At 44.1% G+C, this 144,179-nt stretch overlaps 1 protein-coding gene across 1 annotated transcript; it reads right to left on the reverse strand.

Annotated features, from left to right (window-relative positions):
* Positions 1-37,659: 37,659 nt before the first annotated feature.
* LOC134585669 (vomeronasal type-2 receptor 26-like) lies at positions 37,660-110,863 on the reverse strand. Its single transcript, XM_063441127.1, has 6 exons — positions 110,667-110,863; positions 107,287-107,578; positions 76,530-76,862; positions 63,750-63,980; positions 50,190-50,313; positions 37,660-38,564 (listed from the first exon to the last, which is right to left on the reverse strand). The coding sequence occupies exons 1-6, from the start codon at positions 110,861-110,863 to the stop codon at positions 37,660-37,662; spliced, it is 2,082 nt and encodes a 693-aa protein (XP_063297197.1).
* Positions 110,864-144,179: the final 33,316 nt, after the last annotated feature.

Consider the following 144,179-nt stretch of genomic DNA (forward strand, 5'->3'; position numbering starts at 1 on the left):
AAAAACTTTGCCTGACAGTCAAATCACACTGAATTAACTCTTTCACTGCTGGCTACAATTCTCATAGGCAAGATATCCTATTATATTACAATTTTACAAATACAATATTTCTCATACTAGATCATTTGACCATTCCTATGTCCATCCAACAGGAATAATTCTAATCACATTTTACGTTTGCAGAATTTTAACTTTCCTAATTAAGATTTACTATTTCTAAATTACGTAAGCTAATATATCTGGATAATTGCCTGGTATTCTATTTCAAGTTAAAAGTAATATAGACTTCATTGGTCCACCTGCAGGAATGGAATTACAAATGCTATATATTATTAACGAATCATGACTCCTTAATGTTAGAATAACCAGCTTTTATCCAAGTATGTTCTGCCTTTTCGTTAAAAGCAATTAATTTAATTTAAATAAATAAAACCAGCATAATCACCAGATCTTTGGTAGAATTTCTTTCAGACTTGAAGATATATCCCAGGAATTGTGAATGCGAGTATGATGAGAATTGTGGGAAATAGGAAAGTTTTCAGAATTCTGAATTTAAAAAAAAATGTCAAAGTTAAGTTGGAAAAGATACAAAGAATAAAGTGTGTCCAGCTTAAGCTCCAGATGTCAGATTTTAGATGTTAGGTGTGAGTCCATCCTCAAAGAGAGTGTAAGATATGTAACAGGGTTTATGTTCCAGTGGGGATAAGCCAAATGGCAAATGATTTATGTAAATTAGAAAAATGGTCAGAGTTGTGGCAACTGACATTTAATGTGGATAAGTGCAAGATAATGCATCTTGGACATAAAAACCCAAGGGCAGAGTACAGAATATTTGATAGAGTCCTAACCGCAACATCTGAGAATAGGGATTTAGGTGTGATTATTTCTGATGACTGAAAGGTAGGCAGACAATGTAATAGAACAGCAGGAAATGCTAGCAGAATGCTTGGTTGTATAGGGAGAGGTTTTAGCAGTAGAAAGAGGGAAGTGCTCAGGCCATTGTACAGAACACTGGTGAGACCTCACTTGGAGCATTGTACGCAATACTGGAGACCGTATCTCCAGAAAGATAATGATACTTTAGAGAGAGTTCAGAGAAGGGCTACTAAACTGGTGCATGAATTACAGGATAAATCTTACAAGGAAAGGTTAAAGGAACTTAACATTTATAGCTTGGAGGAAAGACGAGACAGGGGGGATATGATAGAAACATTTAAATACATAAAGGGAATCAACACAGTAAAGGAGGAGACTATATTTAAAAAAAGAAAAACTACCACAACAAGAGTACAATCTTAAAATAAGAGGGGCAAATGTTTAAAAATAATATCCAGAAGTATTACATTACTGAGATGGTAGTGGATGCATGGAATAGCCTTCCAGCTGAAGTGGTAGAGGTTAACACAGTAAAGGAGATTAAACATGCGTGGGATATGAATAAGGCTATCCTAACTATAAGATAAGGCTAGGGACTATTGAAAGTATTTTAAAAAATTGGGCAGACTACATTGGCCGAATGCTTTTATCTGCCGTCACATTCTATCTTTCTATGTTTCTATGTCTCCCCCTCTCTCTCCTTTGTCCTTCATTTTAAAGGAGAAGTTCTCTATACGTCACTAGTTGATAGTGACCAATAGAGTAAGGTGGGCGTGTCTTCCCTACAGACTATTATCTAGATTTTGGTCAGTAGATGGTGCAATTACACCACAGAAAATTCTTGTCAGGGGGTGCATTTACCTTTTTGCATAATGGGTTAACTGTATTTGGTGATGCATTTGACGTCATCTTGGTTATCTTTTGGATAACCATTCGTCAAAAACATGTCACTCTTCAAAGCATTTTCTTTGGTTTTTACTAGACAGAGTGTCTACTTTTTCACCATTCAATTTGATTTTGATACTGTAGCGGCACCCCGGAGCAGTAGGGGTTTACGCCGCCAAGAAGGTGTCCTTTCCCCCAAGACGAAGTCAGCTATAAAAAAACACGTTACCAGAGAATACGAATCAGCGTAATAACCATCCCCTCCAAGCACGAGACGAGACTCTGTGTTGAGGGTCAAAATAGGAATAATCTTTATTCTGCAGCTCGGGCTTTTATGCCGTACAACAACTCCTCCCCGTATCCGGAGGAGATAATACATTTACAGTGGGAATCCCTCCCACTGTACCGGGCAGAATATTTCACAGTTATTATAATGTTTAATAATACACACAATATGCAACGGAAATACAATGTGCTACGTGTATCAGAGAACGGAGATCTAGGGGAACAATATACGTGAAAATCCCTTAGATCGGTTGGGCCGTTCGCTAGATACACGTTTGCACCATTTACTCTGGAACCACATAACATAAACGAAAACTCTTTCGTGGATCTGGTGTCTCTAGTTCGGTACTCTGGATCTGTCAAACAAGATGGGCGTACGTTACCGGTAAGGTTGAAATTCATCGTGTGGAAAGTCTTGAGTGTTCTGTCATTAGTTCGTGCGGTCAAAATGGCAGCGACCCATTGTTCTCTCCACGTTGCTGCGTATACTGTACAGATCCAGAAGTACCCGAAATCCACAATAATCCAGGTAAAAGGGCAATTCTCCGAGATGGTATCTGTTACTCCAAAAGGGGTCTGTCACACGGCTCCCTCCTAGTGGTACACTCCGGCAGACCTGGCTTGATCCTTTCGGATTAACTTAGGGATGACCGGAATTCACTTGTCCGGAGAATTGTCAAGCTGCCGAGACAGCCCATCGGCGTTGCCATTTAGTTTACCGGGTCGGTAACTGATGGTGAAATTGTACGTTTGCAGGGCCAAGCTCCATCTTAACAACCGGCCATTGTCTCCTGCGACCCGGTTAAGCCATACCAATGGATTGTGATCGGTTACCAGAGAGAATTCTTGTCCATAGAGATAAGGGGTTAGTTTTTTCAATGCCCATACCAGGGCCAGGCACTCCTTCTCTACTGCCGCATAACTCACTTCCCGTGGTAACAACTTTCTGCTGAGGTATGCGACCGGATGCTCTCTTCCATCTTCCCCGACTTGGCTCAGCACAGCCCCCAGTCCATACATGGAAGCGTCTGTATGGACAAGGAAACGTTTGTTATGTACTGGGGCAGCCAAGACAGGGGCATTCACAAGTGCATGTTTGAGGGATTGAAATGGGGCTTCGCAAGCGGGAGACCACAGGACCTGCCTAGGTAAATTCTTCTTGGTCAGGTCAGTCAGGGGCTTGGCTATCGTACTATAATCAGGGACAAAACGTCTATAATATCCTGCCGTCCCTAGGAAGGCCAATACCTGGGTCTTAGTATTGGGTGTGGGCCAGTTAGCCACTGCTTCAACATTGTCGGCCTCCGGCCTCTGGTTCCCACACCCTACTCGGTGACCCAAGTATTGTACCTCGGCCATTCCTAAATGGCACTTCTCCGGTTTTAGTGTCAGGCCCGCGGCCCGAATCTTATCTAGAACTACCCCCACGTGCACTAGATGTTCTTCCCAAGACTCACTGTAGATCGCAATGTCATCCAGGTATGCACACACAAATTCCTGGAATCCATCGAGGAGCCTATCCACCATACGCTGGAATGTAGACGGGGCATTTTTCATCCCGAATGGCATGACCTTGAATTGGTATAAGCCAAACGGGGTGACAAAGGCCGACTTGGGGACGGCATCCTCGGCCAGGGGGATCTGCCAATAACCTTTGCAGAGGTCTATGGTAGAGAGATAGTTTCCCCTGGCTATGCGATCTAATAGTTCGTCTACCCGGGGCATCGGGTAAGCGTCAGTGGTAGTCTTCTCATTAAGTCGCCTGTAGTCCACGCAGAATCTGGTGGTTCCGTCCTTCTTGGGTACCAGGACTACAGGAGAGGCCCAGGGACTGTCTGATGGCTCAATGACCCCCAGCTGGGTCATTTATCGTATTTCCTTCAGCATCCCTTCCCGGACGGCTTCAGGAATACGGTAAGGGGGCTGTCGGAGGGGGGCCTGCCCTGGGGTTTCTACCTTATGTATGGCCAGGGTAGTGTATCCTGGTTCCTGGGAGAAGGTATTCTGTTTTCCGCATAGGAGCTGCCTAGCTTGTTCTAGCTCAGTGGGGTTCAATCGGTCTCCCAATTTCACTAGACTAATAGGGTCGGTGTGGGTTTCTCGCTCTAGCAGATCGGGTAAGGGTAAACTTTCGGGGTCATCCGTAGCTGGGGCACAAACAGCGTGAATATCTTCCTGCCTTTCCTGGTATTCCTTTAGCATGTTCACATGAAAGGATCGTCGGATCCTTTCATCCGCACAGCTGGCAATAAGGTAGGTGGTGTCGCAGAGTTGGGCTAGAACCTTGTAAGGACCCTGCCACGCAGCCTGCAGTTTGTTGTCCCTTACAGGTTTTAGCACCAATACTTTATGCCCTACTTGGAAAAGTCGTTGCCGGGCACCCCTATCGTACCATCGCTTCTGTCGCCCCTGGGCCGCCTGGAGGTTCTCCCTTACCATTAGAGAGAGTTGTTCCATGCGGTCCCGGAGTTCCAGGACATATGGCACAATAGGTGTCCCCTCCTGTTCGGTTTCCCCCTCCCAGTGGTCCCGAATGAGATCAAGGGCGCATCGCACCCTTCTCCCATACAACAACTCAAAGGGGGAAAAACCCGTAGATTCTTGGGGGACCTCCCGATAAGCGAATAACAGGTGGGGTAAGAATCTCTCCCAGTCTCTGCAACCGTCCGTAAAGGTCCTCAACATTTGTTTGAGGGTCCCATTAAAACGCTCACAGAGACCGTTAGTCTGGGGGTGGTACGGGGAGCTGAGCAGGGGTTTAATGTGGCATACTTTCCATAACTGTTGCGTGAGTAAGTGTAGCGTTACTCACCTTTCCCAGGGGCCGGCCGCGGTCCTCTCTTCAAGCGGCTCATCCGATGCTTCAGGCAGGAAGGTGGGCAGTGACCGCGAGATGCGGTCACATGTCCCACCTGAATCTAAGAGCGCGCCGCGAGTCTCGGGCGCGCTCTTAAAGAGACAGTGGGAGCCTAAATTGCCAAAAGGCTCCCATTGGCCCCTGTCATCCCACACACCCCATACACTTACCTTTTGGGGGTGTGGAAGTGACAGGAGCCAATCACATTAGTTTTGAACCTATTTATACTTACCCTTTTCCCTTAGTTCCTTGCCCTATCGTGGTTTCTGCTACAGTTCCCTTTAGCGCTTCTTGTGTTCAGTTGTGTTCCTCCGTACTTGACCTTGGCTTTGTATTCTGACTTCGTTTTCGCTTTATCCTTGTCTGTTCTGTTTGCCGGCTTGCTGTTTCCTGTGTACCAGACCCCGGCTTGTCCTCATTTACGCTGTCTCTTTGTGCCCTTGACCTCGGATTGTTCCTGACTCTGTACTTCTCCTATATACGTCGAGTCCGGCCATTCTAAGGTCCGGTAGACGTATCTCTCCTCTGTTCTGCCTTCTGTTTAGCTGGATCCTGCGTGTAGGGGTATATTCTCGTTACATTACGATAGGGCCATGGACCCCGCAGATTTAGCTCAACAGATGGCGTCTCATGAGGCTAGATTTGTAGAGCAGGATCACCGAATGGATCAGATAGCCCAGGCTCTTCAGACGCTCTTAGCTAGAACCATTCCAGCAACCACACCTAACCCTCCTACACCCCTTCTTCCTGAAGTATCGACTGTGCCTAATGCTACGGCCCATTTAACACCTCCTCCTAGGTATGGAGGGGATTCTAAGACATGCAGAGGGTTCATTAACCAAATAGAGTTTCACTTTGAGATGTATCCTCGTTCATTTCCCACAGAGAGGTCTAAGGTTGGGTTCTTTATGCACCAACTTACCGACAAAGCACTTGAATGGGCAAATCCTATTTGGGAAGCTAATGGACCTATGGTGCATGACTTTCACAGTTTCCTTACAGCATTTCGCAGAACTTTTGACACTATGAAAAGGTCTAAAAATGCCGCAAGAGCATTAATGAGGGTTAAACAGGGTTCTAGGTCTGTGGCTGATTACGCTATACAGTTTCGTACTCTTGCCTCACAGGTAGATTGGACCAACAATGGGTTAACTACTGCCTTCATGGAAGGCTTATCAGACTCTATATTGGATGAGGTAGCAGCTAAGGAGCTTCCTGTTGCTTTAGAGGACCTTATTGACTACCTCATCGATATAGATAATAGGATTCGTGACAGGCTCTATACCAAGAACAGAAACAGACGTTTTGTTACACCTATTCACCCCAGAGTTGATACACCGGAGAGTGTAAAAGTATCCGAAGAGGAACCTATGCAATTAGGGGTTGCCAAACTCTCTGATAATGAAAAATTACATAGGAGAATGGAGGGACTCTGCCTATATTGTGGTAAGAGAGACCATATGGTAAAGGAGTGTCCTTTGCTCCCGGAAAACTCTCGCACCTAAGACCTTATAGGGGACTGGCCTTGGGTGTGATTTCTAAGTCTCCTACATTGCCTCCTAACCGACTGCTTCTCCCTGTTTCTTTACATATGGGAGAGAGTTGTATAGTTGAAAATATATACGCCTTGGTTGACTCTGGGGCAGCCGAGAATTTTATAGACTCTGGTTTTGTAAAGAAAAACAACATTCCCATCAGGGAGAAGGAGATACCCTTGGCCGTTGAGGCCATAGATGGTAGACCATTGATATCTCCAGTTGTTACTCATGAGACTGCACCGTTACACATGTACACAGGGGTTTTACACTATGAAACCATTCGGTTCCAGGTCATCACCTCTCCCTCTTCACAGTTAGTGTTAGGGTATCCATGGTTACGTGCCCACAATCCCATTTTTGACTGGGAGACAGGGCAGATAAAATCATGGAGTGAGGCCTGCCATGAATCGTGTACTATTGAAGTCACGCCTGTGAATTCTATTAATGTTCCCACCACTCCTCCTTTGTCTACGGCTATACCCTCTCAGTATTTATCTTTAAAGACTGTCTTTGATAAAAGAGAGGCTGACAAATTACCGCCTCACAGACCCTACGATTGTGCTATTGACTTGTTGCCTGGCACTATACCTCCAAAGGGCAGGGTGTACCCCTTATCGGTTCAAGAAAACCGTGTCATGGAGGAATATATTAAATAATCATTAGATAAGGGATTTATTAGGAGATCCTCTTCTCCGGCTGGAGCGGGGTTCTTCTTTGTATCGAAGAAAGAAGGTGATTTAAGACCTTGCATTGATTATAGAGGTCTTAATAAAATCACCATCAAAAATGCTTACCCTATACCATTAATAACAGAATTGTTTGACAGGCTCAAACATGCTACGGTATTCACCAAATTAGATCTTAGAGGAGCATACAATTTGATACGTATAAAAAAAAGACCACGAATGGAAGACAGCCTTTAACACTAGGTCAGGTCATTATGAGTATACCGTCATGCCATTTGGGCTTTGCAATGCCCCAGCAGTATTCCAAGAGTCTAGTAATGATGTCTTGAGAGACTTTATTCACTCATTCGTTATTGTGTACTTAGACGACATTTTAATATATTCTACAGACTTACACACTCATCACAGACATGTTACAACCGTTCTGAAGACCCTTCTTGCTAATAGTCTTTATTGCAAATTAGAAAAATGTCTATTCGACCAATCCGAAGTCCAGTTTTTGGGGTATTTGATTTCCGCTAAGGGTTTTCGTATGGATCCCCGGAAGCTCGCTGCTGTCATAGAATGGCCTCTGCCGCAAGGTCTAAAAGCCATCCAGCGTTTTCTGGGTTTCTCTAATTATTATAGACGTTTTATCAAAGGTTTTTCGTCTATTGTAGCACCTATTCCTCGTATGACAAAAAAGGATGGCAATACTCGGGTCTGGTCTACCGAGGCACTTCAAGCTTTTGACTTCTTTAAGACTACGTTCGCCTCTGCACCTATTTTACAGCATCCTGTCCCCTCATTGCCCTATATACTTGAAGTTGATGCTTCAGATATCGGGGTAGGTGCTGTTTTATCTCAAAGAGAGTCGCCTGAAAAGCCATTGCATCCTTGTGGCTTCTTTTCTAAACAAATGTCCAAAGCAGAGAAGAATTATGATGTGGGTAATCGCGAACTCCTTGCTATCATTTTAGCACTCAAAGAATGGAGACATTTGTTAGAAGGCACTAAGGATCCCATCCTCATATTTACGGATCATAAGAACCTGTCCTACCTTAGCGAAGCTAAAAGATTGTCTTCCAGGCAGGCTAGGTGGTCACTGTTCTTGACCCATTTCAATTATATAATCACCTATAGGCCAGGTGATCGGAACACTAAAGCGGACGCTCTGTCCAGACAGTTTGAAACTATTGACAAACAGGAGATTGATGTTACTCCTGTCATTCCCCCAGACAGGATAATAGCAACTACTGTATTATCTATTTCCTCGTCCCTATTGCAGGCCATACAAGCGAAACAAAGCATGGCACCTAGCGAGAGGCCTAATGATAAATTGTTCGTTGACGTTCCCGAGAGACGGGATATTCTGTCACTATATCACGATACTAAGACTGCTGGACATCCTGGTATTTCCAAAACAGTGTCAGCTGTTTCTCTGTATTTTTGGTGGGATTCCTTACGAAAGGATGTCACTGACTATATAAGTGCTTGTACTACTTGTGCCTGTATGAAATCCTCTCGTAGAGTTCCTTGTGGGCTGTTGCATCCGTTACCCGTTCCTGAGAGATCTTGGTCCAACCTATCTATGGATTTTATTGTTGAATTACCCCCTTCGAATGATAACACAGTCATCCTGATGATAGTTGACCGGTTTTCCAAAATGGCTCACTTTGTGTCTCTTCGCAAGTTGCCCACATCCAAGGAACTGGCCCTTATCTTCGCTAGAGAAGTATTTCGGTTACATGGCATTCCCTTATCTATTGTGTCCGATAGGGGTAGCCAATTTATTTCCAGGTTCTGGAAGGCCTTTTGTACAGAAATGGGTATTTCTCTCTCGTTTTCTTCCGCTTACCATCCCCAGTCTAATGGAGCTGCTGAACGTGCCAACCAGTCTCTGGAGCAGTACCTCCGTTGTTTTGTGTCTCACCATCAGGACAATTGGTCTGACCTGCTTCCTTGGGCTGAATTTGCTCGGAATAACGCCACTCATGATTCTTCCGGCAAAAGCCCTTTTTACGTCGTCTATGGCCAGCATCCCGTTGTTCTCCCGGCTGCATTCTCCTCACAGGGCATGCCAGTTCTGGATGAGCATTTGGCTGGTTTGCGTAATACTTGGGAGCAGGTTCAGCGTTCTTTGGTTGACTCTGCTGCTCGCCAGAAGGCTCAGGCTGACAAGCATCGCAGAGCGGCTCCTTCCTATGTTGTGGGGGACAGAGTTTTGCTTTCCACGCGGAATATTTGTCTCCGGGTGCCTTCTATGAAATTGGCTCCCCGCTTCATTGGTCCTTATCGTATTGTACATAAGGTTAATCCCGTTTCTTATGCCTTGGGTCTGCCTAAGAATCTGCACATACCTAATGTTTTTCACACCTCGTTGTTGAAGCCTTACGTGCGCAACCGCTATAACCGGCATGCTCCTCCTCCTCCTCCTGTCTCTGTGGAGGGTCATGAGGAATTCGAAGTGTCAGCTGTTCTTGACTCTCGTTTCCTTAGGGGTCGGCTTCAGTACTTGGTACATTGGAAGGGTTATGGGCCTGAGGAGCGCAGTTGGATTTCTGCTGATGCTGTTCATGCTCCCCGCCTTGTGCGTTCTTTCCATTCACGTTTTCCTGCCCGACCTAGTCCTACCCGCCCGGAGGGCGTGTCCTCTGGGGGGGGTACTGTAGCATTACTCACCTTTCCCAGGGGCCGGCCGCGGTCCTCTCTTCAAGCCGCGCGCGGTCCTGCGGCTGCACGAGCCGCGCGCGGCTCATCCGACGCTTCAGGCAGGAAGGCGGGTAGTGACCGCGAGATGCGATCACATGTCCCGCCTGAATCTAAGAGCGCGCCGCGAGTCTCGGGCGCGCTCTTAAAGAGACAGTGGGAGCCTAAATTGCCAAAAGGCTCCCATTGGCCCCTGTCATCCCACACACCCCATACACTTACCTTTTGGGGGTGTGGAAGTAACAGGAGCCAATCACATTAGTTTTGAACCTATTTATACTTACCCTTTTCCCTTAGTTCCTTGCCCTATCGTGGTTTCTGCTACAGTTCCCTTTAGCGCTTCTTGTGTTCAGTTGTGTTCCTCCGTACTTGACCCTGGCTTTGTATTCTGACTTCGTTTTCGCTTTATCCTTGTCTGTTCTGTTTGCGGCTTGCTGTTTCCTGTGTACCAGACCCCGGCTTGTCCTCATTTACGCTGTCTCTTTGTGCCCTTGACCTCGGATTGTTCCTGACTCTGTACTTCTCCTATATACGTCGAGTCCGGCCATTCTAAGGTCCGGTAGACGTATCTCTTCTCTGTTCTGCCTTCTGTTTAGCTAGATCCTGCGTGTAGGGGTATATTCTCGTTACAGTAAGGCAGTAAACTGGGTTCCCTGATCGGATAGGATTTCCTTAGGGAACCCCACTCTGGTGAATATTTTAACTAACGCATCGGCTACCGTCTCAGCTTCAATATTCGACAGAGCTACTGCCTCCGGGTACCTGGTCCCATAGTCCACCACAGTAAGAATGTATGGTCGATGGCGACCCTATAGAAAGGTTCCCCAATGATCGGCATCAACATTAATTTAGCCTTAGGGTGATCCCCCCTCTTACCCACCCATTGGCAGGTGTCACAGGTTCTGCAGTACTGCCGCACGTCCCGGTTAAACCCTGGCCATAAGAAGTTCTGGGTAATCCTATGGGCCGTGCGACGTACTTCTAAATGGCCAGCTAGGGGTACATCATCGGCAATCCTCATGATTTCTTGCCTATACTTTTTGGGTAGCACTAGTTGCTTCTGAGGGACGGGGTTTCTACCCGCTGCGGGTTCCTGAGGGATCCTGTACAGTCTATCCCCCACCCACTCGTAGCTTTCCCCATCTGTCCCCGGTTCCCTTTTATCAGCCTTATCCCTATACTTTCGTAGGGTGACGTCTTCCCGGGTCTCCCTCCCAAAAGTCTCAGGGGTATCCCAGTCTAAGGAGGTCTGTCCTAACGTCACAGTCAGAGGGTTAGTTCTTACCTGGGTCTCCGCGACCGGCTGACCAATTCCAATGGCACGGGTCTGAGCACGGGTGGTGACAGGACACGCTCCAGCAGGGCCTTGAGGGGCAAAAGCGGATAACAGAGGGGCCAAATCATTTCCCAAGAGGACTTCAGCTGGTACCCCCTTCATCAGGCCCACATTTACTTGGCCGGCCCCCACCCCCCAATCCAAATGCACTCGGGCCGTGGGGAGACGATGTACAGCACCCCCGGCCACTCTAACGGCCACAGTTTGTCCAGTGTGTTCTTTTTCTGGGACCAGGTCGTGTTGGATCAATGTTAGTGTGGCACCAGTGTCTCTTAACCCACTGACAACTTGTCCATTTACTCGGACTGTTTGCAGATGATGTTGGCGGTTGTCTATGGCAGCTGCATATAGGGGGTTGGCTTCGTGCAAAATTTCCCATTGCTCTTCCCCCATGGGCCGGGCTTCAATGCAATGGGCCCCTGAGGTAAAGGGCCGGGTGTTCCCCTCGGCGGGCTTCCTCCAGGAAGGTTGTCGAGCTGGATCTAGTGGGCATTTGTCTCTCAAATGGCCCACCTGCTGGCACCTATGGCACCGCCGGCGGTCCGTGGTACTTGACTGGGTAAAGCGGGAGGAACTGTTGTAGGTAGGTTGGTTAGCGGGGGTGGTTGGAGTAGTGCCGACGGGGCGGCTTTCTACTCGGGGAGCTGTCTTTTGGACCGAGGGATCGGGTTTGCGGGCGTCCGCATACTCGTCGGCCAAACGGGCGGCTTCGGGTAGGGTAAGAGGTCTCCTATCCCGAATCCACTCTCGGATCTCTTTGTCCACCTTTTCAAAAAAATGCTCCAACAAAAACAGTTGTAATACCTCCTCTGCGTTGGTAGCTTGGCACCCATCCATCCAGTGGGCAGCCGTGCGTTGTAATCGGCAGGCCCACTCGGTGTAGGAGTCACTGGTTTGCTTTCGAGATTCCCGGAAGCGTCTCCGATATGCTTCAGGAGTTACAGCATACCGGGACAATAGGGCTTCTTTGACCAAGCGATAATTTCCTACTTCATGGTCAGGAATCGCCCGGAAAGCATCACTGGCTCGCCCGGATAATTTGCCAGACAAAATTTTAACCCACTCCTCGGGAGGTACTTTATGTAGGGCACATTGACGCTCAAAATCAGCTAAGTACTGGTCAATCTCCCCCTCAGTTTCCACAAAACTTTTAAAAGCGGCAAAGTGTACTTTCCTCCTTTCCTCTGGGGTTTGGAAAGTCCCAGCAATTGGACTGGCGCTGGCAGGAGTCTGGCGTCGGTTGGCATCGACCACTGCGATCACTTGTGTAACGATCCTAGGTGAGGGGTTTGGTCCGTAGTGAGCCAGTCTTACCCTCACCTCATGGTCGAATCGTTCGTCTTCCGGGGTTCGGACCAATGCGATCTCCGGTTCTGGGTTTAGTTCGACACCAAGTTCGCCATTTTGTTCGGCTAAATCCAATGCGACCAACTCTGCCAAAATGTCTCTTTTCTTTTTGTTGCTAGCCGAACGACCACAGCTCTCCAACAAGTCTTTCAGTGTAGATCGTTTCAGCCTTCCGTAGTAGGCTTCCATTCTGATCGCTCTCGGTAGCTGTCCTTCTGGGGTGAAAGAACAATCCCGCCGCTGCCACCAAATGTAGCGGCACCCCGGAGCAGTAGGGGTTTACGCCGCCAAGAAGGTGTCCTTTCCCCCAAGACGAAGTCAGCTATAAAAAAACACGTTCCCAGAGAATACGAATCAGCGTAATAACCATCCCCTCCAAGCACGAGACGAGACTCTGTGTTGAGGGTCAAAATAGGAATAATCTTTATTCTGCAGCTCGGGCTTTTATGCCGTACAACAACTCCTCCCCGGAGATAATACATTTACAGTGGGAATGCCTCCCACTGTACCGGGCAGAATATTTTACAGTTATTATAATGTTTAATAATACACACAATATGCAACGGAAATTCAATGTGCTACGTGTATCAGAGAACGGAGATCTAGGGGAGCAATATACGTGAAAATCCCCTAGATCGGTTGGGCCGTTCGCTAGATACACGTTTGCACCATTTACTCTGGAACCACATAACATAAACGAAAACTCTCTCGTGTATCTGGTGTCTCTAGTTCGGTACTCTGGATCTGTCGAACAGTATGGGCGTACGTTACCGGTAAGGTTGAAATTCGTCGTGTGGAAAGTCTTGAGTGTTCGGTCATTAGTTTGTGCGGTCAAAATGGCCGCGACCCATTGTTCTCTCCACGTGGCTGCGTATACCGTACAGATCCAGAAGTACCCGAAATCCACAATAATCCAGGTAAAAGGGCAATTCTCCGAGATGGTATCTGTTACTCCAAAAGGGGTCTGTCACAGATACGTCTTAGCCTTAGTTTCACCCTCTCAATACAATGAAACTTTGCAAGATACCGTAAAAAAGTAAAATTAATTACTTAGTGTTATCTGGCATTGATAATCCTGTGTGAAACTGTATGTAGCACCTTGTAAGTGATTTATACATGTCTATTATACATATTCCACTAACGTTAGTGTGACAAAGTGCCCTTTGCCACTTGTTCTTGGAGAGGCCTGCTTTCCAGCCTATTGCCTTGTGACAATGGCCCCTGGGAGATATTGCCAGTTAAAAAAAAAGTCTATTTGGGCTTATTGGATTTTTAAAACATTTTTTATGCCCCTTTAATTCCATGGTAAAATGTGCCTCTTCCCCTCCCCCTTTTTCCTGTCCATTGTTCTCCAGCAGGGCGTTGTCCCAGGTACACTGCCAGACCAGTTGAAACTGGCTGCTTTGTCCCTCCTCAATCTCTCATCAACCCTTGCTATTGTTTAACCCATGGCGATCCAACTGTATTCGTGGGTTCTGAGCGCTTTTCGGACATATTGAGCGCTCAGATCCAAACTATCTGAGGATATATTGGACATATAGGTTTAACATTGTATTACATGAGTTAGGTATTTTTATGTAGTTTTTGTAACAGTTTTTGGACTCTGGATATTTCCTGTACCTGGAGATAATTGGCTTACCACACCAACTTAAGCCAATTATCTCCAGGATAGAGGAGAAGATAGACCGGCTGCACAGCCTAAATCTGTGGAACTGTTTTGGGCATGAAAGCCATGCTTGCAGTTGGTCAAATATGACTTCCAGTTATCTTCCGAAGCACTGGACCAATTTGTATGATTTTTTAATATGTTTGTTCACTGATTATGCTGGTACGGAAAATATATGGAAATTGCATGGATAGTTTTGAAGTTATGAATATTGTGTAAAGCTGTATATTTTCTTCCTGTGATAATATACAGATAAAAAATCCTCCATAATGAAAAATACTTGAAAAAATAAGCAATCACTAAACACACCGTTTAGTAAATAAGTCCCAAAATTTTTAAGTGGATATGGTGGGGGTGCACAAGATGGTACAACGCAAAACCATACAATAAATACAGCGATATTCTTGGCACTCACCCCTCAATGAACATAATGTTGCAATCTGCCTGGGTGCAACCTTGGCGTCAATATGTAGAAAAAATGGAAAAAAGGTGCACTCACAGGTCTTCATCCAAGTGGTATTTTTATTCTTAGTTGTAGTTTACAAGTGTAGTAAAATAAATCAACGTTTCGACCCCATGCCGGGTCTTTTTCAAGATCAAACTAACTGTGAAATCAATGTGAATATATAGGTAACTAAATGAAGTGAACTTACTTACCGGTGTGTGAGAACAAACTCCCGCCCGGCCATCCGAAACCCGGAAGTGCGCTCGTGTAGTCACGTGAATGGGCGTGATGACGCGGGTGCTATGCGTCGTTGCTAAGCAACGTGGTCAACAAATCCTCTGTGAAACTATTGATTCACCGAGAGCTAAAAGACTGCTTTCGGAGCAAAGAAGTGAACGTGTGGGTTAAGTGCCTAAGTGGAAGGATACAGCCTTATAGTGATAAGAGATCCCTCAGATTAAAATCATAACAACAGGAGGATATGGTAGTAAGATACACTAACAACCCTAGGTATCCATAATGAAACTAGGTCGGCTGGAGCATAATTAACTTGTGTGTCAAGTGCACCTATTATGCATGCAGTGTCAGTGAAACTTCAAGAAACAATCCCCAACCCAATGCTTCCAACACAACCTAGAAAGGATACCCAGATCTATAAAGATGTGTTCAATAAACAATAAAATACATATTTGTATGCATCTGACTTAATCAAATGATTACATCAATATAATCCACAATATGGTATCCTGCATGTATTACTATGAACATAATATTACTCTTGTGGTTTAATAGCAGAACATATCCTAAACCTCTACTCTGTAATAAGGCCATGCTAATGGGAATAAACCTCTCACAATTAAAGAACTATATTTACAGGGTGGGAATAGGTTGTGAATCTATCTTATCACAGACTAGGAGTCCAACGTAATAACTGCAATCTAACAATAACCAACCAACGTGTATAAACTAAAGGACCAGATGATCAGGTCCTGAAAAACCATAATAATATCTAGTGACATACAAACTATTATCGACTTATGAGAGCTAAACTCTAAACCTCCAATGCACTGGTATAAAACAATGTCACAGGAACATCGAGTAGGTATTGTATTCATTAAGACCTCTGGGCGTGACTGTATCCAGGGTGAAGATCCAGTAAGCTTCCCTTTGAAGTAGTGCTCTAGACCTGTCACCCCCACTGGGTAATGGGGGGACATGATCTATAGCCATGAACTTCAATGTGGGGAGTCTGTGTGAGGCTGCAAGATAATGTTTGGCTACTGGTTTGTCAGTTCTTGAATCTCTGAATGCTGTCATGATGCCAGATCTATGACCTCGGATGCGGTCCCGAAGGGTGAGGTCTGTTTTCCCTACATAGGATAGCCCGCATGGGCAAGTGATAAGGTAAATGACATGATCCGTCGTGCATGTAATATGGTGTGCAATTTTGATTCTTTTCCCACTATGTGGGTGAGCAAATGTTGGTTGGTTATTGTTAGATTATTATTATTATTGTTAGAAACGTTGGTTGGTTATTGTTAGATTGCAGTTATTACGTTGGACTCCTAGTCTGTGATAAGATAGATTCACAACCTATTCCCACCCTGTAAATACAGTTCTTTAATTGTGAGAGGTTTATTCCCATTAGCATGGCCTTATTACAGAGTAGAGGTTTAGGATATGTTCTGCTATTAAACCACAAGAGTAATATTATGTTCATAGTAATACATGCAGGATACCATATTGTGGATTATATTGATGTAATCATTTGATTAAGTCAGATGCATACAAATATGTATTTTATTGTTTATTGAACACATCTTTATAGATCTGGGTATCCTCTCTAGGTTGTGTTGGAAGCATTGGGTTGGGGATTGTTTCTTGAAGTTTCACTGACACTGCATGCATAATAGGTGCACTTGACACACGAGTTAATTATGCTCCAGCCGACCTAGTTTCATTATGGATACCTAGGGTTGTTAGTGTATCTTACTACCATATCCTCCTGTTGTTATGATTTTAATCTGAGGGATCTCTTATCACTATAAGGCTGTATCCTTCCACTTAGGCACTTAACCCACACGTTCACTTCTTTGCTCCGAAAGCAGTCTTTTAGCTCTCGGTGAATCAATAGTTTCACGGAGGATTTGTTGACCACGTTGCTTAGCAACGACGCATAGCACCCGCGTCATCACGCCCATTCACGTGACTACACGAGCGCACTTCCGGGTTTCGGATGGCCGGGCGGGAGTTTGTTCTCACACACCGGTAAGTAAGTTCACTTCATTTAGTTACCTATATATTCACATTGATTTCACAGTTAGTTTGATCTTGAAAAAGACCCGGCATGGGGTCGAAACGTTGATTTATTTTACTACACTTGTAAACTACAACTAAGAATAAAAATACCACTTGGATGAAGACCTGTGAGTGCACCTTTTTTCCATTTTTTCTATATATATATATATATATATATAAAAAATTCAAAAGGTGCTGCACTCACTGTTTGCTCCAATAGATTGCCCGGTGCTTGATCGGCAAAAAATTATAGAAAGTAGAATTGACAGCACTCCAAGGACTTCTTCTTAAAAAGTAACTTTTATTATTCCAAATAAAATATCAACGTTTCAGTCTAGCGATTCTAGACTTTCATCAGGACATATTCCACATTCACATAACTCTCTCTTATATACCCACTCTAAACAATCAATACACTCACCCCTCCTGTGTCTGGACCTCCCCTCCAAGCTTCTCGGTTCATTTTCGCGCCGAAAATGCCGGTCGCTTCCTGATGACGTCATCGTGCGTCATTACGCATGCGTCATGACGTCCGCGTTACTGCGCGTGTGTCATAGCTGGGGCCCTTCGTTTACACTCGGTTACCATGGGGACCAATCACCAAAACGGCTGGAACTATACTTTCCAGCCCAAGTTCAAAACACTGCTTAACTTTTAACACATCATTCTTACAGTACTAACTGCATGCATATTAAAAACAACATTACTACATTGCACTCATGACCGGAGGTTAAACAGTCTAAGACTACTGAGCTGATACCGGATTTACTTAAAGGGACAGGAACAACCTATGTCTATTCACCAGAATCTCTTGAACAGCATATATTGAACAGCATTTAAATGTAACATAAGCAAACAGCACCTATGGACAGAGCTGTCATAATCAGTTGATCCAGGCCAACCTGCTCCTTTGTAGGGTCCACCAAAACCACCTATGTTGCAAGTCCTGTTCCCCTTTCCAACCAAAGTATCACATATATTTACATATTAACATATTAACAGATCTGTAGATTTTCATGTGTCACACCCAGAATTACCCAGCTAATCTTGCTTCTTTTATTAATCTACAGGGATCTCCCTTCCGTAACCTGAACATAAATCCTCGTGGATATGTCAGACGGAGCCTATAGATCAGCCTCCATGAGGCTATTCATTTGGTACAGATCTGGACCCTAGGGTAATACTCGATAAATAAAAACTACTTAGAATCGTCCTATGACCAGAAACCATAGGTCCAACACGCCTTTCTGTATAGACGGGGATTCCTAGAACCTCTCGCTCTAACCCAGTATCAATCCTTGTGTTCCAAATTCAATTTCTTTGCACGGACACATACCTACTATATGTCATATCCCTGTGAGGGAAACTATTCATATTTGAGAGTACATACTTATGTGGGTCCCCTATGTGTCATTCTCAGATTCCCCAACCAGACCATCAACCTTTACCATGCATGGTCAGTGGGTCCTTCATCGATGGCAAGTGGGACACTCCGCATTAATTACCCGGCAAATGTTTTTACTCATCCATCATTAGGGTATTCAGTCCGTCGGCCTGTCCCCAAGGGTGGGCCTACGGGTGTGATAACCCCCTGTCAGGAGTCAATGCAAGACCATCAAAAATCCGGCGGCATATGGATACCGCTACGGTAGTTAGAGAAAGACCGCTAGTGAGTATTTCTCATTAAGACCTTTCGGTGCGGTTGTTTCCAATGTCTTAATCCAATATATTTCTCTTTGCAGGAGCATTTTCTTCCTGTCGCCTCCTCGTTGTAACGAGTATATACCCCTACACGCAGGATCCAGCAAAACAGAAGACAGCACAGAGGAGAGATACGTCTACCGGACCTTAGAGTGGCCGGACTCGACGTAAAGGAGAAGTACAGAGTCAGGAGCGATCCGAGGTCAAGGGCACAAAGAGACAGCGTAAACGAGAACTAGCCGGGGTCTGGTACACAGGAATCAGCAAGCCGGCAAACAGTACAGACAAGGATAAAGCGAAAACGAAGTCAGAATACAAAGCCAAGGTCAAGTACGGAGAAACACAACTGAATACAACAAGCACTAAAGGGAACTGTAGCAGAAACCACGATAGGGCAAGGAACTAAGGGAAAAGGGTAAGTATAAGTAGCCTTCAAACTAACGTGATTGGCTCCTGTCACTTCCACTCCCCCAACAGGTAAGTGTATGGGGTGATTGGCGTGACAGGAGCCAATGGGAGCCTTTTTGCAATTTAGGCTCCCACTGTCTCTTTAAGAGCGCGCCCGAGATTCGCGGCGCGCTCTTAGCTGCAGGCGGGACACGTGACCGCTTCTCGCGGTCACTGCCCGCCTTCCTGTTTGAGCAGTCGGATGAGCCGCGCGCGGCTCGTGCAGCCGCAGGACCGCGCGCGGCTTGAAGAGAGGACCGCGGCCGGCCCCCGGATAAGGTAAGTACCGCTACAGTACCCCCCCCTGAGGACACGCCCTCCGGGCGGGCAGGACCAGGTCTGGCAGGAAAACGCGAATGGAAAGAACGTACAAGGCGGGGAGCATGAACAGCATCCGCAGAAATCCAACTGCGCTCCTCAGGCCCATAACCCTTCCAATGTACCAAGTACTGAAGCCGACCCCTGAGGAAACGAGAGTCAATAACAGCAGACACTTCGAACTCCTCATGACCCTCCACAGAGACAGGAGGGGGAGGGGGTGTACTCCGGGTATAGCGGTTGCGTACGTAAGGCTTCAACAACGAGGTGTGAAATACATTGGGTATACGCAGATTTTTAGGCAGACCCAAGGCATAAGAAACGGGATTAACCTTATGTATAATGCGATAAGGACCAATGAAGCGGGGAGCCAATTTCATAGAAGGCACCCGGAGGCGAATATTCCGTGTGGAAAGCAAAACCCTGTCCCCCACAACATAGGAAGGAGCCGCTCTGCGATGCTTGTCAGCCTGAGCCTTCTGGCGGGCAGCAGAGTCCACCAAAGAACGCTGAACCTGCTCCCAAGTATTACGCAAACCAGCCAAATGCTCATCCAGAACTGGCATGCCCTGTGAGGAGAATGCAGCCGGAAGAACAACGGGATGCTGGCCATAGACAACGTAAAAAGGGCTTTTGCCGGAAGAATCATGAGTGGCGTTATTCCGAGCAAATTCAGCCCAAGGAAGCAGGTCAGACCAATTGTCCTGATGGTGAGACACAAAACAACGGAGGTACTGCTCCAGAGACTGGTTGGCACGTTCAGCAGCTCCATTAGACTGGGGATGGTAAGCGGAAGAAAATGAGAGGGAAATACCCATCTCCGAACAAAAGGCTTTCCAGAACCTGGAAATAAATTGGCTACCCCTATCGGATACAATAGATAAGGGAATACCATGTAATCGAAACACTTCTTTAGCGAAGATAAGAGCCAGTTCCTTGGAAGTGGGCAACTTGCGAAGAGACACAAAGTGAGCCATTTTGGAAAACCGATCTACTATCATTAGGATGACTGTGTTACCATTCGAAGGGGGTAATTCAACAATAAAATCCATTGATAGATTAGACCAAGGTCTCTCGGGAACGGGTAACGGATGCAACAGCCCACAAGGAACTCTACGAGAGGTTTTCATACATGCACAAGTAGAACAAGCACTTATATAGTCAGTAACATCCTTACGTAAGGTATCCCACCAGAAATACCGAGAAACGGCTGACACTGTTTTGGAAATACCAGGATGTCCAGCAGTCTTAGTATCGTGATACAGTGACAGAATATCCCGTCTCTCGGGAACGTCAACGAACAATTTATCATTAGGCCTCTCGCCAGGTGCCATGCTCTGTTTCGCTTGTATGGCCTGCAAGAGGGACGAGGAAATAGACAATATAGTAGTTGCTATTATCCTGTCTGGGGGAATGACAGGAGTGACATCAATCTCCTGTTTGTCAATAGTCTCGAATTGTCTGGACAGAGCGTCCGCTTTAGTGTTCCGGTCGCCTGGCCTATAGGTTATTATATAATTAAAATGAGACAAGAACAGTGACCACCTAGCCTGCCTGGAAGACAATCTTTTAGCTTCGCTAAGGTAGGACAGGTTCTTATGATCCGTAAATATGAGGATGGGATCCTTAGTGCCTTCTAACAAATGTCTCCATTCTTTGAGTGCTAAAATGATAGCAAGGAGTTCGCGATTACCCACATCATAATTCCTTTCTGCTTTGGACATTTGTTTAGAAAAGAAGCCACAAGGATGCAATGGCTTGTCAGGAGACTCTCTTTGGGATAAGACAGCACCTACCCCTATATCGGAAGCATCAACCTCAAGTATATATGGCAATGAGGGGACAGGATGCTGTAAAATAGGGGCAGAGGCGAACGTAGTCTTAAGAAAGTCAAAAGCCTGAAGTGCCTCAGTAGACCAGACACGTGTATTGCCATCCTTTTTTGTCATACGAGTAATAGGCGCTACTATAGACGAAAAACCTTTGATAAAACGTCTATAATAATTAGAGAAACCCAGAAAACGCTGGATGGCTTTCAGACCTTGCGGCAGAGGCCATTCTATGACCGCAGCGAGCTTCTGGGGATCCATCCGAAAACCCTCAGCGGAAATCAAATACCCTAAAAACTGGACCTCGGATTGGTCGAATAGACATTTTTCTAATTTGCAATAAAGACCATTAGCAAGAAGGGTCTTCAGAACTGTCGTAACATGTCTGTGATGAGTGTGAATGTCTGTAGAATATATTAAAATGTCATCCAAGTACACAATAACAAATGAGTGAATAAAGTCCCTTAAGACATCATTAATAAATTCTTGGAACACTGCTGGGGCATTGCAAAGCCCAAATGGCATGACGGTATACTCATAATGACCTGACCGAGTGTTAAAGGCTGTCTTCCATTCGTGGTCCTTTTTTATACGTATCAAATTGTATGCTCCTCTAAGATCTAATTTGGTGAATACCGTAGCATGTTTGAGCCTGTCAAACAATTCTGTTATTAACGGTATAGGGTAAGCATTTTTGATGGTGATTTTATTAAGACCTCTATAATCAATGCAAGGTCTTAAATCACCTTCTTTCTTCGATACAAAGAAGAACCCCGCTCCAGCCGGAGAAGAGGATCTCCTAATAAATCCCTTTTCTAATGATTCTTTAATGTACTCCTCCATGACACGGTTTTCTTGAACCGATAGGGGGTACACCCTGCCCTTGGGAGGTATAGTACCAGGCAACAAATCAATAGCACAATCGTAGGGTCTGTGAGGCGGTAATTTGTCAGCCTCTCTTTTATCAAAGACAGTCTTTAAAGTTAAATACTGAGAGGGTATCGCCGTAGATAAAGGAGGAACAGTAGGAACGTTAATAGAATTCACAGGCGTGACTTCAATAGTACATGACTCATGGCAGGCTTCACTCCATGATTTTATCTGCCCTGTCTCCCAGTCAAAAATGGGATTGTGGGCACGTAACCATGGATACCCTAATACCAACTGTGAAGAGGGAGAGGTGATGACCTGGAACCGAATGGTTTCATAGTGTAGAACCCCTGTGTACATGTGTAGCGGTGCAGTCTCGTGAGTAACAACTGGAGATATCAATGGTCTACCATCTATGGCCTCAACGGCCAAGGGTATCTCCTTCTCCCTGATGGGAATATTGTTTTTCTTTACAAAACCAGAGTCTATAAAATTCTCAGCTGCCCCAGAGTCAACCAGGGCGTATATGTTTTCAACTATACAACTCTCTCCCATATGTAAAGAAACAGGGAGAAGCAGTCGGTTAGGAGGCAATGTAGGAGACTTAGAAATCACACCCAAGGCCAGTCCCCTATAAGGTCTTAGGTGCGAGAGTTTTCCGGGAGCAGAGGACACTCCTTTACCATATGTTCTCTCCTACCACAATATAGGCAGAGTCCCTCTCTTCTCCTATGTAATTTTTCATTATCAGAGAGTTTGGCAACCCCTAATTGCATTGGCTCCTCTTCAGATACTTTTACACTCTCCGGTGGATTAACTCTGGGGTGAATAGGCGTAACAAAACTTCTATTCCTGTTCTTGGTATAGAGCCTGTCCCGAATCCTATTATCTATATCGATGAGGTAGTCAATAAGGTCCTCTAAGGCAACAGGAAGTTCCTTAGCCGCTACCTCATCCAATATAGAATCTGATAAGCCTTCCATGAAGGCAGTAGTTAACCCATTATTGGTCCAATCGACCTGTGAGGCAAGGGTACGAAACTGTATAGCGTAATCAGCCACAGACCTAGAACCCTGTTTAACCCTCATTAATGCTCTAGCGGCATTCTTAGACCTTTTCATAGTGTCAAAAGTTCTGCGAAAAGCTGTTAGGAAACTGTGAAAGTTATGCACCATAGGTCCATTAGCCTCCCAAATAGGGTTTGCCCATTCAAGTGCTTTGTCGGTAAGTTGGTGCATAAAGAACCCAACTTTGGACCTCTCTGTGGGAAATGAACGTGGATACATTTCAAAATGAAACTCTATTTGGTTAATGAACCCTCTGCATGTCTTAGAATCCCCTCCATACCTAGGAGGAGGCGTTAAATGTGCTGTAGCATTAGGCATAGTCGATACTTCAGGAAGCAGGGGTGCAGGAGGGTTAGGTGCGGTTGCTGGAATGGTTCTAGCTAAGAGCGTCTGGAGAGCCTGAGCTATTTGATCCATACGGTGATCCTGCTCTACAAATCTAGCCTCATGGGTCGCCATCTGTTGAGCTAAATCTGCGGGGTCCATGGCCCTATCGTAATGTAACGAGTATATACCCCTACACGCAGGATCCAGCAAAACAGAAGACAGCACAGAGGAGAGATACGTCTACCGGACCTTAGAGTGGCCGGACTCGACGTAAAGGAGAAGTACAGAGTCAGGAGCGATCCGAGGTCAAGGGCACAAAGAGACAGCGTAAACGAGAACTAGCCGGGGTCTGGTACACAGGAATCAGCAAGCCGGCAAACAGTACAGACAAGGATAAAGCGAAAACGAAGTCAGAATACAAAGCCAAGGTCAAGTACGGAGAAACACAACTGAATACAACAAGCACTAAAGGGAACTGTAGCAGAAACCACGATAGGGCAAGGAACTAAGGGAAAAGGGTAAGTATAAGTAGCCTTCAAACTAACGTGATTGGCTCCTGTCACTTCCACTCCCCCAACAGGTAAGTGTATGGGGTGATTGGCGTGACAGGAGCCAATGGGAGCCTTTTTGCAATTTAGGCTCCCACTGTCTCTTTAAGAGCGCGCCCGAGATTCGCGGCGCGCTCTTAGCTGCAGGCGGGACACGTGACCGCTTCTCGCGGTCACTGCCCGCCTTCCTGTTTGAGCAGTCGGATGAGCCGCGCGCGGCTCGTGCAGCCGCAGGACCGCGCGCGGCTTGAAGAGAGGACCGCGGCCGGCCCCCGGATAAGGTAAGTACCGCTACACTCGTATTGGTGGTGGTGGTGGTATTTGATCAATTGCCATCAGTTTCAGTGTCGTGAGGGCATGTCCAGCTTCCAAGAAATGTTTAGCCACGGGCAGTTCGGAACCATTGTCTCGAACATGGTCCCCGGTCGATCGTTTTCACACCCTTTAACAGGGAGACAATACACCATCAGACATCGCCTTACGTGTACCAGCGACTACGTTATCTACAAATTGACATGCCCATGTGGATTGGCCTATGTGGGCAAGACGGATCTGCCTTTGAGGGAACGTATTAGAAACCACCGCTCAAGTATTAGGGTAGCTTATCGAGACAATGGTTCCGAACTGCCCGTGGCTAAACATTTCTTGGAAGCTGGACATGCCCTCACGACACTGAAACTGATGGCAATTGATCAAATACCACCACCAATACGAGGAGGCGACAGGAAGAAAATGCTCCTGCAAAGAGAAATATATTGGATTAAGACATTGGAAACAACCGCACCGAAAGGTCTTAATGAGAAATACTCACTAGCGGTCTTTCTCTAACTACCGTAGCGGTATCCATATGCCGCCGGATTTTTGATGGTCTTGCATTGACTCCTGACAGGGGGTTATCACACCCGTAGGCCCACCCTTGGGGACAGGCCGACGGACTGAATACCCTAATGATGGATGAGTAAAAACATTTGCCGGGTAATTAATGCGGAGTGTCCCACTTGCCATCGATGAAGGACCCACTGACCATGCATGGTAAAGGTTGATGGTCTGGTTGGGGAATCTGAGAATGACACATAGGGGACCCACATAAGTATGTACTCTCAAATATGAATAGTTTCCCTCACAGGGATATGACATATAGTAGGTATGTGTCCGTGCAAAGAAATTGAATTTGGAACACAAGGATTGATACTGGGTTAGAGCGAGAGGTTCTAGGAATCTAAGGCGTGTTGGACCTATGGTTTCTGGTCATAGGACGATTCTAAGTAGTTTTTATTTATCGAGTATTACCCTAGGGTCCAGATCTGTACCAAATGAATAGCCTCATGGAGGCTGATCTATAGGCTCCGTCTGACATATCCACGAGGATTTATGTTCAGGTTACGGAAGGGAGATCCCTGTAGATTAATAAAAGAAGCAAGATTAGCTGGGTAATTCTGGGTGTGACACATGAAAATCTACAGATCTGTTAATATGTTAATATGTAAATATATGTGATACTTTGGTTGGAAAGGGGAACAGGACTTGCAACATAGGTGGTTTTGGTGGACCCTACAAAGGAGCAGGTTGGCCTGGATCAACTGATTATGACAGCTCTGTCCATAGGTGCTGTTTGCTTATGTTACATTTAAATGCTGTTCAATATATGCTGTTCAAGAGATTCTGGTGAATAGACATAGGTTGTTCCTGTCCCTTTAAGTAAATCCGGTATCAGCTCAGTAGTCTTAGACTGTTTAACCTCCGGTCATGAGTGCAATGTAGTAATGTTGTTTTTAATATGCATGCAGTTAGTACTGTAAGAATGATGTGTTAAAAGTTAAGCAGTGTTTTGAACTTGGGCTGGAAAGTATAGTTCCAGCCGTTTTGGTGATTGGTCCCCATGGTAACCGAGTGTAAACGAAGGGCCCCAGCTATGACACACGCGCAGTAACGCGGACGTCATGACGCATGCGTAATGACGCACGATGACGTCATCAGGAAGCGACCGGCATTTTCGGCGCGAAAATGAACCGAGAAGCTTGGAGGGGAGGTCCAGACACAGGAGGGGTGAGTGTATTGATTGTTTAGAGTGGGTATATAAGAGAGAGTTATGTGAATGTGGAATATGTCCTGATGAAAGTCTAGAATCGCTAGACTGAAACGTTGATATTTTATTTGGAATAATAAAAGTTACTTTTTAAGAAGAAGTCCTTGGAGTGCTGTCAATTCTACTTTCTATATATATATATATATATATATATATATGTATATATATATATATATACATATACACACACACACAATATCCACATATCCACATATAACTTACTATTAATTTATTGATCATATATAAATAGTACAATGTGAATAATATAGTAAATTCATGGATATAATATCAATGAAGAAATATCATATTATTTACTAACTGTAACGGATCACCTGTACTCCGATCGAGTACCTTCCGTTGATGGACGCTTCCTAGCTTGTGGCGAGGATCACAAGCACCGCACCGGACACCACAACCACCGCAGACGCCACAACCGCCGTAGCTTAACTGGAGTCTCGCCGTCTTCCTTCCACCCTGGATCAGCTTCTGTCCTCCAGGACCATGTGGAAAAGACCAGCAGACATCGCAGAAACATTATCCATCACAGATATACAAGCACAGGCAGTACTGTGGCCTGGGTCGGCGAGTGAATTAACTCACACCAATACTGCTAAAGATCTATATAATGATCTTATAAAGTTAAAAAAACGAGAAATAGACCTCGATTTACATGGGATCTTCATCTCCGATTATTATCGATCCAAAAGGATACCGAGAGGTTTTAGAATCAGAAACGCACCAACAATAGGGAGACAGAATCCTGATTTTTGTAAAAAGTGGATGAATATCGCCAACAAATGCTCCCTCGACTGGATGGTGATAGTGGTCGAGGAAGTAGGAAAAGAACTGATGCTGGTGAAGCATTCCATACAAGATTTCGAGATGTCTAATGTATTAGCTCTGCAATCTTCAGCTGTAACCACCCATATGTTAAAACTACAAGACGACATTAACAAATACAAAAATGAACTTATCAGGTTCAAAAAGCAAAAACTGGCCAAAGTTAACCACGACTACCAATACCATCAGGTATATAGATGGCTCAGTGGAACATCGTCGACTAACAGAGAGCAACAACCAAGATACAGATATCGCATCAAAAAACCTATGTTTCAAACCGTGGATATCAGCTCAGGGGAGTCAGCGTCGGATGCTGAAAATAGAGATGATAGACCACAGGATAGTGGAGAAAATTTTTTAGAAAGAGACCCGACACCGCAAGAGTCCCCAGGGACCCTCCGTATGGACACCAGAGGCGCAAGAAGATTAGAGCTCCACGGAGAGGACAGAAGGGAACACAAAAATACAAGCTTCAAAGGCAAACCACCCCTGCGGAAGAGATAACAAGTGTTTTTAATCTTACCCATAAAACACTGACTACTGACCACTATTCTGTACTTACTAAAGGACTTTCATTCGTGCCGGTGTCCAAACCAGATCCTTTTAAGTTGGAAGTAGAAATGTACCAATTACAACGCACGCTAATTAACAATGAACATTTTAAACAAGACCGAGCTCTCACACCTAAGACCCCGTTTAAAAAGAAATATACGGGGGATACAAAGACGTCTAATAATTCTATTAAGAGCTTTATGCAAGTGGTAAAGAAAGACAATGACTGTATCATGAAGAAACCACGGGACCACAGACAAAATTTAACTAAAGAAGAATGGGCAGCGCTCAATGACCTCAAACAGGACCCTGAGATCATTGTCCGGGCTGCTGATAAAGGGGGAGCCATTGTTATTATGACATATCAACAATACCAAACAGAAATCATGCGGCAATTGGCAGACACTAAGACGTATCAAAGACTAACGTTCAACCCTACCACAAAATTTCAAAAGAGAATCAAAGAACAGATCACCATAGGACTTCAAATGGGATACGTTGATATATCTACATCTAAATATCTTTTCTTGAACATCCAGTATACCCAGTACTATATACCATCCCGAAAATTCACAAAGACATCAAGAATCCCCCTGGCAGACCTATTGTGTCTGCCAGAGGAAGTTTGCTAGAACCTATAGCAAAATTTGTAGATTTCTACATTAAGGACAGTGTCCAACAACTACCTACATGTATTCGGGATACCTCAGATTTACTGAATAAACTGCACGATATCTCGTTTGACGAACCAGAGAGTATAATAATGGCCACTTTAGACGTACAAAGCCTGTATACCATCATACCCCATACGGGAGGCATAGAAGCCCTCAGAGACATACTTACGACATCCGATAAATATCACGGACCACCGATAGAATATCTCCTTGAATTTCTGAACATTGCATTAACTTGTAATTATTTCAAATTCGAAGAAGTATTTTATTTACAATTGGAGGGGACAGCGATGGGGGCAGCCATGGCACCTTCATATGCCAATGCCTACATGTTTCAATTTGAACAGCGACACATTCTGAAGTCTAATCGGGACAAGATCGTGGCTTACTACCGGTTTGTTGACGACGTCCTTATGATATGGAAAGGCACATCTAAAGAACTAGAAGATTTGATAATCCGTATTAACAACCTCGAAACACCAGTTAAACTCACTTTGGTTTACAGTGAGAAAGAAATACCGTTTTTGGACATCACCATATATAAAGATGGCAACAAATTTGGACACACACTGCACCGGAAACGTACAGACAGAAACACCCTCCTTGCAAGCACCAGCTATCATCCCCAGCATTTTAAAGACACGTTACCCATATCCCAATTTATGCGGGTACTTTGGTACAACAGCGATGAGAAGAAGCGGGACGCACAATTACAAGAAATGACCCTCAGGTTTCAAGAGAGGATACCGGATTCAAACATTGAATAAAGCAAAAGCATGGGCGATTGAGAAATGGACACAGGAGAGAACGAATACACAAGGCAGACCCAACATAGATACACCAAAGATCTATTTACCACTTACTTACCATACCGGTACTACACAAATTCGGAATTCAATTGAAAAACATTGGGATATTCTTCATTCCGATAAATCATTACCTACCGTTTTCCATACAAAACCCACCATCAGTTACAGAAGAAGTCAGAATTTAAGGGACATCCTTATTCGCAATGACCCCATACAAAGCTACCAGAAGAAAACTATCTTTAAGAAACCTGGATGTTACAAATGCAGTGGCTGCGTAACTTGCAGTCACATGATGCCAGGAAATTCATTTGCTCACCCACATAGTGGGAAAAGAATCAAAATTGCACACCATATTACATGCACGACGGATCACGTCATTTACCTTATCACTTGCCCATGCGGGCTATCCTATGTAGGGAAAACAGACCTCACCCTTCGGGACCGCATCCGAGGTCATAGATCTGGCATCATGACAGCATTCAGAGATTCAAGAACTGACAAACCAGTAGCCAAACATTATCTTGCAGCCTCACACAGACTCCCCACATTGAAGTTCATGGCTATAGATCATGTCCCCCCGTTACCCCGTGGGGGTGACAGGTCTAGAGCACTACTTCAAAGGGAAGCTTACTGGATCTTCACCCTGGATACAGTCACGCCCAGAGGTCTTAATGAATACAATACCTACTCGATGTTCCTGTGACATTGTTATATACCAGTGCATTGGAGGTTTAGAGTTTAGCTCTCATAAGTCGATAATAGTTTGTATGTCACTAGATATTATTATGGTTTTTCAGGACCTGATCATCTGGTCCTTTAGTTTATACACGTTGGTTGGTTATTGTTAGATTGCAGTTATTACGTTGGACTCCTAGTCTGTGATAAGATAGATTCACAACCTATTCCCACCCTGTAAATATAGTTCTTTAATTGTGAGAGGTTTATTCCCATTAGCATGGCCTTATTACAGAGTAGAGGTTTAGGATATGTTCTGCTATTAAACCACAAGAGTAATATTATGTTCATAGTAATACATGCAGGATACCATATTGTGGATTATATTGATGTAATCATTTGATTAAGTCAGATGCATACAAATATGTATTTTATTGTTTATTGAACACATCTTTATAGATCTGGGTATCCTCTCTAGGTTGTGTTGGAAGCATTGGGTTGGGGATTGTTTCTTGAAGTTTCACTGACACTGCATGCATAATAGGTGCACTTGACACACGAGTTAATTATGCTCCAGCCGACCTAGTTTCATTATGGATACCTAGGGTTGTTAGTGTATCTTACTACCATATCCTCCTGTTGTTATGATTTTAATCTGAGGGATCTCTTATCACTATAAGGCTGTATCCTTCCACTTAGGCACTTAACCCACACGTTCACTTCTTTGCTCCGAAAGCAGTCTTTTAGCTCTCGGTGAATCAATAGTTTCACGGAGGATTTGTTGACCACGTTGCTTAGCAACGACGCATAGCACCCGCGTCATCACGCCCATTCACGTGACTACACGAGCGCACTTCCGGGTTTCGGATGGCCGGGCGGGAGTTTGTTCTCACACACCGGTAAGTAAGTTCACTTCATTTAGTTACCTATATATTCACATTGATTTCACAGTTAGTTTGATCTTGAAAAAGACCCGGCATGGGGTCGAAACGTTGATTTATTTTACTACACTTGTAAACTACAACTAAGAATAAAAATACCACTTGGATGAAGACCTGTGAGTGCACCTTTTTTCCATTTTTTCTACATATTGACGCCAAGGTTGCACCCAGGCAGATTGCAACATTATGTTCATTGAGGGGTGAGTGCCAAGAATATCGCTGTATTTATTGTATGGTATTGCGTTGTACCATCTTGTGCACCCCCACCATATCCACTTAAAAATTTTGGGACTTATTTACTAAACGGTGTGTTTAGTGATTGCTTATTTTTTCAAGTATTTTTCATTATGGAGGATTTTTTATCTAGAGCAGGAGCTCTAGCAGACATCGCAGAAACATTATCCATCACAGATATACAAGCACAGGCAGTACTGTGGCCTGGGTCGGCGAGTGAATTAACTCACACCAATACTGCTAAAGATCTATATAATGATCTTATAAAGTTAAAAAAACGAGAAATAGACCTCGATTTACATGGGATCTTCATCTCCGATTATTATCGATCCAAAAGGATACCGAGAGGTTTTAGAATCAGAAACGCACCAACAATAGGGAGACAGAATCCTGATTTTTGTAAAAAGTGGATGAATATCGCCAACAAATGCTCCCTCGACTGGATGGTGATAGTGGTCGAGGAAGTAGGAAAAGAACTGATGCTGGTGAAGCATTCCATACAAGATTTCGAGATGTCTAATGTATTAGCTCTGCAATCTTCAGCTGTAACCACCCATATGTTAAAACTACAAGACGACATTAACAAATACAAAAATGAACTTATCAGGTTCAAAAAGCAAAAACTGGCCAAAGTTAACCACGACTACCAATACCATCAGGTATATAGATGGCTCAGTGGAACATCGTCGACTAACAGAGAGCAACAACCAAGATACAGATATCGCATCAAAAAACCTATGTTTCAAACCGTGGATATCAGCTCAGGGGAGTCAGCGTCGGATGCTGAAAATAGAGATGATAGACCACAGGATAGTGGAGAACATTTTTTAGAAAGAGACCCGACACCGCAAGAGTCCCCAGGGACCCTCCGTATGGACACCAGAGGCGCAAGAAGATTAGAGCTCCACGGAGAGGACAGAAGGGAACACAAAAATACAAGCTTCAAAGGCAAACCACCCCTGCGGAAGAGATAACAAGTGTTTTTAATCTTACCCATAAAACACTGACTACTGACCACTTTTCTGTACTTACTAAAGGACTTTCATTCGTGCCGGTGTCCAAACCAGATCCTTTTAAGTTGGAAGTAGAAATGTACCAATTACAACGCACGCTAATTAACAATGAACATTTTAAACAAGACCGAGCTCTCACACCTAAGACCCCGTTTAAAAAGAAATATACAGGGGATACAAAGACGTCTAATAATTCTATTAAGAGCTTTATGCAAGTGGTAAAGAAAGACAATGACTGTATCATGAAGAAACCACGGGACCACAGACAAAATTTAACTAAAGAAGAATGGGCAGCGCTCAATGACCTCAAACAGGACCCTGAGATCATTGTCCGGGCTGCTGATAAAGGGGGAGCCATTGTTATTATGACATATCAACAATACCAAACAGAAATCATGCGGCAATTGGCAGACACTACGACGTATCAAAGACTAACGTTCAACCCTACCACAAAATTTCAAAAGAGAATCAAAGAACAGATCACCATAGGACTTCAAATGGGATACGTTGATATATCTACATCTAAATATCTTTTCGTTGAACATCCAGTATACCCAGTACTATATACCATCCCGAAAATTCACAAAGACATCAAGAATCCCCCTGGCAGACCTATTGTGTCTGCCAGAGGAAGTTTGCTAGAACCTATAGCAAAATTTGTAGATTTCTACATTAAGGACAGTGTCCAACAACTACCTACATGTATTCGGGATACCTCAGATTTACTGAATAAACTGCACGATATCTCGTTTGACGAACCAGAGAGTATAATAATGGCCACTTTAGACGTACAAAGCCTGTATACCATCATACCCCATACAGGAGGCATAGAAGCCCTCAGAGACATACTTACGACATCCGATAAATATCACGGACCACCGATAGAATATCTCCTTGAATTTCTGAACATTGCATTAACTTGTAATTATTTCAAATTCGAAGAAGTATTTTATTTACAATTGGAGGGGACAGCGATGGGGGCAGCCATGGCACCTTCATATGCCAATGCCTACATGTTTCAATTTGAACAGCGACACATTCTGAAGTCTAATCGGGACAAGATCGTGGCTTACTACCGGTTTGTTGACGACGTCCTTATGATATGGAAAGGCACATCTAAAGAACTAGAAGATTTGATAATCCGTATTAACAACCTCGAAACACCAGTTAAACTCACTTTGGTTTACAGTGAGAAAGAAATACCGTTTTTGGACATCACCATATATAAAGATGGCAACAAATTTGGACACACACTGCACCGGAAAAGTACAGACAGAAACACCCTCCTTGCAAGCACCAGCTATCATCCCCAGCATTTTAAAGACACGTTACCCATATCCCAATTTATGCGGGTACTTCGGTACAACAGCGATGAGAAGAAGCGGGACGCACAATTACAAGAAATGACCCTCAGGTTTCAAGAGAGGATACCGGATTCAAACATTGAATAAAGCAAAAGCATGGGCGATTGAGAAATGGACACAGGAGAGAACGAATACACAAGGCAGACCCAACATAGATACACCAAAGATCTATTTACCACTTACTTACCATACCGGTACTACACAAATTCGGAATTCAATTGAAAAACATTGGGATATTCTTCATTCCGATAAATCATTACCTACCGTTTTCCATACAAAACCCACCATCAGTTACAGAAGAAGTCAGAATTTAAGGGACATCCTTATTCGCAATGACCCCATACAAAGCTACCAGAAGAAAACTATCTTTAAGAAACCTGGATGTTACAAATGCAGTGGCTGCGTAACTTGCAGTCACATGATGCCAGGAAATTCATTTGCTCACCCACATAGTGGGAAAAGAATCAAAATTGCACACCATATTACATGCACGACGGATCCCGTCATTTACCTTATCACTTGCCCATGCGGGCTATCCTATGTAGGGAAAACAGACCTCACCCTTCGGGACCGCATCCGAGGTCATAGATCTGGCATCATGACAGCATTCAGAGATTCAAGAACTGACAAACCAGTAGCCAAACATTATCTTGCAGCCTCACACAGACTCCCCACATTGAAGTTCATGGCTATAGATCATGTCCCCCCGTTACCCCGTGGGGGTGACAGGTCTAGAGCACTACTTCAAAGGGAAGCTTACTGGATCTTCACCCTGGATACAGTCACGCCCAGAGGTCTTAATGAATACAATACCTACTCGATGTTCCTGTGACATTGTTATATACCAGTGCATTGGAGGTTTAGAGTTTAGCTCTCATAAGTCGATAATAGTTTGTATGTCACTAGATATTATTATGGTTTTTCAGGACCTGATCATCTGGTCCTTTAGTTTATACACGTTGGTTGGTTATTGTTAGATTGCAGTTATTACGTTGGACTCCTAGTCTGTGATAAGATAGATTCACAACCTATTCCCACCCTGTAAATACAGTTCTTTAATTGTGAGAGGTTTATTTCCATTAGCATGGCCTTATTACAGAGTAGAGGTTTAGGATATGTTCTGCTATTAAACCACAAGAGTAATATTATGTTCATAGTAATACATGCAGGATACCATATTGTGGATTATATTGATGTAATCATTTGATTAAGTCAGATGCATACAAATATGTATTTTATTGTTTATTGAACACATCTTTATAGATCTGGGTATCCTCTCTAGGTTGTGTTGGAAGCATTGGGTTGGGGATTGTTTCTTGAAGTTTCACTGACACTGCATGCATAATAGGTGCACTTGACACACGAGTTAATTATGCTCCAGCCGACCTAGTTTCATTATGGATACCTAGGGTTGTTAGTGTATCTTACTACCATATCCTCCTGTTGTTATGATTTTAATCTGAGGGATCTCTTATCACTATAAGGCTGTATCCTTCCACTTAGGCACTTAACCCACACGTTCACTTCTTTGCTCCGAAAGCAGTCTTTTAGCTCTCGGTGAATCAATAGTTTCACGGAGGATTTGTTGACCACGTTGCTTAGCAACGACGCATAGCACCCGCGTCATCACGCCCATTCACGTGACTACACGAGCGCACTTCCGGGTTTCGGATGGCCGGGCGGGAGTTTGTTCTCACACACCGGTAAGTAAGTTCACTTCATTTAGTTACCTATATATTCACATTGATTTCACAGTTAGTTTGATCTTGAAAAAGACCCGGCATGGGGTCGAAACGTTGATTTATTTTACTACACTTGTAAACTACAACTAAGAATAAAAATACCACTTGGATGAAGACCTGTGAGTGCACCTTTTTTCCATTTTTTCTACATATTGACGCCAAGGTTGCACCCAGGCAGATTGCAACATTATGTTCATTGAGGGGTGAGTGCCAAGAATATCGCTGTATATATATATATATATATATATATACATACAGTTGCAAGAAAAAGTATGTGAACCCTTTGGAATGATATGGATTTCTGTACAAATTGGTCTAAAATGTGATCTGATCATCATCTAAGTCACAACAATAAACAATCACAGTCTGCTTAAACTAATAACACACAAATAATGAAATGTTTCCATGTTTTTATTGAACACACCATGTAAACATTCACAGTGCAGGTGGAAAAAGTATGAAAACCCTTGGATTTAATAACTGGTTGAACCTCCTTTTGCAGCAATAACTTCAACCTAACGTTTCCTGTAGTTGCAGATCAGACGTGCACAACGGTCGGGAGTAATTCTTGACCATTCCTCTTTACAGAACTGTTTCAGTTCAGCAATATTCTTGGGATGTCTGGTGTGAATCGCTTTCTTGAGAACTTTTTTCTTTTAATCCCTAGCTAGCCTAACACCAAATTCCACAATTCCACACAAACCTCCACCCACCCCAGCTAGCTAAATATATAATGTAAAGATATTTAAATAATTATTAACATAAATGTAACCCCCGAGGGTTAAAAAAAAAACCTTAAAGATAACTCAGGCAGTGATCAACTGGCAGGGAAGGGGTGATTTTTATTAGGACTGGGTAAAAGGGGGTTGGATTTTACATTAATAACTTTTTTCTTTTACAGAGAGAAGAGGATCAGCACTCAGCACTTATCTGTCTCCCTGCGCTTACACTGAACGCTAAACATGTTAAACATGATCACTGTGATTGCGGATATCTGGGGATAACTTTAGCAAATGATGGAAATGCTCCATCTTGCGTACTTAATCGTAGGACCGCATTGACAGAAAATTTCCTTTATGCGTTGCGAAGAGGTTAAATCAAATTAGTGTTGTTACCTGTCTCTGTACTTCAGGCCAACTTACTATATTATTATTATTATTATTATTATTATTATTATTATTATTTATAAACAGGGCTGCCATCAGAAATTTAGGGGCCCCTGACAAAGCACAAGGTCTGGCCCCCCCTCTGCCCCTTCCCTCCCGGGCCCACCCACGCCCTACCCAGTCCGCTGACAATGATGCAGGACTGAATGTGGTGTGTATAGTGGAAGTGAATTAGAATGTGTGTAATGGATGTAGTGTTTGTGTGTATTAGATACTGTTTCTGCAGTGAATGCAGAGTGTGTGTTTGTGTAGTGGATGTAGTGTTTGTATGTACTAGATGAAATGTGTTTAGTGGATGCAGTGTCTGTAGTGGATGTAGTGTGTGTATTAGATGCAGTGTCTGTGTATAGTGAATGCAGAGTGTTTCATTTTGTGGTGTATGTAGTGTGTGTAGTGTTGTCGCGAACCCGAAATTTTTGGTTCGCGAACGGCGAACGCGAACATTTGAGGAAGTTCGCCGTTCGCGAACCGCCATTGACTTCAATGGGCAGGCGAATTTTAAAACCAGCAGGGACTCTTTCTTTATTTAGTGTATTTTTATATTTTATGTAAGAAAAAGATTATACTTTTTTTTTATTTATTTTGGATCCTCCTACTTGCTTTTAGAAGATTTTATCCAAGAGGACTCCAGAAATATCCTTGGTGGGGATTATACCACATATGCTATTTGGATTGAGCTAAACCATTTTTGCTCTCCTTCAATACTACTTTTTTATTAGTGAGCACAATTGGTTGTTTTTATATTCCTTTTATGCCACATCTGCATCAGTGAGCTTCTGCTACCCATGCCAGGACTCCCATACAGCGCATCTGGATCCTAACACACTTCCCGGAAAATTGTTGCTGCACCAGTATATCCACAGGCGGGGATCATACCACCCAAGCGCTACTATTTAGAGCTGATCAGAAGCTCAAATAAACTGTAAGTGCATTTTTATATTTTCTTCACCAAGTATAAGTACCTACTACACTATATTGTGTCTCCTGCACCTTTACATGCACTGAGCACTATCTGGATCGGAAGACACTCACAAGGTGCTGCGTCCCTCTTTCTTCTTTTTGCATCTTACCTACTACCAGAAAGAAGAGACTCTGGCTTGGGTTGTCCTAGCTGTCTACTAACATTTTTGGAAGCACTAGGGGTCTATGCATGTAAAATCTTGTGTGATGAAATAAACAGAGTTAATGGGGGGAAATGGGTCTCTTTATATTCTAGAGGGGTTCCTGAGTGACTGAGGGAAGGAATTAGCGGAGGTAACCGGTCGGGTTACCCGGGGTCCGCTACAATGTTGAACCAAAAAATTTGATTACCAACCAAGAATCTGTCATTTCGAAGTTGAAAATGGGATGTGTTACCGGTAAATAAGCTCTACGTGCCCCCTTAGGTAGCTCAATAATTGTTGCTTTCAATTAGTCTTAGTGTGTCTTAAATCAATCAGAAAGTAGAACAAAAATATACAAAACAGCATGAGATAAATGTAATAGCTATTAATGCCTCTGTTTTTAATTAGATGGATTTATTGAAATAACACACCTTTTTGCAATTGTATTAATTTATTTTCCTTAACAAACATGACTTTTTATTCATTTCAGGTCTCATAAATATTATGTAACATTTTGGTAAAAATATGCAACCTAAAAGTCCAGCACTCGATGTTAATATGGCAAAAACCTCTACAGCCACCATGTATTTCCCTTTGGTGCTCAGATAGGCTGGGATCATCGCAATCCAAACACTACAGAACACCAGCATGCTGAAAGTGATGTACTTGGCTTCATTAAAGCTGTCCGGTAATGTCCTAGCTAAAAAAGCTATAACAAAGCTAACAGTTGCCAGAAACCCCATGTAGCCAAGGACAGAGTAAAAGGCAATAACTGAGCCTTCATTACACTGAATGATGATCTTCCATTGATAAGAGCGTGCGTCCATCTCTTGAAATGGTGGAGAAATGGCCAACCAACAGATACTAATTATAACTTGAATAGACGAGAGGATTAAAACGATAGAATTGGACATCTTGACTCCAATCCATGTTTTCCACTTGCTGCCAGGTTTAGTGACCTTGAAAGCAATATAAACCATGATAGTCTTGGCCAACACACAGGAGACAGACACTGAGAAGATGACTCCAAAAGACACTTGACGGAGCATGCATGTTATATCCAGGGGACGACCAAGAAAGAGAAACACACAGATGAAGCTCAGGGCGATGGAAATCAGAAGAATAAAGCTGAGGTTCCTATTATTGGCTTTGACAATATGGGTATCTCTGTATGAAATGAAAACTATTAGTATAAGAAGGGTCAAAATACAAAAGAAAATAGAAATTACAGCAAATAAAGCAGCTAAAATATCATTCATGTAGGAAAGATACTCCACTTCCTTAGGAATACAGCGATTTTTATTTTCATTCGGCCATTCGTATTCTGGACACTTTATGCAGTTCTCACTGTCTGAAGAATAACAGAAAACACACAAAGTATCAGCTACAAAACTCTGAAAATATTTATTATCAGATGTGACAAAACTGGAATATGTATTAGTTATAATCTCAACTGCATTGCATACCTTTAGAAACAATCCAGATAATTAAGGCAATCCATCTTGCGCTTACAAACATTAGGTCTGATGCTCTAGGTATAAACTGTGTTTAAGTGTTTATTAACATAGATGGTGGAGAACAAGCCTTTCCTTTGGAATGTCCATTTATCCCCTGGAAATAATTAGCTCAACATAATTTATATCCCTCAGATAGGTCTCCCATCCCACATGGGTACTGACAAGTAAAGAATAACGTCTGTGTGTTTGTTTCCCATTGGTATAAATAATTTGTAACCACATTTCCTGTGTGCTGTTTTTTTAAAGAAAGCTGGGAGCTACAGAAATAAAGGATGGTCTTATAAGTTGCCAGCAAGAAGCATGAGTCTTGTCTCTTTGCTGAGGTCTTGGTTGGAACACATGCAAGTTTAGGCAACACCAGTGGAACTAGCTAGTTACTATACATACAACCACAGTATATCCTGGGATGCAGGTGAGTCTGCTTCTAAGGCAACGTAACCCTGGGGCTCAGTTGAGCATTTAGTGGTACAGGTTAGATAAAGAAACCCACAGATGATTGCAGGCCTGAACTGGTACACCTTGAGTGCTGGAGGTTTCAGGGCCATATTTGTCACAGCAGAGATATGAGATATGTTTATTGACTAAATTGTAGTCGAATGCATAATTTCAAGATTGCCAGCAGATACATTCCTGAACTGAAAGGGGAGTTTATTTAAAGGGCAAAAACACTTTAAAGTAGCCACTATTATTGATTCCCAAAAATGAATGCCACAATGAGCTGTAGTAATTGATATGCTTGTAGTATGCTTGTAGTATAGTATCTGCCTGTTATGTGCAACTGAACGACATATAAGTGGGTTATTCTATTATTAAGAGTTAAAGTGAAATGATTCAAAGGTGAAAATGTTTGTCAAGTTGTTTTAACCCCTTAACTATGTAACAGAAACACCTTTTTGTGTACAGATTGATATTCAGGGATACTCTAATAAAACATATGCATGTTTCTAGATTTTTCATTGACACGTTTATCATTTTGAGAGATACTGACTAATTAAAATAATTAGAGATTTGGGCCTCGATTTAATAAGCTTACAAGTAGAGTTGACCGAACCAGGACTGTAAAGTTCAGGTTCGTACCGAACATTATGATTTTTGGACCTCGGACTCGAACACGGACATATCACTGTATGTTCGGATTGGAGTTCGGTGTGTGGCAATTTAATGACGCGTTTTGAAAGGCTGCAGGGCAGCCAATCAACAAGCGTTTGACTCGTGTGCCCATAGAAGCCATCACAGCCATGCCTACTATTGGCATGGCTGTGATTGGCCAGTGCAGCATGTGACCCAGCCTCTATATATAAGCTGGAGTCACGTAGCGCCGCACGTCACATGAGCTCTTATTAGTGTAGTGAGAGGATGCTGCCGCTTTCAGGGACATATTAGGAAAGAATGCTGCAAACTAGAACATTAGTGGGGTGCTCTTCATATCTGAGAGTCAAATGGAACCATCTGTGGCGAAACCAACTTCGCCACTGTGAGCTGGAGAAGCCTGGTTGCTCGCCTGCTCCCTTTGGACTATGGACCAGACTTAAAAAAAGGTTTATTTCCCCTGCCGAAAGGTTTATTCGTGCTTTCTGCCAGGGTGTTCGGTAGATTTTATCTACCGAACCAATTACCGTACGAGGGACCACCTAGAAGATGGAGTGTGCCGTCAATTGACCGCCCAGAAGCTGTGGTTAACCGCAGCTTAATTGACAAACGCTGGGTGGCCTTTGTTCGTTTGCCGAACACGTGGCAGCGGCCATTTTAACTCCCGAGCGGCCAGCGGTACTCAGCGCTCAAACTACGGAACTGTAAACGGACACTTAATTGCACGAACACCGCTGAGCCGTCCGTCGCCTGGGTCCTAATCGTACAAGGTTAACCGAACACCGGAATTCGGTATTTCTATGTGAACTGTGGTAACCCAGATAGCTATGCCATGGAGCCTATTCGTGTGATTAAAGACTTTGGCTCCATGGCGATTAAACTGTATCCGTGTGGCCTGGGTGCCATTCACCTAATAATGTGCACCCAGACCTGAGCTATCTGGGGATATGTTACATGTCTGTTTGTAAGAGATTAAAAGTAACTTTATACATTTTAAAGCATAATACTGTATTTAGGTTCCCACATGTTTAATGGAGTCTGGTCTCTGGCCTGGGAGATAATTGGATTACTTCTCCAATTATCTCCAGGGCAGAAGGGAGGAAACCAGGATGCATTGTGGGAATGTTTACTGCTGTGTGTCTGTAATTGGTTTATGTCTGTCCTTTGTTACAGTCTTCCATTTGGTCACCTAGGGGAGTGACCAAATGGAAGACTGTAACAAAGGACAGACATAAACCAACAGAGACCTGCATAAATACTGGGCAGGTAGCCCTGAGTAAATGGAGTTGCTGTTTAACCCTGAAGCTGGAGTGTTGTCTCTTTCTTGGGGGAAAGGGGACTGTATGCCGACTGCCAGGAGTGTAAGCTGTTCGTATTGCTTTTCCTGTTCGGCTGCTTCCAGGGTTCGTGTGTCTGCTGTTCGAGAGTTGGTGAATCCGTGCAGTTTGGGAGTTCGGGAAATTGGTGCTTACAGTAGCTGCGGGTTTATCTAAAGGGGGATTATCGCCTAAACTGGTTTTTATCCCCTTTTGAGCAAAAAGGTCCATTACAATTGGTGGGAGCGGTGGGATCGTTCCTACAACCAGAGGGACAGCTACAGACAACACCGTTCCTGGATTACAAATTGAGGGCAACGCTAGTACCCGTACAGCGACCCTATCTACAAAGGAACTCAGAAAATGGAGGAGAAGTTTCAAGATAGATTGTACAGTTACGTATCCCTGTGGTCTGGAGCAGTCTCAGAGGAGGACATGTTGAGGTACAGAGAGATGGCCAGAGCCAGATTGTGGGACGAAGCCCTAGAAGAAGTACAGTATTCACGAGGGGATCGGCGCCGCAGCAGAAGGCAGCGAATCCTGGCTCGAATGGCAGAACGGATGCCCCTCCTGAGAAAACAGACCGAAGAAGCGTGGGTGACTAGACTCGAGATTCTAGTATATGCAGAACTGGCGCTAGACGACGCATACCAGGCGATACAATGGTACGCAGCTCAGTGTGTCCCCGAGATGGCAGAGTATAAGTTCCCAGAAGGCGGAGATTACACTGACCTTGGCCGATTTTGGGATAATATTGACGATGAGGACTTTGGGAAAGTGACCGACTCTCGTTTTTGGGACCTGTGTTACGACCGAGAGGACATGCTGGGTCTCCCTAGCGCTATTGACCTCGAGGCAGACCTACAGTATTTGGTCGCCAAGGAATGGAACCTGGAGGGGGATTACCTGCGACTCATCAATGAGGCCCGGGAAGAGACAACCGGTCCTCCTTCCCAACAGCAACCAGCGGTACCGAGGTAGCAGATCTCCTAGACTGGTCCTGTGAGGACCCCCAGCAGCAAAGTGATATGCCAGGAAGGCAGTGTGAAGTGCAGGGAGAGGAGAGCAGCGTCCTCCCTCCCCAGCGGCAGGCTGAGTTACAGGGGGCAGAGGTAGTTGTTCCTGCCCCCCCAGCAGCAGAGTGATATGCCAGGAAGGCAGTGGGAAGTCCAGGGAGAGGAGAGCAGTGTCCTTCCTCCCCAGCGGCAGTGTGTACCCCAGGGAGCTGATGGTGTCGTCCGTCCTCCCCAGCGGCAGTGTGTGTCCCAGGGAGCAGAAGGTATCGTCCTTCCTCCCCAGCGGCAGTGTGTACCCCAGGGAGCTGATGGTGTTGTCCGTCCTCCCCAGTGGCAGTGTGTAACCCAGGGAGCAGAAGGTGCCGTCCTTCCTCCCCAGCGGCAGCGTGTACCCCAGGGAGCAGAAGGTGCCGTCCTTCCTCCCCAGCGGCAGTGTGCACCCCAGGGAGTTGAAGGTGCCGTCCTTCCTCCCCAGCAGCAGTGTGTACCCAAGGGAGCTGATGGTGTCGTCCGTCCTCCCCAGCGGCAGTGTGTAACCCAGGGAGCAGAAGGGACTGTCCTTCCTCCCCAGCGGCAGTGTGTCCTGCAGGGAGCAGAGACCGTCAGTCTCGCACCCCAACAGCAGGACGAGAGAATGAAAGGGGAGACAGCTGGTCTCCCTTTCCACCAGCAGAAAGAGTGCCAGGGAGAGGAGCCTGCTAACCCCTCTTCCCAGCGGCAGTTTACCGTCCAGAGAGAGGAGCTGGCTACACCCTCTCTCCAGCGGCAGCCTAGCCCACCAAGGGGAGATGTTAAGCCCCACAACTGTGCAGATGGGACCGTAGTCTCTGCACTTACAGCACAAGAGGTAGGGACAGTCGGTCCTGTCCCCCAGCCAAAGAGCGATATATCCAAAGGGGAGACAGTCGGTCTCCCCCTCCGGCAGCCGAGCTGTGCACCTAAAGGGGAGACAGTCAGTCTCCAGCAACCAGGCTCCAACCAGACTACTCCCGTGGTAGTGCTGGCACCAGGACAGAGTACTGGTGTACTCTGCCCCCTCAGCAACACACCAAGGCAGCCTACCAGTCCCCCACACAGCCGTGGTGAGGCACCTGGACCTGGACAAGATTCTCCCTCACCCAGGTGTAGTAACCGTTTATTGTGGGTGGGCTGCACTGCTGTTTCTGTTTTGTGGGTGGGTTGCTGGACTAACCAGGGCACTGACCGGCAGAAGGTCAGGTACCCTGTTAGTCTAATTGGTAAAGGGGAGAATTGTGGCGAAACCAACTTCGCCACTGTGAGCTGGAGAAGCCTGGTTGCTCGCCTGCTCCCTTTGGACTATGGACCAGACTTAAAAAAAGGTTTATTTCCCCTGCCGAAAGGTTTATTCGTGCTTTCTGCCAGGGTGTTCGGTAGATTTTATCTACCGAACCAATTACCGTACGAGGGACCACCTAGAAGATGGAGTGTGCCGTCAATTGACCGCCCAGAAGCTGCGGTTAACCGCAGCTTAATTGACAAACGCTGGGTGGCCTTTGTTCGTTTGCCGAACACGTGGCAGCGGCCATTTTAACTCCCGAACGGCCAGCGGTACTCAGCGCTCAAACTACGGAACTGTAAACGGACACTTAATTGCACGAACACCGCTGAGCCGTCCGTCGCCTGGGTCCTAATCGTACAAGGTTAACCGAACACCGGAATTCGGTATTTCTATGTGAACTGTGGTAACCCAGATAGCTATGCCATGGAGCCTATTCGTGTGATTAAAGACTTTGGCTCCATGGCGATTAAACTGTATCCGTGTGGCCTGGGTGCCATTCACCTAATAATGCGCACCCAGACCTGAGCTATCTGGGGATATGTTACATGTCTGTGTGTAATAGATTAAAAGTAACTTTATACATTTTAAAGCATAATACTGTATTTAGGTTCCCACATGTGTAATGGATTCTGGTCTCTGGCCTGGGAGATAATTGGATTACTTCTCCAATTATCTCCAGGGCAGAAGGGAGGAAACCAGGATGCATTGTGGGAATGTTTACTGCTGTGTGTCTGTAATTGGTTTATGTCTGTCCTTTGTTACAGTCTTCCATTTGGTCCCCTAGGGGAGTGTCCACCAGGTGGGAGACCTGCATAAATACTGGGCAGGTAGCCCTGAGTAAATGGAGTTGCTGTTTAACCCTGAAGCTGGAGTGTTGTCTCTTTCTTGGGGGAAAGGGGACTGTATGCCGACTGCCAGGAGTGTAAGCTGTTCGTATTGCTTTTCCTGTTCGGCTGCTTCCAGGGTTCTTGTGTCTGCTGTTCGAGAGTTGGTAAATCCGTGCATTTTGGGAGTTCGGGAAATTGGTGCTTACAGTAGCTGCTGGTTTATCTAAAGGGGGATTATCGCCTAAACTGGGTTTTATCCCCTTTTGAGCAAAACGGTCCGTTACACCATCAAATAGTGCGCTTACAGCGCAGTTGTAAAAATTCTTATTTTCTGGGTGCTAATATGCTAAATTGTACATTTGGGGCGTGCTCTTCATATCTGAGAGTCAAATTGAAGTGTCAAATACTGCGGTTACAGCGCAGCTGTAAAAATTCAAATAGTTTTGGTGCTAAACTGCTAAATAGTACATTTGGGGTGTGCTCTTCATATCTGAGAGTCAAATAGAAGCGTCAAATACTGCAGTTACAATGCAATTGTAACAATTCTTATTTTCTGGCTGCAAATCTGCTAAATAGTACATTTGGGGCGTGCTCTTCATATCTGAGAGTCAAATAGAAGCGTCAAATACTGCGGTAAAAATAAATAAATTGTTGGTTACATTGTCGCCTGACATAGAACATCTGTTAGTTTTGTGGGTGAACGCAAAGAATGAGGAGAGCGTCAAATAAGGGACGTGGCCCTGGTCGTGGTGCTGCTGGTGTTGGTGGAGCTCCTGTTGCAAGGAGAGAACGTGGTCAATCTGTGCCAGCTACACGCACAAGTGAAACACCTTTCTCATGTGCGAGTACGCGACAGAACCGCCAGCGTTATTTGGTAGGCCTGAATGCTGCTCTACGAACGGTGAGGCCAGAACAAGTACAGGAGATAGTAGATTGGATGGCTGACAGCCATCTTGAAAATTGTCTCCCACCCGGTCCCCTGCTGAAAGCTCGGCCATTGGCACCTGCAGCCCATGGCCATCTGTTTTTCACCTCACCCCCTTGCAAATCAGCCAAGCAGTCTGAGCCACAAGTCATGCAGCAGTCTCTTATGCTTTTTGATGACTCTGCTGGCAGGGTTTCCATGGGCCATCCACCTAGCCCTGCCCCAGAAGTGGAAGAGATTGAGTGCACTGATGCACAACCACTTATGTGTCAGGATGTGGACATGCAAGGACCACCGCAGCACGTCTCTGATGATGACGATACACAGGTGACAACTGCTGTGGCTTTAAGCAGTGTGCAGACCGGCAAGGAGGGCAGGGTTGAGGAGTGGGTGGAAGATGATGTGGAGGATGATGAGGTCCTAGACCCCACATGGAATGAAGGTCATGTGAGTGACGTGTCTAGTTTGGAGGAAGAGGCGGTGGTCACACAGAGGCACCAGCAAAGCAGAAGAGGGAGCAGGGTGGAAAAGCGGAGCAGCCGTCCCCTAGACGGTACGCCTGCTACTGCCCACTTCACCCAGGGACCGAGCACACCAAAGCCAGCTCCAAGGAGTTCCCTGGCATGGCAGTTCTTCAGACAATGTGCTGACGACAAGACACAAGTGGTTTGCACGCTGTGCAATCAGAGCCTGAAGTGAGGCGTAAACATGCTAAACCTGAGCACAACCTGCATGACCAGGCATCTACATGCAAAGCACAAGCTGCAGTGGAGTAAGCACCTCAAAAACCAAGAAAGGTGTCAGGCTCCTCCTGCTTCCTCTTCTGCTGCTGTCTCGGTCTCTTCCTCCACCTCTTCTGTGCGTGCTTTCGGCATTCTCACCCTGCTGCTGCTAGCCTGTGCTGCAGCGTAACTTCGGCCTTCCCGCTCACCGCCTCATATGCGACGTGCTGGAGAGACTGTGTGAGCAGCAGCAGGCGATAGTGGAGTTTCAGATGCAGCACGCACGGGTCAGTCGCTCTGCGGAACAGCACCACTTCCCCACCAATGAGTGGGCCTCCATGCGAGACCTGTGTGCCATTTTGCACTGTTTCAAGTACTCCACCAACATGACCAGTGCCTATGATGCTGTTCTCAGCCTTACTATCCCACTTCTATGTCTCCTGGAAAAAACGCTTCGGGCGATGATGGAAGAGGATGTGGCACAGAAGGAAGAGGAGGAAGAGGGGTCATTTCCACGGTTATCAGGCCAGTCATTCACAAGTGGCTTGGAGGGTGGGTTCCTGCACCAGCATAGGCCAGGTACACAATTGTCCAGCCAGGGCACAGTTCTGGAGGATGAGGAGGAGGATGATGAGGATGAGGAACCGTGTTCACAGCAGGGTGGCACCCAACGCAGCTCATGGGCATCACTGGAGCATGGCTGTGGGGATACGGAGGACACAGACGATACACCTCCCACAGAGGACAGCTTGTCCTTGCCTCTGGGCAGCCTGGCACACATGAGCGACTACATGTTGCAGTGCCTGCGCAACGACTGCCGAGTTGCCCACATTCTAACTTGTGCTGATTACTGGGTGGTCACCCTTCTGGATCACCTTTACAAGGACAACGTGCCGTCCTTAATTCCCTCACTGGAGCATGATCGGAAGATGCGTGACTACAAGCGCATGCTGGTAGATGCGCTGCTGAGGGCATTCTCATCTGACACCGGGGGCTCAGTGAAAGCACAAGGCGAAGGCAGAAGAGGAGGAAGAGGTCACCAACACAGCTGGGGCACCGCCAGCACCTCAGAAGGCAGGGTTAGCATGGCCAAAATGTGGAAATGGTTTGTGAGCACGCCACAACAACCAGCACCACCATCTGATATGGAACGTCTTAGCAGGAGGCAGCATTTCAGCAACATTGTGGAACAGAACGTGTGCACATGCCTACACGTACTGACTGATGGGTCTGCCCCATTCAACTTCTGGGTCTCCAAATTGGGCACATGGCCTATGGCCTGAGCTTGCCCTTTATGCCTTGGAGGTGCTGGCCTGCTCTGAAGCCAGTGTATTGTCTGAACGTGTGTTTAGCACGGCAGGGGGCATTATCACAGACAAGTGCAGCCGCCTGTCCACAGCCAACGTGGACAAGCTCACGTTTATTAAAATGAACCAGGCATGGATCCCACCAGACTTGTCTGTACCTTGTGCAGAATAGACATTTATACCAGCCTCACCCAGCTATTGTTATACTCAAGTGCACTTATTCTTTGTTTTCTTTTTTTATATGTCCCAATATTTTGGGGGCTACCCCAATAAAAAAATAAAAAATAAAAAACAGTGTTGGCTACCTCCTCCTCCTCGGTGTATACCCCGATATATCAGAGCTGCTGCAGAAAGTGCGGCTGTCTGTGTGCGCATTCGGTGTTCTCACCCTGCTGCTGCTCGCCTGTCTGCGCTGCAGCGTAACTTCGGCCTTCCCCGCTCACCGCCTCATGAGACTGTGCGTGCAGCAGCAGGCGATAGTGGAGTTTCAGCTGCAGCACGCACGGGTCAGTCGCTCTGCGGAACAGAGTTTTCTTTTTTTTTATATGTCCCAATATTTTGGGGGCTACCTCAATAAAAAAACAAAAAAAACTAAAACAAATAAAAAGCAGTGTTGGCTACCTCCTCCTCCACCGCCACTTCCACCTACACCGCCACGATCACCGCCTCCTCAGTTTGAACACTCCAACCTTCTCTCAAATGGATAATTCTGGTGATCCTCTTGACAGCCGTGCTTTAGATTTTGATTTATGTTCTTCCAAAGCTAAAATCAAAGATTACATCTAGTGCTATTTTATGGCTCAGCTGTATTTTTAATTTTTAGGTATTTTATGTTATTTTAAGTAATTTCCCTATCCACATTTGTTTGCAGGGCACTTGTCCTACTCTTACCCCCATTTTACTTCCTTTTGCAGGCCTCTAGCCCTTTCCAGGACTTTTTTTAGAGACATTTTAGTGCCCAGAAGTTCCGTTCCCCATTGACTTCAATGGGGTTCAGGTTCGGGGTCAAGTTCGATCCCGAACTTTTTTTCAAAGTTCGGCTGAACCCGCCGGACCCGAACATCCAGGTGTCCGCTCAACTCTACTTACAAGTAATTTGATACTGCAAAAAAGAATCCTACTGATTTATCTACAAAAAATCCCATAAACTTTAATAGTGCCTTCTGTAGATAAATAATTTAGAAAGTTTTCTAACAATATGGAGTCATTTTGAAATCTCATTATACCCGGCCTATGTAGGCCTTTACATTGCAATGTATCAGACGGGGTCATAAATATATACAATAAAAGAAGAATTGCCAGTTCTAAGACTTGCAGTGTATTTATGGGGATTTATAAAGAACCTAAAGCCATTTCTGTGACAATACACTCCTAAAAATGCAACCAGAATCTAAAAATGATGTCAATGTATATTAACCTCTTCATGACTGACGTTTACTTGCCATTTTTGTCAATACATTTGTATTATACTGTATATTTATTTTAATTGTCACATATATACAAAAAGGGCAAACATAAAAAAATATTATTTTTTTCAATTTTCTTTACAATAATTTCTTCACAACTAGTACAGCTGAAAAAAACAATCAAAATTTATTAATTTATTAATGTATGTGTCATTCATTGGAGAAAACCATAAATGCTTAGAATTCCAATCAATGTTTAGCAAATAAGTCAAATACCGCAGGGATGAAATTACCATATTAAATTAAAATGGTTGCATATTTTAAATCTGTGTGTACTGCCAGATTACTAGCAGTCACCAAATGCAAAATTGCTGCAGACAAGTCTACATTTGTAGAAATGAGAAACTCCAAATTAGTTTTCTGTGAATCTATAATATACAGTACGCATTGCAACGTAGTGTCTAAATTGTCACGTGTTCTGCATACAAATAATCTGATATGTCATAATTATTCCTTCTTGTTTTTAATTGGCCATAAGATTAGTTTAGAAGAAGCTTGCCGCCAAAGCCTTTGGCTTTGAGGTGGCCCTCCTAGAGCTGGCAAGAGAATCCAAACATATCTGTGCTCTGGCCTCCCCACCACCCCCCACCACCACCACCACCCTGCCTCTACCTTAGAGGAGCTTCGTGGATTGCGCCTGTATAAGGGGCAGATTAATTTAAGAGCTCCATTGTTGTCCCCTACCAGATCACCAGGGATCCAGCAAAGAATGGACTCTACTGGACCACTATGGATAACAAAACCCCCTGCCAAAAGGTAGACAGGATGGGACAAAAGAAAAGCTTCCCCCCTCCCAAAACACTAAGACCTATGTGTTTAGTTTGGCTGCCCTGGCTTTAAATTTGAAATTCACTTTAAATTCTCACTTTAGTGAATAATCCTACCATTCTCCTTGACCCACATACAATACTCAGTTACACATACTGCCATATGGCATCCTAGCTAGGGTCCTGAGACTTTAATCAGGTTCTGCTAGCTGTATTCTGCTTTGCTTTTCCCATAACTATGAGGTACAAAAATCATAGGAGTTTTCAGTGCAATTTAGATTATTTCATTTTGATTGTATTGCTAACAACAAGTGGGATGCCACGGAGTGGGTTATTTTTCAGCGTGTTAATATTCAACAAGTTGGTTGCCAGTCTTCAGTAGAGGATTAAAACGTCTTTGGTTCATTAGTGACAAACTGAGGTTTTCAGTAGACAGAGTAGGCAGCTGCAAAGAGTGTCCTGTTGTGTAGGGGCACCAAATAGAAATGTGCATTTTTTGCACATCTTTATAGATATATTTTCATAAGGTTTATCATTTTTACAAGTGGTTATTGTGATTTTGTTTGTTTGTTTGTTTTGTGAGATATGCGCTTTCTGGCTTTTGCGGGCTTCAAATCATAAAACAGACATCAGAAGTGGTCATCTCCAATCAATTAAGACGAACAAAGAAAGGTACAAAGACCATGGTTTTCTTATGTTACTGAATACCTTCTGCTAAACGTACTTATTGAATATGATATCTCTCCTTCTGAACACTGTACACAGTCATGGCAGCAGGGATGTATGCTAGAAGTCAGGACTTTTCTATAGCCAGGCAAACAATTTTTAGAGCATTGAGAAACTGGAATCTGTAATAAAGTATTTTTTATTTTTTTTCATTTCTTTTAGTAAGAAATCTATTCAACGATATTGAAATACATTATAACTGCAAAATCTAAGAACATTAAATACTAAATGTTACACATTACTGTCTTCTAGACTTGGAGACTAATTTTAGAAAGAACTCCAATATGGTCGAATTAGGCCCGATCTGGTAAGCAGACAAAATTCTAATTTCTGAGCCACCATGTGCCAGAAGCCTAGGACTAAACTGTCAGGAAACAAGCATGGAGGAAAAATGTGTCACATGTTTTGGAGTGCATTCCTGGTACCAGATAAAACGAGGATGGAATGTAAAGGAAGAAAATAAGCAGCTAATGCATCCATGATGAACAAGAGGTGTGACCAATCACGTGGACTGCATCTCCTGTCCAATCAAGAGGTAGCAAAAAAAAAAAAGATGATTCATGGTTAGGGGCCAACCACTAAATGCTGATTGTATTTGTAGCAGAGCACTAGCCCTGACAAGGACTCTTCCTCCATTGGATCTGTGAAGACTGGAACTCAGGAACAAGGCTATGAAATGTGAATAGCTCTATCCATCCCCAGTAACTGGACGACACAGTTTTGGGAGTACAACTGATTTATTCAGCCAAAACTTGAGTAAAAACTGAGTAACTCAATTATCTCTCAGTCACAGGGAAATACATGAAACATACATAAAACACCCCAAAAACATAATCATATTTTATAGGAACCCCACAAGTCTCTAATCCCCAAATAGCCCGGATCTGAGCGCCCAAGCTGTAAAAATAGTGCTCATATCCATTTTGTAAAACAGAATCGCCATTAGGTAAAGTTCTGACCGGCCGCACCCATGAAGTGATAGACTAAAACATATCCACTGTATCGAGGGCAATGGCTGTTCTACTTTCGGCGGTTTCTGTGCGAACACCGACAAATGCTCCCCCTGGCTTTTAGAGAGTGAATGCTACCCCCAGTCAGTAGTTCCTATCTCCCGAGCGTATCTTTTCCCGGCTTCATGACCTCGAGAGGCCAAAAATAGTTCCAGATGTTCGACGACCATGTACCGCTGCCTGTGTTCGGGAAACAAAATGTCCGCCATTCACTGGAGCACGTGTGTTCTTTTATACGAATGGCGGCCAACCAGAGAAAGCACTTGAGTTAATTACTTAAGTGCAGTAAACAGCCATGGGTGATCGGTGTTTGGGGAGGTATAAAAAGGGGGGCCACACACTATCCATTCGGAAGATGAACAATGGGGTACAGACAACCAAATAAAAGGGAAAGGAGACTGCTACAATATTGACAGATCAAGTGAAGTGATCAATAGAGGACAAAAACAGAGAAGCAATAAAATGACTATACTTTCAAGCAGGAGTCTTCATTTTGACTTCAGCTACTAACGGAGACAGACCAGCAATGAAAAAGTGTGTTTACCCTTGCTGTGCCAGTGTTAAAGTGTAAGATAGCCTGGGTCATTGATTCTTGTGTGAGACTAAGTCTAGCGTTATGCTTTATCTAGCTAGAAGCTACTGCCAGGAGGATTAGAACCAACTTTGATTTGGAGATAGGAGATTGTCAGGCATTTTGTCATTGATCCTAATGTTAAACTATTTCACTAATAAACTATTGTTAAAAGTAATTCCAGTGTGTCTTTGCAAATATGTGAGCACCGTACAGTGTTTCTTAATGTCAAACACAATAGCATTATATCAGAAATCCAACAAGCACTAAATCATTTTGCAACATAGACACCTATTTTTGCTGTTATTCTTCACAATATACAGTCATTCACTTTACCTAATTTATTCTAACAAGAAAAAACAAATCCACCACCATTATGTCATGTACTAATCTCAAGACAAAATTGAGGGAGGGTCAGGGAAGGGGTCCAGTTCCGCAATCCACAATCAGTAGTCATGCCATGGCATCTGCGAGTTAGAATACCTCTTTCTCGGTCATGAGGATTATTGACAAGTCCAACCCCACTACTGCTACAACCAGCATTACTAGCTGTATTCAACCTAGGATACTTGATTTAGTAAAATGTCTGTCAGTGCTTACCTCCACTCCATCGCTGCTCTGGCAGCACTCCCAAGTCTCAGCAGCCCGAACATGTGCAAGCACAAATGCCAGGGGTGGGCCGCGACCTCTGACCTCCAGTCACATTAAGCCTCCCAGGCAGCGCACTACGAGTAACGGCATGCACATCAAAGTGTGTGGTGTATGGCCTATTGGGACTTTACGGACTCTACTCCATAATAGAACTGAAAGCTCACATGGCTACTAAGAGCGCACACAAAAAAGCCCATGATATTTAATTAATATTTTTAATATTATTATTAATATAATGCATTAATATAATACACTTCGGGTTACATACCATTCAAGCTGACAATGTCCTTTATGTCTGATTTAACCCTGGTGGCTATTATTATTTTTTTAATCATTTTCATTTAATAACTTATGCTGCAACTTTCACTGGCACTGCAGCTACTTCTACCACAGCTAGTTCAAGTGTTATATCTTATTGGTGCCCCCAGAGGAGCAACTGAGGGATAGTGCAACATAGTCTACTTTTCAGGGGGACTTGGAGCAGAGTACCAAAGCAGTGTCAGCAATGCCTGGTGTTGTGATGGTGATGAATCTGGTTATGATAAGTTTGTTTCTCCCGACACTGCAGACATATCACTTTTTCCTCAGGCCCATAAACTTCATACCACTCAGCTATGAGTATGATAGCAGAGAGAGGAATTAGAAGAGGATAGTGTGCAGAGAACAGGCATGTGACGAGAGAAATCTCGCCACATTGCATTGGAGAAGCCTGGTTGCCCGCCTGCTGCCTTTGGACTATGGACCAGACTTTTAAGTGACTTTATTTTCCCTGCAGAAAGGCTTATTCGTGCCTTTCTGCCAGGGTGTTTGGTAGATTTTATCTACCGAACAAACTAACGAATGCGCGACCACCTGGGAGCTGGAGTGTGCCGTCAATTTACCTCCCTGAAGCTGCGGTTAACCGCAGCTTAATTGACGAATGCAGGGTGGTCTTTGTTCGGTTGCCGACCACGAGGCGGCAGCCATTTTAATCGTGCGAAAGACCAGCGGTGTTCGGCGAAGATTCTATGGAACTAAAAACGGACACTTATTTGCACGAACACCGCTGAACCGTCCGTCTCCTGGTTCCTATTCGTGGGGATGTAGCCGAACAGCCGTTCATTCGGTATTTTGTTTTATGTGAATATGTGTTAACCCAGATAGCTATGCCATGGAGCCTATTCGTGTGATTAAAGATTTTGGCTACATGGCAATTGAACTGTGTGAATAGGATCTGAGCGCTATTCGGTAGTTTTGTGCGCTCAGATCCCAGGTTTCTGGGGATATGTGACATGTCTATGTTTTATGTGGAAAAGGTGACCATGTATTTTAAGCTGTTTTACTGTCTTTTGTGTCCCCACGTGTTTAATGGAGTTTTACCTCTGTCCTGGGAGATAATTGGATTACTTCCCAATTATCTCCAGGATAGAGGGAGGAGATCAGGATGCATTGTGGGGATGTTTTACTGCTGTATGTCTGTAATTGGTTTATGTCTGTCTTTTGTCACAGTCTTCCATCTGGTCCCCAGGTGGGAGACCTGCATAAATACTGGGCGGGTAGCCCTGAGTAAACCAGACCACTGCTTGACCCTCAACACGGAGCCTTGTCTCGTTATTGGGAGGATTCACTGTATGCTGATAGAGACTGATTACCAGGAGTGTAAGCCACTTGGGAGCTTTTCCTATTCGTCTGCTAGCAGCTATTCGTGAGGTTCCAGTTCGGGAGTTTGGAGTGCTACCTTATTCCTTTGTATGCAGTTCGGGAGTTTGGTGCATTCACTTAAATCGAATTTGTAAGTTTTGGTGATTCTACAGTAGCTGTGCCTGTCTCTGAAAAGGGGATTATCATCTAACCTTGTCTGCTGAAACGGTCCGTTACAATTGGTGGCAAGCGGCGGGATCGTTCCTACAGCCAGAAGGACAGCTACAGGAGACACCATTTCTGCGAATTTTACAATTTGAGGGCAACGCATGTCCCAGTACAGCGACCCTGACAGCACCAGCATGGAACCAGCAGTGGAGTACAGCTACTCTATGAGAGAGTATGACCGTATGGTGTGGTTCCAAGTTTCTTCGGACAAAATCCACTGGAGAGATCGGTACGGTTCGTGAGGAACTTAGTGTTCGAGAGGCTGCAACACCGGGCAGAAAGAGAAGGTCAGTTGGCACATTGGGAGGAACTCCAGCGGCAGGTACTGCGGGGAATTGGCAGCCCAGTCTCCATTCCCCAGTGGCAGTGTGAATTGCAGGGAATTAGGAGCCCAGTCTCCATTCCCCAGCGGCAGGCTGAGTTACAGGGGGCAGAGGTAGTTGTTTCTGCCCCCCAGCAGCAGAGTGATATGCCGGGAAGGCAGTGTGAAGTGCAGGGAGAGGAGAGCAGCGTCCTCCCTCCCCAGCAGCAGGCTGAGTTACAGGGGGCAGAGGTAGTTGTTTCTGCCCACCAGCAGCAGAGTGATATGCCGGGAAGGCAGGGTAAAGTGCAGGGAGAGGAGAGCAGCGTCCTCCCTCCCCAGCGGCAGGCTGAGCTACAGGGGGCAGAGGTAGTTGTTCCTGCCCCCCAGCAGCAGCGTGATTTTTTGGGAATTGGGAGCCCAGTCTCCATTCCCCAGCGGCCGAGTGATGTGCCGGGAATTGGGAGCCTAGTCTCCATTACCCAGCGGCAGAGTGTCCAGCAGGGAATAGAGAGCCCAGTCTCCTTTCCCCAGCAGCAGGACACTGTATTGGGAGCAGAGACAGTCGGTCTCCCTCCACAGAGGCTGGAAGTATGTATGAGAGAGGAGCTTGCTACCACCTCTCCCCAGCGGCGGATCATTAATGTGCCGGCAATAGAGCGCGATGTCTGCTTTCCCGAGTGGCAGAGTGTTCTATCGGGAGAGGAGACTGTTACCCCCTCTCCCCAGCGACCGCTTAGAGTATCCAAAGGGGAGACAGTCGGTCTCCCCCTCCGGCAGCGGAGCTGTGCAACAAAAGGGGAGACAGTCGGTCTCCAGCAGAACTAGAGCGGTGTAACTAAAGGGAGACCGTCGGTCTCCAGCAACCAGGCTTCAACCAGACTACTCCCGCAGTAGTACTGGCATGAGGGCAGAGTACCGCTGGTCTCTGCCCACTCAGCAACCCACCAAGGCAGCCTACCAGTCCCCCACACAGCCGTGGTGAGGCACCTGGACATGGACAAGATTCTCCCCTACTCAGGTGTAGTAACCAGTTATTGTGGGTGGGCTGTACTGCTGTTTCTATTTTTTGGCAGGGCTGCTGGACTAACAAGGGTACTGACCGGCAGGAGGTCAGATACTCTGTTAGTCTGTTTGGAAAAGGGGAGAGATGTGACGAGAGCAATGTCGCCACATTGCATTGGAGAAGCCTGGTTGCCCGCCTGCTGCCTTTGGACTATGGACCAGACTTTTAAGTGACTTTATTTTCCCTGCAGAAAGGCTTATTCGTGCCTTTCTGCCAGGGTGTTCGGTAGATTTTATCCACCTGGGAGCTGGAGTGTGCCGTCAATTTACCTCCCTGAAGCTGCGGTTAACCACAGCTTAATTGACTAATCCAGGCTGGTCTTTGTTCGGTTGCCGACCACGAGGCGGCAGCCATTTTAATCGTGCGAAAGACCAGCGGTGTTCGGCGAAGATTCTATGGAACTAAAAACGGACACTTATTTGCACGAACACCGCTGAGCCGTCCGTCTCCTGGTTCCTATTCGTGGGGATGTAGCCGAACAGCCGTTCATTCGGTATTTTGTTTTATGTGAATATGTGTTAACCCAGATAGCTATGCCATGGAGCCTATTCGTGTGATTAAAGATTTTGGCTACATGGCAATTGAACTGTGTGAATAGGATCTGAGCGCTATTCAGTAGTTTTGTGCGCTCAGATCCCAGGTTTCTGGGGATATGTGACATGTCTATGTTTTATGTGTAAAAGGTGACTTTATGTATGCCAACCTCCACTTAGGCTGGTGGGAGGAACATCTATCCCAACACACTGGGATCTCCCAATATCTCCCCTTGATTTACCTGTGGCGTCGCTATATAGATGATGTCCTAATTGTGTGGTTGGGTAGTTCTGAGGACTTTGATGAGTTTGTTCAGATTCTCAATATAAATGGGGAAAATTTACGTTTTACAAACGAGTTTGGGGGCTCTAGCCTAAACTTCCTAGACCTTACAATCTCCATTACGTCTGGCAATAGGATAGACACTACCCTCTATCGCAAACCATCTGCGTCCAACAACCTCCTGAGATGGGACAGCTTCCACCCAACATCACTGAAAAGGGGTATTCCCACTGGACAGTACCTCAGGATCAGACGCAACTGTAGTACGATCGAGGAATTTAAGATTAAGGCAAGAACCCTAAGGGAACATTTCAGGGCAAAAGGGTATCCCAATAGATGCCTTAAACGAGCATATAAGAGAGCCCTGGATTCAAAACCGAGAGAATTTGATTCGTGATAACATCCAAAAACCAACTGAGGATCCCAAGGGGATGATACGTTTGATTGCCACCTTTGACGCAGGGTGGGACAATATCAAAAATTCCCTTGGCCGCTTCTGGCCTTTGCTAACAAGCGATGTACATCTTCAGGAGGTACTAGCACCGAACGTTACCATCACTGCTCGCAGAGGTAAGAACCTACGAGATCTCTTGGCCCCAAGCCATTTGAAAACTGTATTACCTCCGAAAACATGGCTCCAAACCCCCTTAGTGGGGACTTTCGGCTGTGGAAGATGCATTTCCTGCAAATTTATAAAAAAATACTCCAAGAAAGTAAAAGACAGTCTAGAAAAGATGGAGTTTAATATAACCTCCTTCTTCAATTGTAATACAGCAGGCATCGTGTACCTCCTAACCTGTGAGTGCAATATGAAATACGTGGGCAAGACATTCCGCCCGTTTAAGAAACGGATCCAGGAGCACATCAGATCATGTAAGAACTTGACTGATACCCCCATCTCGAGACATATCCGCGAACACCACAATAGTAACCCAAAAGGGCTACGTTTCTGCGGTCTGGAATTAGTCAAAAGAAACCCCAGACGAGGAAATTATGATAAATTTCTTAGACAGAGGGAATGCTTCTGGATCTACCAACTTAAGACTCTAAGCCCTCAAGGCCTGAATGAAGGGTTCTCCTTTTCCCCCTTTCTCTAACAAAGTATACTATACGTAGAATTCCTCCGATAATAATCTCTCTGTAATTTTGGCAACAATTCTGGAAGTGTTGAATTATTGCCACTAAATATCATTGTAAATATTCCTTTATATTTATTTATTATTATCTTTTCTTGGTACAATTCCTAGGTTTCTCTGCAATACTACCTGTACTTTGCTGGTACTGGTTTCCGAAATGGTGATCCACTTTCACCTAAATTTATCTCTGTAAATATTTGTAAATAGCGAATTGAGATGGCAAACATACGTGTAAATACTCAATTGAATAATTTGCCTTATTTAGTAGAGAGCATTATTATAACATTGTGGACAAACTCTCTCCAACAATCTTCTGCCATCTAATGCATTATATACCTTGGTAGGTGTTTACAGCTCATTGCCCATATTTGTTAATATATACACCTTTAATTCTTTAATAAATACAGTAGCTGGCTCCCCCCCCTCCCCTCCCCCCCTCAGTACAGTAATTCGTTTTCAGGGGGCACTTTATACACCCCACTGTCCCCCTCTCCTAGACCCATTTAAGGTTAAGAGACTCTGTTCAGCGTTCCTACATAGCACAGACTGGTTCAGTCTGATGCTATTTCCACTTTTACGTTCTGAACACCCTGGGACATCAGGGGTTATTGTGATCGGACAGGGACATTGAGGGGTTAATGTGAGTCACCGCTGTATGCAGCGATCCTGCCCTTCCCGGACTCACTATCCTATTAGATCAGATCGGACGCTAGCTCCTCCCCTCTCTGTCCCGTGGCGGCCTAAGATTGGCCGCATGACGTGGGAGAGGCGTGACTAGCCCGTTTAAAGTCCGGCAGGATCCAGGTATGCTTCTGCTTTTGATAAAGGCGCCACATAGCGCCGAAACGCGCGTCAGCAAGGACGCCAGACTTTAGGCTGTACTAATTCATGATGCCACTTCTAGGCTCTTAGTTAGCCGTTTTTACCTCATTTATTTAGTTCTTTAGTTTTTTGTTCCACGTTTTGGGGTTTTTTCCTCTCATGGGTTTGGGGTATATGATGGACTGTCTAGTCAGTCCTTATTTGGCATGATTAATTTACAAGCAGTTTTTTCTATAGTCAGGGGAGTTATGAGACAGGAGATTTAGGGATTCTACTAGCCTGTTTACCTAAGGTGTACCTCTACCTATTTCTAAGCTAACCTTATTTAACTCTCACTTTAGAGCCACTTACTACAAAGGTGGCTTCCAAGGTACCACTAACTTTTTTGCCCATACTAGCCACTCTGTACCAAGGTGGTCTTTAGGGCATGAGTAGCTGACTGTTTATAACCTTCGGACAGGTATAAGGAACTTGACACTCCTTTACAAAGCGTTTAATTTGATTTAATTTAATTTAAACCTTGCATATGCATATATTTTTGAGTTGTCGCCTTTGCCTGACCATCCTATACGGTTTTGTCATCTACTATATCTACCAGTTAGTTGGTTTACTATTGCCACTGTGGCCACTAGTATATGCTTTTCAGGTGTTAGACTGTATGCACTCTAGATTACAAGTTAACTGATATATTAACATAGTATTAATCTATGGTTGCCTTCTATATCTGACCCGACTGCGTGTGGGATAGCATGTTTAAGGATACAGCTTAGATTTAGAGGCCCCTATAGGCGCATTCGACTTTGAGACATATACCTCGTGTCTCATATATTATTTCAGGGTTGCCCCCACTACTGGCAGCACCTGTTCTTGTAAAGTTGCACTCTACCTATTAGTAGATATCCCGTACTGCCTCTGTCTCTATTACCTTGAGGAGCAACTCTCTTCCTGAAAATTGGGTTTATCCCTATACTATCCGTATTACTATTATTATTTCTACACTAGAAAGTTGCTCAAAGCTCTCCTGCAAGAATCTGCATAATAGCATCTTGACCCCATCTACAACCTAGACCCTCAGAGGATAGCACTGTATTTTACAGTTTTTATTCTTGTCTGTTTACCTTTATGTAACGATTTATTAAAGTTTTTTTGTTTTATTCATATATACTTTTTCTATGGTTTACCATGGCACATTGAGCCATATACTATGTTGTATGGGCACACCTCTGGTTAACGTGGGTTGGAGGTTGGATTCTTTCTCCTCTCCAGCAACCTTTAACTTTTGGGGATTTTCTTGACTTTATGTATTTTAAGCTGTTTTACTGTCTTTTGTGTCCCCACGTGTGTAATGGAGTTTTACCTCTGTCCTGGGAGATGATTGGATTACTTCCCAATTATCTCCAGGATAGAGGGAGGAGATCAGAATGCATTGTGGGGATGTTTTACTGCTGTATGTCTGTAATTGGTTTATGTCTGTCTTTTGTCACAGTCTTCCATCTGGTCCCCTAGGGGAGTGTCCACCAGGTGGGAGACCTGCATAAATACTGGGCGCATAGCCCTGAGTAAACCAGACCACTGCTTGACCCTCAACACGGAGCCTTGTCTCGTTATTGGGGGTATTCACTGTATGCTGATAGAGACTGATTGCCAGGAGTGTAAGCCACTTTGGAGCTTTTCCTGTTCGTCTGGTAGCAGCTATTCGTGAGGTTCCAGTTCGGGAGTTTGGAGTGCTACCTTATTCCCTTGTATGCAGTTCGGGAATTTGGTGCATTCACTTATATCCAATTCGTGAGTTTTGGTGATTCTACAGTAGCTGTGCCTGTCTCTGAAAAGGGGATTATCGTCTAAGCGGTTTTTACCCCTTGTTTGCTGAAAAGGTCCGTTACAAGGCAGCAGGCCAATATTTTCTACACCCGCTAGTGTGCATTCACCTCCTGCATATTATTGGTCTATCTGTATCTGCTTTGGAGTGTCTCATCCAATTGAGACATCAGCTGCACCTGCTACCATTTACACAAATAACCAACCCACCGTCAATGTTACCATCACCAGCACAATGTCTACCACCAACAATATAGCATTAATAAGAAAAAGACAAGTGTACATATGTACAGGTTAATGTTGTGACAGCTTCCATTTTTAGCAATGCCAATTCACCTGCATCTTCAACAGAGGGAAGACAAATAATTGAGGATACTGTATTGCACCAACAAAGCAAGTTTGTGAGAATGTTTAGTGCCTCCAAGAAAGCTGATTTGCAAAGTGCAAATTGTGTGGATATACAAGAAAAAACAGTCACTTAACACCGATATTGTGGGGAAAAGTGAAAGGACAGCACTTATCTCAATGGATAGTGGTGACAACTTACTCCAGGGATATCCCTGCAATAATCCCTGTAAATACTGAATGTATACAAACAAAAGAGGATACAGCTGCAGATCTACAAAAATAATACAAAACAAAATAATAGTGTAACAACCCCTTTTTGGCTGTCCCCTTTTATTGTTTAATTATGGTTTACTTACTGGCACTGCAGAGATTTTCCATGCCTGGGATATACAAATAACATTGCACCATCTATGGACTTACTGTGTTCGGTACACGAACAAAATATCGAACAACCGGACCACCCATAAGTATACTAATCATGTACTTTACCTCCCTGATCTCTCTCTTATTCCCTGGATTCACACGAACTGGCTGTTATAATCTATGGGTGGCCGCCATTTCGGTAGCCGAACATGTGGTGGCGGCCATCTTACGCACGAACAGCAGCGGTGTTTGGTCGTCGAGTGTCTGGAACTCAAAATGGACACTCGACTAACCGAACACCGCTAAGACCTCCAAGACGACAAAAAGTACCGAAAGGAACATATGAATGACCCGTCGTTCGGTAGGATGAATCCCATGAATTAGGGGATTCTTCCGGTTACCGAACCCATTATGTTGGATATAGCATTTTGGGGGTTTTAGGGCACGAACGGAGACCGAGCGCAGGGCCAGATTTCATGGAACTATTTTCGGCATCTTTACCCATGCGGTCGGTCAAAACTTTACCTTCCCATAACTCCCGAACCCCTGGTCTGATCTGGGTGATTTTTGGATATGTTTCTCACCCAGATCAGGGCTACCAGGGGATATCATATTTAAAGGCATATCTTACATATTTGGGGTACATCTGGAAAATGGGGAAAAGTATGTACAGTATAATTGTATTATCTGTTAAGCTAAGGGGAGGAGATGTGTGGGAGGTGACGACTCTATGATTGGTACAATGTGTAATTAATGTAATCCCTCCCTTGCATGGGAGAATCTCATAAATGCAAGAATGTTGCCAGTAAAGCGCAGTTCTACTCCTGATACTGTGTGTCGTCCAGTTATTGGGAAAGGTGATGGGATATACTTGGATTATATTGCTGATTGTGCTGGTTACCCTGTTGGATTTATTACTTGTTCCTGCATCCTCTGGATATACTGGTGGAGTTAAGCTGTGAGAAATCAGCTCTCCGCTACAGTAACACTGTTTGGTAAGATGTAAATGTGCTATGTAGAGTATAACTTACAAGAAGGATGAAATAATATTGCCCAAGGGTGCCTTCCCTGATGTAGATGGAGGGGGGAGGGGGGGTGGGGGGGAAAGATCACTCCTCCTGTTCCAGAGATGATGGAGTCAGACTCAGGATGTTGAGTAGACAAATTTCTTCTTTATTTAAAATAAGATTTAAAATATATAAGCTATAATAGTACGAGGTCCAGCAAAGGACTTCTTCAGGGTCCTCTTGATATTCAAATTTGTAACAGCATTAACAAATATACAAATAAACAATATAATCCCTCCCCCCGAGTCCATTCTTTTATATGGGTGATTGGTCTTCCTCATTGGTGCTCCCTTGGGCATTGTTTCCTTATTCCAGCTGTGGAAAATCTAATTTCCCGGTTTCGCCGATTTCGGGACGTCACTTCGGTTTTCGACAATGACAAAACATCACTTCCGGTGCGGCCGTTCATTTAGATACTTAGTGATGACTTTTGAGTTCCACTACAAGGATATGTGCATTCCACCTATGACTCATATAACAGAGGAATTAATAATAAGAGCCCAGAGGGCTCGAAAAAGAAATGAAAGCAAAGATAAAAACTGAATAACAATGACTTTACATAAGATCTTTATTAAGAGGAGAAAGTAGAGGTCCATTGATAAATATTTTTTATATATGGAAGGGTAGTGTATATTACAAATTATATCTAATTTATCTGAAATTATAATGTAAAAGGAAGGCCCCAAAATAATATTTATTAAAAAAAAATTTAAAAGGAGTTTAACTTTATATGTTGGATGAGAGCCACTTCCAAATGGGAATGTCAATGGATCTCTAAGTTTTCACTTATTGAATATGGGAACCCAGACATAGGAACCCATTATAATAGAAGAAAATATATTATTAAAAAATATATATATATTTTATCGAACATTAAACAATCAATTTAATTTTGGTTTGAACTTAACAATTTATAATGGGAATGGAACTTATTTGTCACATTAAGTGAGATGCATGTATATAACGAAGGTGTAGTGAAATGTAACATGAAAATATATATCTGAAATTCTGTAAAAGATGAAAGCATGGATAAATTAATAATAAATGGATAAAGAATAAAATGTAAGAAAAAATAAAAAGAAAAAGAAAATAAATAAGTGTGATAAAAGGAAAAAGTAAAACTAAGAAAGATTAAAAATAGATATAGATGTATAAATTAAAAAAATTATTGTGTGGGAAGGAAGTTAGCATGGAGTGAGTGAATGGTCATCTCACCAGTGCCATCATGAAGCAGCATCTACAACTATACCACATCTGTATTACTGAGGTGAGGGAAGAAGCAGCACAAGAAAGTACGAGGGCAGGTAGTATCGAATTGCGCGCAGTTGTATAGAGAATATCTTAAATGACCCAGTGGTACATGCTGAGATCTCAAGAGAACTTTATTTTAATAAAAAAAATAATTTTCAACTCTGAAGTTAAAGTCTGGTCCACATTTAAAAGAACTGTATAGGTTAAAAAATGCATAACCCCTTCCCCCCCAGCCCTTGTCAGCCCACCTCACTACCTACTGTTAACCCCTACCCCTCCAGCCTTTGTCAGCCAGCCGCAATATCCCCTGTTAACCTCCTTCCCTTCAACCCCTGGTAAAATAGATTCAACTAATTGGTCAATTCAGTTTATCCAAATGTTTTTACATTTTGTCTAATTTTAGCATTCAGTTTTTAATTCACTGTAATTGATTGTTTAATTAATACGCTCTAACATGCCTAATAGCAAAATTAAAAATAAAATGTTATACCTTATTTCCCGCCGTTTTCCATGATATGGCTTGTTCATTAATAAATAACTGCTGACTTTCTGGTGCCCATGGCGTGTAGTTACCCACATGAATATCTTTCAAAATGTTATCTTTTGAAAGCACCCAATTTATAATCATGTGATAAAAGACAAATTCTCCATTTTGATCAAAGTATGGGATTGAATTCCTTGAATCAATTACATACGTAATATTCTTAATATACCGATGTAGCTTTAAAAATAAAACACGTTGAAGAGTCATTCATGAGTGACACATCTTCCAACACACTTACAAGCACAAGCACTTACAAACACATCTAACTTGTGCATTTGAATTCAGAATTGTGGGCGAGTCTGTGTTTTGTTTGAAATTCCAATCTCCTAAATGGATAATGAATGTATCACAAAACAAATGAAACAGCAAAAAGACAAGCGGTGCAGGGTAAGGCTTAGCTTATTGGCAGAAAGTTATCATCTAAAAATTCTGATTGTGTAGTACAACGTTTTCCAATCGGTGTTCCGCGGATGCCTGAGGTTCCGCAAGAACACAAATGGGGTTCCACCGTGATTTCACCCAAACAAAATGGCCGTTGCCATTTTATCGCAAATCTGTGACCCTTTTAGAGCACGACTGGGCCTCTCCCAGCCTCACAGAGTCGCTGCCGCTGGGTAGGGAGGGAGGAGGCAGGAGATGGCCGCCCAGAGTGTGAGCAGCATGGATGACAGGGGAGAGTGAGCATGCTGCAGCTCACTCCCATCAGCCTCAGCCAACATCACCAGGACCACAAGCAAGCCACCGTCCTGGACACACAAGGTAAGTTAACAGGAGGATGGCTCTGATGTATGTGTCATATTGTGTGTGTGTGTGTATGTGCCAGTGTGTGTGTGTGTCACTGTGTGTGCCAGTGTGTGTCTGTGTGTGTGTGGATTTGCCAGTGTGTGTGGATCTGTGTGTCAAGGTGTGTGTATGTGCCAGTGTATATATCAGTGTGTTTGTCTGTGCCGATGTGTGTGTGTGTGTATGTCAGTGTGTGTCAGTGTGTATATGACTCTGTGTGTATGTGTCAATGTGTGTCTCTGAGTGTGTGTATGTGCCAGTGTGTGTATCTGTGGGTGCAAGTGTGTGTATATGTCACTGTGTGTATCTGAGTGTGTGTGTGTGTATTTGTGAGTCAAGATGTGTGTATGTGTCACTGTGTGCATTTGAGTGTGTGTATGTGTATCTAAGTGTGTGTAAATGTGGGTAAAGGTGTATGTGCGCCTGTGTGTCAGTCTGTTTATCTGTGTTTGTCAGATACATACGCACACAGATACACACTGATACACACACTGGCATATACAAACACAGATGCACACACTTTGACCCTTGCTGCAGAGGGATTTGGATAGATTGGGGGACTGGGCACTAAAATGGCAGATGAAATTTAACGTAGAAAAATGCAAAGTTATGCACTTCGGGGTTAAGAATGCACAAGCAATTTACACCCTAAATGGTAGTGAACTAGGGATAACCACACACGAGAAGGATTTGGGAATTGTTATAGACAACAAATTAGGTAGCAATATGCAATGTCAATCTGCCGTTGCTAAGGCCAGTAAGGTTTTGTCATGTATAAATAGGGGCATAAATTCTCGAGATGAAAATATAATTTTGCCTCTTTATAAATCGCTGGTAAGACCACACCTTGAGTATGCTGTGCAATTTTGGGCACCTGTTCTAAAGAAGGATATCATGGCACTAGAAAAAGTGCAGAGACGAGCTACAAAATTGATAAAAGGAATGGAGCATTTTAGTTATGAAGAAAGGTTAAAAAATTTAAATCTCTTCAGTTTGGAAAAACTGAGCCTTAGAGGCGATATGATAACATTATACAAATATATTCAGGGCCAGTACAAACCATTATCTGGAAATCTATTCATAAACAGGGCTATACACGGGACACGAGGTCACACATTTAGGCTTGAAGAAAGGAGATTTCATCTAAGGCAAAGAAAATGTTTTTTTTTTACAGTAAGAGCAATAAGGATATGGAATTCATTGCCTGAAGAGGTGGTTTTGTCAGAGTCTATACAGATGTTTAAATTGCAATTGGATAAATACTTGCAAAAACATAACATACAGGGATACAATTTCTAATTAGTGGGCTAATAACTGCTTGATCCAAGGAGACATCTGACTGCTATTTTGGGGTCAAGAAGGAATTTTTTCCTAGTTTGTTGCAAAGTTGGAAGCGCTTCAGACTGGGTTTTTTGCCTTCTTTTGGATTAACAGCAAAAGCATATGTGAGGAAGGCTGAACTTGATGGACACAAGTCTCTTTTCAGCTATGTAACTATGTAACTATGTAACTATATATACACACAAATACGTACGTAACTAAGTACCTGTAAAAAAAATATCCCCCTACCTAGCCCCAAAAAAGGCCACACTGTGTAATTAGACTCATAATTATCTAATTGGTTACTTAATCCACCAGTCAGAGAGTTATGAGTCAAATTACACAGTGTGGGAAAATTCCAAAGAACTTTCCCACGCTGTGTAAAATAACACAGAGCACTCTGATTGGTGGATTTCAAACCAACCAATCAGAGTGCTGTGACAGGTAAATGTAGAGACATACATGTCAGTCTCTTCATTTACCTGTCAGAGCACTCTGATCGGATGGCTTAAACCCACCAATCAGAGTGCTCTGAGCCTAATTGCAGGGCGGGGCAAGGCTTTATAAGCCTTCCCCCGTCCTGCAGAGCTCAGTCTGCGCGGAGCCCTCCATGGGTGAAGATGGATTTTTTTTTATTTTATTTTTTTAATTGCGTTGGTTCTTATGGATTTTTATTTGCCCTTTTTTAAAGCTGAAAAAAGAAGATTTTAGAAGAAAGAAAACATCGAATGGTAAGTTTTATTTTTTTTACATTTTTTTACATTATTTTTAGGGTGAGATGGTAGGTAGGGGGATATTTTTTTTAGGGGGGGAGGGGGTGACTAGGGGTTTGGGGACTTTTTTTCGGGCCCCCACCTGCCACTCAGGGATGGGGGTGGGGGGGAGACAATAGGTCCCCCCCTATTAGTATTTAGGGCCCCACCCACCGCTCAGGGGTGGGGGCCAGGGGGGAGGACATTAGGTCTCCCCCCTTATTAGTATTTAGGACCCCACCCACCGCTCAGGGGTGGTGGCCAGGGGGGTGGACGTTAGGTCCCCCCCTTTTTAATGTAGTGCCCCCACCCACCGCTAAGGGGTAGGGTCCAGGGGGAGGACATTAGGTCCCCCCTATTATAATTTAGGGCCCCCACCCACCGCTCAGCGGTGGAGGCCAGGGGGAGGACGTTAGGTCCCCCCCTTTTTACTGTAGGGCCCCCACCCACCGCTCAGGGGTGGAGGCCAGGGGGGAGGACATTATGCCCCCCCCTTATTATAATTTAGGGCCCCCACCCACCGCTCAGGGGTGGGGGCCAGGGAGGAGGACATTAGTTCCCCCCTTATTATAATTTAGGGCCCCCACCCACCGCTCAGGGGTGGGGGTCAGGGGGGAGGACATTAGCTCCCCCCTTTATTTGTATTTAGGGCCCCCACCCACCGCTCAGGAGTGGGGGCCAGGGGGGAGGACATTAGGTCCCCCCCTTTTTAATATAGTGCCCCCACCCACCGCTAAGGGGTAGGGTCCAGGGGGAGGACATTAGGTCCCCCCTATTATAATTTAGGGCCCCCACCCACCGCTCAGCGGTGGAGGCCAGGGGGAGGACGTTAGGTCCCCCCCTTTTTACTGTAGGGCCCCCACCCACCGCTCAGGGGTGGAGGCCAGGGGGGAGGACATTATGCCCCCCCTTATTATAATTTAGGGCCCCCACCCACCGCTCAGGGGTGGGGGCCAGGGAGGAGGACATTAGTTCCCCCCTTATTATAATTTAGGGCCCCCACCCACCGCTCAGGGGTGGGGGTCAGGGGGGAGGACATTAGCTCCCCCCTTTATTTGTATTTAGGGCCCCCACCCACCGCTCAGGAGTGGGGGCCAGGGGGGAGGACATTAGGTCCCCCCCTTTATTTGTATTTAGGGCCCCCACCCACCTCTCAGGAGCTGGGGCCAGGGGGAGGACGTTAGGTCCCCCCCTTTTTACTGTAGGGCCCCCACCCACCGCTCAGGGGTGGAGGCCAGGGGGAGGACATTATGTCCCCTCCTTATTATAATTTAGGGCCCCCACCCACCGCTCAGGGGTGGGGGCCAGGGAGGAGGACATTAGTTCCCCCCTTATTATAATTTAGGGCCCCCACCCACCGCTCAGGGGTGGGGGTCAGGGGGGAGGACATTAGGTCCCCCCTTTATTTGTATTTAGGGCCCCCACCCACCGCTCAGGAGTGGGGGCCAGGGGGGAGGACATTAGGTCCCCCCCTTTATTTGTATTTAGGGCCCCCACCCACCACTCAGGAGTGGGGGCCAGGGGGAGGACATTAGGTTCCCCCCTTATTTCACTGTAGGGTCCCCACCCGCCGCTCAGGTGTGGGGGCCGGGGAGAGGGCTATAGGACCCCCCTTTATATTAAAGGGGGACCCTATTTTTATTTTAGATTTTTTTTAAAGCCACAGGCTGCTCACTGTTTACTAGACATGCCCCAACTCGCAGTATAGCAAGTAGGGGCAAAATTTACTAATACTAAGTAATTTTTACTTAGTATTAGTAAATTTGACTGAAAGACCAATTTATGTCTTTCAGCCTTTTGGTAGATAACTCCCTAATACCGTGGGAATTAGGGAGTTATCTACTAATCAGCTGCAAAAGAGGTCCCGAAGTGCCGAAGTCCCGAAATTCCGAAGTTCCGAAATTCTGAAGTGTCGAATGTGCCGAAGTTGCCGAATTTCCGAAGTGCCGAAGTTCCGAAGTGCTGAAGTGCCGAAGTTGCCGAAGTTTCCGAATTTCCGAAGTGTCGAAGTGCCGAAGTGCCGAAGTTCCGAAGTGCTGAAGTGCCGAAGTTCCAAAGTTGCAGAATTTCCGAAGTGTTAAAGTGCCGAATTGCCGAAGTCCCGAATTGCGAAAGTCCCGAATTTCGGAATGCCGAACCGAACCGAAAGTTTCCCCCATGCACATGCCTACTAGATAGGAAGCTAGCTGAGCAAACACACTTCGCTGGAGCTGAGTAATAACATTTAACCAGTGCTAGCTATCCACGAAACCAGGGTAAGCTTAAGCACCGATAGCCCAACAGTTAATTAGCTAGCTGTCAAGAACGAATGAGGGTGAAATATGGCGCCAATAGCCCAACACATAACTGGCTTACTGTTCGAGGCATAAATAATAGTTGACGAAGAAAAGTACTGGTAACTTGCAAGATCAGAACCTAGCTGAATCTGATGCCCAACACTGGCACATAAATGTCTTAACTGTGCTTTCAAGGGCACCTGTGTCTAATGCAGCACTCCTTAAATAGCAAGAGGAAAACGATAACAAAATAAAATAAAATAAATAAATTCCAGTAGTCAGGGTGATAGGAAAGATAAATCTTAGAAAAAATCGCCCTGTAAGAGAAATCCTTGATCTAAGCTGGACTGCTAATCCTGAGTAGCTCGTTACAGATATCTAAACTGTCTAATTCCACAGAAAGGAATGTCCGTCTTTCGCTGTCAGACACATGGCTAAGTTGTCAGTACTGCAGAAAACAAACAAAAGTTTTTGTTACAAATTTGTAATTGAGCTGAAAACTAGCTATCTGATAAGAGATAACTGCAAGATGCAGCTACTGTTACGAGCCCCGACGAGCGTTTTGCCGGTAAGAGGCTATTCAAGGGGTATGTACAGCTGTTTATGTAATCTTTTTTTGGGCTTGGTGGGTAACCTAAGATTTAATCAAGAGGGAGTAAATGTTTGAATTAACTGCAGGTTTTGTTTTATACATTTCTGACTTTGTGTATATTGCAAGATAAAAAACTAAACAATGTAAGCTTTTCCTTCACTCAAAAATTCTATAAAAGATAAACAAATGAAAAATTATTTTTTTTTTGTAAATTAATATCATTTTTGATTTTTACATTTGTTAGAACTCTATACAAAAAATGTGTATTATTATATGTTTATGTCCTAGCTATGCATTCCGTGTTTCAAATACATTTTATTTTATTTATTTATTTATTTTTAAATATGCTAATCAGTTCTGAAAAAGTTAATATACACTACAACCACCATGAAGCATTTTCTTAGGTTCCTCTCCATTTTTTACAGTCTCACTTTTTGGATTCATATGGAATATTCAAATTGAATATTTTCTTATGTCTACTTTATTCCTTACTGATATTGACAATATTGAAAAACATTCCCGAGTTCCTGAGTGTGTTTCCCTTTTGTTTACACCCACAGAATATTTATTTCTTAGTTAATTCCTTATTATTTCTGAATGCGGGTTTTTGGGGTCATTGACTCCTTTCTGTTTTCATCTTACACGATAGCTCAGGTTACTCTCTCACAGCTAGCACTGCATTTCAGGGTTTATCTTTGAAGCGTTCATGGAAGTTCCTAGTGAGGAAAATCCAGATCTCAAGAGGTGGTAGTGATATGGGCAAATGCAAATATTACAAGTTTTAGAATGAAATGTTGTATTTCTTAAACTGTGTACTTTGTCTTTAAGAGATATTGCAAACTGACAAGGGGTTAGAAATGTAACATATTGTTTTTCATAGATGTTTCTTTAAGCAATAACCTCAGTGCATAATATGTTTGCGCCATTTTGTCCCAGACGAATTACAATAACAATAATGCATAAACAAGCTTCAAGGCTATCCCATGACTCTTTCATACTGTGGTAACCTTAATATACTGTGGTAACCTTAATAGATAAGCTATTCAGACTTTAAGACGCCATCTTGTCTCAATTTAATGGAACTAGTTATGGCACCTGTTCTAAAGAAGGATATCATGGCACTAGAAAAAGTGCAGAGACGAGCTACAAAATTGATAAAAGGAATGGAGCATTTTAGTTATGAAGAAAGGTTAAAAAATTTAAATCTCTTCAGTTTGGAAAAACTGAGCCTTAGAGGGGATATGATAACATTATACAAATATATTCGGGGCCAGTACAAACCATTATCTGGAAATCTATTCATAAACAGGGCTATACATAGGACACGAGGTCACACATTTAGGCTTGAAGAAAGGAGATTTCATCTAAGGCAAAGAAAATGTTTTTTTTTACAGTAAGAGCAATAAGGATATGGAATTCATTGCCTGAAGAGGTGGTTTTGTCAGAGTCTATACAGATGTTTAAATTGCAATTGGATAAATACTTGCAAAAACATAACATACAGGGATACAATTTCTAATTAGTGGGCTAATAACTGCTTGATCCAAGGAGACATCTGACTGCTATTTTGGGGTCAAGAAGGAATTTTTTCCTAGTTTGTTGCAAAGTTGGAAGCGCTTCAGACTGGGTTTTTTGCCTTCTTTTGGATTAACAGCAAAAGCATATGTGAGGAAGGCTGAACTTGATGGACACAAGTCTCTTTTCAGCTATGTAACTATGTAACTATGTAACTATATATACACACAAATACGTACGTAACTAAGTACCTGTAAAAAAAATATCCCCCTACCTAGCCCCAAAAAAGGCCACACTGTGTAATTAGACTCATAATTATCTAATTGGTTACTTAATCCACCAGTCAGAGAGTTATGAGTCAAATTACACAGTGTGGGAAAATTCCAAAGAACTTTCCCACGCTGTGTAAAATAACACAGAGCACTCTGATTGGTGGATTTCAAACCAACCAATCAGAGTGCTGTGACAGGTAAATGTAGAGACATACATGTCAGTCTCTTCATTTACCTGTCAGAGCACTCTGATCGGATGGCTTAAACCCACCAATCAGAGTGCTCTGAGCCTAATTGCAGGGCGGGGCAAGGCTTTATAAGCCTTCCCCCGTCCTGCAGAGCTCAGTCTGCGCGGAGCCCTCCATTTTTTAATTGCGTTGGTTCTTATGGATTTTTATTTGGCCTTTTTTAAAGCTGAAAAAAGAAGATTTTAGAAGAAAGAAAACATCGAATGGTAAGTTTTATTTTTTTTACATTTTTTTACATTATTTTTAGGGTGAGATGGTAGGTAGGGGGATATTTTTTTTAGGGGGGGAGGGGGTGACTAGGGGTTTGGGGACTTTTCTTCGGGCCCCCACCTGCCACTCAGGGATGGGGGTGGGGGGGGAGACAATAGGTCCCCCCCTATTAGTATTTAGGGCCCCACCCACCGCTCAGGGGTGGGGGCCAGGGGGGAGGACATTAGGTCTCCCCCCCTTATTAGTATTTAGGACCCCACCCACCGCTCAGGGGTGGTGGCCAGGGGGGTGGACGTTAGGTCCCCCCCTTTTTAATGTAGTGCCCCCACCCACCGCTAAGGGGTAGGGTCCAGGGGGAGGACATTAGGTCCCCCCTATTATAATTTAGGGCCCCCACCCACCGCTCAGCGGTGGAGGCCAGGGGGAGGACGTTAGGTCCCCCCCTTTTTACTGTAGGGCCCCCACCCACCGCTCAGGGGTGGAGGCAGGGGGGAGGACATTATGCCCCCCCCTTATTATAATTTAGGACCCCCACCCACCGCTCAGGGGTGGGGGCCAGGGAGGAGGACATTAGTTCCCCCCTTATTATAATTTAGGGCCCCCACCCACCGCTCAGGGGTGGGGGTCAGGGGGGAGGACATTAGGTCCCCCCCTTTATTTGTATTTAGGGCCCCCACCCACCTCTCAGGGGCTGGGGCCAGGGGGAGGACGTTAGGTCCCCCCCTTTTACTGTAGGGCCCCCACCCACCGCTCAGGGGTGGAGGCCAGGGGGAGGACATTATGTCCCCTCCTTATTATAATTTAGGGCCCCCACCCACCGCTCAGGGGTGGGGGCCAGGGAGGAGGACATTAGTTCCCCCCTTATTATAATTTAGGGCCCCCACCCACCGCTCAGGGGTGGGGGTCAGGGGGGAGGACATTAGGTCCCCCCTTTATTTGTATTTAGGGCCCCCACCCACCGCTCAGGAGTGGGGGCCAGGGGGAGGACATTAGGTCCCCCCCTTTATTTGTATTTAGGGCCCCCACCCACCACTCAGGAGTGGGGGCCAGGGGGAGGACATTAGGTTCCCCCCTTATTTCACTGTAGGGTCCCCACCCGCCGCTCAGGTGTGGGGGCCGGGGAGAGGGCTATAGGACCCCCCTTTACATTAAAGGGGGACCCTATTTTTATTTTAGATTTTTTTTAAAGCCACAGGCTGCTCACTGTTTACTAGACATGCCCCAACTCGCAGTATAGCAAGTAGGGGCAAAATTTACTAATACTAAGTAATTTTTACTTAGTATTAGTAAATTTGACTGAAAGACCAATTTATGTCTTTCAGCCTTTTGGTAGATAACTCCCTAATACCGTGGGAATTAGGGAGTTATCTACTAATCAGCTGCAAAAGAGGTCCCGAAGTGCCGAAGTCCCGAAATTCCGAAGTTCCGAAATTCTGAAGTGTCGAATGTGCCGAAGTTGCCGAATTTCCGAAGTGCCGAAGTTCCGAAGTGCTGAAGTGCCGAAGTTGCCGAAGTTTCCGAATTTCCGAAGTGTCGAAGTGCCGAAGTGCCGAAGTTCCGAAGTGCTGAAGTGCCGAAGTTCCAAAGTTGCAGAATTTCCGAAGTGTTAAAGTGCCGAATTGCCGAAGTCCCGAATTGCGAAAGTCCCGAATTTCGGAATGCCGAACCGAACCGAAAGTTTTCCCCATGCACATGCCTACTAGATAGGAAGCTAGCTGAGCAAACACACTTCGCTGGAGCTGAGTAATAACATTTAACCAGTGCTAGCTATCCACGAAACCAGGGTAAGCTTAAGCACCGATAGCCCAACAGTTAATTAGCTAGCTGTCAAGAACGAATGAGGGTGAAATATGGCGCCAATAGCCCAACACATAACTGGCTTACTGTTCGAGGCATAAATAATAGTTGACGAAGAAAAGTACTGGTAACTTGCAAGATCAGAACCTAGCTGAATCTGATGCCCAACACTGGCACATAAATGTCTTAACTGTGCTTTCAAGGGCACCTGTGTCTAATGCAGCACTCCTTAAATAGCAAGAGGAAAACGATAACAAAATAAAATAAAATAAATAAATTCCAGTAGTCAGGGTGATAGGAAAGATAAATCTTAGAAAAAATCGCCCTGTAAGAGAAATCCTTGATCTAAGCTGGACTGCTAATCCTGAGTAGCTCGTTACAGATATCTAAACTGTCTAATTCCACAGAAAGGAATGTCCGTCTTTCGCTGTCAGACACATGGCTAAGTTGTCAGTACTGCAGAAAACAAACAAAAGTTTTTGTTACAAATTTGTAATTGAGCTGAAAACTAGCTATCTGATAAGAGATAACTGCAAGATGCAGCTACTGTTACGAGCCCCGACGAGCGTTTTGCCGGTAAGAGGCTATTCAAGGGGTATGTACAGCTGTTTATGTAATCTTTTTTTGGGCTTGGTGGGTAACCTAAGATTTAATCAAGAGGGAGTAAATGTTTGAATTAACTGCAGGTTTTGTTTTATACATTTCTGACTTTGTGTATATTGCAAGATAAAAAACTAAACAATGTAAGCTTTTCCTTCACTCAAAAATTCTATAAAAGATAAACAAATGAAAAATTATTTTTTTTTTGTAAATTAATATCATTTTTGATTTTTACATTTGTTAGAACTCTATACAAAAAATGTGTATTATTATATGTTTATGTCCTAGCTATGCATTCCGTGTTTCAAATACATTTTATTTTATTTATTTATTTATTTTTAAATATGCTAATCAGTTCTGAAAAAGTTAATATACACTACAACCACCATGAAGCATTTTCTTAGGTTCCTCTCCATTTTTTACAGTCTCACTTTTTGGATTCATATGGAATATTCAAATTGAATATTTTCTTATGTCTACTTTATTCCTTACTGATATTGACAATATTGAAAAACATTCCCGAGTTCCTGAGTGTGTTTCCCTTTTGTTTACACCCACAGAATATTTATTTCTTAGTTAATTCCTTATTATTTCTGAATGCGGGTTTTTGGGGTCATTGACTCCTTTCTGTTTTCATCTTACACGATAGCTCAGGTTACTCTCTCACAGCTAGCACTGCATTTCAGGGTTTATCTTTGAAGCGTTCATGGAAGTTCCTAGTGAGGAAAATCCAGATCTCAAGAGGTGGTAGTGATATGGGCAAATGCAAATATTACAAGTTTTAGAATGAAATGTTGTATTTCTTAAACTGTGTACTTTGTCTTTAAGAGATATTGCAAACTGACAAGGGGTTAGAAATGTAACATATTGTTTTTCATAGATGTTTCTTTAAGCAATAACCTCAGTGCATAATATGTTTGCGCCATTTTGTCCCAGACGAATTACAATAACAATAATGCATAAACAAGCTTCAAGGCTATCCCATGACTCTTTCATACTGTGGTAACCTTAATATACTGGGGTAACCTTAATAGATAAGCTATTCAGACTTTAAGACGCCATCTTGTCTCAATTTAATGGAACTAGTTATGGCCTTGTATCTTTGCCAAGTTAAGGGGGGTCCTAAATTGAATAAAGTGAACAAATTACTTTTTCATATATGAACTATGGTGACCCTAAAATGGAGAAACCTAAGGTATAAATAGGTGTACTTTTAAATGTTAAGAGACAGAGGAGAGACTTGGAGACAGACACTGCTCCATCTTAAAATGACAGAGAGGCTGACATGATGACATGTTCAGAAGGGTATGTTAACCTATTAATGATATTTGCAAGCATTTAGTTTAATCTTATAAACTCTGCTATAATGGATTTTATGTCTATATTTATATTTTTATATAATAAATATCTAAAAAGACAAAACTATTGCTTCCAAGACAATCCTTATTTTATATTGTATTCTCAACTATTTATATATTTTAAATAGAGGATCTCTTACACTAACTATACAAATTTATGATATCTGGATGGTTAGCCCTGCTAAGTTCTATGCTTTAAGACGTTATAGTGGTAAATAAGGGAACCAGCCGCGGTTACAGTAGTGGAGGCAGGGAGCAGCACCTGGCAGGCTTCAGGTAAAATGTCAACCTGAAGTTAAAAAGCAAATATTGATTGGATGGTGCAGATTAAAGGTTTTTTTTCAAGATTTTTCACATCAGCTTTTAGAAAACTCACAGAGCTTGTCTCAACAAATGTAATGTTATTTTAGACATGTAAGGAAATTATAGGGCTATTCAAACTAAACATTTAATGGTTTATATATATTAATATGGTTTATGATATCAGAATTATAAGTGTTAAAAGAAAATATAAAGAGTATATTACCTTAAATTTGTAATTATGGTCTTGTATGTTTCGATCAGGAAATTGAGTATTTAACAATGAGTGCATATCATTCAAAGCAAGAGCCAAGATTTGTGCTGCATGATACACTCGTGGAGAAACTCCTATGAAAATGTAACTTTTAAAAGATGGCATATGTTCAAGCCCTGTGCAGTTTCTCCAATCATATTTCCAGAAAGATCCATAAAAAATATTTTTAGGGCTATTTGTCAATAAACATGAAAAATGTGACATCCACAAATGATGAAGTAGTGTGTAATTTGGAAACCTTGAAAGGTGTACATTGTCAAAAGAATCTTCAATTCCTGGAATCAAGATTGGAAAAAAATCTAGAGCCAAGCTATTATACAATGGTTCTACCTTAAAATAAAATATGTAACTATTAGAAGCCCATACAGGAGGAAGAATTATTTTCTTGTCATATATCATATCTTTATATTTATTTATTAAATAAATAACTGATAGTGAAAATGATCCACAGAGTAAAATAACTTGAGCGGATGACTTTTTAGCAACCTGTAGACTAATGCTATTCTTTTTTATCGATGCTTCACTAGCTCTTATTATGTAAGCTGCACAAATTCCGTAGGTGGCCATTAATTTTAAAATAACATGACTTTCTTGCTCCCCTGAGTGATCGTCTGCGAAAATAATCCCAACCCAGTTCCATCCAAAATGTTTAAAAATTTTGCACAATATCAAGTAATGCGCATAGTCATTTTGAACCATCCTTAGAAAGTATGGGTAGATACTTTTATCTCCCAGAAGGTAGTCTGTAGCTCCATAACTGATCTAAAAAAATAAAAATTAAAATTAATTCAACCTAAAAATTTAAATAAGATGATTTGTCGTTTTATAATTTCTTACTATGAAATGCCATTTTGTGTACAGTTTTTAACCAGTGAATCTGAAGCATTGGTAATGTGAATTTCAGTGTCTTTAATCAATGGGTCATTTGGTTGGGGTTTTTTTTTTGGTCAATCTTTAACCCCTTCAGGACGGAGTCAATAGTACACGTTCTGATCAAAACAAAACGTAAACAAAAACTGGAATTTGCGCTATATGTCTAAAAAGAAAAGTAAAAAGAACATAGGGAGGGGGGAGGGAGGGGGTGGGAGTAAAAAGAACATAGGGAGGAGGAGGGGGGGAGTAAAAAGAACATATGGAGGGGGAGGGGGGGGAGTAAAAAGAACACAGGGAGGGGGAGTACAGGGCCGCCATCAGGGGGTGACAACCATGACAGTTGTCACGGGCCCGGCGGCCCTGGGGGGCCCGGACTGCTCTGGCAGTCCTGGGCCCCACTTTCCCTTTCTGCACACATAGATAGCGAATATCACTATCTATGTGTGCAGCCGCGGTCTCCCGGCTCCCTGTTACCGCAGAGGGGGCGCAGGCAGCACACGGCCTCTTCTCCTCTCTTCTCTCTTCTAATAACTCTCACGAGACCCGGTTGCCATGGCAACGCTCCGCGGGTCTCGCGAGAGTTGCTGGAAGAGAGAAGAGAGGAGAACAGGCCGTGTGCTGCCTGCGCCCCCTCTGCGGTAACAGGGAGCCGGGGGAGGGCCCCCACCGGACCACCAGGGATGGAATCTCCCCCTCCCTGGACCAGGTAAGCAGGGAGGGGGGAATAACATTTAATTAAAACATTTTTTTTTATTTATTTATTTATGTGAAAATGCCCCTTCCTCCCCCTCCTCCACCCTCCCCCCCCCAGATTTCACATTTACACACACACTACATACACTGACACAACACACACACACACTACATACACTGACACAACACACACACTACATGCACCAACACAACACACACTGCATACACTAACACAACACACACTGCATACACTGACACAACACACACACTACATACACTGAAACAACACACACACACTACATGCACCAACACAACACACACTCTGCATACACTAACACAACACACACTGCATACACTAACAACACACACACACTACATACACCAACACAACACACACTCTGCATACACTGACACAACACACACTGCATACACTAACACAACACACACTGCATACACTGACACAACACACACACTACATACACTGACACAACACACACTACATACACTGACACAACACACACACACTATATACACTGACACAACACACACACACTACATGCACCAACACAACACACACTCTGCATACACTAACACAACACACACTGCATACACTAACAACACACACACTACATACACCAACACAACACACACGCTGCATACACTGACACAACACACACTGCATACACTAACACAACACACACTGCATACACTGACACAACACACACACTACATACACTGACACAACACACACACACTACATACACTGACACAACACACACACACTACATGCACCAACACAACACACACTCTGCATACACTAACACAACACACACTGCATACACTAACAACACACACTACATACACCAACACAACACACATGCTGCATACACTGACACAACACACACTGCATACACTAACACAACAAACACTGCATACACTGACAAAACACACACACTGCATACACTAACACAACACACACTGCATACACCAACACAACACACACTGCATACACTGACACAACACAAACACTGCATACACTGACACAACACACACACTGCATACACTAACACAACACACACTGCATACACTGACACAACACACTGCATACACTAACACAACACACACTCTGCATACACTAACACAACACACTCTGCATACACCAACACAACACACACTGCATACACTAACACAACACACACTAACACAACACACACTATCCATATACTAACACAGCACACTCTTCATACACCAACAGAACACACACACAATACATTAACACAACACACACTCTCCATATACTTACACAACACACTCTGCATACACTAACACAACACACACTGCATATATAACACAACACACTCTGCATACACCAACACAACACACACTGCATACACTAACACACACACTGCATACACGAATACACTAATACAATACACACACTGCATTCACTAATACAACATGCACTCTGCATACACTACACACTAACACACTCCCTGCATCCACTATACTGACATTCGCTACACATTAACACACTCTGCATTCACTACACACTAACACACTCTCTGCATTCACTACACATTAACACTCTGCATTCACTACACTAACACACACTCTGCATCCGCTACACACTAACACACTCTCTGCATTCACTACACATTAACACACTCTGCATTCACTACACTAACACACTCTCTGCATTCACTGCACATTAACAAACACCCTGCATTCACTACAAATTTACACACACTCTACATTCATTACACTGACACACTCTGCATTCACTACACCCTAACACACATTCTGCATTTATTACACACTAACACACACTCTGCATTCACTAAACTATGCACACACTCTGGATTCACTATACTGCACACACACTCTGCATTCACTACACTAATATACACTCTGCATTAACTGTACACACAGCATCCACTACACAAACATCCTGTATTCACAGTACACACACTACATCCACCACAAATTGAAACACTCTGCATTCACTATACATAGACACTGCGTCTAATACACACACTACATCCACTACAGACACTGCATCCGCTAAACATAGAAACATAGAAACATAGAAACATAGAATGTGACGGCAGATAAGAACCATTCGGCCCATCTAGTCTGCCCAGTTTTCTAAATACTTTCATTAGTCCCTGGCATTATCTTATAGTTAGGATAGCCTTATGCCTATCCCACGCGTGCTTAAACTCCTTTACTGTGTTAACCTCTACCACTTCAGCTGGAAGGCTATTCCATGCATCCACTACCCTCTCAGTAAAGTAATACTTCCTGATATTATTTTTAAACCTTTGTCCTTCTAATTTTAGACTATGTCCTCTGGTTGTGGTAGTTTTTCTTCTTTTAAATATAGTCTCCTCTTTTACTGTGTTGATTCCCTTTATGTATTTAAATGTTTCTATCATATCCCCCCTGTCTCGTCTTTCCACCAAGCTATACATGTTAAGATCCTTTAACCTTTCCTGGTAAGTTTTATCCTGCAATCCATGAACCAGTTTAGTAGCCCTTCTTTGAACTCTCTCTAAGGTATCAATATCCTTCTGAAGATATGGTCTCCAGTACTGTGTACAGTACTCCAAGTGAGGTCTCACCAGTGTTCTGTACAATGGCATGAGCACTTCCCTCTTTCTACTGCTAATACCTCTCCCTATAAAACCAAGCATTCTGCTAGCATTTCCTGCTGCTCTATTACATTGTCTGCCTACCTTTAAGTCCTCAGAAATAATCACCCCTAAATCCCTTTCCTCAGATGTTGAGGTTAGGACTCTATCAAATATTCTGTACTCTGCCCTTGGGTTTTTACGTCCAAGATGCATTATCTTGCACTTATCCACATTAAATGTCAGTTGCCACAACTCTGACCATTTTTCTAGTTTACCTAAATCATTTGCCATTTGGCTTATCCCTCCTGGAACATCAACCCTGTTACATATCTTAGTATCATCTGCAAAAAGACACACCTTACCATCAAGACCTTCTGCAATATCACTAATAAAAATATTAAAGAGAATGGGTCCAAGTACAGATCCCTGAGGTACCCCACTGGTGACAAGCCCAAGCTTCGAATATACTCCATTGACTACAACCCTCTGTTGCCTGTCACTCAGCCACTGCCTTACCCATTCAACAATATTGGAATCCAAACTCAAAGATTGCAGTTTATTGATAAGCCTTCTATGTGCAACAGTGTCAAAAGCCTTACTGAAATCTAGGTAAGCAATGTCTACTGCACCACCCTGATCTATAATTTTAGTTACCCAATCAAAAAAATCAATAAGATTAGTTTGGCATGATCTCCCTGAAGTAAACCCATGTTGTCTCTGATCTTGAAATCCATGTGTTTTTAGATGTTCAACAATCCTATCCTTTAACATGGTTTCCATCACTTTCCCCACTACTGAAGTAAGGCTTACTGGCCGATAGTTGCCCGACTCCTCCCTATTACCTTTCTTGTGAATGGGCACAACATTCGCTAACTTCCAATCTTCTGGGACTACTCCTGTTAACAATGATTGGTTAAATAAATCTGTTAATGGTTTTGCTAGTACACCACTAAGCTCTTTTAATAGCTTTGGGTGTATTCCATCAGGTCCCATTGACTTATTTGTCTTTACTTTTGACAGTTGAAATAGAACCTCTTCCTCTGTAAACTCACGTGTAATAAATGACTCATTTATCCTTTTTTTTAACAGAGGTCCCTTTCCTTCATTTTCAGCTGTAAATACCGAACAAAAATATTCATTGAGGCAGTCAGCTAGACCTTTATCCTCATTTACATACCTTCCTTCTTTTGTTTTTAATCTAACTAATCCTTGTTTTACTTTTCTTTTCTCATTTATGTATCTAAAAAAAGTTTTGTCCCCCTTTTTTACTGACTGTGCTATTTTCTCTTCTGTGTGTGATTTGGAAGCTCTTATAACTTGCTTAGCCTCTTTCTGCCTAATCTTATAGGTCATTCTGTCTTCCTCACTCTGGGTTTTTTTATAATTACTAAATGCTAACTTTTTGTTTTTTACTATTTTGGCCACATCTGCGGAGTACCACAGTGGTTTCTTGAATTTTTTGCTTTTACTGACAAGCCTAATGCAATTTTCTGTTGCCTTCAGTAGTGCGGCTTTTAAATAATCCCATTTATTTTGGACTCCACATTTCATCTAGTACATACAAACACTACATCCACTACACAAACACACATTACATCACTGTACACACACTACATCCACTACTCAAACACTCTCTGCATTCACTATACACACTGCATCCGCTACACATCACTACACATTAACACACACTCTGCATTCACTACACATTTACACACACTCTGCATTCACTGCACTAACACACACACTACATTAATTACACTGACACACTCTGCATTCACTACACACTAACACACACTCTGCATTCATTACACATTAACACACACTCTGCATTCACTAAACTATGCACACACTCTGGATTCACTATACTGACACACACTCTGCATTAACTGTACACACAGCATCCACTACACAAACATCCTGTATTCACAGTACACACACTACATCCACCACAAATTTAAACACTCTGCATTCACTATACACAGACACTGCGTCTAATACACACACTACAGACACTGCATCCACTAAACACATTTCATCTAGTACATACAAACACTACATCCACTACATCACTGTGTACACACTACATCCACTACTCAAACACACTCTGCGTTCACTATACACACTGCATCCGCTACACAAACACACACTCTGCATTCACTGCACAAACAGTATCTAATACACACAAACACTACATCCATTACACACATTCTAATTCACTTCCACTATACACACCACATTCAGTCGTGCAGCATTGTCAGCGGACTAGGTAGGGCGTTGGCGGGCCCGGGAGGGAGCGGGCGGGGGGGGCCCAGACTTTGTGCTTTGTCAGGGGCCCCAAAATTTCTGATGGCAGCCCTGGGGGAGTATGAAGGACACAGGGAGGGGGAGTAAGAAGGACACAGGGAGGGGGGAGGGGAGTATGAAGGACACATGGAGGGGGAGGCGGGAGTAAGAAGGACACAGGGAGGAGGAGGAGGGAGTAAGAAGGACACATGGAGGGGGAGGAGGGAGTAAGAAGGACACATGGAGGGGGAGGAGGGAGTAAGAAGGGCACATGGAGGGGGATGGGGAAGTAAGAAGGACACAGGGAGGAGGAGGAGGGAGTAAGAAGGACACAGGGAGGGGGGAGGGGAGTAAGAAGGACACAGGGAGGGGGAGGAGGGAGTAAGAAGGACACATGGAGGGGAGGAGGGAGTAAGAAGGACACATGGAGGGGGAGGAGGGAGTAAGAAGGGCACATGGAGGGGGATGGAGGGGGATGGGTAAGTAAGAAGGACACAGGGAGGAGGAGGAGGGAGTATGAAGGACACAGGAAGGGTAGGAGGGGAGTAAGAAGAACATAGGGGGAGGAGTAAGAAGAACACAGGGTTATGTGAGGGGGGTTGATGCTGAGGGTGATTGGGGGTGATGCTCAGGGTGGTGGGGAGTGGTGAGGCTGAGGGTGGTGGGGAGTGGTGAGGGTGGTGGGAGTGGGGAGTGCTGAGGGTGGTCGGGGTCGTGAGGCTGAGGGTGGTGGGGGGTGAGGCTGAGGGTGGTGTGGGGGTTAGTGAGGCTGAGGGTGGTGTGGGGGTTAGTGAGGCTGAGGGTGGTGTGGGTAGTGAGGCTGAGGGTGGTTGGGGGGTGATGCTGAGGGTGGTGTGGGGGATAGTGAGGCTGAGGGTGGTGGGGGGGTAGTGAGGCTGATGGTGGTTGGGGTGATGATGCGGAGGGTGGTGTGGGGGGTAGTGAGGCTGAGTGTGGTGGTGGGGGGTGAGGCTGAGGATGGTGTGGGGGGTAGTGAGGCTGAGGGTGGTGGGGGGTGGTGAGGCTGAGGGTGGTGGGGGGTAGTGAGGCTGAGGAGGCTAGGGGGTGGTGAGGCTGAGGGTGGTGTGGTGGGTAGTTAGGCTGAGGGTGGTGGGGGGTGATGGTGAGGGGGGTGAGGGAGAACCTACGTTTATTTCCCTGGTGGTCCAGTGGGCTCCCTGGTGGTCCGGTGGCCATTGCTTCCGGTCTGCAGCTCCGCAGAGCTGCAGACCATGTAATGTTGCGAGATGTCAGGGCGTTGCCGTGGTAACCCGCGTCAACGCTCTGATTGGCCGGTTCTCGCGAGACACATGGTCTGCAACTCTGCTCACTGCAGAGCTGCAGACCGGTGTCTGCGGTGGCTGGCCAGGCAGCCAGGAGGGGCCTCGCACCCAGCAGCATACCGGGCAAGCCGCCGGGCCCCCTCCTGGTGTCAGGTCCTCGGTGACACAGTCTGCCCACAGGCGGTTTAGGCGGCCGCAAGGCCCCCATCAGTGCGAGGCCTTAGGCGGCCGCCTAAACCGCCTTATTAGAGAGCCGCCTCTGTTCGTTTGGTTCCGGTTCGGCTGTTTATGGCATTCATATGGTTTCCTGTTCGGCGGATTGGTGTATTTGGTAGCTGCCTATATATCTGGAAGGGAATATCCTCTAAACGGTGTTTAACCCCTTTTATGCCTAGGGGTGCTGTTACAATCCTGTGGAATTTGCTGCTTGCGAAAGGAAACTAGAGGAGAATGATCACCGCTTGGATCAATTTGCCCAGGCTTTCAGTATGCTTCTTACTCGTACGGTGCATCTGCAACCTGCGGTTGCTGCTACTGTCTCACCTCCGCCTTGTGTACCTCCGCCTATAGTATACAAGGTACCAACTATCTCTTTATCTCCTCTTCTGCATTTTGATGGTAATTTCCAAGAATGCCGGGGATTCCTTAACCAAATTGAGTATCATTTTGAGGCTTCACCGAGATCTTTTCCCACAGACAGAGCTAAAATTGGTTACCTGATGAATCAATTAAAAGGTAAAGCTTTAGCTTGGGCCAATCCATTAGGGGAGAGTAATAGGAGTGTGGCACACAACTACCTGGAGTTTATTACAGAATTTAAACTTACGTTTGAACCATTAGGCAGGGAGGAAGATGCCTCTACTTCCCTGATGCATATCAGACAAGGGAATCGGTCTATCACGGAGTATGCCATGGAATTTCGTACCCTAGCTTCCGAGGTAGACTGGATTAATAGTGGGTTAATCTCAGCATTTAAAAAGGGACTATCTGAAACTATGCTGGATGAGATTGCCGCCAAAGACTTACCCAAAAAGCTTAATGAATTTATCACTTTTGTCATGCAAATTGTTAATAGATTGAGAACCAGAGAGGCTACTAGAAACAAGACCAGACACATGAATATGCCTTTAGCACCCCACTTCTCCAAACCTATTGTCCCTGAATTTCCTGTACAGTCCGAACCTGAACCCATGCAGTTGGGGGTCACTAGACTGTCGGAAGCAGAAAGTCAATATAGGAGAAAAGAAGGCCTATGTCTATACTGCGGTAGAAAAGGACATATGAGAAACAATTGTCCCATACGTCCGGAAAACTACCACACCTTAAGGGGACAGGTGTAATGGAAACGTCCTCTGGAATGGATAAAAATAGGTTTCTCCTTGATATTTCTATTGCCTTTGAAAAGAAGAACTTTTCATGCAAAGCCCTGATGGATTTAGGTGCCACTGGAAACTTCATCGACGTTCAATTTGTTAAAGGTAATACTATACCTATCAAGGAGAGACTATCACCCCTAGCTGTTGAAGCTATTGATGGGAGACCACTCTCACAACCATTGATTACACACGAAACCTTACCCATTAATGTGTCCATTGGTGCATTACATAAGGAAGAGATTACAGTTCAGGTTATTGCATCCCCTTCCTGTCCGATCATTTAAGGCTTTCCATGGCTTAAGAAGCATAACCCTCGTATTTACTGGGCTAATGGGGAAATATTAGAATGGGGTAATGATTGTTATGAAAGGTGTGTATTGAATGTTGCCAAAAGAGTGGGCACTATTGGATTACCCACTAGTACACCTCAAATCCCTATACAGTACCAAGACATTAAAGAAGTATTCAGCAAAACTCAGTCGAATACTCACAGACCTTATGACTGTTCCATTCATTTACTACCCGGTGCTATGCCACCTAAGGGAGCAGTCTATGCTCTGTCACCTCAGGAGAGTAGAGTAATGGAGGAATATATTAAAGGGACACTCCAGGCACTCTGACCAATTCTGCTCATTGGAGTGGTCTGGGTGCCAACTCTCACTACCCTTAACCCTGCAAGTGTAATTATTGCAGTTTTTTATAAACTGCAATAATTACCTTGCAGGGTTAAGTCCTCCCCTAGTGGCTGTCTACTAGACAGCCACTAGAGGGAACTTCCTGGTCCCTAGCACTGTGTTAGGACCTCCAGCGTCGCTCAATTCCCCATAGGGAAGCATTGAAATTCAATTTCAATGCTTTCCTATGGGGTGCACTAATGCACATGCGCGGCATTGCCGCGCATGCGCGTTAGGTCTCCTTGGCCGGTGGGCGGGATCAGTCTCGCCCACCAGTCGACAGAGGCAGAAGGTGGAGCAGCGGGGCAGGAGCAGGCAGTGACATGGGACATGTCGCTGCCTCAGGTAAGTCACTGAAGGGGTTTTCACCCCTTCAGCAACCGGGTATTGGGCGGTGGGAGGGAGAGGGATCCTGCAGTCCTGGCACTGGAGATTCCCTTTAAGGATTCATTGAATAAAGGCCACATACGGATATCATCCTCGCCTGCTGGGGCAGGATTCTTTTTGTATCTAAAATGGACGGTGAGTTGCGCCCATATATCGATTACAGGGCATTGAAAAAAATCACCATTTAGAACGCCTACCCCATTCCTCTTATTGCCAAATTATTTGATAGACTCCAAGGCGATAAAGTATTTACTAAGCTTGATCTTAAAAGTGTTTACAATTTAGTGCGAATCAAGGAAAACCATGAGTGGAAGACTGCATTTAATACCAGAAGTGGACACTATGAATATCTAGTGATGCCATTCGGGTTGTGCAATGCTCCAGCGGTTTTCCAAGATTTCATAAATGATGTACTCAGGGATTACCTTTACTCGTTTGTCTTGGTCTATCTGGATGATATCCTTATTTATTCTCCTGACATTCAGACTCACCACGATCACGTTAGACAAGTTCTGCAGACCTTGTTAAAGAATCAACTTTATTGTAAATTAGAAAAATGCATCTTTGACCAATCTGAAGTACAGTTTTTGGGATATAATATCTCTGCCTTGGGGTTTCAGATGGATCCTAAAAAGCTGGAATCGGTTCTACAATGGCCTTTACCCACTGGGTTGAAAGCCATTAAAAGGTTCATTGGTAGAGATGTCCCAAACAGTTCGAAATAGTTCGCCAGGAACAATTCGCAGCGAACATAGCATGTTTGCGTTTGCGAACATATGCGATTTCCGGTCCACCCCCTATTCGTCATCATTGAGTAAACTTTGACCCTGTACCTCACAGTCAGCTGACACATTCTGGGAGGGGGGGTCTGCTGCTGATTGGCTGGAATGTGTCAGCTGACTGTGAGGTACAGGGTCAAAGTTTACTCAATGATAACGAATAGGGGGCGGACCGGAAATCGCATATGTTCGCGAACATGCTATGTTCACCGGTGAACTATTTTGAACTGTTTGGGACATCTCTATTCATTGGGTTTGCCAATTAATACAGAAGGTTTATAAAGGGATTTTCTTCAGTAATAGCCCCCATCACCAATATGACACGCAAGGGGGTTAGCACGCAAGGGGATCTAAGGAGGCTATAGAACAGGGGTTCTCAACCTAGTCCTCAAGGACCCCCTACCAGTCCAGGACTTAGGGATAGTGATGTCACGAACGGTTCGCTGGCGAATAGTTCCTGGCGAACATAGCGCGTTCGCCATGGATGGCGAACATATGCAATGTTCAGTAAGCCCCCTATTTATTTTTTTGTTTGTGGCCAAATTTACTAATACTAAGTAAAAATTACTTAGTATTAGTAAATTGTGCCCCTACTTGCAATGCCGCGAGTAGGGGCATGTCTATTAAACAGTGTTTTTTTGTGGGACAAATTGCCCTGCTTCACTGGGTTATGGAGAAGCCTGTTGGCCAGTCTCCTACCATATGGCTATGACTCTTTGATGTATTTGGCTTTAAAGTTCCTAATTTACCTTCAGGCAGACTATTTTTGTAGGTTGCTTTATTTCTCCTATGTTTTAGTCACCCTGTAACCATTATAGCTGCAAACATACGAATGCTGTTAACAGCCGAATAGGAAAAACCATACGAATAGGTTTACACTCCTAGCAGTCGAACTGGAACAGCATACAATAAATCCCCCAAGAACGAGACAAGGTTCCGTTTTGCGGGTCAAGCAGAAACAGACAGAGCTGTGGGTTTATTGTTCTTATATACACATTAGTACCACCCACAGGGTTTTGGAAAACAAATAATAAACACGTACAATACACTCAGACACTCCCACACAAAATCCTCCCCTCTGCCTGTGATACAATTACCTTACACAATGGGTAATGTAATTATCACATGCAGAGAAATACAGTTTTTCCACATTATTCATAACTTTAAAAGTATGCATCACATTCACATCATCAGAATCAGCATACTCCAAATACAAACATATGTCAAAATCATACAAATTGGTCCAGTGGTTCAAAAGATAGATCGTAGTCCTTTGTGACCAAATGAAGCATGGCTTTTCTGCCCAAAACCAGTTCCACAGAGTCTTCTATCCTGGAGATAATTGGTAAGTAATCCAATTATCTCCAAGGACAGAGGCAAAACTCCATTGAACACATGGCAGCAAAAGACAATAAAATACATAAAAATATATAACTGTGCAGCCATTGCATAAAACAGGTACATTCAACATATCCCCAGATTGCTCAGATCTGAGCGCACATTATTACTGAATGGCGCTCAGATTACACACATACAGTTCAATTGCCATAGAGCCAAAGTCTTTCCCATAGTCTTTCATTATATGAATGGGCTCCATGGCATAGCTATCTGGGATATCACCTGGATACTCCATTGCATCCTTGTGGTTACTTCTCTAGAAAGTTGTCTCCTGCCGAGCGCAATTATGATATTGGCAATAGGGAATTGTTGGCCATTATTCTAGCTCTCAAGGAGTGGCAACACATTTATCATTTCTTCCACTATCCTTTCATTGTCCTCTCTGCTGCTTGGCTCCATCATGGAGTCTCAGACGCCCTGCGGTAAACCTCAGGACAAATTGTTCGTTCCATTGGGGGAAAGGATTAATATCATGAAGGTGTTTCACGGCAATGTGTCTGCTGGTCACCCAGGTAATAATAAATCCACTTCTGCTATCATGAGGTCATTCTGGTGGGATTCCCTCAGGAAGGATGTTAAGGAGTATGTGCAGGCTTGTTCTGTTTGTGCGGTTTCCAAAGTACCTCATAAACTCCCTTGTGGCTTGTTACAACCTCTTCCCATTCCTGAGCTCCCATGGTCCCACTTATCTATGGATTTCATTGTAGAACTTCCTAGTACCGTATATACTCGAGTATAAGACGAGTTTTTCAGCACATTTTTTGTTATAGTTACCTAAAAAAAATAATAACATTAAAAAAAATATTAAAATAATAATTAAATCATAATTAATAAAATGCCCACCCCCCCACCGATGCTCTGCACTCACACACACACACTGCACACACACACACTGCACTCACACATACACACACTGCATTCATACACACACTGCACTGCATTCATTATATACACACTGCATTCATACACACTGCACTCACACACACTGCACTCATATACACACTGCACTGCATTCATTATACACACACTGCACTCATACACACACACTGCACTGCATTCATTATATACACACTACATTCATACACACACTGCACTCACACACACACACACTGCACTCACACACACACTGCACTCATACATACACACTGCATTCATACACACACTGCATACACACTGCACTCATACACACACTGCACTGCATTCATTGTACACACACTGCACTCATACACACACACTGCACTCATATACACACACTGCACTCCATTCATTATATACACACTGCACTCATACACACACACTGCATACACACACACTGCATTCATATACACACTGCATTCATTATATACACACACTGTAAATAAATATTCAGTTAATATGATTTTTTTAGGATCTAATTTTATTTAGAAATGTACCAGTAGCTGCTGCATTTCCCACCCTAGTCTTATACTCAAGTCAATAAGTTTTCCCAGTTTTTTGGGGTAAAAGTAGGGGCCTCGGCTTATATTCGGGTCGGCTTATACTCGAGTATATACGGTAGTTATGGTTATACCACTATTCTCATGGTTGTTGACCATTTTTCTAAAATGGCTCACTTCATCCCTCTCAAGAAATTACCGTCATCTCAAGACCTGGTACTGATCAGACCTGGCAGCTTACCCCACCAAGGGGAGACACCAATCTCCCAGATGGTGCATATGGGACCGTGGTCTCTGTGCCTGCCCTCAGGGATGCTGGACAGCCTGTTCAGATCCCCAGCTACCATCGCCGGAGTATCAAGAGGAGGGGGTAAGTGATATCTCCTCTCCCCAGCCAAGTCCCCATCAGGCTACCCCAGGGCAGAGCATAGCTGGCATCTGCCCCCCAAGCCTCCACAGCGTGGTGCCCCATCAACCCAGAGGAATCACCAGGTGCAGTAACGGTTTGTTGTGGGTGGGCTACACTTGTGCTTGTTTGTTGTGGGTGGGTTGTCTGACTAACGCAGGCCCTGACCGACAGAAGGTCAGGTACCTGGTTAGTCTACCCCCAAAAGGAGAGATATGTTACAAACTGCCTTTTGTAACTGTTTTTTTTGTGTGACAAATTCCCCTGCTTCCCTGGGTTATGGAGAAGCCTGTTGGCCAGTCTCCTACCATGTGGCTATGACTCTTTGATGTATTTGGCTTTAAAGTCCGTATTCTACCTTCAGACAGACTATTTTTGTAGGTTGCTTTATTTCTTTTATGTTTTAGTCACCCTGTACCCATTATAGGTGCAGGGTGTGTGTAATGTAATTGTTTATAGTGTGTACTGTGAAATGTATTGCCTGCTCTCCTGTACTGCTGAGATTTGCTACCAACTAGGTGGAATTGGCTATGGAGCTTGTCTAGTGCCCTCTATTGGTAGCAACAGCAATATGCACTACCTGAATAGCAAGACTGGTTAATTTGCATATCGCTAATTCTGCATGTAGGAGAGACATTTTGTGTTAATTATGGTCTTCCCCACCCATTTATAAATATGTAATTATGTTATAATAAGTCACTGTATGTTGCTTGCTATGATTTGACTGTTTGTAATTTTATTGAGTTTTCACAGCAATGTTAATGTAACGACCATATGGGCTAGTCCCACGTAAAATAAAGTTTTAATCAGTTCTTCTTGATCCTCAACACATAGTCTTGTTTCGTGATTGGAGGGGACAGCTATACTCACACTTGGGATTGCTATGCATACTCCTATGAGCCTTAATCACTTAGCTATTTTAAGAGCTGTTCCTGTTACGCTCTCCTTGGAGGAGAGGTATTCCCCACACAGTCCTGGATGCTGGAGGTCTTTCCCACACGGTCCTGGAGGACAGAAGCTGATCCAGGGTGGAAGGAAGATGGCGAGACTCCAGTGGTTGTGGTGTGCGGTGCTCGTGTTCCTCGGCGCAAGCTAGGAAGCATTCATTAACAGAGGGTACTCGGTCGGAGTACAGGGAGCTCCGTTACACAGGGGTAGGGGCAGGATACTCCATTGCATCCTTGTGGTTACTTCTCTAGAAAGTTGTCTCCTGCCGAGCGCAATTATGATATTGGCAATAGGGAATTGTTGGCCATTATTCTAGCTCTCAAGGAGTGGCAACACATTTATCATTTCTTCCACTATCCTTTCATTGTCCTCTCTGCTGCTTGGCTCCATCATGGAGTCTCAGACGCCCTGCGGTAAACCTCAGGACAAATTGTTCGTTCCATTGGGGGAAAGGATTAATATCATGAAGGTGTTTCACGGCAATGTGTCTGCTGGTCACCCAGGTAATAATAAATCCACTTCTGCTATCATGAGGTCATTCTGGTGGGATTCCCTCAGGAAGGATGTTAAGGAGTATGTGCAGGCTTGTTCTGTTTGTGCGGTTTCCAAAGTACCTCATAAACTCCCTTGTGGCTTGTTACAACCTCTTCCCATTCCTGAGCTCCCATGGTCCCACTTATCTATGGATTTCATTGTAGAACTTCCTAGTAGTTATGGTTATACCACTATTCTCATGGTTGTTGACTGTTTTTCTAAAATGGCTCACTTCATCCCTCTCAAGAAATTACCGTCATCTCAAGACCTGGTACTGATCTTTATACATGAGATTGTCCGTCTGCATGGCATTCCTCACAATATTGTATCTGATAGAGGTTCTCAGTTTGTATCCTGGTTTTGGAAGGCTTTCAATAAGCAATTGGGGACTGAATTGTCTGTTTCATCCTCTTACCACCCCCAGACTAATGGTACAGCTGAGAGGGCTAACCAGTCTTTGGAGTTATACTTGCATTGTTTCGTTAATAGCACTCAAGACAATTGGTCCAAATTATTACCATGGGCCGAGTTTGCCAGGAACAATGCTGACCATGACTCCTCTGGGCATAGTCCATTTTTTGTTAATAATGGCCGGCATCCTACTGTCCTACCGGTTGTTTTTTCTGATATGGCTATTCTTGCTCTGGATGACCATCTGGCTTCCATCCGTGATATCTGGGTTAAAGTTCAATCTGCTCTGGGTACTGCTGCTGACCGCTTCAAGCATTTTGCTGATACACGTCGAGGTGCAAACCCTGTTTACCAAGTGGGTGAGAGGGTTTGGTTATCTTCTTGTAACATCAGGCTCAAAGTCCCTAGCATGAAATTTGCTCCTAGGTTCCTTGCACCTTTTCGTGTCCTTCGTAGGATCAATCCTGTTGCGTATTCTCTGGCCCTTCCGGCCTCCTTGAAAATTCCAAATATCTTTCATATGTCCTTGCTCAAACCTCTTGTTTACAATAAATATACTGTCTCAAGTGTCCCTCCTCCTCCCTTAGTTGTTTCTGGACAGGAGAAGTATGAGTTCTCCTCCATAATGGATTCCAGGTTTTCTTGGGGCACTTTACAGTACTTGGTGGATTGGAAAGGTTATGGACCAGCCGATCGCTCTTGGGTTCCGGCATCTGATATACATGCTAGCCGCAAGATTTGCTATTTTCACGCCAAATTTCCTCTCAAGCCTGGTCCTTCCCGCCCGGTGGGCCTTTTTCAAGTGGAGGGTAATGTCACGTATTCATCCACTTATATAAAAATGTGGTTAATGACATATACTGTCCACACAGGAAACGTTGTGCCAAGCAGCAACAAAATCCACAGAAGGGTTAATGCAGAGCAGCAATTATGCAAATGGAAACCTGGTAACTGCTTTTGGGGTTAAAGGCCAGTTACAGCCTATCAAATCTCGAGGAGGGGTATTTAGGCCCAGTTGTCATCCTGCTCAGTGCCCTGTCGTGGTTTCCCTTGTGGTTGTCCGAGAGAAATTGGCTGACACTTAAATCGGACCCATTAGCAATAAGTCACAAAGCCTTGTGTCCTTCACATCAAGTGGACTGACTCACACTGCTCAGCTCATCTCCACAGATTACTAACTGACTGCCATCTAGTATCTGGAATAAGGTCTGCAACTACTAACTATTATTTCCCTTTTCATCTGCTCACCATGCTCCCCCCAGAGGCTGAACAAGTGAGGTACATGCCAGGCTTTCATGTATCTACTTTCCCCAGTCTCTGCTTTCTTATAATAAAGGTATACTCCAAAGCACCATTTAAGTGAAATCCAGTAAAAGTATACTCCAAAGTAGCGATGTACCAAACGGTTCGCTGGCGAATAGTTCCTGGCGAACATAGCGTGTTCGCGTTCGCCACGGCGGGCAAACATCTGCGCGGTTCAATCCGCCCCCTATTCGTCATCATTGAGTAAACTTTTACCCTGTGCCTCACGGTCAGCAGACAGATTCCAACCAATTAGCAGCAGACCCTCCCTTCCAGACCCTCCCACCTCTTGTACAGCATCCATTTTAGATTCATACTGAAGCTGCATTCTTAGTGAGAGGAGGGAAAGTGTAGCTGCTGTTGATTTAATAGGGAAATGGATAGCTAGGCTAGAGTATTCAGTGTCCACTACAGTCTTGAAGGACTCATCTGATCTCTGCTGTAAGGACAGCACCCCAAAAAGCCCTTTTTAGGGCTAGAACATCAGTCTGCTTTTTTTTTTCCCTGTGTAATCTAATTGCAGTTGCCTGCCTGCCAGCTTCTGTGTCAGGCTCACAGTGGATACTGTGCCCACTTGCCCAGTGCCACCACTCATATATGGTGTCACAATAGCTTGCATTTAAAAAGAAAAAAAAGATTTTCACTGTAAGCTAATAGCAGTCAGTGTCCTTCAAGCGGGTGTCAGGCCTTCAGCGTGTACTCTGCCAACCTCTGCCAGTGTACTTTGCCACTCATATCTGGTGTCACAAAAGCGTGCCTTTAAAAAGAAAAAACGTTTTTCACTGTAAGCTAATAGTCAGTGTCCTTCAAGCGGGTGTCAGGCCTTCAGCGTGTACTCTGCCAACCTCTGCCAGTGTACTTTGCCACTCATATCTGGTGTCACAATAGCGTGCCTTTAAAAAGAAAAAAAAGTTTTTCACTGTAAGCTAATAGCAGTCAGTGTCCTTCAAGCGGGTGTCAGGCCTTCAGCGTGTACTCTGCCAACCTCTGCCAGTCCACTTTGCCACTCATATCTGGTGTCACAATAGCGTGCCTTTAAAAAGAAAAAAGTATTAGATGGTGCCACCGCCTCAGGATAGCGGGTAGCATAGTCCAACACGGTAAGAATATATTTCTTCCCGGATGGACTAGGCCTGGCAAGAGGTCCCACAATGTCAATGGCTATGCGGCTAAAGGGTCCCCCAATAATAGGCATGGTCATAAGTCTGGCCTTGGGGTGCTTCCCTACTCGTTGACAAGTGTCACACATTTTGCAGTACCGTCTCATGTCCCCATTTATAACTGACCAAAATTAATTTTGGGTTATCCGGTGGGCCGTGCGACATACTCCTAAATGTCCTGCTAGAGGGACATCCTGCCCAATTCTCAGCAGCTCCAACTGCTACTTCCTGGGGACTGCCAGCTGTCGCTTCTGGAAAGAGGCGGTGTTCTTTTTAGCATCCTCCGTTAATCTATATAACCTACCCCCCTCCCATTCAAACCACTCTCCCTCTGTCCCCGCTTCCTGAGTCTCAGCTTTGGCCCTCTACTTGTGGAGGGTACGATCTTTCCGGTTTTCCCTCCTAAACTCCTCTGGGGTGTTCCAGTCTAAGGGGGTCTGGGCTAGGGGTACAGTCGGGGCTTGTATCCTCCGTGGGTCTCTGAGAAATGTGGGTCAGCTTCTGCAGTGCAGGCTTGGGAACGGGTGGCCACGGGGTGAGCCTCAGCGGTTTGGTCGAGGGGCGTATGCGAAGGTCAAAGGGCCCAAATCATTCCGCAGCAGTACTTCAGCAGGTAAATCTATCATGACATGATCCCTACGTTCACTTGACCGGATCCGGCTCCCCAATCCAAGTGAATGCAGGAGGTAGGTAACAGGTAAATAGCTCCTCCAGCCACGGGGGTTACTCCATTAGAGTGACCACAGGACTGTTGTGGAGGTTCCAAGGGGCAGTTGTTGCGAAGGTGCCCGATCTGCTGACACCTATAGCACCAGGGACTTCAATGGGACCGACTGAGGTCTAGGAGGTCCCCGAAAGGTAGTAGGCTGTGGGGTTACAATAGGCCGGATTTCTGGCTGAGATGCAGGTCTCGCCAGGGTGGTCTCTGTCTTTAGAGAGTCGGTGTATTCTTCTGCGAGACAAGCTGCTTCCAGTAGGGTAAGGGGTCTCAAATGTCAGGAGACAAGGTATTAAACAATGTTCTAACAGGAACAACTGTAGGACGTCCTTCCTGGATACAGCCTGGCAACTGGCTACCCAGTGAGATGTGGTTCTGTGAAGATGGCATGCCCACTCGGTGTAGGTGTCCTTTCCCTATTTCTTAGACTCTCGGAACCGCCGGTGATATGCCTCTGGAGTAACAGCATATCTGGCGAGTAAGGCTTCTTTGACCACAGGGTAATGCTGGATCTCCCTGTCAGGTATAGCTCTAAATACCTCAGCTGCTCTCCCTGATAACTTCCCAGCCAAAATAGTGACCCATTTGTTGTTGGGTACTCGGTGTAAGACACATTGTTGCTCAAAGTCAGCAAGGTACCCATCAATTTCTCCTTCTGTCTCTTGAAAGTTTTAGAACTCTGCAAAAGCTACCTTCTTTCATTCTACTGGGGCCACCGATACCTCTGCCGTTGTAGTTCCTCGCTGTTGAAGCTCCGCTAAACGGAGTTGATGCTGGCATTTATCCCTGGCTTCAGCATCAGCCACGGCCATCACCTGTGTAACAATGTCCGCTGGATGATTTGGCCCATAGTATGCCAACCTTGCCTGAACAGAACGCAGCAATTCATATTCTCATTCAGGAAAACAAGTTCATGTGCTGTTTCTGTTCGGTCCATCTCCAGCAGTTCGGCTATCAGCTCTCTTTTCTTTCAGTTGTTAGTGGTACGGCCACGGCTCTCGAGCAGATCCTTTTGTGTAGATCTCTTAAGCTGCTCGTACCATTTCTCCATCCATTCCTTCCTTCATCAGATCTCTTTGTAGCTTCCCTTCCGGGGGGAAAAGAACCATCCCGCCACTAGCCACCAATTGTAGCGGTCACCCCAATAGAGTAAGGCATTTTCACCACCAAGAGATAGAATATCTCCCCTGTTGTGAAAGGGAAGCCACAGAGCAGAGCAGGAACAGCTCTTAGAAGAGCTAGTGATTATAATACTCCAGAGAGCAATCTCAAGAGCAGGGATTATCGCAGGTATAGCTTTTCCCTACAAGCACGAGACGAGGCTCTGTGTTGAGGGTAAATCAGGAACTGAATTTTAAAATTAAATTCAGTATCAGCACTTAGTGGGTATGCCCCTGTTATTTAAAAAAAGGGTCCAGCACAACAAAATAACCATTCAGCAAAGAGTTTCAGTTCCAGTGTTATGTAGGGGTACTTCCAAAAATCCACAGGGATTAGTTATTGTAACAGTAGCATATATGGCAAGTCTGTGTCTTTATACGTATCCAGACCTTTAAAAAAAGGAATCTGGAAACCTTTTAACCCCTTAAGGACCAAACTTCTGGAATAAAAGGGAATCATGACATGTCACACATGTCACGTGTCCTTAAGGGGTTAAAGGTCTGGATACGTATAAAGACACAGACTTGCCATATATGCTACTGTTACAATAACTAATCCCTGTGGATTTTTGGAAGTACCCCTACATAACACCTGAAACTCTTTGCTGAATGGTTATTTTGTTGTGCTGGACCCTTTTTTAAATAACAGGGGCATACCCACTAAGCGCTGATACTGAATTTAATTTTATTTTTTGTCCTATGGGATGTTCGAAAACTTGGGAAGGTTTTTATTGTATCTAGCAGCTTTTCTCAACTATTTTCTTGTGGATAATTGAATTTGGAGCATTGTCTTAGAAAATTCACTGTTTTATTTATTTTTTCACCTATACTGTGTGTTTTAGGAACTGAATTTTAATGGAGGCATGCTGACCTTTTATGCAGGTTTCCCAACAAGGGTGACACCCAGGTGGACCTTGTTGGGCACAGAGACAAGTAACAAGCCAATAAAAACAGAGTTTTACATTGAGACACTCCCATACAGTATACACAATCCCTTCCCTCTGCTTGGGAGATAATTTAGTTAATTACTGTATCAACTCAATTATCTCCAAACGAAAAAAAGACAAGTTTTTATACATTTTTGGAAATACCCCAAAACATAGGAGAACCCCATAAAACATACATCCCCTGATACCTGTTCCCCTGAACAACATACTTAAAAATCATCCATATCGGTTTAGGGGTTCAAAAGTTATCTGGAAGCCCCATTTCTGCCCAGCCGCCCGCGAGGCTCCTGCCCAGAATAGTTCCATGAATTCAACTGGTGTGGCCAGTCTCTTTCGGGAATTTCGAAAACATGTCAAAATAGTGAAATAACCGTTCTTAGACTCTCGGAACCGCCGGCGATATGCCTCTGGAGTAACAGCATATCTGGCGAGTAAGGCTTCTTTGACCACAGGGTAATGCTGGATCTCCCTGTCAGGTGTCTCTTGTTCGGATGATTAAATCTACCAAACACAGCTGCCTTCGTTCAACAGAAAGTCAAATCAATGGAAGTCTGGAAGTCCCAGCAGTGTTCGTGCAGTCGAGTGCCCAAAAACAGTTCCATACACTCGACGACAAAACACCGCTGGCCGTTCGACAGTTTAAGATGGCGTTCGCACATAAAAATTACGACCACCCAGCCAACCGCTCAGAATGTTGAGGTGTTTGCAGTTTCCCAAGGTGTTAAAAAGGTTAAAGGGGTCAATAGGCAGCACACTCCACTACTGGGTGGTCAGTTGTTCGGTAGTTGGTTCGGTTTTAGAAAGAAATCACAATATACAAGTTAGGATTACTGAACAAACATATGAATTAAGGAATAAACATAAAATCCAGGGACAGAGAGGTCTGTCACACTCTGGTTTTTATTTTGTACCAAGAAAGTGATACTTTGACTATACCTGGCATCCGGTGGATCCATACGGGGAGGCAAAGGAACAATCACAAGTACACAGAGAAGGGAATGGGATCCCTGTAAATTTCCCAATACACCTATAAATTGAGTCTAAAACTATTGGGCTCTAGACTTGTGAGTACATTCTCAAAGATTTACATTGTGTTATTTACCAAAACTTACAATGCTGCACTATTGCTTATTGCTTATTTTGTGTTTCAGTAACAAATACGTACATCTCTGCTCAGTGCAATTATACGCATATATTGCCTTGAAACAACACGCTCCACCTACTGTATGTATTTAGTGTTCACTTGTGCAGTAAACTGCCACACACAGTTTATTAATTGAGGGAAGAAGCTTTTAATGTGCTACACACAAGCAGTGGCACTGAAGCACACTGCAAATCACAAATCAGTAAAACAATTCTAAATTAGTGAACCCTAGCAGTAACTATGGAAGAAGAACTTTTTTAAATACATTTTTACGATTAATATTTTTTTCTAGCCTGAGCCTCTACGCCTCTATTGGTTAAGTAAAGCATTGATAAGTCACAAGGTGGTGCCTTTGGTGGTAGTGGTGGTAATTGTTGTGGTGTTAGTGTTGCTGGTGGTGGTGGTGAATAGTACCACTCTACAGTGAAAACTTGTTTGAGCAGTGCCCTCAACACTTTCTTGCAGATACTTGTCTTTTAGTCCATTTATTGAACGGTGCTGAGGAATTTGTTGGCGCTTTATAAATATAACATTAGTAGGAAGCAGTGGCTTTGGTAGCAGATGATGACAGAGCAATGTCACCATTTATATCTGCAGTGCCTGTCTCGGTGCAAGTTCTGTTTTTTGTGCTGGCTCTGCAAACTATGCTACTGAGATTTATAGCCCAGAACTTAGTTATAATGTGTAATCTCCAAAGAACACCATCTTTTGAGGATAGTGAAGTACCGAACAGTTCGCTGGCGAATAGTTCCTGGCGAACATAGCGTGTTCGCGTTCGCCACGGCGGGCGAACATATGCGCGGTTCGATCTGCCCCCTATTTGTCATCATTGAGTAAACTTTTATCTGGTGTCACTATAGCGTGCCTTTAAAAGAAAAAAAGGTTTTCACTGTAAGCTACTAGCAGTCAGTGTCCTTCAAGCTGGTGTGTCAGGACTACAGTGTGTACTCTGCCAACCTCTGCCAGTCCACTTTGCCACTCATATCTGGTGTGACAATAGCGTGCCTATAAAAAGAAAAAAGTGTTTTCACTGTTATAGATTGAATAGCAGTTAGTTTTCTTCAAGCGGGTGTCAGGCCTTCAGCGTGTACTCTGCCAACCTCTGCCAGTGTACTTTGCCACTCATATCTGGTGTCACAATAGATTGCATTTAAAAAACAAAAAAATGTTTTCACTGTTGTAGATTGAATAGCAGTTATTTGTCTTCAAGCGGGTGTCAGGCCTCCAGCGTGTACTCTGCCAACCTCTGCCACTGCACAGTGCCACTCTTATCTGGTGTCACAATAGATTGCATTTAAAAACCCAAAAACTTTTTTCACTGTTATACATTGAATAGCAGTTAGTTGTCTGCAAGCGTCAGAAAGTCACCAGCACTCCTGTCCGCCCTGAACGCACAGGTGGAAAAGTGGCTGACTCCGCACCAACTGGAAATCGGCAAAGTGGTTTGTGACAACAGGAGAAATTTGTTGGTGGCATTGAATTGGGGCAAGTTGACACATGTGCCATGCATGGCACATGTGTGTAATCTGATCGTACAACGCTTTGTGCATAAGTACCTAGGCTTACAGGACGTCCTGAAGCAGGCCAGGATCGGCTTGGGGATGTCCGGAGGAGTACTCACAGATCACTGTTCAAGGTCTGTTTGTCTGGATAACCCGTCAGCATTGCCATTTTGCTTCCCAGGGCGATAGTGAATTGTAAAGTCAAAAGGCTGTAGCGCCAAACTCCAGCGCAACAGCCTGGCATTGTCTCCTGACACCCTGTTCAGCCACACCAACGGGTTGTGATCTGTGAGTAAGGTAAACGGTTGTCCATACAAGTAAGGTTGCAGCTTTTTGAGGGCACACACCACCGCCAGGCACTCCTTTTCAATGGCAGTGTATCTACTTCCCCGGGTAAAAGCCCCGGGCTATTCGCCGCCATCTGCTCTGACTTGGCTCAGTACTGCTCCCAATCCAAACATAGAAGCGTCTGTATGGACGAGAAAGCGTTTAGTTGGATCAGGAGCAGAAAGTACAGGTAATTTAATGAGCGCCGTCTTGAGCTGTTGGAAGGTCTGTTCACACTCTGGGGCCCATACTACTATCTTGGGGAGGTTTTTATGTGTTAGATCCGTGAGAGGTTTAGCTAGGGTGCTGTAATTAGCTACGAATTTCCTGTAGTACCCTGCGGTACCCAGGAATGCGAGGACCTGGGTTTTAGTGTGGGGGGTTGGCCACTTGGCGACTGCCTCTATTTTAGCGGGTTCTGGTTTCTGTAGCAGGCTCCCGACTCTGTGCCCTAAGTATTGTTCTTCTGCCATTCCTATATGGCACTTACTGGGCTTTAGGGTCAGTCCGGCCTCCCTAACCCGGTCTAGTCCGGCTCCTATGTGGGTCAGGTGTTCCAGCAGCAGCTAAAAATGGGTATATCATCCAAGTAGGCGCAGGCATACTCCTGAAACCCATCCAGTAGCCGATCTACCATCCTCTGAAAGTTAGCCGGGGCATTCTTCATCCCGAATGGCATGACCTTAAACTGATACAGGCCAAACGGGGTGACAAATGTCGACTTGGGGATGGCGTCATCGGCTAATGGAATTTGCCAGTACCCCTTGCACAGATCTATTGTGGTGAGGTACTGGCCTCTGGCCATTTTGTCTAGGATCTCGTCTATCCGGGGCATAGGGTAGGCATCTGAGGTTGTTTTATCGTTTAGCCTCCGGTAGTCCACACAGAAACGTGTCGTGCCGTCCCGTTTCGGTACTAGTACTACCGGGGAGGCCCAGGGGCTGTTAGAGTATTCTATCACCCCGAACTGCAGCATTTCCTCAATTTCTTTCCGCATATTTTCTTTAACTGCTTCGCATATGCGATAGGCGGTTTGGCAAAGGGGGGTCTGTCTAGGGTTTCAACTTTGTGAGTGGTTAACGGAGTGTACCCAGGTAGGTTGGGAAACATGGCCCCCTTGTCCTGGATTAGTCTTTGGACCTGGGTTCGCTCATGGGGGTCTAACCGTTCTCCTAACTGTACTTCTCCCAGGTCTCCGCTCTGGCCCTCTTGGTCTAGGAGATCTGGGAGTGGCAAATTATCATAATCTTCAGTGGCAGGTGCACAGATCGCAGTTACCTCTTCTGTGCGCTCGTGGTATGGCTTGAGCATGTTCACATGGAGCATGCTCTTGCCTCCCGTGCCTGTGACCAGACCGATCACAAAGGTGGTATCACAAACCTGCTCTACCACCTTGTATGGGCCCTGCCAGGAAGCCTGCAGCTTGTCCTTGTGGACGGGTCGCCAAATTAGCACCTTTTGCCCCACCTTAAAGCTGTGGTCCCTGGCTCCCTTTTCGTACCATCTGCGCTTCCTGTGTTGGGCCGCCTGGAGGTTGTCGCGTACGTTCTGGGTCAGCATCTCCAGGTGGTCCCTAAACTCTAGCACATAGGGTACGATGGGGGTGCCGCTAACAGTCTGTGCCCTAAGTATTGTTCTTCTGCCATTCCTATATGGCACTTACTGGGCTTTAGGGTCAGTCCGGCCTCCCTAACCCGGTCTAGTCCGGCTCCTATGTGGGTCAGGTGTTCCAGCAGCAGCTAAAAATGGGTATATCATCCAAGTAGGTGCAGGCATACTCCTGAAACCCATCCAGTAGCCGATCTACCATCCTCTGAAAGTTAGCCGGGGCATTCTTCATCCCGAATGGCATGACCTTAAACTGATACAGGCCAAACGGGGTGACAAATGTCGACTTGGGGATGGCGTCATCGGCTAATGGAATTTGCCAGTACCCCTTGCACAGATCTATTGTGGTGAGGTACTGGCCTCTGGCCATTTTGTCTAGGATCTCGTCTATCCGGGGCATAGGGTAGGCATCTGAGGTTGTTTTATCGTTTAGCCTCCGGTAGTCCACACAGAAACGTGTCGTGCCGTCCCGTTTCGGTACTAGTACTACCGGGGAGGCCCAGGGGCTGTTAGAGTATTCTATCACCCCGAACTGCAGCATTTCCTCAATTTCTTTCCGCATATTTTCTTTAACTGCTTCGCATATGCGATAGGCGGTTTGGCAAAGGGGGGTCTGTCTAGGGTTTCAACTTTGTGAGTGGTTAACGGAGTGTACCCAGGTAGGTTGGGAAACATGGCCCCCTTGTCCTGGATTAGTCTTTGGACCTGGGTTCGCTCATGGGGGTCTAACCGTTCTCCTAACTGTACTTCTCCCAGGTCTCCGCTCTGGCCCTCTTGGTCTAGGAGATCTGGGAGTGGCAAATTATCATAATCTTCAGTGGCAGGTGCACAGATCGCAGTTACCTCTTCTGTGCGCTTGTGGTATGGCTTGAGCATGTTCACATGGAGCATGCTCTTGCCTCCCGTGCCTGTGACCAGACCGATCACAAAGGTGGTATCACAAACCTGCTCTACCACCTTGTATGGGCCCTGCCAGGAAGCCTGCAGCTTGTCCTTGTGGACGGGTCGCCAAATTAGCACCTTTTGTCCCACCTTAAAGCTGTGGTCCCTGGCTCCCTTTTCGTACCATCTGCGCTTCCTGTGTTGGGCCGCCTGGAGGTTGTCGCGTACGTTCTGGGTCAGCATCTCCAGGTGGTCCCTAAACTCTAGCACATAGGGTACGATGGGGGTGCCGCTAACAGTCTCGTCTCCCTCCCAGTGTTCCTTAATTAAATCTAGGGGGGCCCTCACTCTCCTCCCAAATAATAGTTCGAAAGGAGAGAACCCGGTGTATTCCTGAGGTACTTCCCTATAGGCAAACATCAAGTGGGGTAGGAACCTTTCTAAGTCTGAGTGTCTATGAACGTACGGATCATCTGTTTAAGTGTTCCATTAAACCGTTCACAGAGCCCATTGGACTGGGGGTGATAAGCGGAGTTCAGTATTTGCTGAACCCCACATATCTTCCAGAGTTGTTGTGCGACTTCGGCGGTAAACTGGGTGCCCCTATCCAAAATAATTTCCTTGGGAAATCACACCCGGGTAAATATTCGCATCAGGGCATCCGCTACCGTCTCTGCGTGCACATTAGTCAAAGCTATTGCTTCTGGCTTGGATAGGGGTCCTAAAATATATACCGCTACCCTACTGAACGGTTCCTCAATTATGGGAAGAGAACGGAGCCGGGCTTTGTATCAGTCTCCCCTCTTCCCTACCCTCTGGCAGGTATCACAGGACTGGCAGTATCGCCTGACGTCCTGTGAGATACCTAGCCAGAAGAAGTTCTGGGTCAGCCTGTGCTTAGTACGGCTGATCCTTAAGTGCCCAGACAGGGGAATGTCGTGGGCGATGCGTAATAACTCCAGTCTATATTTTCTCGGCACTATCAATTGCTTTATGGGTAAGGGAATGGATCAGGACACTATTTTTTCTACAGCAGCCCCTTGTCCCAGGTGTACCTTTCCCCTTCTAATCCTGCCTGGTCTTTATTAATACGATCTTTGTAGATCTGCAGGGAGGGGTCTAAGGCCACTTCAGAACCGAATTCTAGGGGGGATGTCCAGGGCGTGACATTGGGCATGGGGGGTACATTGCTTACCTGAGCCTCAGAGTGGTTAGGCGGAGCTGTGGTGTGGGCCTGCTGCCGGGTCACAACCGGATACGCCTCTTGTACTGCGGTTTAAGGAACAAAAGCTGAAGTCAGCTCCCCCAGGTCGTTGCCCAAAATAACGTCAGCTGGTAGGTCCTGCCTGCATCATCCCTACCTCCAAGTTTCCGTGCCCCGCTCGACAATTTAAATGAACCTTGGCAGTGGGTACTTTATAAATGGCTCCCCCTGCCACCCGTACAGCAACACAGTCTCCAGTTAGGAGGACCGACCAAGCATCTTTTTCCATCTCACGGTTCCTAAAATCGATGCCATATACACGTCCCCTGATAGGGGATGCAAGAGGGATTAAACTGATAAGTAGTACTATTCTTAACACACCTTATAATAATGCAGAGAGAGGCAACGCAGAGAGAGGAGTCTGAAGAAGAGGAGTCAGAGGAGGAAGGTGGCTTTGAGGAGGTGGAAGACCAAACACAGCAGGCATCCCAGGGGGCTTGTTGTCACCTTTCGGGGACCCTTGGTGTTGTATGTGGCTGGGTGGAGGAAGAGACCTTCAATGACATCAGTGAGGACAAGGAACGGGACATGGCTAGCTTGGTATCCAACCTTGTGCAAATGGGGAGTTTGCGGTTGTGGAAATGGACGGTTTGCGGTTGTTTGCGGTGAGTTAAATGGGGAGTTTGGTCTGTCACTGTGAAGCGGGCGTAACCCTTACACTACCTGATCGATACAACATCATACCGTAGGTCCCCCCTTCATTATTTTTATGGCCCCCACCCACCGCTCTCGGATGGGGGTGGGAGGGAGGACAGTAGGTCCCCCCCATTGTGACTTATGCCCCCCACCCACAGCGCAGGGGTGGGGGCCAGGGGGCAGGACAGTAGGTCCCCCCCACCTTATCCTTATTTACTGAATATTCCCCTGTATAACAATGTTTGGCATTTAGTGAATATTCCCTATTCTGCTCTGTGTCAGTGTGTATCAGGGTCTCTGAGGACAGGTGTCAATCCAAATCTGCCAGGTGACCCTATGTAGGGGGAACAGTCCCTATTCTGCTCTGTGTCAGTGTATATCAGGGTCCCTGAGGACAGGTGTCAATCCATATCTGCCAAGTGACCCTATGTAGGGGGAACAGTCCCTATTCTGCTCTGTGTCAGTGTGTATCATGGTCTCTGAGGACAGGTGTCAATCCATACCTGCCAAGTGACCCTATGTAGGGGGAACAGTCCCTATTCTGCTCTGTGTCAGTGTGTATCAGGGTCTCTGAGGACAGGTGTCAATCCAAATCTGCCAAGTGACCCTATGTAGGGGGAACAGTCCCTATTCTGCTCTGTGTCAGTGTGTATCAGGGATCCTTAGGACAGGTGTCAATCCATATCTGCCAAGTGATGCTATGTAGGGGGAACAGTCCCTATTCAGTTCTGTGTCAGTGTGTATCATGGTCTCTGAGGACAGGTGTTAATCCATACCTGCCAAGTGACTCTATGTAGAAGGAACAGTCCCTATTCTGCTCTGTGTCAGTGTGTATCAGGGTCCCTGAGGACAGGTGTCAATCCAAATCTGCCAGGTGACCCTATGTAGGGGGAACAGTCCCTATTCTGCTCTGTGTCAGTGTGTATCATGGTCTCTGAGGACAGGTGTCAATCCATACCTGCCAAGTGACCCTATGTAGGGGGAACAGTCCCTATTCTGCTCTGTGTCAGTGTGTATCAGGGTCTCTGAGGACAGGTGTCAATCCAAATCTGCCAAGTGACCCTATGTAGGGGGAACAGTCCCTATTCTGCTCTGTGTCAGTGTGTATCATGGTCTCTGAGGACAGGTGTCAATCCATACCTGCCAAGTGATGCTATGTAGGGGGAACAGTCCCTATTCAGTTCTGTGTCAGTGTGTATCATGGTCTCTGAGGACAGGTGTTAATCCATACCTGCCAAGTGACTCTATGTAGAAGGAACAGTCCCTATTCTGCTCTGTGTCAGTGTGTATCAGGGTCCCTGAGGACAGGTGTCAATCCATATCTGCCAAGTGACCCTATGTAGGGGGAACAGTCCCTATTCTGCTCTGTGTCAGTGTGTATCATGGTCTCTGAGGACAGGTGTCAATCCATACCTGCCAAGTGACCCTATGTAGGGGGAACAGTCCCTATTCTGCTCTGTGTCAGTGTGTATCAGGGTCTCTGAGGACAGGTGTCAATCCAAATCTGCCAAGTGACCCTATGTAGGGGGAACAGTCCCTATTCTGCTCTGTGTCAGTGTGTATCAGGGATCCTTAGGACAGGTGTCAATCCATATCTGCCAAGTGATGCTATGTAGGGGGAACAGTCCCTATTCAGTTCTGTGTCAGTGTGTATCATGGTCTCTGAGGACAGGTGTCAATCCATACCTGCCAAGTGACTCTATGTAGAAGGAACAGTCCCTATTCTGCTCTGTGTCAGTGTGTATCAGGGTCCCTGAGGACAGGTGTCAATTCATATCTGCCAAGTGACCCTATGTAGGGGGATTAGTCCCTATTCTGCTCAGTGTCAGTGTGTATCAGGGTCTCTGAGGAAAGGTGTCAATCCATATGTCAAGGTGTCAATCCATATCCATTGTGATTTAGGAATGTTAGGTGATTTATGCCCTTTATGGATTAAAACCAGACTCTGCATCAACTGTGTAATTTTCCATGGGATTTTGCCGTGGATCCCCCTCCGGCATGCCACAGTCCAGGTGTTAGTCCCCTTGAAGCAACGTTTCCAACACTATTGTGGCCAGAAAGAGTCCCTGTGGGTTTTAAAATTCGCCTGCCCATTGAAGTCTATGGCGGTTCGCCCGGTTCGCGAACGTTTTGCGTCAGTTCGCGTTCGCTGTTCGCGAACCGAAAATGTTATGTTCGCGACATCACTACTCCAAAGCTCCAGTTTAGCTGATATTTTTAAAATCAGTCTAGATTCTGCTACTTGTTTAAATTGAACATATCTATACATGTTCCCAAGCAGTTGCTGTTCTTACAAAGGATTGTTAATAAAGAGATCAATGTGAACTTAACTATCCTGTTGAGGAATTGTGTCAGTCCCGTTGGCTTCCTTTCTGGTAAGCCCAAATCCTGACCATGGGAGACATTACTGTAGACAATTTTATAGGGAACACAGTTTACTTACTTGTGAATATCCAAGAAGACTGAGTATTTGTGCCATGGGTACTGTAGTGGTTGAATAATGATCTCCAACAAAACCGGCCAGCTTCCCATATTTCATACATGAATAATTAGGGATATTTTTCTTAAATCCAGATAATATTTGGAAAATATTCTTTAGAGCTTTCCTCGTATTTAAGCACGAGTCATAAATATGATATCCCAGCGTAACGTTCGGTAACATAGCTGGATTATTGTTATATTGTTCAATGGCAACAAGAAACATTAGAACATTCACATAATGGCGCACAGAGGGTCTGTAAAGTGGAAATATTAAGATTTATTTTTAAAAGAGACAGAGGAGATGTGATGCAAAACATAATATACTGTTTGTTGACAACTATAAAAATCCCCCTTCTCAATCATAACTGGTCGTCTGCTTTTGTCTGAGTTTGACTAACTCTCCTTATGCACAACAAAAACAGAAGAACAAAAGCATTTCAAGGTCTGACTCAGACACCAATGTGTACCTCACTATAACATTGGCATGGGAGAGGGAGCTCACATGTTCAAAAAGAAAGATGGACTTTAAAATACAACAGCTAAGCACAAAAATAAAATAAAGTGAGAATTAAACCATATACTTTGGTTAGGTCAAAATGTTATTCAGAATATTTTCCTGTTAAATAATCGTAGTAGCACTAATCAAACCATGGCAGCATTGACCAATGGGTAAGCTCATCCCTTCCCAGCAGAAAGAACAGAAAATATAACTATTACATTAGTATAAATAGAACCACCCCCTCACTATCAGGCAGTCTATGTAATTAGCTCTACAACCTCACAGAAGAAAGAAAGGAACAAATATTGATTAATCAGAAAAATAAAATGATAGTATGGGGCAGGGGCTGACTGCTGAGCTCTGGGAGCATATCCCTGAAGTAGCTTTTTTCACCAGAAAGTGATGGTCCATATCTGGCTGGAAAAGTCATGTGCACTCTTGTGAACTCCTGTGGCTCTACTCCTGAGTTGATTTTACAACGTTCAATGGTAATAGGTCAGGGCATGGATACGGCCTACTGGAGACAGGTGCAGGTAGGGATGGATGCTTTCCCCGTTCTAGGGTTGACAGAGTGGACCCATCATTCTCCTCCCCCTTTTGGCAAGTAGGGGTTACGCTGGTCCCCACTAGTCTGCAGATATACTCACCTTTACCAAATCTCGTGATCCCTGCAGATTTGAATTTCTGCACATTATGTGGGGATGCTGTGTCCAATCTTTATAATATTTCATCTCAATTGGCTGTAAAATATTTTCCCTTAGTCAAAGGTGGTACGTGTTCTAGTTTCTGGTCCCGAAGTTGGAATACATTTTGGCGCACCTCTCTTTAATGCCATGCAACTGCTTTAAACGATCTGATAGTACAAATAGAAGTCTGCAGCAGGGATAGATGTTGTTCAGGAAAATAATGCTTTAACCTACATACATCAAGTTGTATGGACACTTAAGCAGATGCACCACAAAGTCTGTTTGACATGTAAAATAAAATTGAATTTTATAAGCTTCTCTCTCATGTGGTGTGTACCAGGGTCACCTGCAATGATTACAGCTGAGACAGGGATAGGTAACATGTACTTGTGTGGACAGAAACGGTTGTTTCTTTTGTGGATGGAATTCTGTTTTGAACACCATTGTGACGAAGTGCCCTTCGCCACTTTGTCCTGGAGAGGAACATGTCAAGGCAGCCATGGTGCAACCAAATAAAATTCAAAATGGTTTTTGATGATAATTTGTAAAGTGTAAATACTTTACATACAAAATAAATACATTAAATATGAAATCTTCAGGAGGGATGTGAGTGATGAGAGTTTATATCCAAGCCAGATTTGTATCTAAAACTCATTTTAGGCCTAGGGTTAGTCATAGGGTCAGTTAAAAAGATGAAAACATAATATGTTTGGTTGACAATAAGGGCTGGACAGGTGCAATAGGGAGGTTGTACAATCATTTTATTCCATTTGTGGACCTTCTTAAAAAGTGCGCTTTTCTCTGAAGCAAGTACACCATCAAATAAGTGCAACCATGTACTATTTGTATAATATAAAACATGCATTTTAATATTTGTAATATTGAGTCTGTAATACTGAGTCAAATTTTCATCTCCTCGGATGCCTAAAATATGGAGGGTCTCCAAGTTGACTTTTGTTTTAAATATGTTTATTAAAGTCGCAACGAAGCGTCGGCAGACATTTTTTGAATTGCGAAAAAGAGCATTTGGTTGCCTGCGCAGAGGCATAGAAGTCAGATGAGACATGCAATAAAATAAGACAAAGGCATTTAACAGGCATAATAACGTATTATGTAGGCTATTTAGTTATCTGGGCCATTCCTATGTCCATCTATGCGTGTGATGGCGCTTTCCGCATAAGTAGTCTTATATGTAATTAAATAAGCATGCAGGTAAATGAATTAAGTATGCAGTAACTGTGTGAGATTAGTATTTGCTTCGGATAAAACCGAAAAAGCTATATCTATAAGACTGACAGTATAAAATAAAAAAATAAAAAATAAATAAATTAAAAAAAGGGCTTAATTATGATTAAGAGTTGTGCACTTTATATGCGGATGCAAAGTATGAAATGGTCAATCAGTGTAGTACTCGCTTATTTACCATGCACGCAGTAATATGCGGTATTAATCTCTAGTCTCATGCGTATTTAAATGAGCATGCAGGCGAGTAAATTAAGTATACAGTAACTTTACAAAAATCGTTTTTGCGTCAGAGAAAACCTAAAAAAAAACAAAAGAAACTATAGCTTTACAACTAACAACAAAGAAGCTGAATTTGAACACATATATTTCTAGGCTGAGGCACAGCCATGCATATAACCTGTGTATAATGCAGCCATCCGGTTGTTGGGTAGGCTAAAGAGGGATATACTCCTTCTACTATACGCAAATAGGTTGGCTGACATCTATCTACCGGGTTAGCTCAGTCAGAGGCTGGCAGGTAAAAACCTGTAATAGTGCTATAACCACAAGTTAAGGTCCCGGTGGCATGGCCCAGGTCTGTCAGTGTTAAAAACGGTGAGTCCCTTCTCTGGAGGTGGTTTATCAGCTCCGGTGTGGGGGGGATCCCTCATTCCAGGGTATGTAGCTTCTCGGGTGGTCTTGTGTGCTTCGAGCTGGTTGCTCACTGCTTGGGTCCCCCAGCGTCCCATACATGGCAGCCCCCCTCAGTTCCACCCAGGGCTTGCCCTCGCTGTGCATCAGAGAGTCTTTCAGCGTTGTGGGCACTCAAGGTCGGGAGCAGGCCGGCGACCTCCCACCCCTGAAAAGTCTGCGGGCCCCCGTCCCCTGCACCTCCCCAACCCCTGCTGGAGCTCCAGTCCTTTGTCGCCTCACCCTCCTCCGGCCACACGCTCGGCGCCGGTGTGCGCCTCTCCAGCCAACGGTCCGCCGGGGGTCAGCACACCCCGGCGCCGCAGGGCTCGCAGAGTTGGGGGCGTCTGCCCCTGGACCACCACCAAATCCTGGGGCCCAGACCGGCTCCTTGCCAGGCAGGTTTCTGCTCCGAGTGGTCCCTCTATGGGATCCGGCATCTTGGGGGTCCAGGTGACCCAGCGTGGCTCACAGCCGCGTGTGTATATGCGCCATATTGGTACTCCGTTGGGGAGTTCGCTCCCAGCCTTTGAAGGTCTGACTCATGGGCCGGGATGACCCCCACCGGCCGAGGGGGGGAAGCGGGGCCGGGCCGGTGTCCTTCCCTCTCCCTCCGTTGCCTTACGAGCTCCGCCGTCTCCACGTGTGTGTATATGCCTTGTGCCGGTCAGTCGAGCTTCGCGGCAGCAGCGTGTGGAGCGGCTGCTTGTTAACCATTTGGCTCTTCTTATATGCTGCCCCGGCTCCCGGTGCTCCAAAAGGGTAATATTACATATAGCGTTTTTGGGCTATTTCGGCATTTTCCAAGCTTTTGTGCCGTTCAATGTTGGAGCCAGAGCAGATGGCTGCCGCTCTGCTCGGCGGCCTGGCCCCGCCCCCCCAAGTTGACTTTTGTACTAATGGCTTTAGAAGGTAGAGATGGAAATAAAAAGAACACATTCAGATGAATAAATATGTATGCAGCACATGTTACAAAAGGCACACAAAGGCATAACATTACATTTTGCGGGGGGGGAAAAAAAGTTTCCAAATCGTTTGCAGTTTTAACACATCAAAAACATTAAACTATAATAGCTAAATAGCTAAACTATAATATAATTATTTTAACCTCTAGGTTCTATTTGAAAGTACTTAGGCAGTTGTCATCATGTGAAAAGCTAATCTGTTCAAAGAATAAATTACATATGATCTCAAAGTGTTTTAGTTTAATAAGAGATAGTGAACAGGAATCTAAACCCTTAAAAATAATATTATGGGAAAAAGAACGAGACCAATCATGGCCTATAGAAACTTGGCAGAGGGCATTTTCTATAACATATAAACTCATGAAATATGCTACAAATAGGGAGATCTATTTTAAAATATGGAACAGATGGTATTTGGTACCAATCAAATTATTGAAAATAAAAAAAGACAACATGCAGAAGTATTGCTGGAGGGGCTGTAAACAAATTGGGTCAGCTTTACATATGTGGTGGTCTTGCCTTCTAATTCAAATATATTAGAACAAAGTCCTTACTTGGATTTCCCAGATATTAGGGAAAAAATAAATGGGCCCAGAATTAGCTCTGCTTCGTGTTCTTCCTGAAAATATTTAAATGGATGTTGAATTTTTTTACTAGAGGCTTTAATGGTAGCTAAATGGCTTATAGCGTTAAAGTGGAAGGGAGAAAGAATGTCCCTATGGTTGGATATTGAAACTGTTATGCAGAAAAACCGAGCTTCAGAACTAAATTATTAGAATGAGGGGATATATAATGTCCCGAAATCTAAATATGGTATATGGGATAAATACTTATTAAACCCTGGACCTACAGATTTATAGTAGTAAAGAAAATTGCTCCCCCCACTGCCGGCTCTCCTCGTCTCAATTCTTGGAACTGTGTGTAGAATGCGTGTGTTTGTTTTTGTTTGTTTTTGTTTTTTTCTATGTTTTCATTCACTTATAGATAGATGTGCTTTTACTACAGAGTACACAGGTTACAGAGACAACATTGATCTTCTGTACATGAGTTAGAACTGAGGACACTGAGATATTCTGGGGTTTCTGGTGGAACTGGTCAAATATATGAAATAATGAACTGCTCCTCACATTTTTAACTGATGGATGTTGTCTGATGCTTTTTTGGGAGAGGTGTACTTAATGCTAACGTAAGAAGATGAATATATGTATTCAAATGTTTGTCTTGTATATACTATGTGTTTTGTGATAAATTGAATAAAAATTTTTTACAACCAAAATAAAAACATTAAAATACAATTTTGACTGTAAAACACTACAAAATGTTCTTAAGGGATGATAAAATGTCATAGTCTGACTTACCCATAACAAAACATCTCAGTAAACCTCTTGCCTTTTAATGTATAATCCAGTGCTGCTGAATGTACAGTAAATATCCCTCCAATAATGATGTCTCCTTCCTGATAATATTCATAGTCCTCAAAAGATGGTATTATTTGGAGATTGCACATTGTAGCTAAGTTCTGGGCTACAAATCTGAGTAGCATAGTTTGCAGAGCCAGCACAAACACCAGAACTTGCACCGAGACAGGCACTGCAGATATAAATGGTGACATTGCTCTGTCAGATTGAATATTAAAGCATGTTCAAATCCAAAGTGTCTGTAGAATTTGTTAGTATTTTTCACCACCCAGGATCTATATATCCTGTTTCTGTCAGACGTTCTGATAAAGATCATTATTTTATCCGTTACAGCTCAATACACTGTAGAGCCGAATGTATTTAGAAACAAACATGTGCATTGGGATAAAGCAATTGTCCATTGACTAAAATATATTTAATATATGGTTCAACAGTCCTAAAGCTTAAGCAAACGAAAAAGAGTATATTTCTCTTTTTTCAAGAATGAATGTAGGGAAGATATACGTCACCACCAGGAGAGGCTTCTACCCAACACTGGAAGAATAGTTTCATTATCTCTGGCCCAGGAGCTAGTTGAGCGAGATGAATTACAGGAGGTAAATCTGGGGAAGACACGCAGCACTCCACAATTATTTCTTCCAGCTCATGCTTAATCTTCTCTACCTTGGTTAAGTCCACCTTTGACAGGTTTTGAACTGCTTCATCCGATGGGCATAGCTATAAAATCATCTGCTACCAAAGCCACTGCTTCCTACTAATGTTATATTTATAAAGCGCCAACAAATTCCTCAGCACCGTTCAATAAATGGACTAAAAGACAAGTATCTGCAAGAAAGTGTTGAGGGCACTGCTCAAACAAGTTTTCACTGTAGAGTGGTACTATTCACCACCATCAGCAACACTAACACCACCACAATTACCACCACTACCACCAAAGGCACCACCTTGTGACTTATCAATGCTTTACTTAACCAATAGCATAGAGGCTCAGGCTAGAAAAAATATTAATCGTAAAAATTTATTTTAAAAAGTTCTTCTTCCATCGTTACTGCTAGAGCCACTTCCGCCACCTTTGGTTCACTAATTTAGAATTGTTTTACTGATTTGTGATTTGAAGTGTGCTTCAGTGCCACTGCTTGTGTGTAGAACATTACAAGCTTCTTCCCTCAATTAATAAACTGTGTGTGGCAGTTTACTGCACAAGTGAACACTAAATACATACAGTAGGTGGAGCGTGTTGTTTCAAGGCAATATATGCGTATAATTGCACTGAGCAGAGATGTACGTATTTGTTACGTGAAACACAAAATAAGCAATAAGCAATAAGCTATAGTGCAGCAATGTAAGTTTTGGTAAATAACACAATGTAAATCTTTGAGAATGTACTCACAAGTCTAGAGCCCAATAGTTTTAGACTCAATTTATAGGTGTATTGGGAAATTTACAGGGATCCCATTCCCTTCTCTGTGTACTCGTGATTGTTCCTTTGCCTCCCCGTATGGATCCACCGGATGCCAGGTATAGTCAAAGTATCACTTTCTTGGTACAAAATAAAAACAGTGTGACAGACCTCTCTGTCCCTGGATTTTATGTTTTATTCCTTAATTCGTATGTTTGTTCAGTAATCCTAACTTGTATATTGTGATTTCTTTCTAAAACCGAACCAACTACCGAACAACTGACCACCCAGTAGTGGAGTGTGCTGCCTATTGACCCCTTTAACCTTTTTAACACCTTGGGAAACTGCAAACACCTCAACATTCTGAGCGGTTGGCTGGGTGGTCGTAATTTTTATGTGCGAACGCCATTTAAACTGTCGAACGGCCAGCAGTGTTTTGTCGTCGAGTGTATGGAACTGTTTTTGGGCACTCGACTGCACGAACACTGCTGGGACTTCCAGACTTCCATTGATTCGACTTTCTGTTGAACGAAAGCAGCTGTGTTTGGTAGATCTAATCATCCGAACAAGAGACACTGGGGAATCACAGACACGAACGGTTATTTCACTATTTTGACATGTTTTCGAAATTCCCAAAAGAGACTGGCCGCACCAGTTGAATTCATGGAACTATTCTGGGCAGGAGCCTCGCGGGCGGCTGGGCAGAAATGGGGCTTCCAGATATCTTTCGAACCCCTAAACCGATATGGATGATTTTTAAGTATGTTGTTCAGGGGAACAGGTATCAGGGGATGTATGTTTTATGGGGTTCTCCTATGTTTTTGGGGTATTTCCAAAAATGTATAAAAACTTGTCTTTTTTTCGTTTGGAGATAATTGAGTTGATACAGTAATTCACTAAATTATCTCCCAAGCAGAGGGAAGGGATTGTGTATACTGTATGGGAGTGTATCAATGTAAAACTCTGTTTTTATTGGCTTGTTACACTTGTGTCTCTCTGCCCAACAAGGTCCACCTGGGTGTCACCCTTGTTGGGAAACCTGCATAAAAGGTCAGCGTGCCTCCATTAAAATTCAGTTCCTGATTTACCCTCAACACAGAGTGCTTGTAGGGAAAAGCTATACCTGCGATAATCCCTGCTCTTGAGATTGCTCTCTGGAGTATTATAATCACTAGCTCTTCTAAGAGCTGTTCCTGCTCTGCTCTGTGGCTTTCCTTTCACAACAGGGGAGATATTCTATCTCTTGGCGGTGAAAATCCCTTACTCTATTGGGGTGACCACTACAATTGGTGGCTAGTGGCGGGATGGTTCTTTTCCCCCAAGAAGGGAAGCTACAAAGAGATCTGACGAAGGAAGGAACGGATGGAGAAATGGTATGAGCAGCTTAAGAGATCTACACAAAAGGATCTGCTCGAGAGCCGTGGCCGTACCACTAACAACTGAAAGAAAAGAGAGCTGATTGCCGAACTGCAGGAGATGGACCGAACAGAAACAGCACATTAACTCGTTTGAATGAGGAATATGAATTGCTGCGTTCTGTTCAGGCAAGGTTGGCATACTATGGGCCAAATCTTCCAGCGGACATTGTTACACAGGTGATGGCCGTGGCTGATGCTGAAGCCAGGGATAAACGCCAGCATCAACTCCGTTTAGCGGAGCTTCAACAGCGAGGAACTACAACGGCAGAGGTATCGGTGGCCCCAGTAGAATGAAAGAAGGTAGCTTTTGCAGAGTTCTAAAACTTTCAAGAGACAGAAGGAGAAATTGATGGGTACCTTGCTGACTTTGAGCAACAATGTGTCTTACACCGAGTACCCAACAACGAATGGGTCACTATTTTGGCTGGGAAGTTATCAGGGAGAGCAGCTGAGGTATTTAGAGCTATACCTGACAGGGAGATCCAGCATTACCCTGTGGTCACAGAAGCCTTACTCGCCAGATATGCTGTTACTCCAGAGGCATATAGCCGGCGGTTCCGAGAATCTAAGAAATAGGGAAAGGACACCTACACCGAGTGGGCATGCCATCTTCACAGAACCACATCTCACTGGGTAGCCAGTTGCCAGGCTGTATCAAGGAAGGACGTCCTGCAGTTGTTCCTGTTAGAACATTTTTTAATACCTTGTCTCCTGACATTTGAGAGTGGGTTAGGGATTGGAGACCTCTTACCCTACTGGAAGCAGTTTGTCTCGCAGATGAATACACTGACTCTCTAAAGACAGAGACCACCCTGGCGAGACCTGCATCTCAGCCAGAAATCCGGCCTATTGTAACCCCACAGCCTACTACCTTTCGGGGACCTCCTAGACCTCAGTCGGTCCCATTGAAGTCCCTGGTGCTATAGGTGTCAGCAGATCGGGCACCTTCGCAACAACTGCCCCTTGGAACCTCCACAACAGTCCTGTGGTCCAGAGTCCAGAGCTTGGTTGCTTCATCTAAGTGTTGCTTCTAAGTGTGTGTGTGTGTGGTTGGAGATATTCTGGAGAGTTTTACAGAAGCTTCAACTGTCTAAGAGCTGTGCTAAGAGTTCTTTTTTACTGTTACAGGTAAGATTCATCTGTAGGAAAAGGTTACTGACTGCACAAGGTTTGATTTCCTGTTGGTAATTATAAGGCATTTGATTGGATTAGGTAGCTACTTGCTATTGATTGCTATTTAAATTAGCTATTGTTTGCTAATAAGCAGAGGCCCACCCAGGTGTTAAACATTCCTAGTGGGAGGTGATTTTAGGAGTATATAAGGGTAGTTGTCATTAGCTTGGCTAATAGAGCTTGGTTGCTTCATCTAAGTGTTGCTTCTAAGTGTGTGTGTGGTTGGAGATATTCTGGAGAGTTTTACAGAAGCTTCAACTGTCTAAGAGCTGTGCTAAGAGTTCTTTTTTACTGTTACAGGTAAGATTCATCTGTAGGAAAAGGTTACTGACTGCACAAGGTTTGATTTCCTGTTGGTAATTATAAGGCATTTGATTGGATTAGGTAGCTACTTGCTATTGATTGCTATTTAAATTAGCTATTGTTTGCTAATAAGCAGAGGCCTACCCAGGTGTTAAACATTCCTAGTGGGAGGTGATTTTAGGAGTATATAAGGGTAGTTGTCATTAGCTTGGCTAATAGAGCTTGGTTGCTTCATCTAAGTGTTGCTTCTAAGTGTGTGTGTGTGTGGTTGGAGATATTCTGGAGATAACCTGGAGGTAATCCGAGGTATTCAGGAGGATAAATAAAAAGTTAAGGTTTGTTTGATTTAAATTATTCACCTCATTGGAATGGCAGACTTAGTTCAGTGTAATAGTTGCTTTGCATTTGTTTCACGTTCCACTTTTTGGAGGTTTGGTTGTTGTCTAATCTGTAGACAGTTCTCTATTTTGCGGCAGGAGATTGTATTTTTGAAGTCTGAGATTTGTAAATTATCTGGTAAACAAACTCAGGCTGGAACTGCTGCAAAGCCACTGCCGCAGAGACATACTAGGAATGGCAGATGGATTACTGTAGGATCTGGTAGACTTGGAGTTGTGGATAAAAGGCATATTGCACAGTCTGTTGCTCTACATAATTCATTTTCTGCACTTTCAGAGTGTAGTGGTGTCGTGGAGAGAGGCACTGAGGCTAGTGGTGTTGTGCAGAGAGGCACTGAGGCTAGTGGCGTTGTGCAGAGAGGCACTGAGGCTAGTGGTGTTGTGCAGAGAGGCACTGAGGCTAGTGGTCTTGTGCAGAGAGGCACTGAGGCTAGTGGTGTTGTGCAGAGAGGCACTGAGGCTAGTGGTGTTGTGCAGAGAGGCACTGAGGCTAGTGGTGTTGTGCAGAGAGGCACTGAGGCTAGTGGTGTTGTGCAGAGAGGCACTGAGGCTAGTGGTGTTGTGCAGAGAGGCACTGAGGCTAGTGGTGTTGTGCAGAGAGGCACTGAGGCTAGTGGTGTTGTGCAGGGAGGCACTGAGGCTAGTGGTGTTGTGCAGAGAGGCACTGAGGCTAGTGGTGTTGTGCAGAGAGGCACTGAGGCTAGTGGTGTTGTGCAGAGAGGCACTGAGGCTAGTGGTGTTGTGCAGAGAGGCACTGAGGCTAGTGGTGTTGTGCAGAGAGGCACTGAGGCTAGTGGTGTTGTGCAGAGAGGCACTGAGGCTAGTGGTGTTGTGCAGAGAGGCACTGAGGCTAGTGGTGTTGTGCAGAGAGGCACTGAGGCTAGTGGTGTTGTGCAGAGAGGCACTGAGGCTAGTGGTGTTGTGAAGAGAGGCACTGAGGCTAGTGGTGTTGTGAAGAGAGGCATTGAGGCTAGTGGTGTTGTGAAGAGAGGCATTGAGGCTAGTGGTGTTGTGCAGAGAGGCACTGAGGCTAGTGGTGTTGTGCAGAGAGGCACTGAGGCTAGTGGTGTTGTGCAGAGAGGCTTGGTGAGGCCTAATAGAAAGCAGTTGTTGGTGGGGGATTCCATCATAAGAGGTGTGGAGATGGACAATGGTGGTCTTGTGAGGTGTCTTCCCGGAGCTACTGCTCACAGAGACAGGAGACGTATCGGTAATATTGTTAAGCAAGCAAAGCAGGAAGGGGAATTGGATGTACTTGTCCATTTAGGGACAAATGACTTGGCTTGCAATGAGGTTTCAGAGGTTAAGGAAGTTTTTTGTGTTTTTGCCAATGATATACGGCAGGTTGCTTCCACATTGTCATTCTCTGAAGTTCTGCCTGTGCATAACACTCAGAATGACAGGCGGATGCGTATTAGGGACTTTAACTTGTGGCTTGGTGAATGGTGTCGGGAGCAAGGATTTGGCTTTATTGCTCATGGTAGCTCTGTTTGGAATGGAAATAAACTGTACAAAAAAGATGGTTTGCATCTTTCTCAAAAGGGAACAAATGTTCTCAGTGAGCAGTTCAGAGGTTTTGCTAGGATGTATTTAAACTAGGAGGGGGGGGGCAAAAGGGTGATAAAACATCAATCCAATTGTCCCCCAAAACAAGGACAGAAGGTGCCTGTAGCAAGTGTGTTAAAAAATGATAAGCTTAGAGTCATGTCTACAAATGCTAGCAGTTTAGGGAATAAGATCCATGAACTTGTGGCAATAATGGCAACTGATAGTGTAGATTTAGTCGCTGTTACTGAGACATGGTATAATGAGAAAAATGACTGGGACATAGCAATACCAGGGTACTCTTTATATAGAAAAGACAGGGAAGGCAAGAAAGGGGGAGGGGTGGCCCTGTATGTAAAGAATAGCATAAAATCTAGCCTAATAAAGGTTAGTGAGGCGAACATAGAGTCAGTTTGGGTTACGTTAGAATTTGGTAATCACACAGTAACTCGTGTAGGTGTGATTTATAGGCCCCCAGGACAAATTGAAGAGTTAGATAATCTACTAGTTGAAGAAATAGCTAAAATGACAATGAAGGGGGAAGTTATCATCATGGGTGACTTTAATCTTCCTGATATAAATTGGAAAACAAAAATAGCTACTTGTGCCAGGAGCACAGATATTCTAAACTCCCTACTGGGATTGTCTCTAAAACAAGTCGTTGAGGAGCCAACTCGTAAAGAGGCCATACTAGATTTAGTGTTAACAAATGGAGATTTGGTATCAGATATTACTGTAGGTGAAAGTTTAGGATCCAGTGATCATCAGTCAGTGTGGTTTAATATAAGAACAGTGACTGAGTCACACCACACAAAAACAAAAGTTTTAGACTTTAGAAAAACAGACTTTTCCAAAATTAGAATATGTGTAAAGGAGTCATTATCAGACTGGAGCAATTTAAATGGAGTCCAAAAGAAATGGGATTATTTAAAAGTTGCACTACTGAAGGCAACAGAAAATTGCATTAGGCTTGTCAGTAAAAGCAAAAAATTCAAGAAACCACTGTGGTACTCCACAGATGTAGCCAAAATAGTAAAAAACAAAAAGTTAGCATTTAGTAATTATAAAAAAACCCAGAGTGAGGAAGATAGAATTACCTATAAGATTAGGCAGAAAGAGGCTAAGCAAGTTATAAGAGCTTCCAAATCACACACAGAAGAGAAAATAGCACAGTCAGTAAAAAAGGGGGACAAAACCTTTTTTAGATACATAAATGAGAAAAGAAAAGTAAAACAAGGATTAGTTAGATTAAAAACAAAAGAAGGAAGGTATGTAGAAGAGGATAAAGGTCTAGCTGACTGCCTCAATGAATATTTTTGTTCTGTATTTACAGATGAAAATGAAGGAAAGGGACCTCAGTTAAGAAAAAGGATAAATGAGTCATTTATTACACGTGAGTTTACAGAGGAAGAGGTTCTATTTCAACTGTCAAAAGTAAAGACAAATAAGTCAATGGGACCTGATGGAATACACCCAAAGCTATTAAAAGAGCTTAGTGGTGTACTAGCAAAACCATTAACAGATTTATTTAACCAATCATTGATAACAGGAGTAGTCCCAGAAGATTGGAAGTTAGCGAATGTTGTGCCCATTCACAAGAAAGGTAATAGGGAGGAGTCGGGCAACTATAGGCCAGTAAGCCTAACTTCAGTAGTGGGGAAAGTGATGGAAACCATGTTAAAGGATAGGATTGTTGAACATCTAAAAACACATGGATTTCAAGATCAGAGACAACATGGGTTTACTTCAGGGAGATCATGCCAAACTAATCTTATTGATTTTTTTGATTGGGTAACTAAAATTATAGATCAGGGTGGTGCAGTAGACATTGCTTACCTCGATTTCAGTAAGGCTTTTGACACTGTTGCACATAGAAGGCTTATCAACAGACTACAATCTTTGAGTTTGGATTCCAATATTGTTGAATGGGTAAGGCAGTGGCTGAGTGACAGGCAACAGAGGGTTGTAGTCAATGGAGTATATTCGAAGCTTGGGCTTGTCACCAGTGGGGTACCTCAGGGATCTGTACTTGGACCCATTCTCTTTAATATTTTTATTAGTGATATTGCAGAAGGTCTTGATGGTAAGGTGTGTCTTTTTGCGGATGATACTAAGATATGTAACAGGGTTGATGTTCCAGGAGGGATAAGCCAAATGGAAAATGATTTAGGTAGACTAGAAAAATGGTCAGAGTTGTGGCAACTGACATTTAATGTGGATAAGTGCAAGATAATGCATCTTGGACGTAAAAACCCAAGGGCAGAGTACAGAATATTTGATAGAGTTCTAACCTCAACATCTGAGGAAAGGGATTTAGGGGTGATTATTTCTGATGACTTAAAGGTAGGCAGACAATGTAATAGAGCAGCAGGAAATGCTAGCAGAATGCTTGGTTGTATAGGGAGAGGTATTAGCAGTAGAAAGAGGGAAGTGCTCATGCCATTGTACAGAACACTGGTGAGACCTCACTTGGAGTACTGTACACAGTACTGGAGACCCTATCTTCAGAAGGATATTGATACCTTAGAGAGAGTTCAAAGAAGGGCTACTAAACTGGTTCATGGATTGCAGGATAAAACTTACCAGGAAAGGTTAAAGGATCTTAACATGTATAGCATGGAGGAAAGACGAGACAGGGGGGATATGATAGAAACATTTAAATACATAAAGGGAATCAACACAGTAAAGGAGGAGACTATATTTAAAAGAAGAAAAACTACCACAACAAGAGGACATAGTCTTAAATTAGAGGGACAAAGGTTTAAAAATAATATCAGGAAGTATTACTTTACTGAGAGGGTAGTGGATGCATGGAATAGCCTTCCAGCTGAAGTGGTAGAGGTTAACACAGTAAAGGAGTTTAAGCATGCGTGGGATAGGCATAAGGCTATCCTAACTATAAGATAAGGCCAGGGACTAATGAAAGTATTTAGAAAACTGGGCAGACTAGATGGGCCGAATGGTTCTTATCTGCCGTCACATTCTATGTTTCTATGTTTCTATGTTTCTATGGTCACTCTAATGGAGTAACCCCCGTGGCTGGAAGAGCTATTTACCTGTTACCTACCTCCTGCATTCACTTGGATTGGGGAGCCGGATCCGGTCAAGTGAACGTAGGGATCATGAAAGATTTACCTGCTGAAGTACTGCTGTGGAATGATTTGGGCCCCTTGACCTTCGCATACGTCCCTCGACAAACCGCTGAGGCTCACCCCGTGACCACCCATTCCCAAGCCTGCACTGCAGGAGCTGACCCACATTTCTCAGAGACCCACAAAGGATACAAGCCCCGACTGTACCCCTAGTCCAGACCCCCTTAGACTGGAACACCCCAGAGGAGTTTGGGAGGGAAAACCGGAAAGATCCTACCCTCCACAAGTAGAGGGCCAAAGCTGAGACTCAGGAAGAGGGGACAGAGGGAGAGTGGTTTGAATGGGAGGGGGATAGGTTATATAGATTAACGGAGAATGCTAAAAAGAACACCGCCTCTTTCCAGAAGCGACAGCTGGCAGTCCCCAGGAAGTAGCGGTTGGAGCTGCTGAGAATTGGGCAGGATGTCCCTCTAGCAGGACATTTAGGAGTATGTCGCACGGCCCACCCAAAATTTATTTTGGTCAGTTATAAATGGGGACATGAGACGGTACTGCAAAATGTGTGACTTTTGTCAACGGGTAGGGAAGCACCCCAAGGCCAGACTTATGACCATGCCTATTATTGGGGGACCCTTTAGCCGCATAGCCATTGACATTGTGGGACCTCTTGCCAGGCCTAGTCCATCCGGGAAGAAATATATTCTTACCGTGTTGGACTATGCTACCCGCTATCCTGAGGCGGTGGCACTATCTAATATTCATGCAAAGACAGTGGCAGATGCACTGGTCAAAGTATTTACCCAAGTTGGGTTTCCCAAGGAAATCATCTCGGACCAAGGGACTCAGTTCACGGCTCTTTAAACACAGCAGCTGCAGAAAGTTTGTAATATTAACCCCTTAAGGACCAAACCTGTGGAATAAAAGGGAATCCTGACATGTCACATGTCATGTGTCCTTAAGGGGTTAAGCCTATATTGAGCTCACCTTACCACACACAGACTAATGGTCTCTGCGAGCGCTTTAATGGGACCCTTAAGCAAATGCTACGAACCTTTACTGACGCTTGGACAGACTGGGAGAGATTCCTGCCACACTTGCTATTCGCGTGCCGAGAGGTGCCACAGGAATTCACAGGCTTTTCCCCCTTTGAGTTGCTGTATGGGAGAAGGGTTCGCGGTCCCCTAGATCTCATTAGGGAGCACTAGGAGGGAGAAACAGAACATGAGGGAAACCCCATCGTGCCATATGTCCTGGAACTCCGGGACCGCATGGAGCAATTGTCTCTGATGGCAAGGGAGAATCTCCAGGTGGCCCAGGGAAGACTGAAGGTCTGGTATGATCGGGGTGCCTGACAGCATACCTTTCAGGTAGGGCAAAAGGTTATGGTACTTGAACCATGAAATCAGACCATCTCCAGGCAGCTTGGCAGGGCCCTTATAAGGTGATAGAGCAGCTCTGTGACACTATGTACATAGTTGCCAGCTGTGCAGAAGGATCCAACGGTCCTTTCATGTGAAAATGAAGGAGTACCAGGAAAGGCAGGAAGAGATCTACCCCTGCAAAAGATTACCCGACTGTCTCCCCCTGCCCGATCTCCTAGTGCGAGAGTCCCAAACTGACCTCACTAGCTTAGCAAAATTGGGAGAATGCTTGACCCCGTTAGAGACGGACCAAGCTAAAAAGCTTCTAGCGGAGAAACACCTGACGTTTTCACAGGAACCAGGGTACACCACTCTATCAGTGCACAAGGTAGACCCCCGGGCAAGCGCCTCTTAGACAACCTCCTTATCATATTCCTGAGGCAGTTCGGGAAGGAATGTGTAAGGAAATACAAGAAATGATCCACTTAGGTGTTATTGAACCCTCCGACACTCAATGGGCCTCATCTGTAGTCCTTGTACCCAAGAAGGATGGGATTACAGGCGACTCAATGACAAGACTACCACTGACGCCTACCCGATTCCCCTTGGTAGACGAACTGCTAGATCGCATTGCCAGGGGACGTTATTTAACCACCATAGACCTTTGTAAAGGCTATTGGCATCTATAGTGAGTCTTGGGAGGAACATCTGGTTCACGTAGGGGTAGTAATGGATAAGATTTGGGCCACTGTCCTGACTTTGAAACCAAAGTGTCATCTTGGTATGGCCAAAGTACATGAGTTGGGACACCGGGTGGCGTGTGGGAAACAAAAACCAGAGTCGGACAAGATTGAGGCTGTAGCTAACTGGCCAACACCTCGTACCAAGACTCAGGTATTGGCCTTTCTAGGGACTGCAAGGTACTACCGACATTTTGTCCCTGACTACAGCACAATAGCCAAACCCCTGATTGACCTGATCAAGAAGAATTTACCTAGGCAGGTCCTGTGGTCTCCAACCTGTGAAGCCTCTTTTCAGTCCCTAAAGCAAGAACTATATAATGCTTCCCCAGTTCCTAACTGTTACGCTACTAGGGGTGATTTGGGTTGGAACTCAACTGCAGCTTGTAAACTCCCTAATTACAATAGTGAAGAAATGGAGAATCCTTGAGTATCAATACTGTAGCTTTAAGAAAAGAGAGATTCACAAGTAACATTAGTTCATGAGAATAATCTTCAATAGGAACAATAATCGAATAGCAAAGGATATTTGCAAAGCAAGAACAGTTCATAGTGAATAAGCATGATGGGAGTTGTCCTTCATGAGATTAGTAACTTGAAGCACTGAATGTAATTGCAAAGCAAGAAACAGTTCATAGTGAATAAGCATGATGGGAGTTGTCCTTCATAGCAATGAAGATTTGAGTAAGCAAGCAATAGTTAATTAATAAATAATATTGTAGACAAATAGCTGAAAGATATACTTAAGGTTAATATGGGTAGTCCTCCAATAGTCCAGACATATGGTCCACTTGTAAAGTTGCAAAGTATCCGTTCTCCAGTAATCCTGTCAGGGTACCTGTGGTCTCTACCTCCAAAAGAGGTAGAGACTTAGCTGTTCCACCATCCAGACGGTCTGATGACTCCCTTCCCCGCGGTCTATCCGGTCATGCAAGGCCGGCCGCGAGGGAGTGACTGCCTTTTACACCATCTAGGCAGGAAGTCATCATCAGGACACTCCCCCGGATCGACCTGTCAGTCAATTGCTGCAGGACCAATCAGGACGTCTCGGAGGTGTGGTTACTGCTCTGAACAGGGTATTTAACAGAGCTTCCTTCATTAGCTCATTGCCCTGTCGTGGTTCTAGCTTGTTCTAGTCACTCAGTGCTTGTGTATTCTATTATCCCTTTTGGTTTTGACCCGGCTTGTTTACCTTACTCTGCTTATCTCTGTTACCCTTGATTCGGCTTGTCTCTCGCTTACCTGTCTTCCGTTACCCTCGACCTCGGCTTGTCTTTGATCATTCTATACGGTACTACTTACGTTAGTCTGGCCATTCTAAGGTCCGGTATACGTATCTGGCTACTGTTTGTACTCTGCGTGTTGGATCCCTGTCCCGATCCTGACATTACGACAGGGCCAATGGATCCTGCAAGTACAAACAGTCAGCTGGCTTCTCCTGATCCTAGGTTTGAAGCCATGGATCACAGAATGGATCAGATGGCGCTTGCGCTACAGGCTCTATTATCTCATGCCAATAACCCACCCGAGGAGATACGTAATACCCCTGTTTCTCCTGTCAGTTTAGGTCTAGAGGTAGCCACAGTGGGTGCTTCTTCTCGCATTACCCCCCCAGTACGCTATGGTGGGGCTCCTGAGAAGTGTCGTGGTTTTTTAAACCAAATTAGTATCCACTTTGAATTGCAACCCCGCTCTTATCCTACAGATAGGGAAAAGGTAGGATTTATTATCACCCTACTTATTGAGAAAGCTCTGAGATGGGCCAACCCACTATGGGAGAACGATAACCCATTAGTGTATAACTATAACGCATTTGTAGCTGCTTTTAGAAGAACATTTGATCCTCCAGGTAGAAAGGTTAATGCAGCCAGATTACTGTTGCGCCTGAGACAGGAGAACCGAACACTGGTGGATTATGCACTAGAGTTCAGGTCTCTGGTGTCAGAAGTCAAGTGGAATGAGCAGGCGTATATGGATGTATTTTTGAATGGCCTATCTGAAGTAATCCTTGATGAGGTTGCTACCAGAGAACTCCCTGAGAATTTAGAAGATTTAATTTCGTTCATCTCTCGTATAGATGAACGTTTAAGAGAGAGACAGAACACTCGAGAGAGGAACCGGAGACCTTCTTTTAGGTTAGCCCCCGCTTTTCCAAGTCCTGACTCCACGGTATCTTTGCTTCCTGAACCTATGCAGATAGGTTATACCCGCCTCTCTGAGGAGGAAAGACAGTACAGGAGAAGAGAGGGTTTGTGTATGTATTGTGGAGCCAAGGATCATTTACTCTCGAACTGTCCTAACCGTCCGGGAAACGCTCGCACCTAAGTCTCTCTAGAGGACAAGCCTTGGGTGTTTCTATTTTGTCCTCTACTCCTAATTATAAAGATCACAGGCTTCTGCTACCAGTTTCCTTAACTTGGGAGAAGGAAGTAGTAAGGGCTATGGCATTGATAGATTCCGGTGCTGCTGAGAATTTTATCGACCAAGCCTTTGCTATTAAGAACAATTTCCCATCCCAGCAAAGGGAGACACCCTTGGCCGTTGAGGCCATAGATGGTAGACCACTACTAGACCCTGTTATCTTTCGTGAAACCATACCCATTAGTTTAAATGTTGGTATCCTACACGTGGAGAATTTATCTCTTTTGCTCATTTCATCCCCTTCCGTTCCCATAGTTCTGGGGTACCCATGGTTGAAGAAACATAACCCTATTATCGATTGGGAGTTAGGGGAGATACTCTCGTGGGGCCAGGGTTGCCAGGATAGGTGTTTATGCAAGGTTTCTCCATTAGCTAATGTTAACATACCTGAGACTCCTATTCAGTCCACAGAAAGACAGATACCAGACCTTTACCTAGACTTAAAGGCAGTATTTGACAAGAAGAATGCCGATTCTTTGCCGCCACACAGGCCATTTGATTGTAAAATTAAGCTCCTACCTGGGACTATGCCTCCGAGGGGCCATGTATATCCTTTGTCTGTTCAGGAAAACTTGGTTCTAGAGGAGTATATTCGGGAGAACTTAGAAAAGGGATTCATTAGGAGGTCTTCTTCCCCGGCCGGGGCTGGGTTCTTTTTCGTTAAGAAAAAGGATGGCACGCTGAGACCTTGTATCGATTACCGAGGCTTGAATAAAATAACTGTCAGAAATGCCTATCCTATTCCACTTATTACTGAGTTATTTGATCGTCTTAAGGGCTCCAAAATCTTCACCAAGTTAGATCTCAGAGGGGCATATAATTTGGTGAGAGTCCAGCAGGGACACGAGTGGATGACGGCGTTCAATACTCGGTACGGTCACTATGAATACACAGTTATGCCGTTTGGACTTTGCAATGCTCCTGCAGTATTTCAGGATCTGATTAATGAGGTACTTAGGGAGTTTCAACATGATTGTGTCATTGTCTACCTAGACGACATACTGATACACTCTAGGGAGATTGAAACTCACCATAGACAGGTCAGAGCGGTATTACAGAAACTTCTGCAACATGGTCTATACTGTAAATTGGAGAAATGCAGCTTTGATCAGTCTCAGATAGATTTTCTTGGTTACGTGATTTCTGGGGAAGGTTTTAAGATGGACCCTGACAAACTCCAGTCTATTTTAGATTGGCCATTACCTAAGGGACTCAAGGCTATTCAGAGGTTTATTGGTTTCTCCAATTATTATAGGCGCTTCATTAAGGGTTACTCGTCTATTATTGCGCCCATTACCAATATGACCAAACAGGGGGCAGAAACTAAGACGTGGTCTCCTGAAGCTCTCGCTGCTTTCAAGAGGCTCAAAGAACTTTTTGCTTCTGCTCCAATATTAGTCCATCCTGATACGACTTTGCCGTTTCTACTCGAGGTCGATGCCTCTGAGACAGGAGTAGGTGCGGTTCTGTCACAAAGATTAGCGGTAGATAAACCATTACACCCGTGTGGTTTTTTTTCCAGGAAGCTTTCTGGGGCTGAGAGCAGATATGACATCGGAGACAGGGAACTGTTAGCAGTCATTAAAGCCTTAAAGGAGTGGAGACATTTGTTGGAGGGGACCCTACACCCTATTACGATTTTGACAGACCACAAAAACTTGTCATATATTGGGGAGGCTAAGCGCTTATCCTCTAGACAAGCTCGTTGGTCCTTATTCCTGACTCACTTCAATTATGTACTGACTTACAGACCTGGTTCTAAAAACTCTAAAGCCGATGCATTATCTCGCCAATATGAACCTTCTACTGTACCTGAACCAGTTCTTTCTTCTATAGTTCCGAAGTGCAATATCATTGCTAATACGAATCTCAGGATTCATTCTCCATTACTGGCCGAGATCATTAAGTTGCAACATCTCGCACCTAAACAGACCCCTGCGGGTCGACATTTCGTTCCTCCTGCTTTTCAACTGGAACTTTTACAGTGTTTACATAATAGCAAGATGGCGGGACATCCTGGTATTCGCAAAACTTACGCCTTGATCTCTAAGGACTTCTGGTGGTCTACTTTACGGAGGGATGTTGAGGAGTTCATCGCTGCATGTGAAGTTTGTACTAAAACCAAACAACCCCATACGCTTCCATGTGGACTCCTGCAACCCTTGGAGGTTCCAGAGAAACCATGGTCCTGTTTGGCCATGGACTTTATTGTCGATCTACCTATCTCTAAAAGACAGACTGTTATCCTCACCGTGGTTGACAGGTTTACTAGGATGGCACACTTCATTCCCCTGCCTAAACTTCCGTCTTCTCCCGAATTGGCAGAGATATTCGCCAAGGAGATTTTTCGCCTACATGGGATACCCTCTCAAATTGTATCGGACAGAGGCTCCCAATTTATTTCCCGCTTTTGGAGGTCCTTCTGCTCTCAACTTGGTATTAAATTAAACTTTTCTTCTGCCTATCATCCTCAGTCTAACGGAGCTGCTGAACGTACCAACCAGAAAATTGAACAATATTTACGATGCTTTGTTTCTGAACACCAGGATGATTGGGTCGGTTTGATTCCTTGGGCGGAGTTTGCACACAACAATCTCGTTTGCGATTCTACTCATTCAAGACCCTTCTTCATGAATTATGGTTTTCATCCGTCTATTCTTCCTTCGGATTCTCCTTCCCAGGGGGTGCCGTCGGTTGATGTTCATGTTGCCAATTTGAGGAAGTTGTGGGATCAAACTCGACAAATCCTTGTGCACAACTCTATGTTGGTCAAGAAACACGCTGATAAACGTAGAAGGGCGGCTCCGGTCTTTGTTCCAGGTGATAGGGTATGGCTGAGCACGAGGAACATCCGTTTAAAAGTGCCCTCCATGAAGTTCGCTCCTCGGTATATTGGACCCTACAGGCTGCTGACCCGTATCAATCCGGTTGCGTATCGTTTAGCTCTTCCTAATACCTTACGCATTCCGAACTCGTTTCACGTTTCATTGCTGAAACCACTCATATGTAACAGATTTTCCTCCACAATAGCCCCTCCTCGCTCCGTTCAGGTGGAGGGTCAGGAGGAGTATGAGGTCAACTCTATTATTGATTCTCGAATCTCCCGGGGGAGAGTACAATATCTGGTTGATTGGAAGGGATATGGTCCTGAGGAGAGGAGTTGGGTACCTCAGGAGGATGTTCATGCTCCCCGTCTCCGCAGGGCGTATCACTCTCGCTTCCCATCTCGTCCCGGTTCATTCCGCCCGGTGGGCGTATCTGAGAGGGGGGGTACTGTCAGGGTACCTGTGGTCTCTACCTCCAAAAGAGGTAGAGACTTAGCTGTTCCACCATCCAGACGGTCTGATGACTCCCTTCCCCGCGGTCTATCCGGTCATGCAAGGCCGGCCGCGAGGGAGTGACTGCCTTTTACACCATCTAGGCAGGAAGTCATCATCAGGACACTCCTATGGATCGACCTGTCAGTCAATTGCTGCAGGACCAATCAGGACGTCTCGGAGGTGTGGTTACTGCTCTGAACAGGGTATTTAACAGAGCTTCCTTCATTAGCTCATTGCCCTGTCGTGGTTCTAGCTTGTTCTAGTCACTCAGTGCTTGTGTATTCTATTATCCCTTTTGGTTTTGACCCGGCTTGTTTACCTTACTCTGCTTATCTCTGTTACCCTTGATTCGGCTTGTCTCTCGCTTACCTGTCTTCCGTTACCCTCGACCTCGGCTTGTCTTTGACGGTACTACTTACGTTAGTCCGGCCATTCTAAGGTCCGGTATACGTATCTGGCTACTGTTTGTACTCTGCGTGTTGGATCCCTGTCCCGATCCTGACAAATCCTTTATGGCATGCAGCAATCCTTGCATTTGCTCAAAGGCTGGAAGGGCTTGTCTGAGCTTGTGGAGAGGTAAGTCTGGTGGAAGTTGTTCCCAGTACCTGAGCCTGTGGAGCTCACAGAGGCAGCTTACACGTTAGCTCAAACAATCAATCACCAAGCACCCTCCCTCTGGCCCAGTCTCCCTAAATACTGTCAAAGCTGTGTCAGAGGGGGGCGGGGTCTGGCTCCTCACAGCTGAGTGCCAAACCCGGAAGTGTTACTCCATGACACTAACAAATATTTTATTGTACACACAGATGCTTACATGTTTGGACTGGGGGCAGTATTGAGTCAAGTCGGAGCGGACGGAGAAGAGCACCCTGCCCCATATCTCAGCAGAAAGTTACTACCCAGAGAAGTGAGTTATGCGGCAGTGGAAAAAGAATGCTTGGCACTGATTTGGACACTAAAGAAGTTAACCCCTTATTTGTATGGACAAGAGTTCACCCATATCACTGACCACAACCCGTTGGTCTAGCTTTGCCAGGTCGCAGGGGACAATGGCCTGGTTATTACGGTGGATGCAACCATACAATTTTACAATCCACTAACGACCCGGTAAGCAGAATGGCAATACCGACGGGTTGTCTCGACAAACAGACCTCACCACGGTTACTTAGTTCCGGACATCCCCAAGTTGATCCAAAAAGGATCAAACCAGGTCTGCCAGAGTGTCCTACAAGGAGGGAGCAATATAACAGATCTCTCTATCCCTTGATTTTATGTTCTATTCCTTAATTTGTCTGTTTGTTCGGTAATCCTAACTTTCCCCATGTATATTGTGATTTCGATCGAAAAACCGAACCTACTACCGACCGACCGACCACCCAGTAGTGGAGTGTGCTGCCTATTGACCCCTTTAACCTTTTTGACACCTTGGGAAACCGCAAACACCTCAACATTCTGAGCGGTCGGCTGGGTGGTCGTTGTTCGTTTGTACGAACACGTGACGGCGGCCATCTTAAACTGTCGAACGGCCAGCAATGTTTTGTCGTTGAGTGTATGGAACTGTTTTTTGGCCCTCGACCGCACAAACACTGCTGGGACTTCTAGACTTCCATTGATTCGACTTTCCATTTTACGAAAGCAGCGGCGTTCGGTAGATCTAATCATCCGAACAAGAGACACTGGGGAATCACAGGCGCGAACAGTTATTTCCCTATTTTGACATGTTTTCATAATTCCTGAAAGAGACTAGCCGCACCAGCTGAATTCATGGAACTATTCTGGGCAGGAGCCTCGCGGGCGGCCGGGCAGAAATGGGACTTCCAGCTAACTTTCGAACCCCTGAACCGATCTGGATGACTTTTAAGTATATTGTTCCCCAGATCGGGGCTATCAGGGGATGTATGTTTTATGGGGTTCTCCTATGTTTTGGGGGTATTTCTAAAAATGTATAAAAACTTGTCTTTTTTTCGTTTAGAGATAATTGAGTTGATACAGTAATTAACTCAATTATCTCCCAAGCAGAGGGAAGGGATTGTGTATACTGTATGGGAGTGTCTCAATGTAAAACTTTTTATTGGCTTGTTACACTTGTGCCCCTGTGTCCAGCAAGGTCCACCTGGATGTCACCCTTGTTGGGAAACCTGCATGTGCCTCCATTAAAATTCAGTTCCTGATTTACCCTCAACACAGAGCCTCATCTCGTACTTGTAGAGTATAGCTATACCTGCGATAATACCTGCTCTTGGGATTTCTCTTTTGAGTATTACAATCACTAGCTCTTCTAAGAGCTGTTCCTGCACTGCTCTCAGCTTCCCTCTCACAACAGGAAAGAAAGGACATCTCTTGGCGGCAAAAAACCCTCACTCTATTGGGGTGACTGCTACAATTGGTGGCAAGCGGCTGGATGGTTATTTTCCCCCCAGAAGGGAAGCTACAAAGAGATCTGATGACGGAAGGAACGGATGGAGAAATGGTACGAGCAGCTTAAGAGATCTACACAAAAGGATCTACTGGAGAGCTGTGGCCGTACCACTAACAACTGAAAGAAAAGAGAGCCGATTGCCGAACTGCTGGAGATGGAGACACAGAGAAATCGATAAAATTAGTTAAAATAAAAAGTCACATAGTTACATAGTTACATAGCTGAAAAGAGACTTGCGTCCATCAAGTTCATCATTCCTCACATATGTTTTTGTTGTTGATCCAAAAGAAGACAAAAAACCTAGTCTGCAGCGCTTTCAATTTTGCAACAAACTAGGACAAAATTCCTTCTTGACCCCAAAATAGCAGTCAGATGTCTCCTTGGATCAAGCAGCTATTACCCCACTAATTAGAAATTATATCCCTGTATGTTATGTTTTTGCAAGTATTTATCCAATTTCAGTTTAAACATCTGTATGGACTCTGATAAAACCACCTCTTCAGGCAGAGAATTCCATATCCTTATTTCTCTTAGTGTAAAAAAACCTTCTATTTGCCTTAGATTAAATCTCCTTTCTTCCAGTCTAAATGTGTGACCTTTTTGTCAGGGTACCTGTTGTCTCTACCTCGGAGGAGGTGAGACACTTAGACGTCCGTCCTCTCAGGGGGGCTGACTCACCCGATCCTCGCAGTCCTCCCGGCCGTTTACACGCCGGCCGCGATTGATCCGCCTCCTTTTATGACGCGGCGCTCAGTAGCCGACGTCATGACGACAATCACGTTCCGACCTGTCAATCAAGTCCCGAGCAATGAATCAGGACTCGTCGGGGGCGGGATCATCAATTAAAGAGCCAAGGTATAAAATAGGGTTATGGGTAATGGTTCATTGCCCTGTCGTGGTTCTAGCTAGTCTGGTCACTCAGTGCTCTTATTGCGATTTGTCTTTTTGGTTCTGACTCGGCTTGTATTTTTCTACCCTGCTTACCTCTCTTATCCTTTTGACTCGGCTTGTCTCTCGCTTACCTGCTCTCTCGTTCCCTCGACCTCGGCTTGTCTCTGACCATTCTTTGCTTACTCCTTACGTTAGTCCGGCCATTCTAAGGTCCGGTATACGTACCTAGCTCCTGTTTGTATTCTGCGTGTTGGATCCCTGTCCCGATCCTGACACTTGTGTCCTATGTATAGCCCTGTTTATGAATAGATTTCCAGATAATGGTTTGTACTGGCCCTGAATATATTTGTATAATATTATCATATCCCCTCTGAGGCGCCGTTTTTCCAAACTAAAGACATTTACATTTTTTTACCTTTCTTCATAACTAAAATGCTCAATTCCTTTTAGCAATTTTGTAGCTCATCTCTGCACTTTTTCTAGTGCCATGATATCCTTCTTTAAAAGAGGTGCCCAAAATTGCACAGCATATTCAAGGTGTGGTCATACCAGCGATTTATAAAGAGGCAAAATTATATTTTCATCCCGAGAATTTATGCCCCTATTTTTACATGACAAAACCTTACTGGCCTTAGAAACTGCAGATTGACATTACATATTGCTGTCTAATTTGTTGTCTATAACAATTCCCAAATCCTTCTCGTGTGTGGTTATCCCTAATTCACTACCATTTAGGGTGTAAGTTGCTTGTGCATTCTTGACCCTGAAGTGCATAACTTTGCATTTCTCTATGTTAAAGTTGATCTGACATCTTAGTGCCCAATCCCCCAATCTATCCAAATCCCTCTGCATCAAAGCAATATCCTGCTCACATTTATTACTTTACAGAGTTTTGTGTCATCTGCAAACACTGAAACATGGCTTTCAATGCCCATTTAAAGATCATTTATAAATATGTTAAAAAATAATCAGTCCTAAAACAGAACCCTGAGGAACACCACTTACCACTTTAGTCCAGCCTGAAAATTTAATGACAACTCGTTGTACTCTATTCTTAAGCCACTGTTCTACCCAAGAACAAGAATAATCATCTAGACCAATTTCTTTTAGTTTGAAGGCTAACCTATTGATAGGAACCGTATCAAATGCCTTGGCAAAATCCAAGTAGATCACATCCACTGCAACACCCTGATCTATACTTCTACTTACTTCTTCGTAGAATGCAATTGGATTAGTTTGACATGACCTATGTTTCATAAAACCATGCTGATTATTGCTAATAACAAAGTTCTTCCCAATGAATTCCTGAATATTATCCCTTAATAGAGATGTCACGAACAGTTCGAAATAGTTCGCCAGGAACTGTTCGCCGGCGAACATAGTATGTTCGTGTTCGCGAACATATGCGATTTCCGGTCCGCCCCTATTCGTCATCATTGAGTAAACTTTGACCCTGTACCTCACAGTCAGCTGACACATTCTGGGAGGGAGGGTCTGCTGCTGATTTGGCTTGAATGTGTCAGCTGACTGTGAGGTACAGGGTCAAAGTTTACTCAATGATGACGAATAGGGGGCGGACCGGAAATCGCATATGTTCGCGAACGTGAACATGCTATGTTTGCCGGCGAACAGTTCCCGGCTAACTATTTCGAACTGTTCTCGACATCTCTATCCCTTAATAGAGAAAAAAATAAAAAAAATAAAAAATTGAGTCCCAAAACAAAGTGGGACCCAATACTGGTATTTTAAAAAAATAGGGGAAAATAAAGACTGTGACTAGTAAATAATAAGCTCAGAGTTAAGGTAAGTGGGAAAAATGTTACCAGAGTTCTGTCATGTATAGTTCCAAAATATCCAATGAAAATAATGAATGCTTTATTAATTTATGCAATATAAAAAAACGATATAAATGGAACAACTGCTGAGAGATCAAGTGTACACAGATCACAAGAGGATCAAGTGGGCCCTTAAAATAAGGCACTACAATGAACATCAACTAAAGTCCACTAAATAGGGACACAGAGGTCAGTTCGGTGGCACCTTCGTCAGGGGAACATGCACCGAAACGCGCGTCGGGTTTTCTTATTGCTTTTATTTTTAAACCACTTGTGGTGGCGCTAGGTGTTTAGCACTTTTTTAATTTTGCTCCAAGTTTTGGTTGTAGTGGGGCATCTTGGGAGGTTTTAGTCTTTATCTTACAGATCTTAGGGACAGCTTAGAACACCCTCGAAGGTGTTGCTTGAGGAGCAGCAGGGATCATCAAGTAGAGGTTTTTCAGCTTTTGTTGCAGACTCATTATAGCTAGCCAATCATATGGGACAATTTAGCATTTCTTTTCAATTGCCTGCTCTTCAATACACTACCTGTTTCCCTTTACTCTATATGCTTTTCCAATATGGAAGACTCTGCTGCTCTTTAGCTGTTATATTTGTCCCTCTGTCTTTAAGCAGTTTATTTCTGCCATTGTTACAGACCTCCTAATCCCTTTATGTACCTGATCTACCACTATTTAGTGGACTTCCCATAGCAGTTGATTTTGATTTTTGCTTGGGTTTAGTTATTTCCTTTGATGTTCATCGTAGTGCCTTATTTTAAGGGCACACTTGATCCTCTTGTGATCTGGGTACACTTGATTTCTCAGCAGCTGTTTCATTTATATAGTTTTTTTTATATTGCATATATTAATAAAGCATTCATTATTTTCATTGGATATTTTGGAACTATACATGACAGAACTCTGGTAACAAAAAAAAAAAAAAACAGTATTGGGTCCCACTTTGTTTTGGGACTCATTTTTTTTTTCTCTAAGCAATGTATTGGGTTCAAGCCCGTCTGGTGGATCTGGTACCACCGTACTGACCTCTGTGTCCCTATTTTCCACTTTTTGGAATTAGGTGTACACAGTTACTTCTCTTTCTTGTGCATATCCCTTAATAGCCCTTCAAATATTCTCCCAGTCACAGAAGTTAAGCTCACAGGTCTATAATTTTCAGGCAATGATTTCGAACCCTTTTTAAATATAGGAACGACATCTGCCTTCCTCCAATACCTAAAACAAAAGAATCTTGAAAAATTAAATCCAGTGGTTCACTTATTTCCCTATTTACCGTAAGGCCCCGGAGCTTTATTTACATAAATTTTCTCTAACAGCTGTAGCACCTTGTCTCAAGTTATCCAAACACAAGTTATCTGCAAGTTTTTTGCAGCAATCATTTGCATATCGCTTGTCATAGGATCCTCATTAATATATACTGAAGAAAAATAGTTATTTAAAATGTCTGCCTTTTCCTGGTCTTCATTAACTAACAGACCAATCTCTGTGTACCTACACTTTCATTTTTTGTTTTTTAGAATTGATGTACTTGAAAAAAATTTGGGGGTTGGTTTTGCATTATTTAGCTATCAATTTCTAATTTTTTAGTTTAGCCACTTTAATTGCCTTTTTACAAGCATTATTGGTTTCCTTATATCTTAAATAGGATGCCTCTGATTTTTCAGATTTAAATGCTTTCTTATTTTTATTCTCTTGTTTTACTTCTCTACTAAGCCACATTGGTTTTAATTTGTTTATTTTATATTTATTACCCAGTGGAACATACTGAGAAATGTACCTTTCTAATATTTGTTTGAATAGTTTCCATTTATCCTCAGTGTTTTTTTCACTAAGGAGTTTATGCCAGTTGAAATGTTGTAGAGCTGCCCTAATCTTATTGAAATTAACTTTTTTTAAATTGTACTTTTTTTTGCTTTTTTTTAGTTTATTTTAAAAATTACCATATTGTGATCACAATTTTCCAAATGCTCCCCTACTTGAATGTTGGTCAAAAGATCAACATTGTTTGTTATAACAAGATCCAGACAAGCATCCTTTCTAGTTGGTGCTTGTACCTGTATTGACATAAAGGTGTCATTTAACACATTCAAAAGCATGATTCCCCTTGCTGAAGTACTAGTCACTCTATCCCAATTTATGTCTGGGTAATTAAAATCTCCAATAATTAATGTGTTACCCCAATTTGCAGCTTTTCCATCTGTTCTTCCTCATTAATATTTACATTAGGTGGTTTATAACATTTCCCAACCAATAATTGATTTTCCTTTGTTTGCCCCACGCATATATCTACCCATAAAGCTTCCACATTTTCCTCATCACACTCCATATGCCTAAGATTTGACATTACCTCATGGTTGACATACAAGCATACCCCATGGCCCTTCTTGTTTTTCCTATCCTTCCTAAATAACGTGTACCCGTTTAAGTTAACTGCCCAGCCATGTGTCTCATCCCACCATGTTTCTGTTATACCTATTATATCATATTGTTTAGTTTATGCTATTGCCTCTAGTTCCCCCATTTTGTTATTTAGCCTCCTTACATTAGTAAGCATACATTTAATATTATCATGAGTCATTTGTACTTTTTGTGAATTTTCATCAATATTACATACCTCCTCTGTTCTAAACTTTCCCATCCCCCATCTCCAACACCCTCACACTTCACTAAAGTCCATCTCCTTTCTATGCTATCTCCATTTTCTAGATTGCTTTGACCCTTCCCCCCACCACTAGTTTAAAATCTCCTCCAACCTTCTAGCCACCCTATCCCCCTGCACAGCAGACCCTCTTCTGCTTCGGTGCAATCCATCAGGACTATACAGGTTGTACCCAAGCGCAAAATCGTCCCAGTGCTCTAAAAACCCCAAACCCTCTTTCCTGCACCAAGACTTCAGCCACGCATTGACCTCTCTAATCTCTCGCTGCCTTTCTGCTGTAGCGCGCGGCACAGGTAATATTTCTGAAAATATTACCTTGGAGGTCCTTTTCTCTAGCTTACTTCCTAGATCCCTGAACTCATTTTCCTCTGACTTTGTCATTGGTACCAATATGGGCAATGACAGCTGGGTCATACCCATCCCCTCCCAATAATACTCTGTCGGCAACATGCCGGACCCGAGCAGCCGGGAGACAGCAAACTATCCGGTTGAGATGATCAGGGCAGCAGATTACCCTATCTACTCTCTTAATAATAGATTCCCCTACCACCACAATCTGTCTAGCCTTCCTTACCCTCTCAACCCCACCAGTACTAGAGGAGCTGTTCCCACGGTTGTTAGAAGGAACAGCTTCGTGCAGTACAGTTACTCCTGAGCTGATGCACCCAACATCTTCACTCAAACAGGCAAATCTGTTAGGCTGCACAAGATCAGGACTAGCTAAACCTTTCCTCTTCCCTCTACTCAGCTTCCTCACTGTCAGGATTACAGAATGATCCAGCACGTAGAATTGTGTAACACAGAGGACTGATAGGTAATGTATACCGGACCTTTGGATGGCCGGACTAACGTACCAAAGAATAGTCAGGAATAGCCACAGTCAAGGTAAACAGAAAGAGGCACAACGATAAGGAAAAGCCAGGAGTCAGGGATGCCAGAAAACAGGGAAGTCAAAAACAATGCTAAAGTCAAATAACCAGAATTACTAGAATCAATAACGCGCTCTCGGACAACCACAAGGGAAACCACGACAGGGCACTGAGCAGGTTGAGAACTGGGCCTAAATACCCCTCCTCTAGATCTGATAGGCTGTAACCGGCCTTTGACCCCAAAGCAGTTACCAGGTTTCCATTTGCATAATTGCTGCTCAGCATTAACCCTTCTGTGGATTTGGTTGCTGCTCGGCACAACTTTTCCTGTGTGGACAGTAAATGTAATTAACCACATTTTTATAAGCGGATGAATACGTGACACTCGCCCCACTGTCACCCAGCTATGTGCCTGTTCCCCATCTGTCTTATCTCCTCCCTCTCCACTACGTGTCCCTACTAAACTCTGCTCAGTGAGCAGCAAACTCCTCTCAAGATTGTCAATCTCCCTCAGTGTTACAATTTGCCTCTCCAGATCTCTAATCTAAGCTTCCAGAAAAGCCACTCGTTTACACCCAACACAGGGTATGGACTTACATGCAGCATGATGTAAAACTCGCAATCTTGCTAGCACTCATACCCAGTTACGAAAAAAATAAATTAAAAAAGGGACAAGTTATAAATAAAATCCGCAAAGATTAGAAATATCTATAAAAAGATTAAAAAAGTTTTAGTAAAATTTTTTTTTTTTTTTTTTTAAGTAAAAAGTAAAAATTAAACCTGCTTTTTCACTTGGTGTTAACCAATACCAACCACAGTCCACCAGTTCTCCAACAAACTCTTGTTCTTTTAACTCCTACTTAAAAGAGACTACTTTAAATAGCCTACTTTCAAGCAAACTCCAGTGAGCAAGCTCTGTGAGTCAGTAGTCAGTTTATATTGGCAATGCAAAAAAAAAAAAAACTTATTTCAGCTTGGCACTCCCACGAACACCGATGAATATGGAACTGCTGCCCATTCAAGTTCCTGACCAACTATAAGAACGGCATTCGGGAAATATGAACAAACCAAATGGGGGGAGCATTCGACATCTAAAAGCGTTCGCATAGTATGTATGGTTTTCGCATAAAAAAAACACAAACTGAGACCGGCCGTTGCCACGATTTTCCTGGAACTGTTTTGGGCTTCTACCTCTAGGACGGCCGGACAGAAACCAAACCACCGAACCAATCTGAGTGCTTTTGGGATATGATAAGCACTCAGACCAGGGCTATCTGGGAATGTGACTCTCGAGGGGTTTCCATAGATTTCGGGGGTACTTTTGGGGTGTTTAAAAATAGTTATATTTTTCTATACCTGAGAGATAATTGAGTTACATAGTTACATAGCTAAAAAGAGACTTGCGTCCATCAAGTTCAGCCTTCCTCACATTTGTTATTTGCTGTTGATCCAAAAGAAGGCAAAAAAACCCAGTTTGAAGCACTTCCAATTTTGCAACAAACTAGATAAAAAATTCCTTCTTGAGCCCAGAATGGCAGTCAGATTTATCCTTGGATTAAGCAGTTATTACCCTATATTGAAAAATTATATCCTTGAATATTCTGTTTTTGCAAGTATGCATTTAGTTGCTGTTTGAACATCTGAGTTGTAATTTTCCTGACTCAATTATCTCTCAGGCACAGGGGAGCAGTTTACTGTATGTATAAATTGTGAGTGCTTGCCTGCATTAAACAAATCTACTCCCAGCATTCAGTCTCGACTAATGTGTGGGGGCAAAGGCGATACCAGCGATATTTACTTTGATAAGTGTTGGAGCTACGTTATTTTGGGAAAGGGAATCCGTGGGGCGATATACTGGCGGTCCACCACAACAACGCTTGGTAAGGGGTCAATAACACCTATAGTGAAAAGAACACCATCCCCACTGTGAAGCTTGGTGGTGGCTCACTGATGTCTTGGAGGGGGGGTGAACTCTAAAGACATGGAGAATCTTGTAAAACTTGATGACAAGATGAATGCAGCATGTTATCAGAAAATACTGGCAGACAATTGGCATTCTTCTGCATAAAGGCTGTCCATGGGACGCAATTGGACATTCCAGCATGACAATGACCCTAAGCATAAGGCAAAGTTCACCATCCAGTGGTTACAGCAGAAAAAGGTGAAGGTTCTTGAATGGCCGTCACAGTCTCCTAACCTTAAAATCATCAAACCAGTCTGGGGAGATCTCAAACGTGTGGTTCATGGAAGACGACCAAAGACTTCGCATTACCTGGAAGATGAATGGGCAGCTATACCACCTGCAAGAATTAGGGGCCTCATAGACAACTATTACAAAATACTCAGAAGGTGAGGTATAGATATTATACCCAACAAGTGGAGCACTATGAACAATGTAGGGATACACTCATCCCTTTGGTACAATGACAGTCCTATATATTGATGCTTGGATGTACATATAAAAGGAAAAACAGAAAAAAACTAAAAAATATATAGTGCAGACGGTTTCCAAATATAAACAAGTGATAGTAATAAATGACTGAAACCACTCACATGGATGGGAGCCTATGTAAAATTGGCTCCGTAATAGATTCTTTATGCTCTTTGGGCAGCAAACACACCCCTTTGTCCCAGGCGGCACTCCTCCAGGGATATACAACGAGGGTCCAGGGGTCTTTTAATTTTCTTCTTTGTTGCCATGTTTTGTTTTATGATTGTACCATTCTGTTATAACCTACAGTTGAAAATTAATCCCATAAGAAATAAAAGAAAAGTGTTTTTACCTGCTCACTCATGTTTTCTTTAAAAATGGTACATTTATTACCAATTCTCCAAGGGTATGCAAACTTTTGAGCACAACTGTATCTACACAGTAGATATGAAATAGGTAACTATACAAGAACCCATTGTCTCTGCAGACTTCAATGGAATGTGATTTGAAGGATGTATGAGAAAATGCTTTAAAATCATATTATTTCTAGAAGTTATCTACGACCTAATTATAATGACTAGATGTAATCTGTTTATGTACATAATAATTTCAGATATTATTGTATTGACTAAACCAGTGGTAGTCAACCTTTTTCTACCTACCGCCCACTAATGCATCTTTCTTGATGGAAAAATGTCCTTACCGCCCACCAGTTTTCGCGCAAGTGCAGAATATTTTTTTAGAAAGGAGGGTGTTTAAAAAAAAATGTACGTACATTTATCTTTTTATTTCTACTCTGCATGTTTATAATGTTTTTAACTTTATAAAGTTTAATGAGAAAACAATAAAGTAAATTGAAATTATATTTACTAGTGATTAACGAGATCCTTGAGGTTGATGCTGCGAGTTATATGCTGCAAACGAAGGTCTCCTCTTTCAGTGATATTCAGACAACTTCTCTGTTTGCGCATAATATGATTTCTCATCTGCGCGTCAGCTCCCCTCCTCAATTCCCCTCCCCACCTTTTTTTTTTCCTTTTTTCTATTTGTTTTTACCTTACTTATAGCAATGCCCAGTAGGAAGGCTGAGCTAGGTAGCCCACTTACTATTACTTACAATAGCCCACTATAACAGACAGGCACACATACATACATACATACACACATACAAAGACACATACATACAAACAGACAGACACACACACACACAAGACACATACATACAAACAGACAGGCACACATACAGACACACACAGACATGCACACATACACACAGACACATGCATAAGACATACATACAAAGACACACACACATTCAGACAGACACAAGACACATACATAAGACACACATACATACAAAGACACATACACACAACACATACATACATACAGACAGACACACACACACACAACATACATACAAAGACACATACATACAAAGACACATACACACAGACACAAAACATACATACAAAGACACACACACACACACACGACATCCATACAAAGACACATACACACGAACAAACACACACAAAATATTTTAGTCACCCTCCTGTTTCCTACCATTTAGGTGCAGGAGGGTGACTTTCCCTGGGGTCCAGTGGTGGCTCAGGTGGACGGGAGTCAGAGTTCCCACTCTGACTCCCTCTGTTTCCTCCCGCACGGTCTGTGTGTTAGCTGGGAGGAGTGACGTGCAGTCACTTCCTCCCAGCATGTGATGCAATCACAGGGGGCCCGGTTGCGCTGTTAAACCACCCAGTGCTGACCGGGCCCCCTTACAATCCACATCCATCGGGTGGCCCTGACAGCATGGGCCACCCGATGGACCCCTTGGACAGCGGTCCCGGCGGTTTGCCGTCGCTGCAAATGGTGATAGCGGTACCCGGTCGCAGGGGTACCGCCGGCTCGCACCCGCCGTCCCGCCCACCCAATCTCTGAAATTGAGGAAATCCCTACCACCCACCTGGAATCCTGAAACGCCCACTAGCGGGCGGTAGGGGCCAGGTTGACGACCCATGGACTAAACAAAATGATAATATTAAATTAACATTTTATTATCCAAAAAGTTTTACTAATTCTCACGTTCATATTAATGGAATTTGTTTTCATTTTGCGCAAGGCTTAATACAATGGCCTTGTATTAAAAGCCACAGCTGCGGTCATAAGGGAATTACATATTAGTTTTGTACTTTCTCAACACATGGTAAGTGCTATGGCTCAGCTAATAGTTACATTTTCAAGGCTAAGATAAGCAATGATAACAGGTCATTGTTAATAGTTGTGTAAAATTAACTGAGAGGTGTCAGCTAAAATAATTAAACATTAATCAAGGATGCTCTCTGGCATCTAAAGATTTAACACTAAAATTACATTAAGCATATATAAAATATAAATGTATTCATTTTAATATTCACGCTCCTTGTTAAAATCATTGGATTTTGTTTTTAAATTAGCTAATGAGGACAAAAGAGATGGATCACACAAACGCTCTGCCCGAAGGACACGGCAAACTGATTCTCTCTCTTTGCTAATTTTCTTTGCTATTTTTTTTTTTTAAGAGTGATTTTTCTATTCTCTAATAATTAACTTTCTGTCATCCTACCTTTTAATATACCACCTCACTCTCTTCTGATCGCTTGAGACACCTCAGAGGGAGAGAGGCCCACTTCAGCATTGGTCACTATATATATATAATCTTATGGAATAAACTGAGTTAGTCAATATTTAAAGGAAACTGAAAATACTTTAGAACCAAATTTTAAGCCCATTTTTTTTTTGTTTTGCAGCCAAATAAAATATATGGTAGATCAGGCAAACCTTTGCCATAATTATAATGATTATTCTGTAGCTCAGATATTTCCATAACTATTTTTCTTAATTGCCTGTAGTGTAACTTAAAGGCAGGTAAGGATTAAAGGGACACTATAGTCACCTGAATAACTTTAGCTTAATGAAGCAGTTTTGGTGTATAGAACATGCCCCTGCAGCCTCACTGCTCAATCCTCTGCCATTTAGGATCTAAATCCTTTTGTTTATGAACCCTAGTCACACCTCCCTGCATGTGACTTGCACAGCCTTCCATAAACACTTCCTGTAAAGA

The sequence above is a fragment of the Pelobates fuscus genome, chromosome 1 (genome assembly GCF_036172605.1).
Source record: "Pelobates fuscus isolate aPelFus1 chromosome 1, aPelFus1.pri, whole genome shotgun sequence".
NCBI classification, from domain to species: Eukaryota; Metazoa; Chordata; class Amphibia; order Anura; family Pelobatidae; genus Pelobates; species Pelobates fuscus.

Coding starts and splice junctions, on each gene's coding strand:
- LOC134585669 (XM_063441127.1), bottom strand. CDS start 110,863: ATGCCGGATCCCATAGAGGGACCACTCGGAGCAGAAACCTGCCTGGCA. Junction 76,863..107,286: donor GTCTTCTTGGATATTCACAA/GTAAGTAAACTG, acceptor TTATTTTTTTAG/ATCAGTTATGGAGCTACAGA. Junction 50,314..63,749: donor GGAAAACGGCGGGAAATAAG/GTATAACATTTT, acceptor ACTTTATTACAG/ATTCCAGTTTCTCAATGCTC.